The 144,179-nt window shown below is 39.4% G+C and overlaps 1 long non-coding RNA gene across 4 annotated transcripts; it reads right to left on the minus strand.

Moving 5' to 3' along the window:
* Positions 1-33,513: 33,513 nt before the first annotated feature.
* On the minus strand, positions 33,514-113,531 carry LOC122553980 (uncharacterized). Of its 4 annotated transcripts, none has more exons than XR_015757769.1 (7): positions 113,172-113,531; positions 82,729-82,952; positions 75,399-75,546; positions 74,431-74,514; positions 69,517-69,572; positions 58,168-58,294; positions 33,514-35,111 (listed from the first exon to the last, which is right to left on the minus strand). It is a non-coding gene; the product is annotated as an uncharacterized LOC122553980 (long non-coding RNA). The 4 variants fall into 4 exon arrangements; XR_006312891.2 differs by having other exon boundaries at positions 75,361-75,546; XR_015757771.1 differs by lacking the exon at positions 33,514-35,111 and adding an exon at positions 54,288-54,408 and having other exon boundaries at positions 75,361-75,546.
* Positions 113,532-144,179: the final 30,648 nt, after the last annotated feature.

Consider the following 144,179-nt stretch of genomic DNA (forward strand, 5'->3'; position numbering starts at 1 on the left):
CTTGAAAAGTTCCAATATGTATGTTAAGCAATCCTGTCCAATCCTGTCACTATTTTCCAAAGTGCTCTGCTGTTAGATCTGTTAATGCTGGATGTAGCATTTTGCCCACTACTGTTGTCAGGTTGACTGGTCTATAATTCCCTGTTTTCTCTCTACCACCTTTTTTAAATAGTGAGGTTACATGAGCTCCCTTAAATTCATAGAAACTGTTCCTGAGTCTATAGGAAATTGAAAGATGATCACCAATGGATCCATTATTTCTGGGGCCACTTCCGTGAGTACTCTGGGATGTAGATTTTTGGGACCAAGGGATCAATTTCCCCAACACTATTTCCTAATACTGATTTCCTTCAGTTGCTCCCTCTCACGAGAATCTGAGTTCCCGAAACTTCTGTGATGTTATTCATGTCCTCCTTTGTGAAAACAGAACCAAAGTATGGATTTAATTGGTTTACTATCTCTTTGCTATCCTTTTTAATTTCCCCTGTTGTTTGTAAGGGACCTGTATTTTTGTCTTCACTATTTCTTTTCTCTTCAAAAGCTTTTGCAATCAATTTGTTTGTTCCCTGCAAGCTTACTCTTGTACTGGTTTTACCCTATTAATCAATTCCTTTGTCCTCCTTTGCTCCCAATCGTCAGGGGTGCTGCATTTTTTGACCAATTTATATGCCTTTTCCTTGGATCAAATACTATCTCTAATTTACCTTGTAATCCATGGTCAGACCAATTTTAGCATTTTGTTTTTATTTGTGCCTGACAGAATGAACAGTAGTTGCAGTTCCTCCTTGTACTCTTCAAATACTTACCATTGACCATCCACCATCATCCATTTAAATAACATTCCCCAATTTATCATAGTCAGCTCATGTCTCCTTTGTTTCCTTTGCAGTGGTATGATGGCATTTTATCCCTCATAATATAAGAAACAAGGTGTGGATAATGTGGTGTTGAAGGATCCAACATGTGTTTATTATAACATACTAATCTATAGAAATAGTCACATCTAAGTGTCTGGGCACTTATTAAGCTAGTTGGTTGTTAATATCAATATGCTTTTAATAGTGTGTTATGCTTCAAATGATCCCCAGTAAGATGGGGAACGCTTAAAGACATACTGAGTAAGTTAGGTGGCAGGACTGGAGGATGGTGAGGAGAAAGTGGGGACTGCAGATGCTGGAGATCAGAGTCGAAGAGTGTGGTGCTGGAAAAGCATAGCCGGTCAGGCAGCATCCAAGGAGCAGGAGAATCGATGTTTTGGGCATAAGCCCTTCATTAGGAATGGAGGATGTTGAGGTCATGTCAAGTGTGGAATAGATGGATGATCCAACCATCACCTGTGAGTTCAGAGGGCTATTGGAGGGCGAGGAGTTTTAGGAGAAATAGGGAGAGGCAGGAATGCCAGGGAAAGTCAGACAGTCAGGGAGTTGTAGAGTTAGGGTGAGAGCTGGAAGGTCAGGGGGAATAGTTGGAGTGTCAAGAATGTGGGAGGATTGAAGTTGTCAGTGGATGGATGGATGACATAGGGTCAAGGGATTTCTGAGTGTCTGGATGATTGGGAATAAGAAGGGCTTAAAGGATCATGGGTATCAGAGGGCTAGAAGGAATAAAATGGGGCATCAAAAAATCAAAGTGTTGGGTAAATTGGAGGGTAAGGGCAGGCAATGAATAAGAAATGGAATGTTGACCCTTATTTCAATGGAGTTGGAGTATAAGACTAGGGAAGGAAACAGGGGAGGTGGTGGCCTTGTGATATTATCACTAGACTGTTAATGCAGAGATCCAGGTAATGTTTTCAGGACCTGGGTTCAAATCCCACCTGGCAGATAGTGGAATTTGAATTCAGTTTTTAAAAATCTGGAATTAAAGAGTAAGGAATCCTATTGTTGGTTGTCGGAAAAAAGACATCTGGTTCACCATCGACTTTTTGGGAAAGAAACTGCCATCCTTAACTGGTCAGGGGCTACACATGACTCCAGACCCGCAGCAATGTTGTTGACTCTTAACCGTCCACTGCAATGGGCAACAACTGATGGCCTAGCCAGTGATGCCTTCATCCAGTGAATGAATGAATTTTTAAAAAAAGGTGAAACCACATCTGGGGAACGGTGAGCAGTTTTGGTCCCCTTATTTAAGGAAAGATATCATTTCACTGGAGGCAGTTCAGAAAAGGTTCACTGGGATAATCCACGATATGTGAGATTGCTTAAAGGGCAAAAGCTAAAGAGGTTGGCTCTACTCATTGGAGTTTAGAAGCATGAGAGGTGATATCATTAAAATGGAAAAGATTCTTAACGGGTTTGACAAGGTAAATGCTGAGAGGATGTTTTCCCTCATGAAAGAGTCTAGGACCAGAGGGCATAGTCTCATAATAAAGGAGTGCCAATTTAAGAGTGAAATAAGGAGTAGGATTTTTGATCAATAGGGGAAATCAAAGGTAATGGAGAAATGTCAGGAAAGTGGACATGAGGAATGTCTGATCAACCATGATCCTCTTGAATGATGGAGCAAGCTTGGGGGGCCAAATGGCCTACTCCTGTTCCTGTTCCTTATGGAGGATTGGGGTTCTCTGGATCAGGGAGAATTTGAGGATCAAGGATCAGAGAGTAAGGGACTTCAGAGACTGAAGTCGCAGGAAGTTGGGGAGTAAGAGTTGAAGGATGAGGAATGTTATTGGAGGGACAGTGAGGCTCAGGGGATAAAAGGTGCCAGGAGGTCAGGACAAGTCAGAGGGTCTAGGGCAATTGGATAGGAAGGAAGATCAGAGAGTTGGGGCTATCAGAGGGCTATAGGGGTTTAGTGGGGTATTGGAGACTGAAGGGTTGGGAACGATTGAGGGTAAAATGGAGGTTAGAGGGTCAGTGATTCATTGGCTTAATGGGAGTTTACAGGGTCAGTAGGAGCTGGAGGGTGTTGGAGTGTTAATGGGCACCATAAGGTCAGATGTAGAGTTGGAGGATTACAGAGTTGAAAGGTTTGGGGAGGAGGGGGGAGAAGTGGTGTAAAGTTGTTAGAGCCAACATCATCATACCTGTGGGTGGCATGGTGGTTAAGTGGTTAGCATTGCTGCCTCACAGTGCCAGTGGGTTCAATTCCACCCTCAGGCAACTATCTGTGTTAAAGTTTACATTCTCTGTGTCTTTGTGGGCTGCCTCCAAGTGCTCCATTTTCCTCCCAGCGTCCAGAGATGTGCGGGTTAGGTGGATTGGCTATGCTAAATTGCCCATAGTGTCTAGAGATGTGTAGATTAGCATTGGGGAAAGCAGGGATAGGGTGGATCTGCTCCCAGGAGGACCGGTTCCACCACAGAACACACCAGATGGCCTCCTTCTTTAGAGACCGCAATTTCCCTTCCCACGTGGTTAAAGATGCCCTCCAATGCATCTCGTCTATATCCCACACCTCAGCCCTCAGACCCCACCCCTCCAACCGTAACAAGGACAGAACGCCCCTGGTGCTCACCTTCTACCCTACCAACCTTCGCATAAACCAAATCATCCGCCGACATTTCCGCCACCTCCAAACAGACCCCACCACCAGGGATATATTTCCCTCCCCACCCCTTTCCGCCTTCCGCAAAGACCGTTCCCTCCGTGACTACCTGGTCAGGTCCACGCCCCCCCCTACAACCCACCCTCCCATCCTGGCACTTTCCCCTGCCACCGAAAGAACTGTAAAACCTGCGCCCACACCTCCTCCCTCACCTCTATCCAAGGCCCTAAAGGAGCCTTCCACATCCATCAAAGTTTTACTTGCACATCCACCAATATCATTTATTGTATCCGTTGCTCCCGATGCGGTCTCCTCTACATTGGGGAGACTGGGCGCCTCCTAGCAGAGCGCTTTAGGGAACATCTCCGAGACACCCGCACCAATCAACCACACCGCCCCATGGCCCAACATTTCAACTCCCCCTCCCACTCTGCTGAGGACATGGAGGTCCTGGGCCTCCTTCACCGCCGCTCCCTCATCACCAGACACCTGGAAGAAGAACGCCTCATCTTCCTCCTCGGAACACTTCAACGCCAGGGCATCAAGATGAACTTCAACAGCTTCCTCGTTTCCCCTTCCCCCACCTCACCCTAGTTCTAAACTTCCAGCTCAGCACTGTCCCCATGACTTGTCCTACCTGCCTATCTCCTTTTTCACCTATCCACTGCACCCTCTCCTCCCTGACCTATCACCTTCACCCCCTCCCCCACTCACCTATTGTACTCTATGCTACTTTCTCCCCACCTCCCACCCTCCTCTAGCTTATCTCTCCACACTCCAGGTTCACTGCCTTTATCCCTGATGAAGGGCTTTTGCCTGAAACGTCGATTTCGAAGCTCCTTGGATGCTGCCTGAATTGCTGTGCTCTTCCAGCACCACTAATCCAGATCCTGGGTCTGGATGCGATGCGGTTCCAGATGTAGAGCCAGCATTTCAGCCGAGAAAGGACAGAAAATCTCCATATGACTCAATCAGCTCATACAGTAAGTGCCTGAAGTGTACTGACCAGGAATGTCCCAGTCGATCTTTTGTAGCATAACTGGACCCATTTTGGATGATGTTACTCTTATTGTTTAGCAGAGGGAAGTATTTATCAGACTTCCTGCTGGAAGAACTCATGTATGGGTATCATCTGGAACAGATTTGTCTTGATTCTGATCCTCTGGGATTAGTAGTCAGTCAATACTCATTGTCAAGATTCACATTTGAATAGTGTTCCATTGCGCAAGGCACCAGAGGATAGCAATTCAGGCTGGCTCAGTTGGTAGCACTCTTACCACTAGGTCCGAGTGCCAAGTTCACATGCCAGAGCTTGAATGCATTAAACCAAGCCTGAAAGTTGAACATAGTACTAAGAGGTCCTAGCCAATATTTAGCCCTCAATTAAAAAAAAAAATCGCAAAAACACATTACCTGGTCATTGCCATATTGCTAAATACATTGATTCTAACATAAGTATCCTGTGATGCTGACACCAACAAGGCAGCGACACATGGAGGACTGAGAAAAGAAAATACAAGGTGAAGGGCTGTGGAAGAAGTTCTATTGAAAAAAAAATCAAAAATAAACATGTAAAGTAAGATAAAATAACAAACATGCACTTTACATAGCTGAGCTGATAACGTAAGTGGCTGTAATTCTTGACTCAGTGAAAAACAGCAAGAGAGTAACAGGAAGGCTGTTTTCTGAAAGAATATAAAAGATGCACTTGGGAACAGAATGACAGGATTGTTACAGTGCAGAAGGAAGCTACTTGGTCTGCGATGAATGCAATGGCTTTCTGACCACTTTGACTTCATGCCAATCTCCTGCCTTTTCTCTGAAACCCTGTACATTATTTCAATACAGTTAATCTTTAATTGCCCTCGCAATTACCTTTCCTCACCATACTTCCCAGCAGTGCATTCCTGACCCTCACCATTTGCTGCGTGAAAAAGTTTACACTGCTCACCTTACAGACACTTTAAATATGTGCCACTTGATTTTCAGTCCTTTTATGAAAGGAAACAGGTTCTCACACTCTACCCTGTAATGATGCAATATTATTTTTGAAAATTGGACCAAATCTCTTCTCAGTCTTCTCCTTTTCAAAGCCAACAGTCTGAACTTTGCCAAGTTATCCTCATACCTGATGTTTCTCACCCCGGAACCATTCTTGGAAAACCTTTCCACCTTCTTTCTAGTGAGTTCACATCCTTCCGAAAATGTGGGGCCCAAAACTGAATATAATATTCCAGCTGAGGTCCACCTAGTGTCTTATGTAAGTTCAGCATAATCTTTCCTCTTTTGTCTATGCTCCTATTAATAAAGGAGAAAGTGAGGTCTGCAGATGCTGGAGATCAGAGCTGAAAATGTGTTGCTGGAAAAACGCAGCAGGTCAGGCAGCATCCAGGGAACAGGAGAATCGACGTTTCGGGCATAAGCCCTTATTCAGGAATGAGGAAAGTTTGTCCAGCAGGCTAAGATAAAAGGTAGGGAGGAGGGACTTGCGGGAGGGACGTCGGAAATGCGATAGGTGGAAAGAAGTCAAGGTGAGGGTGATAGGTCAGACTTGGGTGGGGGCGGAGAGGTCAGGAAGAAGATTGCAGGTTAGGAAGGCGGTGCTGAGTTCGATGGATTTGACTGAGACAAGGTGGGGGGAGGGGAAATGAGGAAACTGGTGAAATCCGAGTTCATCCCTTGTGGTTGGAGGGTTCCTAGGCAGATGATGAGGCGCTCTTCCTCCAACCGTCGTGTTGTTGTGGTCTGGCGATGGAGGAGTCCAAAGACCTGCATATCCTTGGTGGAGTGGGAGGGGGAGTTGAAGTGTTGAGCCACAGGGTGGTTGGGTTGGTTGGTCCGGGTGTCCCAGAGGTGTTCTCTGAAACGCTCCGCAAGTAGGCGGCCTGTCTCCCCAATATAGAGGAGGCCACATCGTGTGCAGAGGATGCAATAGATGATGTGTGTGGAGGTGCAGGTGAATCTGTGGCGGATATGGAAGTTTCCTTTGGGGCCTTGGAGGGAGGTGAGTGGGGAGGTGTGGGCGCAAGTCTTGCACCTCCTGCGGTTGCAGGGGAAGGTGCCGGGAGTGGAGGTTGGGTTGGTGGGGGGTGTGGATCTGACGAGGGAGTCACGGAGGGAGTGGTCCTCCCACCCGTCCCCCTGTAAAAACGCAATCCCATTCTCCCAATTCCATCGTCTCCGCCGCATCTGCTCCCAGGAGGACCAGTTCCAAAAATGTACAACCCAGATGGCCTCCTTCTTCAAGGACCGCAATTTCCCCCCCGACGTGGTCGACGATGCCCTCCACCACATCTCTTCCACTTCCCGCTCCTCTGCCCTTGAGCCCCACCCCTCCAACCGCCACCATGACAGAACCCCACTGGTCCTCACCTACCACCCCACCAATCTCCATGTACAGCGCATCATCCGCCATCATTTCCGCCACCTCCAAACGGACCCCACCACCAAGGATATATTTCCCTCCCCTCCCCTATCAGCATTCCGTAAACATTTTCAGCTCCTATTAATGAAACCTAGAATATTGTTATCATTAACAGCTCCCTCTACCTCAACAGCCATCTTTAATGACTTATGCACATTAAACATGCAAGTCTTAGTACTTCTTCACATGATTTTGTAACTTTGTACTCCTGCACATGTTTTCAGACAGTACTCTTTATTTTATACTGTCTGTCCATATTCTTTGTACCAAAACATTATCACCTCAAATTTCTCTGTATTAAACTTCATCTGCCACGTATCTGCCCACCATTTACAACCCTCCCAAATTTTGTGTAATTTGTAAACATTCAATTTGTCCCCTGCACACTAAGATCTAGATCAACTGTACCTATGACATCCCAATACCAAACCTTGCGGAACTTTACCACAACCTTCGTCCAGCCCAAAAAAAACCCTGTTAAGCATCATTCACTGTTTCCAGTATGGGTGGTGTTAACTACACTGTGTATGTAACTTATGTGAAACAAACCAGAACCAGGGGCCTTTGGATTAAAACATTGACTAGCAACAATATTTGGATTTTTAAATTGCAATTTGTCATAGACCTGAGAATCAAAGAATCATGGAATCCCTGTGAAAACAAGCCTTTTGGCCCATTGGATCCACACTGACTCTCTGAAGAGGATCTCATCCAGACCCAACCCCTCCTACTCTATCTCTGTAACCCTGCATATCCCATGGCTGATCCCCCTAGCCTGCACATCCATGTACACTATGCATAATTTAGCATAGCAAATCCACCTAACTTGCACATCTTTGGACTGTGGGAGGAGGCGGTTGAACTCCAGAAATCCTGCAAGCAAAGACAGGCCTCTCTGTCTCATCCTCTGTAAGTGACAAAAAGAAACACTCAGATTCGAAAGAAGAATTTCTAACTCAAGCAAAGACCTCGTTTCAACTGATTAGCTAACAAATTGAGGGTATTCTGTTGCTTGGCATTCAATAACAACATGATAATATTAACAAATAATTATTCTGCCAGGAATAAAATAAAAAGCGATCTATTCAGATGATGCAAAGACAACTAATTGCCTTTTTTCATGCCAATCAAGATTGCTAGCTGGAGTAATGGTAGTTTTGAAACATTGCCAAGCATTCATACTAATGATAACTATTATTAGTAATAATAATAGCCCTTGGAAGAATATCAACAAATACATGATTTGATGAACAGATGGAATTTTGTTTTCTAAACTTGTTAAGATGGCATGTCAACCATAATAGACCAGAGGGAGGCTTTTGTTCACACTCTCACTGACTGCTTCAGCCTGCTTTTTCTCATTTATAAAGCACTTTTAAAAAGTTTCAAATTGCAACATTTAAACAGATCTTATCCATCTTTCAATAGCATTTATGTCTACTCCATCCATTCATGCCTCTCACACTGTGAGTTAAAGCCCTTGTACCAGCCAAAATGGGGTTTATTTGAACTCAGCACCAAGCTCAAAAGTTATGTGCTGAATATATGCTCTGCTCATTGCTGTTTAAACACTGCCCCTTCTTCTCCACCAGTAAAAACCTGGATCTGATAGTAATAAAGTTGGGGCTTCCACATCTGAGTTCTGCTCAAGTCTGTAGAGGTCTCTGGGGTCAGTCTGACTCCTCAAAGGTCAGGTTACCTAAGTCTATGGTTATCTTACCTTCCTTACAAAACTTCCAGAAATCAGAAAACCCAATTTAATTGTACAATACATTTCTCTTTCGAAAAACCACCTGCATTATTCCCTGCCATTGATTCAGAAAGAGTCAACGTCGACCTTAAGTCTTCAGTGACAAAATAGATCTTTGCATAGTGCAAAGGAGGAGATTGTAATTTTAAATCATTAATTGAAGGATGTTGAAGATGGCATTAAAGATACAAATAATGATATTTTATGGCTATGTTCACATTTTAAGGGGATATATATCTTCAATTCAGTTGAAAAATGTAACTGTAAAAACTGAAAAAAAAAGGCAATTTTAGGTTTGTATTTTTTACTCCTAAAGGTGATGGCTGCTGTCCTGAGATTGGTTGATATGTCTAACAAATTACTGAGTGTTTGTTGAGGGCTGTGCAAACCTATTCTTTTTTGAATGGATCGCCCTTAATAGATCATCCTCCCTTGCAAAATGCACAACCACCATATCATTTGTCAAATAAAAAGCCTTCCTTTCTTGTCGAAAATTGCCCCATTTTTGAGCAAATTTCTGGTTAGTCCATGCTGGAGTCTGTCCAAATGACTTCCTACTCTCGCCACAGTAGGAAAGTAGCCCTATCTAAAGTCTAGAAACAAAATATCCTGTGAAAGTGGCATTTTCTCCTTCCTCATCTTGCAGCCTTTGACACTTTGCACCAGACCAGCCTTCTCCAATGACTATCATAGGATTCCTACAGTGCAGAAACAGGTAATTTGTCCCAATAAATCCACACCGACCCTCCAAAGAATATCCCACCCAGACCCATTCCCCTACACTAATCTACACATCCCTGAACATTATGGGCAATTTAGCATAGCCAATTCACCTAACCTGCAAATCTTTGGATTGTGGGAGGAAATCCACATAGACATGTGGAGAAAGTACAAACTCCACACAGTCACCCAAGGTTGGAATTGAACCTAGGCCCCTGGTGTTGTGAGGCAGTAGTGCTACCCATTAAGCCACATGCTGACTAAGTAAATAGGATGGAAGTTGTTGAGGGAGAAGTCAAGGGAGCAGCAAGGGATCTAATGGACGAGTTAAGATCAGAGAGAACATCAGGTAGAGAAACTAGAAAGATGGAGAAACTGATTGACTTTGTCGAAGTTAAGTAGCATCAAGACCAACACATTTCCATCTGAATGGAATTGGCATTACTTTAGTTGTTTAATAGATCTTTCATTAGATTTGCTTCAATGAACAATATAGCTCTTGTTCACTACATTTCCCACCCTCGAAACATGTTTCCTCAAATTGAAAGCCAGACAGGGACAAAGGTGGAATAAAATCTCGAAATAATAATTAAACTCAGTTTATATGCTCACTATGCTTGCACAGTTATTTTGAATGACAGACAGTGTAGGCATTTATAACAGAATAACTCTGAAATTCTCCCTTTGTGTCGTGTTACATTCAGATATTTCCAGAGTGGACACTGGTCAGCAGTTTCAATTTTGCTTTTTTTAAAATGTCAAAAAGCTGGAAATTACAGCCATTCTTTCGAACATGAAATAGAACATTTTATATGGTGAGAGATATTTTTTACCTGAGGTTTATTGTATTCTGAGGGATTTTGGACATAGTCTTTTTACGGTATAGGACTCCATTTTGATTCCTCAGCATTTTAACTACAGTGTGCTCCACTTCTGAATTGTAAGGCATCTTTTTTCCTTGCTGCCTGACAGCTTGTTATGTGGTACTCAGTGCCCTGTTTGCATGCATTGCACAAGAACCCTTGCCATGATCTATCTTAACTTTAAAGATCAATGACTTTTCTAGCATCTAATCTGCATGTGTAAACCAGTTGTTGTTTACCTTTGCTTGTCTTAATGGCAATAATTGTAAATAATGGAATCAGTCAATAATAATTCAGCACACACACATAATACAAAAATTTTCCAGGCACTGATATCAGACACTTTGATTTCAATGTTAGCAATAAGGAATGAACAATCTATAACAAACATTGAGTGATTGAGTCATATGGCGCCAATCAGACATCCCAATCTGACCTAGTCCCATTTGCCAGCATTTGGCCCATATCCTTCTAAAGCCTTCTCATTCATATACCCATTCAGGTGTCTTTAAAATGTTGTAATTGTAACTGCGCCCACCATTCCCTCTGGCAGATCATTCCATACATGCATCACCCTCTGCATGAAAAACATTGCCCCTTACGTTCTTTTTAAATCTTTCCCCTCTGTCCTATGCCCTCTGAACAGAAAGTAATGGATTCTTTCATTGGGATAATTAGCATTTGAGATTAAGACATAGAAAATATATCGAGGACATTTAATATCAAAACATGAAAGTCTTTGATAACAATATATGGATAAAATTCATAAACAAAAAAATGGGCTCAGATTCATGAATAAACGAAAAGCAGTAAATATTTCAGATTCAAGGTTTATAGAATATTCACTGTTATGGAGGACACAACACTCAACTAATGATGTTATATATATGGAACTACATTCGGTGCTAAGTTGTTTAAAGACCAAACAAATATTGATTTTTTTTTCCCAATGTATTTGTTTTTCTCTCACTTTGTGATGATAGGAAGATGGAAATCATACAAAGTTGGGTTGGAATGATGCAAACCTCTTTATCTTTTTTACTTCATTCCACAGAGCATAGCTGCTGTAGATACTGGTGTGACTCACACAGGGATGCTGAATCCCTTGGGGTTTGAGTGACAGTTCTCTTCTTGTAAAGATGAAAAGCTTATTACTGAAAGCAAACTGTACACCACATAGACATTAGTTACAAAACTTGCAAAAATGAGTTTAAAAAATTGTTGTTGGCTCACACCACTTCTCAGGAAAGCAAAAATTATGATTAATACTTTGCGTAATTTATGTATACAGATGACATAAAGTCATCCTTTTCAACAGATTTTCTTGCAATAAACTTCAATTCGTATTTCCCATGGTCAGGTTTAAGGCTTGCAGATGGTCTTACTCCTCTCTGTCATACAAAAAGCACTTGAATTATTAATGACTTGTATTTTAGTGCGTGTATCTGATTGCATGTTTTATTTTTGACTGCATTTGAAAGCACACCTTGAAATTATTGGTCACTGAAATGTACTTCTACCACAGATCATTTGTATGGTTCTTGACTACAGTTCATTTTCCTTCAAGCTACATACCAATTATATTGGTAAACCTTGAGCAAATTATCTGCTGCGCCTTTATGGTATGCTTCATGTCATGACAAACCTTGGATAGCAAGACAACTACAATTTTACACGTTTTCCATTGAGAGTTGCATCCAATTATGCCACATGCTTTCCATTTATTATCGATCACAGCAGCGACAAAACTTGAACACCACGAATAAGTAGAGGAGGTAAAAGAGGTGATCAAAGGCATGGTTAAATAGGCAGATTTTAAGAAGTTACTTGAAAATTGGGAGAGGAGAAGGAACTAGAAGCATTTTCAGAGTTAAAAGGTTGTGACAATTGAAACCTATGACATCAATGGTGGAACATAAAGGAGAAGGCAAAGCTAGAGTGAGAGAAACAAAAAGATCGTAGTAAGACATAACAATGATGCTCACACAAAAGGTACATCTTGGAGTAACTTACAGTTTTGAATGAAGATTTTGAAATCAGTGCGTTGTGAATAAGGACTCAACGTAAAAACTGAAAGAACTGCGGATGCTGTAAATCAGAAACAAAAACAGAAGTTACTGGAAAAGCTCAACAAGTCTGGCAGCATCTGTGAAGAGAAATCAGAGTTAACGTTTCAGGTGGGGTGACATCAGAACCCTTCCTCAGGACTTAACGTACGTTGTTAAGTATCAGAAAGACATGCAAATTGGATAAAGATAATGATAATTGAGGGTCAAGCTTAAACATTCTAGAATTCAAAACTGGAAATAGAAAACCTTGGATTAGATTTTGATTGTGTTTGGGTTAGATGGAACAATAACAGGTGCAGGTAAAATAAGCATTTTATCCAACCCTGTATATGTCCAACAAGTTAATTGTGTTAAAATTCCATCTGAGATTTAAAGTTTGCATCTGGATTAAGCAAAGCACTGAAATCATTAATCCTTTTCAGCAAATGTAAATGAGTCAATTGAAATACAGGTCGATGATCCTTTATCCGAAATTCCAAAATCTGAAAAGCTCCGAAATCTGAAGTTTTATTCCTGAAGTTTTTTCCTCATTAACAAGGTTCTTTGGCATGCAAACAATTAACACAATTCCACACCCACTTGACCCACTTCACTCGGAAGTGAGATAGCGGCGTGGCCCAACACCGACAGGTGTCAATTCTGTCTTAGTGCTCGTAGTAATCACAGTGGGTCTGCTGTTCGGTAATTTTTTTTGTATTTTACTATGAAAATATCATTTTTTCCTTTATCCGAAAAATTCCAAAATCCGAAAGACAGCTGGTCCCGAGGGTTACGGATAAAGGATTGTCTATCTATATCTATAAGCGGTTCCAACAAATCAGAGAATCACAGGGAAGAGGCCCTTTGGCCCATCAGGTCTGTACCACCAAATACATTCTACTATCTGTACTCTTCCCATTTTCCCACACTAGACCCATAGCCATGTCCATTGAGACTTCAAGTGCGATGAATTCAGATTCATCTTCAGGACCACTTTGTCAAGTATTCATTTCTAAAGTTTACTGAGCATATCAGTGTTAAATTACTTCGCAAGTAAATTTAATGAATTAACAAGTTGATTGTAGATAGCAGTGAATGGCATTCCAAACATGTAGGGTTTTTATTTCTGTATGGTACAGAACTTTTCTTTGTTAGAGGTGCACTCATCCAGGCAGGTGGAGACAATTCCATCACACTCCTGACTGGTCTTGTGGATGTTGGACAGGATTTGGGGAAATCAGAAGATAAAGTACTTGTTGCAGAATTCCCAACTCTGACTTGCTCTTGTAGCCACAAAATGTGTGTGGCTGGTCCAATTTGGTTTATGATTAATGATTAACCTAGCATGTTGATAGTTGGAATTTCAGTGTCAGTAATGTCATTGCAAGTCAAGGGGAGGTGGTTGGATTCTCTCTCGTTAAAGATGGTCATTGCCTCGTATTTGTGTCATTAAATGTTATGTGTCACTTATCAACAAGGCTGCTTGTTTTTCAGGACTTCATGCATATAAATATGAACATCTTCAGTTTCTGAACAGTTGCAATTTGTGCTGAGCATTGTAAAGATTAGTAAACATTTAGAATTCTGCACCTTGTGACAGAGGAACGTTCATTGATGAATTGGGTGACGATGGGTGAGCCGAGAGTACAATATTGTGGAACTTCAGCAAAAATATTCTGGCACTTAGACAGTTGATCCCTGACAACTACATCCATTTGAAACATATTTAACCATTTTTGTCCAAGTAAAGGATTCAAACCAGCCTCCTCTGAGGCCTAAGGACTGAATCAACCTGACTGAAGACTGGCATCTAAGATTCAGTGGACCAAGGAAGCAACTAGGATAGGTAACATAATTGAAATTTATCCCATTTAGCAAGGTGGTAGTGCCACATAACATAATGGAAGCTATTCTTAATGTGAAGCTGGAACTTAATCTCCACAAGCACCATGCTGTGGTCATTCCTGCTAAAATTAGACTGGTGAATTTGTGACTGGAAGTTTAAGGAGGACAATGTCAAATAGATGTTTTCCTCACCACTCCCAGCAGGCCCATCGCACAATCAAATCCACCAGTAGTGGTGCTATGTAGTCACATTTGACAACAGATATTGAAATTCCCCACCCAGAGTACATACTGCTCCTCTGCCACCCTCAGCACTTTTTCCAGTTAGTATTCAAAGTGAAGGAGTACAGATACATCACTGGGGATGGGCAAGAGCAGGGTGCCACTTGGTAATCAGTAGGAGGTTTCTTTACCTACGTTTGACTTAGTGCCATGAAATTTATTGCAGTGCAGAGTCAGAGTCAATGTTGAGGCTATGAGGACAACTATCTCTCTGCAATGCTGTCTTCATTGGTGGGTCAGTCCTGTTGATGGGAAGGACATACCCAGGGATGGAGGGGGTGCCTGGGACATCTGAACTAATCGATGGGAATTCTCTCCTAATTTTAGCATAAACTAAAAGATGTGAGTGAGGAGGACTTTGCAGGTTCCATATATCTTTGCCATCTTCAGTGTGGCGTTGATGCCAGATGATGCATCCAGTTCTATTTCTTTCAGACTTTCCTAATGTGGTTGGACATAACCAAGCAGGCTTCTTGGGCATTTAAGTGGGCATTTATGATTAAACCACATTGCTCTGGCTGGAGAGTCATACGTAGGCCAGACTAGGAAAGACAGTAGGGTTCCTTCCCTAAAGTGCATTAGTGAACTAGACAGGATTTATTACAACTGAGAGTTTCATAGTCACTGTTATAAGATTAACTTTTTGTTCCAGATTTGCGAATTAAACTTAAAATTCATGAGCTCATATGATAGGGTTTGAACCTGTATTCCCTAGATTAGGAAGGGCTTATGCCCGAAACGTTGATTCTCCTGCTCCTCGGATGCTGCCTGACCTTCTGTGTCTTTCCAGAGCCACACTCTCAACTGTGATCTCTAGTATCTGCAGTCCTACTTTCTCCTCTGAATTACTAGACCAGTGATATTAGCACCATGATGCCACCTCTGATCATTTGTAACATGTGACCTGGAGAAAAGGCAGATCATGTGGCAAAATTTTCCAAATCAGATAGGTATCTTAGAGAGTGATTAGTTGGAAAGCATTCAGGTGGATTGTTAGACCTTTCCCAGCCCTGCATACTCCTGAGACGCAAGTATCTATAGGAATAGTGGGAGTGATTCCATGATGCAGCATCTTTAGTATGAAGCACAGATGTTACTTCACAAAAAACACACAGGGGCTTGCATCAGGATGTTTGTAAAACCTTGCGTCAGGAAAAAAAAACACAGGTGTACTGCTGCACATTTTCATCCATTGTGACTAATAGGTGGAAAGTCACAAGATACATGACTACAATTTTCCAAGATGTGCTCACTGTAAGCATTTCTTCATATCAGGAAAAGCATATCATAAAATCACCTCTATTATATACTGTTTCAGGATGTCAGTCTGAGCATCATCTTATGGAAGGACCTTGCGATCATGTGCCAAGTAATTCAGTTATATGAGTCCCACAAGCATCAATATTCACACTGTGGATTTTAACCATTCCAAACATCTAATACATCATTTTGAGGTTTGATGTTGAGCATTCTCCCTTGCTTCTGCATAACTATTTTCCCTCTATGTCCTAAAAGACAATTAAATTGATGCCTTTAGATGCATGTGAGAATGGATTTGCAACTTTATTATAAATCAGTCAGGACTTTTCAAAATTATGATCTTGAAGCCAGAATGCAGGTTTGCAAATATAATATAAATAACTTAAATATACAAAATTTTACAGGATGATTTATATCTAATTTATATGTATATGGCTTATATATACAGAAACAAATAAAAAATAATTAATGCTGACTTAAATAAATAGAATATTCCACCAAAATTTGAATTTCAGCATTTTCAAAGAAAATCTAATTCAAGCATTTTATTCTTTTTGGAAGAAAACACCCTGTCATTGTCTAGTGACACATTACTGCAACCTATCAGCCTCTGAACTATTCCTTCCACGTCACTCATTTTGATTGAATTTTCTTTTTGATGAGTATGCAAGACGCTTGTTTTGAACTCAGGGCAACAGTGAAAATAAAACTTCAAAGCTTTGGTGCTTAAAAATATCACTATGTAATAATCAATTGATATTTCTGCAGTGTCTTTCATTATAAGTATCCAAACATTTTGATATTGCCATCAATTTAAAGAAGAAAGCCTTCTTAGAGTAAACAATACAGTTTGTGAACCTGACTAAGGCATAAGGTGCTAAAGAAAGACAAATTTGTTTCTGAACAGTCAACATGAACTGCAAATCATTTTAGTAGAATATATCTCAAAAATACTGAATTTAAAGCAAAATATTGAAGAGCTGGCTTCAATGCATCTCTACCAAGAGTTTGGTTTAATGGCAATTTATGTGTCATTTACATGATTAAAATACTCATAGGTTTCCAAATCCTCTTTAATGGATTTTGCTACTTATACAATGGATTGAATTAAAACAACAGTTCTTCTACTTGATTTCCAATAATTTCCAGCAGGTAGAGGACAGCAATTCAGAAGGCAGCTCAAGTGCGAGCAATGGACGGCCAATAAACACTGGCCAGTCAGCAATGTCCACATTCCACAAATGAATAACAAACAATTTATTAAGAGACAAAAGAAATATTAGTGCCTGTATTAATGAAAAAAAAATGAATGTGGGCCGAAGTAGGAGATTAAATGTGAACATTATTTGATCAGCATGGAAAAAAACAGGGATTGAAAAATCAAACCAGTGAGTAGTTCATGACAAGATAGCGGACAGTGTGTGACCTAATTACACTAAATGTTTTCCACAGGTATCCTACAAACCTTTGAAATGTCAGGATACATAAAGTAATGATGTTCAACTATGATGTAATTGTAGAAGTGATTTAAGAAAAGTTATGTTTTACAAATTTACTAAACTACTGAATGTTCCCATTTGTTATAGAAACTGCCTTCATATCCCTTCACCTCTCTTTTCCTCACAGTTCACAATAAATTGCATCAGGACCATCATTTAAGAGTTGGAAAATGCAACATTTCAACCCTTAACCAGTGCACACTCTAGTTCTACAGGAGCAATATTCATTTCCCACTGGCAAAGCAAACAGGGAAGATGGATAAAGTGAGTAAAAATTCTGCCTGGATACCAACATATTTGCACTTATCCCAGGAGCAAGCACCAGTCACTGTACAATAAATCCTACTTGTGCTCCTGTGTCTTAGAAACATGGGGTCTTGTGACTTTAAAATTTTAAAATTACTTCATTATGAACATTGTATTACATAACCACATCATTACTATCGACAGTCAGAACAGCTTTAATTTGCAGTTGGTAATTTGTCACTAGAAGCTTACCATGATTAATCTTCTTATTGCACCAACAGTTTTTAACGTGGTGTGAATTACCTGCTGGGCTTGTTGTTACCACCCATTCAGAGATGAAAATGACTTACAACTATGGTTGAAATTAAATAATAGAACAAGAAACCCCCAAAATTCTCTAAAATGTTCACATATGTAAAAAAAAACACACTGAATGAACTGCTTGACATTGTCAGAATAGTAATTCACACTCCTGTACAACCTGCAACAGATCTTTCAGCTGCATCTAAATGAAGCTCATCTCAGCTGTTACCAATTATATGGTTTTTGCTTTAGAACCAGTCATCACAGAGCAGCTGAAAATTCTTTTGTGAGAAAAAGACCACTTAGTTATCTATTTATGTGAGATACACAACAAATGTTACTTTACTTATAAGCATGGTATGTAGAACTACTAAAAGGTTTGATTTTATTAAAGCATTACCGGAAGCTTTTCAGTAATTATGGCACTGTTTTGTGTATGCATGTTAGCCTATTTTATATTTGCCACATTATTGGTTCTTATTTTTCTAGTGCCGTTGATTTTAAATTTTGCGCCTGTATCATGAATGATTAAGTGTCTTGTCCGGCTCAACTGTTTACAGGATCTTTGACTATTAGCAACATTCAAAAGTAATCAAATGTTGCCTTCATTGATACAGTCACATGGCTTGAGGCAATGTTCAACAACTTTTCCAAAACAGTTCCCAATCTTAATTATAAGTGTATACCATATTTAAAAGAAACCATTAAAATTTGGGTTAGAAATGTACAGTACAACAGATAGTTTAAAATACCTTTCAATACCTTAAGATGGAATCTATTGTTAGAAGACATATTTTCAGCTGTCCATTGATTCAAAGATGATGTCTATTCACTTGGTGATATAATCTGGAGTTTATAGTTACTCACTAATACCTATGCATTTACTGCATTGGAAAACAGAGCAAAAGCTTTGGACAAAGCAACTAATAAATCCCATGCTGGAGATTTGGCTGGACAATCAACATTACTAACCATATCAAACATTGGGAAGAAATTGCATCCATTGCCCAGAGAGAAAAATCACAAGGACACTTATCAGCTATTGAGACCTTCACATCTCTAATTAGTGTTTTTACTTACCTTCCCCCTCTGTGAGTGACTATGATAAAACCATGCCAATGAAAACAGCCTATGTCCTTCTGTTTAAAACCTAAGCACATTTTGCCATTCAATTATCATTTATTTTGTACCAAGACAGCTGCAAAATTGCAGCCAAACCTCCTGAATAAAGATATAGCTCCTGGTTTGCCAGGAGAACTCCAATTTTCAGAGAACCTCTACAGTGTGGAAGCAGGCCATTCAGCCCATCAAGTCCACACTGCCCCTCTAAAGAGCATCCCACCTCCATCCCTGTAACCCTGCATTTTCCCATGGCTAATCCACATAACCTGTACAACCCAGGACACCATGGGCAATTTATCATGGCCAATCCAAATAATCTGCACATCTTTAGACTGTGGAGCACCCAGAGGAAACCCACACAGACATGGGGAGAACGTGCAAACTTGACACAGACATTTGCCTAGAGATGGAATTTAACTCAGGTCCTTGGCGCTGTGAGGCAGCAGTACTAACCACTGAGCTACCATGTTTTTATGTAAATAAAGTCAACAGCAAAGGAAATAAGGCTAGCCTTTGGTTTTGGTGAGTAATGTCATTCTCACATTGTTCTGTTTCTAAGTTTAAGAAATGCAGGCAGCCAACCATGTTGCTAAATTATTCTTTCCTCAGCAAATGAGGATCATAAAGAAAAGTATCCACAATAGGGAACATTTTTCATTTATAGATGTTTTATTAGCCTGTTCAAACATGTTATGACACACCTCAGGAGCAGATGGAACTTGAACTCAGGCCTTCTGTCCCTAAGGTAGGGACACTACCACCACACCATAAGAGCCCTTCATTTTACACTTACAGATACTTTTAATGTGTCAGGCATGCCTGCCTCCACTATGGTCTCAGGCAGAGACAGTTCTTTCCAGAACTTAATGCAGATAGTAACTGATTGCAATAAAACTCTGCTATCCTCTATCTCCAATGGCAGCTGCTCCACCATTATAAATTGCATATTTTGGAGCTGTTGGCTTCTTGGTAGCGCGATTGCTCTGTATCATTTTGAGGTCTCATTAGTGGCCTGGTCATAGAACCTTCCTATGTTCCAGAGCAGAAGTGTCTGCTGGAAGCTGAATGCCCATAGTCCTATCCTGAGGGTCAGTGGTAGCAGTCATGCTTATCCGAATAGAACAAGTAGTTAAATCTCTTCCAAAACTTTATCCAAATAATATGAACTATACTCCATAAGACCTTGAGCAATAGAAACAGGAATAGGCCATGTAGCACCTTGAGCCTGCTCTGCCATTCAATAGGATCATTACTGATCAGACATTGTTCATTTTCCTGCCTTTTTCCTGTAAATCTATTGAACAAAAATCTATCTCAGCCTTCCATATACACAAGGACTCTTCCCCTCACAGCTGTCTTTGGCAAGGAGTTCCAGAGTTTCTTTTAAGAGAATAAATGCCTCCTTACTTCAGTCTTAAGTTGGTACCCCTTTATTCTGAGAGTATGCCCTCTTGCCCTAGACTCTCCCATGAGGGGAAACATCCTCTCAGCATTTACCCTGTCAAGCCCCTTAAGAGTCTTATATGCTTAAAAGAGATCACTTCTCATTCTAAATTCCAGTGAGTAGGGTGTCACCTGTTGAACCTTTCTCATAAGACAGAAGCTACGAATACTACAGTGAGTAACTAACCTCCTGACCACCATCTACAAGGTGCATGTCAGAAGTGTGATGGAATATTTCCCACTTGCCAAGATAGACACAGATTCAACAACACTCAAGAAGCTTGACATGATCAAAGCAGCCTGCTTGATTGGCATCACCATAATCATCCACTCACTTCACTACCAATGCACAGTAATGTGCACTGTCTACAAGATGTGCAGAAGAAATTCACCAGTGATCCTTAGACAGCACCTTCCAAATGCAGAACCACTTCCATCTAGAAGGACAAGGACAGTAGATACATGGAACACCAACACTTGCATGTTCCCCTCCAAACCATTCACCATTCTGACTTGAAAATAGATTGCCGTTCCTGCACTGTTGCAAGGTCAAAATCCTTGAATTCCCTCCCTGCAGCACATGGACTGCAGTAGTTCAAAAAGGCAGCTCACCGCTACCTTCTCAAGGACAGCTGGGGATGGGCAATAAATGCTGGCAAGTCAGCAACACCCGCATCTCACAAGCAAATAAAAATAGCCTCCATATCGGGGATCATCCTACTGGAACTTCTCTGATATTCTCGACTATTCCATCATCCTTCCTGATTATCTGCTGTACCAGTATGCTAGCTTTCTGTGTTTCATGCACAAGATTCAGTATGTGGATGTGCCTACTAGAGAAGATGCAAAACTTGACCTATTCTTGGGAAATAAGGCAGGGCAGGTGACTGAGGTGTCAGTGGGGGTGCACTTTAGGGCCAGTGACCATAATTCTATTCATTTTAAAATAGTGATGGAAAAGGATAGACCAGATCTAAAAGTTGAAGTTCTAAATGGGAGAAAGGCCAATTTTGACGGTATTAGGCAAGAACTCTTGAAAGCTGATTGGAGGCAGATGTTCGCCGGTAAAGGGACGGCTGGAAAATGGGAAGCCTTCAGAAATGAGATAACAAGAATCCAGAGACAGTATATTCCTGTCAGGGTGAAAGGGAAGGCTGGTAGGTATAGGGAATGCTGAATGACTAAAGAAATTGAGGGTTTGGTTAAGAAAAAGAAAGAAGCATATGTCAGGTATAGACAGGATAGATTGAATGAATCCTTAGAAGAGTATTAGGAAGGAAGGAGTATACTTAAGGGGGAAATCAGGAGGGCAAAACGGGGACATGAGATAGCTTTGGCAAATAGAATTAAGGAGAATCCAAAGGGTTTTTACAAATATATTAACGACAAAAGGGTAACTAGGGAGAGAATAGGGCCCCTCAAAGATCAGCAAGGTGGCCTTTGTGTGGAGCCGCAGAAAATGGGGGAGATACTAAATGAATATTTTGCATCAGTATTTACTGTGGAAAAGGATATGGAAGATATAGACTGTAGGGAAATAGATGGTGACATCTTCCAAAATGTCCAGATTACAGAGGAAGAAGTGCTGGATGTCTTGAAATGGTTAAAAGTGGATAAATCCCCAGGACCTGATCAGGTGTACCCGAGAACTCTGTGGGAAGCTAGAGAAGTGATTGCTGGGCCTCTTGCTGAGATATTTGTATCATCGATAGTCACAGGTGAGGTGCCGGAAGACTGGAGGTTGGCAAACGTGGTGCCACTGTTTAAGAAGGGCGGTAAAGACAAGCCAGTGAACTATAGACTGGTGAGCCTGACCTCGGTGGTGGGCAAGTTGTTGGAGGGAATCCTGAGGGCCAGAATGTACATGTATTTGGAAAGGCAAGGACTGATTCGGGATAGTCAACATGGCTTTGTGCGTGGAAAATCATGTCTCACAAACTTAATTGAGTTTTTTGAAGAAGTAACAAAGAAGATTGATGAGGGCAGAGCAGTAGATGTGATCTACATGGACTTCAGTAAGGCGTTCGACAAGGTTCCCCATGGGAGACTGATTAGCAAGGTTAGAATACAGGGAGAACTATCCATTTGGATACAGAACTGGCTCAATGGTAGAAGGCAGAGGGTGTTGGTGGAGGGTTGTTTTTCAGACTGGAGGCCTGTGACCAGTGGAGTGCCACAAGGATCGGTGCTGGGCCTTCTACATTTTGTCATTTACATAAATGATTTGGATGCGAGTATAAGAGGTACAATCAGTAAGTTTGCAGATGACACCAAAATTGGAGGTGTAGTGGACAGCGAAGAGGGTTACTTCAGATTACAACAAGATCTGGACCAGATGGGCCAATGGGCTGAGAAGTGGCAGATGGAGTTTAATTCAGATAAATGCGAGGTGCTGCATTTTGGGAAAGCAAATCTTAGTAGGATTTATACACTTAATGGTAAAGTCCTAGGGAGTGTTGCTGAACAAAGAGACCTTGGAGTGCAGGTTTATAGCTCCTTGAAAGTGGAATCGCAGGTAAATAGGATAGTGAAGAAGGCGTTTGGTATATGCTTTCCTTTATTGGTCAGAGTATTGAGTACAGGAGTTGGGAGGTCATGTTGCGGCTGTACAGGACATTGGTTAGGCCACTGTTGGAATATTGCATGCAATTCTGGCCTCCTTCCTATTGGAAAGATGTTGTGAAACTTGAAACGGTTCAGAAAAGATTTACAAGGATGTTGCCAGGGTTGGAGGATCTGAGCTACAGGGAGAGGCTGAACAGGCTATGGCTGTTTTCCCTGGAGCGTCAGAGGCTGAGGGGTGACCGTATAGAGGTTTACAAAATTATGAGGGGCATGGATAGGATAAATAGACTTTTCCCTGGGGTTGGGGAGTCCAGAACTAGAGGGCATAGGTAAAAGGTAGAGGGCATGGGGAAAGATATAAAAGAGACCTAAGGGGCAACTTTTTCATGCAGAGGGTAGAATGTGTTTGGAATGAGCTGCCAGAGGAAGTGGTGGAGGCTGGTACAATTGCAACATTTAAGAAGCATTTGGATGTGTATATGAATAGGAAGGGTTTGGAGGGATATTGGCCGGGTGCTGGCAGGTGGGACTAGATTGGGTTGGGATATCCGGTCGGCATGGACGGTTGGACCGAAAGGTCTGTTTCCATGCTGTACATCTCTATGACTCTATAAGTATCCTGAAGTCCCTTTGTGTTGCTGTTTTCTACAGATCTTTTTCAAATAAAAAAAAATCCGTTCTTTTGCCCTCTCTTTCAAAATGACAAACTTTACATTTTCCTCATTATACTTAATTTTCCAATGTTTTCCCCACTTACTTAAACTATCAATATTTCTTTGTAAATTGTTTGTATTCCTGTCACAGCCTGCTTTTCTACTCCTGCTAAGGTCAGCTGTTGCACTCAAGTCCTTCTACCACCATTAGGGGGAGCAGTTCCCTCCACTATTCCAGGGAATTCTTTAGGTCTAAACCAATGAATTGCGGGGTGGATTCCCTTTGGCCTCCAGCTCCCTGGAGATCTCCTCTCAATTGAATGTCTTCCAATCTGAAGACAGACCACTGACAACAGCTGCAGTAATAGGTGCCACGATCTGTTTAAATCCACCCAACGCATGGAACAGTCCCCTCTCTCTCTCTCTTCCTGTACCCATGATCATTAGGTGACTGCCAAACCCATCTCAACTAAGGGACATCTCATCCCATTCTGTGAAATTCAGGGTCAATGACTGCTTTCACACATGTGTGAGTTCAGGTCCCAGAATCAGTCCCAACTTCTATTTCCCACCCCCAGAGGCAAACTCTTGCTGTTGTTGCATCCTCTGTAAAAATTTATTTCCCAAATGACTTTGTAGCATCTAAAATGTGACTTCAATACATTCAATCCTTTAATCCAAGTCATTAATTTCGCTGGTAAATAGTTCCCATTTCACCAATGGCACCCCAGTAATTGTATTTTGTCAACCTGGAAATGAATATTTATCCCGACTGTTTTCTGTTAGACAATCCTTTCTCCATGTTAGCATATTACTGCACAGGATATCATTGAGGTAACTTTTTATGTCATACTTATTTGGTGATCCCCCTACATCCATTTTGCTGAGTTCAAGCTCAAAGCTGTCTAATAAGTTCGCAAATACAATTCCCCTTTCATTAAACCATGCGGACTCCAAATTCCTACTATTTGTTCCTTTATAATTAATTCCAACAATTTTCTAATGATAAATGTTAAACTAAATGATATGCATTTTTCTGGTATTTGTCACTCTCCATTCTTCAAGAGGGGCAATACCTTTGTGGTTTTTTCAATCTGTCAGAGCCTTTTTTAGAACTGTCAGATTTTTGGAATATAACAACCAATGCACCATGATCTCTTTAGGCTTTTATGATCTGAGGATACAGAGACATGTCAGCCTTTAGTCCCATTGGTTTTCCGAAAACCTTTTCTCCAGTTTCTCCCTCCCATTTGCTGCTCTATTTTCTGCTATTTATGGGATGCTTTCAGTACCTTCTGGCATGAAAACAGATACAAAATGCTTGTAGCAAATCTATATCATTCCCTTTGTTTCCCTTTGATAATTCATCAGTCTTATTCTGTAAAGAGACCATATTTATTTTATTGACTCTTTCATATATATTGTAGAATCTTTACTATCTTTTATTTTGTCAATTTAATCTCAGATGATTTTTTTCTGTTTTCTTTCAATCAGACTTTTCTAGTTCCCAACCTTCTAGTCTACCACTAATTTTCACAATATTGTTTTTTTAAAACTTCAAATTATCTTTAACATCCATGAGTAGCTGCAGAGGGAATGCCTTTTAGAGCCTTTCTTGCTCAATAGAATTATACCTTTGAAAGTTATGAAATATCTCCTTAAACATTTCCCGCTGTTTCTCTATCTTTTGATCTGTTTTCACAGTCTACTTTAGCCAACTCTGCCTTCACAAGTCTGGGCTCAGCATTCTAATCATCACAACATAGTTAGTTTGTGAGGAGAGCTCACATTTCTCTGAGGTCTCTTAGATACAGGATCTTACGAATTGCATAAGGCAGGATGAACATGCTTTAACCCATATGATGATAGATTTGCAATAGATTGTTACTGTGGTTTCCAAGATTGACAACTTTTAAATATTTTACATTGCTATCTTCCTTACCTCAGCCCCAGCACAACAATTGAATGGAATCCGTTGTTTTGGACAGTGGTTGGGTAGCAGCCATGTAAGTGAGTGATACTTGCTTGAAGGGTGGGTCAGCTTTACATAAAGGTCACCAGGCAGATGTTCATTATCTGCAAACCAGGAGCACCATGCTTCCACATGAAATGATGTGAACAAATTTCAGGGGTTGATCTGCTCAGCACCTCCTTGTGGTGCCCAGGGTGTTTGCGTCAATGGGAAGTACTGCACCTAGTAAAGTCTTGCCCCTACCTACGTACATAGTAGTGTTGTCATCTGGTGTTGTTCTTGTTCATATAGTCATAAAGATTGGAGCATCAACTTGAGAGATGGAAGACAAGATGTGTAAACCCTCCTTGTTCAGGACTGAGTTTCCTTCTATCACATTGGAGATGCATTAAAGTGACTGTTCCCCTGTTCTCAGTAACTTTCCACCTGCCCTTTATTAGCCATGACCAGCAATCTGTGAGCCTCAAGGTTCCAATGGAGCACTTTGGTGCCCAGCTCCTTTTGCCAGAAGTGGACAGCCATCATCCCTTGACGCTCCAATTGTTGACCATGAGTCTCAGAATCTTGGTCATACTGTACATACCCTAGATGGTCAAATATCCTTCCTCAAACAAAACCCACCACCACTACCCCCAACACACCAGGCTCATGGAGCTGTCATGTTCCTAACTCCCTCCCTGCTTCAGACAAACAGGAGCTGGCCTTTTGTGCCTAATTTATTCCAACTCCCGACCTTGCTGGGATTTTGTTGACATGAGATCCCTGAGTCAGGGAACAATGCTACTGTCTTCAGAGATTGATTATATGGAGAAGATAAAACATACCTGAACATAAGTCCCATCCTGGTAAGGAACACCCGGACCTCCTCTGACCCAAAAAGACAAATGAAATGCTGTTGATAATTGTCAAGAGGAATAGAACATAAAGGCAGGGATGTTTTGCTACAGGTGTACAGGTACTGGGGAGACCACATGTTAAATACTGTGCACAGTTTTAGTTCCCTTATTTAAATATGTTAGAAGCAGTGCTGAGAGGTTCACTTGACAGATTCACAGGACAGGGCAGATATCTGAAAAGGAAAGATGAGACAGGCCAGAGCCAGTATCCATTGGAGTTTAGAAGAATAGGAAAATATTATTGAGTCATAAAAAATCCTGAGAATACTTGAAAAGGTGGATGCTGAAAGGATATTTCCAATTGTAGGACAGCCTAGAGATAGGGGACTCAGTTGAAAAGTAAGGATTATGCTGTTTAAGTTGGAGATGAGGGTTACATGCAAAGGTGTTCCTAGTGCCAGCTGTTGGGAAGCTAGACCTACTTTTAAAGTTCAGATAACTTAATTACAAACTTTCATCTTACCAATGGCAAATGATTTTGGGCCTTTTGAGTAACTGACTTTCCCCCATCTGCCTTGTTCCTTAGTCCTGGAAGCAATACAAGATTATTCCAGTAATCACACAGAAAACATACAGTCAATATGCCCTTAGCCTCAGAGATTTCTCACTTCCATCCTAGAATCCTATATGTTAATGTTAATTAGCCAGTAAGAACTGTGTATAAGATAGCCCTTGCCTGATATCTGCTTGGTGTCTCCCAATGTAGATGCAGTTGAAATCTGTTTATCGCCACTTCAAGAGTAGTCAACTTGACATTGTATCTTCTCAGTATGCCACACAACTTGTTGGTCTTCCAGTACTTACAAGATGAGGATGCCTCCATTACTAACTTTATCTGATTAAAAATCACACAACACCAGATTATAGTCCAACAGGTTTATAAAACTGTTGGACTATAACTTGGTGTTATGTGATTTTTAACTTTGTACATCTCTGTCCAACACTGGTGTCTCCAAATCATAACTTTATCTGACTATTTTTGCAACCAGGTAAGAAGTGGGTGTCAACCTCTCTCTTATTAATCACTCTCAAGCGGTCAAAACAAACATTTCTATGTTGGCACACATTTATTACACTCCAGTAAAAACAGGATTATCAAGATCAAAATTAAGAAATCAAATTGTAAGGTTTTCCTGAATGAAATAAAAGAAACTTTATTACCAAGTACCCTGTAAAGATAATAAACAATACAATATCAAACACACATACAAACACAAAAGTAAAAACATTTATGAAAGGACAATGCATCTGTAATGGACAGGAACGAGAGGCTATGCAGTTTTAAAGCAAAGTCTTTAGAATCTTAGAGGAGTTAGATTTTAAATCTGAACAATTGTTCAGCAGTGAAGAAGATTGTAGATCTTGAGTACTTGGTGAATGGTTGTCCCAAATTGTCTTTTTATTGGGCACTGAATTCAAGGTTGAGGAGGACAGGGACAAAGAAGTGCAGTCTCTTTGCTGTTGGCAGTTCATATTTTTTATCCTCTTTGCCTTTTGATGCTCAATGCAGCTATTGATGCAAGTACATTTGTGTATTCATGAGTCATTCTATTGTTCTTCCTAGTTGAAAGTTGCAAGTTTGGTGCTCATGTGTGCACTTTATTATTCCAGTATGAATTAACCAAGGGATGTGGATTTTCTTGACCCTAATTCAATTGTCTGCTTTCAGTCTTAAGATAGCATGGTAATATTGATGTATCCAATTTCATTTGTTCCATATCAGTTCCATAGAATCACCTCAAATAATGGTCAGATGATTTCAGCAGGCATTTTACGTCATTATTTGTCATTTTCAAAAATCATTTATAGTCCATGAGATTGCATATTAAAATCAGATAATACAAGGTACTGATCTGCAGTGCCATTATTAAAATACATGAATGGAATGACACAATTTTAAGTTAAAGTTCATTAAAATATAGTGACATGCACAATCATGCAATATCTTTCAATACCAAAAAATTAGTCAAATCTCCTTTGAATTTCAACACCTCTAAATAGTATCCTTTACCTTTGTATTGTATCTACAAAAATTCTAATTATGAAAAATCTCAAACAATTTAATAATTAAAAGGAATTACTTTATTACTGTGTTCTGTTGCTCTGATATACTTCTTCCGTGTCACCAAGGAGAAAGCAGGTTTCCACAGTAAGGCATGTGTTTAAACACTGAGTTATGCTGATGGGGTAATGCCATACAAAATGTTGCTTATGTGGGATTATTCAGGCTATAGGATTATGTAATATGTAAGCGGATCCAAAGTTTGTCATCTCCTCTAGCTAGGAGGATGAGACAGAAAAACCAACATGGGCAAAGTACGCAGTCTCATCTATACAGAAATTGAACATATCAATTTTCCCTCAAATTGACTCTGATTAGAACAAACTACACTATCTCAATTTTGGCCATTTTTATCCCGTCATTTGAGATGATCATGTTCCAAATCAGAAGGCAAAAATCACACATTAAATTGAAAAAAAATACAAGCAAAGAAAGCCGCAATTAACAAAAATGAAATCTAGTCAACAGTTCATTTATATACAAGGTAATAGTAACTTTAGATTATTCCTGTCTTTGTCAGCATAATTTACTATGTCTTCATGTGCGTATTACTTACAGTTTTAATTAGAATTACATGTTTCTCAAAGATGCAATCTGTAAAGTATTTATCAGTGCTTTCCCCCTGAATATTTGTTGCGGCTGTTTAATAGTCTTTGAAAAATACTATTTTCCATTGGCAATTCTCTGCTTAAAAGCTCCTGCTTTCACCAGTCCCAATAAATCTTACAATGCAGTGTCACTCTTCGATCTTTCAGAAGGTTGTAATAGTCAGGTTTTTGCATTTAATCTTTTTTGGCACCATTTTAAAAGGTTACAGATGGCTTGGCTAAACCAAACTATTATTTAGTGTTTGATGTAATGTCAGTCTCATTTTGTTTTCAGTATTGTTTGCACTTCGCCTTTGTAAAAGGTTCTTGATTGAGCTATACAAGAGAAGATCTTTCTATCGTTCTGTGTGATCAATGAAGATGTGTTTACCAGGCCTGGGACACAATGTACACTTTACAATAATGGCTTTTAGTCTGTTTGTTGACAGAAAGCTTTTTCTATGTAACTTGTCAATCTTGCAACTGTTACTTGATTGCAATATGAAGCACTGTTAGTATAGCTCAGAAACAAATAATTGAATCTATCAAACTAAAACTAATGTTTGAGTACAATAAATATATAAAGTTAGCTCAAATATTAAATTATAGGAAATTGGAAAAAAGAATGAATTGCACCCTTGGCATTTAATTTCAAGTGTTATGCTGAATAAAACTCTAATAGTGATGACACTATAAAATTATTTTATATTTTACTGGTGCTGCATCCTTTCATAAATTTACAGTACTGATGTATTTTCTAGCTATACTATCATGTATGTATCAAGTGTAGCTCTTTTCCTGCTGAAAACATTGTTTATTTTCACAAAGGAACAATTTTGTTTTAGCTAACATACAGAATTCTCATCATAAAAGCACTGTAATAGATTCAGTATTATCAAGACAGATATGATTATTTCAGAAATGAAGGAAAGGGGCTTTTAGGTTGATGGGAAAAACCATTTATCTCTGTTTATACTTCAAATCTCAATATAAAATCTTCTGAGAATATTCACTGAGAATGGATACTTTTGCATAGCAAGAGAGAAAGAAAACCTGGCATACTGCAATTGGTTAGTGCAGCTTAATATTATTACCTTTACCTCTGAGAAGGCTCTGGTCCAAAACATCCAAGGACTAGGGTCTCCAATTGTCCTGCTTTGGGTAGGAATCTTCTGAAATTAGCAGTTTAGCTGCAGACCACTGTTGCTTGCATTTTGCGAGATGTGGTGTTCACACACATGCTTTGTGCACATGCATTATCCAGTTGTCTTGGCTTGCAGTCTTAGTCCTGCTGTTGTCTTCATTAGTTGGAAACATCACTTGAGTACAGTTGTGAGGATGCCACCATTGGAACAATGCAAGTCTACTGAAACCTTCACAGATTCTGAAATAGCAATAGGATAGGGCGACAGAGAGAGAGAGGGAAACGGACAGACAGATAGACGGACAGAAATGGGGATGGGGTGAGCACAGAATGAGTACACAACAATGCTAGATGCTTCATTGATGGGACTGACCTATTCCACAGCCTGCGCTAAAAATTGGAAACAAGGATGGAATGCCAGCTCCATTCATAGGTCATTATTTCTTCTACAGTCCTGTCTCATTAGGGCCAGGAAAGTCTGGCTCCATATATTTTCATGAATATTAAAATATTTAAAAGTTCTTTTTAATTGACTGTTTGGATATATTTTGACACATCTCTGTGGAAGGTGGGTCTTAAACCCCAGAGGTGGGACCACCACAACTTGTACCCTTTACGCAAACACTATACAGCTTAATATTACCTTATCTAGCAATAAGAAGTGCAATCAGATTGAATTTTTTCCTGTATGTTACTCAACTTCAAGTTCTAATTTTTCCAGCTTTCAACTTATCCAGATAACAAATTTGATAGAATTACTGTGCTGAGGCCCTTGGCAATTGAAAGCGTAAATGCTAATGTGTGAGTGATTAAATTCAGTGTTCTGCAAGAACCAGAATTAGAGGTGAGTTTAAAACTGGAGAAGCTTCCATCGATAGGGAAGGACAGAGTTATGGAGGAATTTGAAGTCAGAGCTGAGAATTTTGAAAACAAGGTGTTGCTCAATTGGAAGTCAATGGAATTCAGTGAATATGAAATGATATGTGAAGGGTCTTGGGATGAGTAAAGGTTTGAACAGCACAGTCTGCAATGAGTTTAGGTAAATGGAGTATGGATGATGGGAGGATAGGAAGGCACGGATGAGGATTTCAGCAGTGGATACAGTAAGGCAGGCACAGAACGAGGTGATGCTACTGAGGTGGGATTTTGTGATTTTGATGATGGTATGAATGATGTGGTCAGAAGCTGTTTTGGAGCTAAATCTGAGACAAAGGTTGTGAACAGTTTGGTTTGGCATCAGATAATTGACAGTAAATAGAGTTTTGGACATCAAAGTTAATGAAAGGTGTTACATGAATATAATTTTTTTTGTGAACTAGCTACCTTTTTTTTACATCAGAATTATACTTTTAAAGTTACCTTAATTTGATGTCAAATACTTTAGAATGTTCAGAGGTCACATGCTGCATGTATAAAAGTTCCTTCATACTTTCAATTTCACCAACATTTCACAACCTGCTTGGAGAAGGAATTGTTCACGCTACATGCTCTTCAAAAGCAAACTATAGAGAATTCATTTTATTACACTCATCCGCTGTGTATGAAGAAAAAAGCTCATCTTATTGACTTCAATTTGCATTTATATAACACTCTATGTGCCAAAAAGCACAATTCCACAAGGCAAAGATTTGGATATGTGGCATGAAAAGCAAGGGCCCGAAATAAAGAGAGCTGGGGAGATTGAAAGTATGGTCGACAAACTAGTTTTTAGGGAAGAAGTGAGCCAACCCAATTTTGGGGTAGAATTCTAAAGCTTACTCCAAAATGATTTCACTCTTATTAATGAAGTGAGGCAAGCTAGCAGGAATCCATAAACCCGAATCAGGAAGACAGTATAAATATGGCCAGCGAATATCACAAAATGTAAATGGGGAATCAGAAATCATGGACAAGGAATTGGGATATTTGAGGTATTGGATAATTGGTGGGAGAGTAGCATGAATTTTTGGATTAGCAAATGTTTGTGTATGCATTGAAGTTAAATCAATACTTAATGCAAAATACAACCAATATTTTGCAACATATTACAAGTTGCACCAAAATGTACTTATGGATACAAAATTCAAAAGAACAATAAATTGTGATCACCCAAACATGCTGGAAATTAAATATTCATTCCATGAATATAAAACCCCAATTAAGAACATAGTTTTTACATGTGGGTATGTTTTTGTTAAGATGGGTTTTGTGGTGGTATTAAACTACAGCTTTTCACATCTGTCAATCCAAGGTGCCAACAGCTGTTTTGTGCCAGTTTTATTATGACAAGTTTGCCTTTGTATCTTGCTAGGAATTTATGGAAACATATACACCTGTCATTCTACCTGCATTTCTGCAAAATATACCTTTCATTAAATCACAACTAAATTTCTTGAAACAAGCTGGAACTGATTGAATGTTTCATTGCCTTACAGTAAAAGAATGGCATTCAGATAAGTTTTCCATTGCATTTTTGTCAATGATGCCTTTAAAATAAGTCCTTAAGCAATTAGTCTACTTGCTGTTCAATAAAAAGTATAAAAGTTTCAAATACATTTTCATCCATAGGCTTTCAAGTACAATGCTACTTTTGTTTCAAAAGAAAGATTTGCATTTGTTTTGGAGTTTCCATAATGTCATTTGCATCAAATTCAATGAAGCATTCAGGAATAAAGTTAACGATAGAACATACAAAATATGACATTCAATTTATGCATAGCAAGTTCCCACAAAGAGCAATGTGTTGATGAGCAGAAAATGTTTTGGTGGCATTTGTTGAGAAATACATGCATTTTGGACAAGGCACTGTAGGGAACCTGTTGGTTTTACTTGACTCATGGTAATGGTCCTTTACCAATCACTTGAGACAGCAGTCAGACCGGTGATTTTTCTTTTATATATATATTTATTGAAACATTTTTACTCTTTTACAAAAGAAACAAAAAGTTATAAAAGTACAAAAAATACAGAAAAGTAGAAATAATACATTATTATATTACGATAATGTTAACAATAAACTACCTACTACTCTTCGAGATACAATTGTTTCATATTTACTTAACTTAACCCAAATTAAAATAAACTCAAATTAAATGAAATAGTATTAAATTAAATTACAATCCAATAAAATGAAAATACCTTACATTACATTACTCCACTCGCCGGACCTCCACTGAAGCTCCCATTCAAGGGAGCAAGAGTATTATATCCATATTTACTCGGCATCCTCCCCCCCACCCCCACGGTCCCAAGACCGTCATATATGGTCCTTGTGGCTATATAAAGGCCCTAATCAGTACTGCCAATAGGTCCATGTCTATGTAATTTAGAAATGGCTGCCATGTCTTATAAAATTGCTCTGTTCCATGGTGCACCATACTTATCAGATAATGTTAGGGAGGTGCTCCATCACAAGTCTGCACCACCCCACAAGATCTGGAAGTTTTTCTAATATCCAATTCATTAGAATGTTCTTCCTCGTACAGTGTGTAAGAATGTTAAATAACCTCTTCCCCTCCTTACTGAGAGAGGGCAGATTCAGTAATTCCAAAAGAAGGGATACCTGATCCTCGTTAACTTTAATTCCCAGGATCTTCTCCAGCTCATTCACTATGGCACCCCAATCACCATGAATCTTGTAGCAGATCCGTGATTTAACATCTAATGAAAGATCATTGCCCTGAAATGTTAACTCTGTCTCTTTCCATAGTTGGTGTCATGACTACTTTGTCTTTTACAAGGCTAGTTGATCTTGGAGTTTCCTGCTCCCTGGATGCTGTCTGACCTGCTATGCTTTTCCAGCACCACTCTAATCTTGACTCTAATCTCCAGCATCTGCAGTACTCACTTTTGCGTACTTGTCATAGAAAATTAATTTGTATTGATTTCAGTTTATGTAATGAGTGGATGAACCACAACATTGCCTTTAAACTTGGGTGGCATGTTAAAAAATTATCTCCTAGACTCTGATATCTTCATGCTATATTTTATTCTGAAATGGGTATAGTTATGTGTATAGTTAGGATTCATTCACAGAAAAGGCAAAGGTAAGGAAAACAAATGCAGAGCTCCCTGGATGCTATAAGAAATAGAAAATAAGATGAAACTGAACAAAGTCTGCGTATAACAGATGTCAGGTGGATAATATAATTTAGAACTGGGTTTAATATAGAAGAGAAACAAAGAGAGATTATGAGAGGAGACTGGTAATAACGTATGTGGGAATCCAAAAGCCAACATGGATTTGTTGATTGTAAATTACATTCACCTAACTTGTTTGAATTTTTTAAACAAGTAACAGTGAAGGTTGATGAGAGCAACGCAGTAATAAATGAGGACTTCCAAAAGACATTGATAAAATGCCACATAACTTGTGTCACGTGTGCTTGTCAGCAAAATTGTAATCCATTGAACGAAAGGGGGAGTGGAAGCATAGATATGAAGTTTTTTTGAGGCTGACAAATTTTATAAACATTCTTTCCATCCTGGGATAGTGATACTGTCCCTAACTCTCTCAGTTTTGTGAGTTGTCGAGCAGGATAACACAGGGAGCAATATTCTTCAAGTAAGCTTTGAATCAATTTTCATGTTTATATGCTTTGAAGAAAATGTCCTATTGTCTTACATGGCAAATTAATTTGGAATCAATTTTTCATAAAATGGCAACATTTGTCTCATTCATTGTTTTGCAACCTTTATGTGTTCAGCAATGGCATCTATTAAAACAAATGACCACAAAACAGCTTCATAGCAATTTTGGATTAAATGCTTATGGAAATACCTCTCAATCTAATTAGCCTTTAGCAAGATTGGTATAAGTGAGAGGCATCACGTGACTGTGATGCAAGGGCTTTTGCCTGAAATGTTGATTTCCTTGCTCCTCAGATGCTGCTTGACCTGCTGTGTTTCTCCAGCACCACACTCTCGACTCTGACCTCCAGCATCTACAGTCCTTACTTTCTGCAAAATTTAGTGACAGGTTTTAGTAATACAATTTTCTGAAGGGTTAACTATAAAATATGAAGTCAAGTTAAAATCTATCTATCATGGTTGATATGCTTCTATATGCTATATAGGAAAACATGTAATATTGGTGATCATAGCACCACATAATGTTTATACTATTAATGTATTGAGTTGTAAAGGGTTCCTCAATTTCTGTAGAAGAATGAAAGGATTATCCAGTTTAATGTCAAAAGGGTGGCCAAGAGGTGTGAAGGAGGGGAAAACAGCACCTAAAACTGAGAGAGAGTGCACACAGGGCCACAACAGCTCTATGAAGAGAACTGACCTGTGTGAGAGGTACAATAGTGGATGGAGTTAAAAACTGGTGGTAGAGCACCCTTTAAACCTGTTTCTACCTGTGAGAACCAAACGTGATATCACAAGACAACAGGTAGGCAATTGGTGGTACTACTTCGGTGTCTGATTCAATAGATACCATAGTTTAAATCAGGAGATGTTATTACAGCAGGAGAGAACAGTAAAGAAATTCACTTATAAAATACATAACATTTGCATGATTAAGTTAATTAAATAAAATTGATAGCTGGGCAGGCAATGTGTTGCAGCTGCACTATGTGGAACTTGAAGGACACTGACTTAATTCATGTTGGCCAATTTGCCGCAGGTTTTGGCTGCTGAAGGAACTTGTGTTCTGAGTTGATGAGCTAGAGTCTGAGCTGAAGGCAGTATGAAACATCAGGGAGTGGGAGAGATTCCTGAACACTCTTTCAGGAAGCAGTCACATCCCTGAGATTAATTACATCAAATTTGGTCCATTGTTAGGTATAGGAGATGTGTGACTGTGAGTGAGGTTACGTGTGAGGATCCAGACTCTACCTTTAGCTTCAACCAATCTTGTCCAATAGATCCAAGTTTCTTTCTCCCTGTGTTGACATGTGCACAGACTGCACAGACACCGTGGTACAGAGTGCCATTCGACTGGGGTGAATAAGAGAAATGCAGTAGTACCAGCAGTGACATGATTAGGAAAATAGCTACTCTCCCCGTAGCAAAGACAGAGTATTCCAAAGGCTGTGTTACCCATCTGCCAAGGTGTCTCATGATATCTATGATAGTCTGGAAGGGAACTCGGAATGTGAGGGAAGGATCCAGCTGTTGTGATCCACACCGGTACCAATGATATAAATAGAACGAGGAAAGAGATTCTGCTGAGGAATCAGGAGCAACAGGGGCTAAATTAAAAAGCAGGACCACAAAAGTAACAATTTCCTGTTTATTACCTGAGCCATGTGCAAATTAATGTAGGGCAAATAGATAGGGCAATAGGTGGCTCAAAGATTGGTGTGGGAGAAAAGACCAGTGATCAGCTGAATTGAATATAAAGTTTTAATTAATGGGGGGTTGGGGTGGAGGTTGGTGGTGCAAGGGATCATTAAAACAAAAGGTTGCAGAGTAATGGAGATGAATCAAAGAGTGACAGGAAGGGGCAGACAATGTACACAATGTAAGTGCAGCAGAAATTAAAACTAGAGTAAGCAATTATAGCAAAATCTCAGACAGCTTCAGACTCTTTATCTGAATGCAAACAGCATTTGGAATAAGACAAATGAGTTGATGACGCAAATAGAAATAAACAAATATGCTTTGATAGGTATCTTGAAGATGTAGGTACAGGGCGACTAAGACTTGGAATTAAATATTCAAGGGTTTTTGATGTACCAGAAGCATAGGCAAAATGGAAAGGAGGTGGGATAGCTATGCTAATCAAGGAAGATATCAGAGTGGTGGTAAAGAATGACATCAGTTGTAGTAGGTTGTGATGTGGAATTAGTTCAGCTGGAAGTAAGCAATGGCAGAGAAAGAGGTCCCAACTAGGAGTTATCTCTAGGATCATGAAGATTCACTTCACTACAGGACAAAGTATAAAATGGGAAATAATAGAAGCAGGTTAAAAGGGCCCTGCAACTGTGATGAGTGATTTTAATCTACATACTGACTGGAAAAATCAGATGGGTAAGGAAAATATAGAATACAAATTCATAGAGTGCATCAGGGATCGTTTCTTAGAGCAGTACATTGCACTACATACCCAGGAACAGGCCATTTTAGATCTAGTAATGTCGAATTAGTTAGGATGAAAAAGAGATCTCATATTTAAGGATTCTCTTGGAGGTGTAGCAATCACAGCATGATAGACTTTCCAAGTCAGTTTGAAGGAGTACAACTCAAGTCTCAACCCGTGTCCTCAACTTAAATAAGGGCAATTATAGAGGTATAAGTTAAGGGTTATCTAAATCAGCTAGGAAACTAGACTGAAGGGAAGATTAGTGGTTGAGCAGGGGCAGTCATTCAAGCAGATAAATCAAAATGTTCAATAAAAGTTTAACCTGGTCAAAAAGGACTCAATGAAAAGGATAAACTAACTGTGGTTAACAAAGGCTGTCAAGGAGAGTATCCAATCAAAATCTAAAGTATGCAAATTCCAAAATACTAGTGGTCGATCAAAGGATTGGGAATTTTTATTGGATTCAAATTCTAATATCTGCTATAGTGGGAATTAACCCAAAAAATTACCTGGGTCTCTGGATTAATAGCTGACAATGTGGTGCTGGAAAAGCACAGCAGGTCAGGCAGCATCTGAGGAGCAGGAGAATCGACATTTCGGGCAAAAGCCTTTCATCAAGCTTTTGCCCGAAACGTTGATTCTCCTGCTCCTTGGATGCTGCCTGACCTGCTGTGCTTTTCCAGCACCACACTCTTGACTCTAATCTCCAGCATCTGCAGTCCTCACTTTCTCTGGATTAATAGTCTAGTGATAATACCTCTAGATCTGTTCCACCACTGCACCTCCAAGATTGGAACCAGCAGCAAGTTTTGATGTTTATATCTATTCCACCATCCAAATGCTTTAAATATATCAAAACAAAGTGATCCCAGCAATGATCTAAGGGAACAGAACTGACATCACTCTTCAATCTGAAATACAACCATTTATCGTGATTCAACATTTCCTATCCTCAAGCAGTTCTTTTCTCCCAATACCAGCTGACACTGATTCTCCCATTCCATGAGCCTCAACTTTGTTAGCCAGCCTTTCATATGTTACTTTGTCAAATGCTTCCTCAAAATCCTTTTGGACAATATCCACTGCATTTCCTCCTCAACCTCCTCTGTAAATTCAATTTGACTAGTCAAACACAATCTGGCCTTTAAAAGCCATGTTAATTCATCCTAATTAACTCAAACCTCTGCCATCACCTGTCAATTTTCCCCTTATTTTAGTCTCTAAAACCTCACCCATCACTGATGTCAAACTGAATAGAATAGAATAGAATTGAATAGAATAGAAATATTTGTCCAAGTATACCAAATTAAATAGGACAGCCGTAGCAATCCCTCCAGGTTCAGCACACGCCAGCATGAGAAACATTTTGGTTTACATGTGAAACATTTTTTGATGGAATGAGCTGTAACCTCCTACCGTGCACATATTTCCAATAGGTAAATGAGACTTTGTGATTTTTGAATCTGCAGCTGCTTGTAAATATTTCTTAACACATTGTAAAACAGATAAAAGCACGGGCTAATTAGGTATAGATTTGTGGAAAATCCCCTTCCGATTCCATTTAGAAGATCTAAACTAGACCATGTGATATCATTGATTTATATTCCAAGGTACCCAGCTCTTGTCAATGGTGATCTTCACCCCATTCAGAAACAGGACCTGCTTCCTCATGAACAGAAAGAACTTATATTTAGACAGCACTTTTAACACAATGACATGTTCCAAGTTACTTGAAAGCAAAGTTTTCAAAATAATTGCGATCAAGGCTCCTAAGAACATAAAAGATCAGAGGGTCAAAGCTTGGGCAGTTAGGTAGGTTTCTAAGCTGTGTCTTAAAACAGGAAAACAAATGAGGTATGGAGTAACTTCCAGAGTTTAGGGCCCAGGAAAGTGAAGGCACAGCTTCCAGCAGAGGTGGGTCAACATTTAAAGCAAGAAGCAGCAATCAGTTCGACAGGATCATTATTCACAGGAATTGGAGAAGTAGCCTAACATCCAGCCAATGTACGTTCTTATTTAACTACAAACCGTCCCCCAAACAACAAAAGGACAGTCATCCCGCGATAAATGCACACACCTCATCTAACCAGGATAAACGGTTGGAACAAAGAAAGCTTAGAGACTAAAAACTTTTAACCTTATATTACGAAACTAAGTATCAACCCATTTATAATAATTAGTTGTTAGCCTGATATTTAAAAGAAGTACAAATAGAATTACCATAACTAATAGGGTCTAGCAGGATTGAGCAAAGCTTCTTGAATGTTTATACAATGCCATCTATATTTATTTTCCAGCATATTGTAAGAGTATCCTACTTTCTTCCTAATGATATTTACCCTTTGAAAAATAATGCAAGAACATTAATGGTCTTCTAATGATATTCTCTTCAGTCTTGTGTTTCCTGTGCTCAATACTAAACAGCTTTAAATTATGGCAACATAGGGTCTAATTTTGCATAATGTTTATGAGACTCAAACATACTGAAGATTTCAATAAAAGCACTGTTTGAAAGTTTTTGTAAATGATTTGAAATCTGTAAACTGCTCTTTATTACTTATAGAATATATCACTGCAAATGGTGTAACTTAATCCACAAAAATTTATTTTCAATGAGAAAAACATAAAAATAGGTAAGAAGCATCAGACAACAATGCAACATAAGCAATAAAAATCAGATTTGCACAGGCATATACAGTCGGAGTTTGTATTGGTACGGTTTTATGTCCAGATTTAACGCTTCAGTTGTTCTATTTGGTGTTATCCTTGCCAATTTTGGGGTCCCTTAAGAGGCAGGGTGGAGCATAAAGGAAGCCTGTCAGAAAGGCAAAGGCAATATACCAACCACTACAGCGGACAGCTGAAACTGACAACCGGAAGCGGCAGGGACAGACCACTATAAACACCGGAGGAAACATCAAAGAAGTGCTTCGCAGGAGGCTCCCAAGCACTGATGATGTCGCCTAGCTAGGGGACGAAACGTTTGCAACAAAAACTTCCAGCTCGGCGAACAGAACCACAACAACGAGTACCCGAGCTACAAATCTTCGCACAAACTTTGAGCAAAGTGATAATCGTGGAAAGTTTTAATCTATATACAGACTGCAAAAGTCAAATGGGCAAAGGTAGCTTAGATCAGATCTTCTAAGAATATTTTCAGGACACTTTCTTTGAACAGCACGTTCTGCAGCTAATCAGTAACCAGAGCTGGTATAATGCAATGAGATAGGATTGATTAATGGTATCATAATAAGGAAGATATAGATAGATTCTTGTACCAGGGAGTTGAAAGATTATTGGGGTATGCAGGAAAGTAATATTGAGATCAAAACCAGATCAGCGATTACCTGACTGAGCAGACTCAAAGAGTGAGTGGCCTGTTCTTGTTCATAAGCAATCCTAGGGAGCAGCGATCACAACATGATTAATTTTACACTTAATTTGAGGGAGAAAGCAGAGTGAGTCTGTGACTTCTAAAAACAATCTAAGGGTAATTACAAGGGCATGAAAGTGGAGCTGGAACATTATGTTTAAGGATAGGTCGACAGAAATTCTGCAGAATTTCAGGAGTTATTCCAGAATACATAAGTACATATATTCAAAAAAGTAAGAAACATTCCAGCAAACAATCCCACAACCCATTGTTGACTAGAAATCTTAAACTTAAAAGAAAAAGCATCCAATTGTGCAAAGACAGGTCGCAGGTCAAAAGATTGGATGGAATTTTTAAAAATAAAGAAAAACCAAAAAAATTAATAAGATAGGAACAATTAGCACACAACAGAAAGCTAGTCAGATACCTCAAAACAAACAGTAAGAGATTCTAGAAATATGTTTTTCAAAAATAGTTAAGGAAGTGAGTATTGAATCTACGAAAATGAGTGTGAAGAATTAATAAGGGAAAATTTAAGGAAATTGCAGATGAATTCAACAGATATTTTACATCGGTTTTCATGATAGTTGATGGAAGTAACTTTGCAGGAACAGCAATAAATCAGGAAATAGAAGGGAAGGGGAGGTAGCGGTGAAAGGTTAGCATGTGTAGGTGGGAATGCAGATTTGAGATTACAATCAAAGCGACCGTAATCTTAGTGCATAGTGGAGCAGGCTCGAGCGCCTCTTCCTCATCCTGAGATTGACCTGAGAAATGATAATAGCATTGCTGCTGTCAGATCCATGGGCCCACATCTCTTGCACTGCCCCCTCATGTCCTTCTTCTCATTGACTGACCCACTTCCTCATAGATGATACCCACATTAGGTGGGCACTGCCAGTCTGAAGAGCCACTCTATCAGATGTTTCCTTCAAATGTTACACTGCAATCCCTTTTATTACACCCATGTGCCAACAGCCAAATGGCACTATGGAGGATTGACTCCCAAGGTTTGACATTTGCACTCACCAACCCCCTCACTTCATGATGCATATCTCTCTGACTCTGCCGTGCAAGACTTCCTGTGAAGGTTTCACCTTATAGTGACCAATGTAGCAGCCTCTTTGTTGTCACATTCATCCATCTCTGATGCCCCATTGACCTTCAGTCCCAAACACTAGCCACAAAATTCAAACACGTTTGTAAATACCACTCATTTCCAACTTTAATTAATTTAGCTAATTCTCAATTTTTCCAAAGCAGTGTGCCATCGATATTTCACTTGCCATCCTCACCTGTAAAATTTGGACTCAATCAATGACATGACATCACCGTTACCCCATGCGATTTTTCGTATCACCATCTCATCCCCTCCAGGTTATCCCTAAAGTAAACAGAAAATCTTGTCTTGGTCACCCACCTGAAGCTTTCCTCATCTGAAGGCACTGCAAATTCTGGTCATAAAGATCCCTTAGATTGGTACCTATGGAGCTTAGAATGGTACCTAGGCTTCAGCAGAATTATACCTGACTTTCAGTTATGAGGAGAGATTGTACAAATTAGGCCTGTTTTCCATAGAATTTAGAAGGTTAAGGAGTTCAAGATATTAACAGGAAAAAAGAGGGGGTGGATAAAGATAAACTGTTTCCACTGGTTGGAGATTCTAGAACTAAGGGATATAGAAACATAGACAATCAGTGCAGGAGTAGACCATTCGGCCCTTTGAGCCTGCACCACTATTCAATAAGATCATTGGCTGATCAAGCAATTTCAGCATCCCACTACCACTTTTTCCCCAGAATTAGGGTTGGACCATTCAAGAGAGATGTTAGGAAGCACTTCTACACACAAAGGGTAGTAAATGATTGGAACACCCTTCCACAAACAGTAGTTGATGATAGAATAGTTGTTTGTTTTAAATCTGAGATAGTTTTTTTTTATAAAGCCAAGGTATTAAGGGATAATGGGAGAAAGGCAGGTATATGAAGTTAGGCCACAGGTCAGACATGATCTCATTAAATGGTGGAATAGGCTTAAAAGGCTGAATGGCCTACTCCCATTCCTGTGTTTAACATGTAGTGACTTTGAGATAGAATACAGACATACTCTTTTATCAAGACATGTAGGATACATTGCAGTTTGTTTCAAAGGACACACCAGGTAGCCATTAACTTTGCACCAATACCAGTTTTTACACAGGGGTGAATCTTTTAAATTCACTATGATTGAAATATCAAAGGTTCATGATATAAAGCTCTTTAGAGGAACATTCACACTGGGTTTACACCAACATGATGCACCATACAAATAATTAAAAAACACACCTTTGTCTCCATAGCTTTGTGACTCATCTATCTTGCTGACTAATCTCAAAGTATTACAAAATCTATTGCAATAGAATCATGTTTTTCGTGATGTAGAAAATGTAGTTAAATACATTTTACTATAATAATTGTTTTATGCCAGAGAATAATTTAGTTCGGTTCTATTTCTTTATTCTTTATGTTATGTAAAATTAAAATAAAAAGAACACAAGTATGAATAAAAAAGTTTATAAATGAATTACATTTTTTGAAAAGTAAACAGATTTGGAGGAAACTGTTTACCAATATCATCCCGGACACATCATTATTGTCTGTATTTGAACAATAATAAATATAGACAATTACTTGGATGGGAGTGAGAAGGTGGTGATGTCACTGATGTGACAGAGCATGCCACAGTTTTCTTACACTTGCAAAATGAAAATTCACCAGCAACCCATATTGTATATGCACATGTGTAGGTTTTAGGCTTTAGAACTCTGGATTTAACCCATTTGCTGTAAGTGTTTGGACCACTTGTCAACACTAACTATCCAGTTTCAGTTATAAAGGAGAAGGTGAAACATGGGCAACGTACTGCCGGAGTGCTAGTCAGGTAAATGCAGCCTGTTTGAGTCACCTTGAAGTGAAAAGGATGAGAAACAGAAATAAAATGTCTTAGGGACAACAGAAAATAAGGAAAAAATGCATTGGAATCATAAATGATTAAAAGAACTAAATAAGGAATCATGATCTATGAGAAACAAGCACACAGCAAAATTATCTTCTATATTTCAGAATCTGCTACAGAATCTCACACCACTTCAAATTCCTGTTGCCCCTTGTCTTTTCAACTCAATCTTGTCAGGAAATTAGACACTAACCCAAATACACTGCCTCCTCATTAGAGCACAGATTTTAGATTTTGCACATTTTAACAAGTTTGGAGACAGTAAGGACTGCAAATGCTGGAACCAAGAGTCAATAGATGTGAAGCTGGAAAAGCACAGCAGGTCAGACAGCATCCAAGGAGCAGGAAAGTCAACGGTTTGGGCTGAAACTCTTCATCATGACTAGGGAGGGGAGGGGGGCCCAGAAGTATATAGAGGGAGGAGCATGGGCTGGGGGAAGAGTGGGTGGGATGATGTTGGATGGATGCTGGTCAAGAGTTATTGTATCAGTGGCAGGGGTGTAGCAGATAGGTGAGTAGGAAGCTGGGCAGGTAAGGTCAGGTCAGGGAGGCGAGGAGGAGGGGTGGGGCTGGTCATGGGATAAGGCTGGGGAGGAAAGATTTTGAAGCCGGTGAAGTTGATGTTGAGGCCATTGGGCTGTAAGCTTCCCAGATGAAGTATAAGGTGTTGTTCCTTCAGTTTCCATTTAGCCTCACTGTGGCAATGGAGGACGCCAAGGATGGACATGTCACCGGGGGAGTGGGAGAGGGCATTAAAGTGTATGGCAACTGGAAGATCGGGTCTGTTAATGCATGCAGAGCATAGATGCTCTGCGAACCGGTCCCCTGCAATAGAGGAGACCACACCAGGAGGAACGAATGCAATAGCTGAGGTTGGATGAAGTGCAGGTGAATCTCTGTCAGATGTAGAAGGATTGTTTAAGGCCTTGGGCAGAGGTGAGAGGGGAAGTGTGGGGGCAGGTGTTGAACTTCTTGCAGTTACGGGGAAAGATACCAGGTGTGGTGGGGAGGTTGTGTTGAGTATAGAGTGGACGAGGGAGTTGCGGAGTGAACGGTGGACAGGGGAAGGAAATATGTTTTTGGTTGTGGGATCTGATTGTTGGTGGCAGAAGTGTCGGAGGATAATACTTTGGATTTGAAGGTTGTTGGGGTGGTATGTGAAGACTAAACGAACTCTATCCTTATTGTTGTTAGGGGGTGGTTTGAGGGTAGAAGTGCAAGAGATGAGGGAGATGCAGTTGAGGGCATCCTTAATTACTGAGGAGGGAAAACTGCTATCCCAAAGTAGGAGGATATTTGGAATGTCCTGGACTGGAATGTCTCATCCTGGGAACAGATGCAGCGGAAGTGGAGGAATTGGGAGTATGAGATAACATTTTTGCAGGAAGGTGGGTGAGGGGAGGTGCAGTTGAGGTAATTGTGGGAGTCATGGGTTTGAAATGGATATCAGTGGTGAGTCGATTTCCAGAGATGGAGATGGAAAGGTTCAGGAAGCAGAGGGAGGCATCAGAAATGGTCTAGGTGAATTTGAGGGCAGGGTGGAAGGTGTTGGCAAAGTTGATGAACTGCTCGAGCTCAACTGGGAGCATGAGGCAGTACTGATGCAGTCATTAATATAACGGATGAAGAGATGAGGGATGGTGCTGATGTAGTTGTGGAAGAGGTTAACAATGCGTATTCTATTGTGACTGTCAACTAACATAGCAGCAATGTTGAGTATATGGTTCACTAGCTTTACATTACAAATAAAATCTGAGTGTCTTATAACAAAGATGAACTGTACCATGAAAAATACTATTGGATTCATAAAGTATTTCAAAGGAAATTGTGGAGCATTTTGTTTCTTAGCTGATAGTGGAGTTTTGGATTCCGTGGTCAGAATATTGTAGAGGAAACTCAAGTATCTCTTGGTAGCCAACTAGCTTGATAGTTTGTATCCTTTAGAGAAGGCCCACTGAACCATCACATCCCACTTTAATCTATCTATCACATTCCCAGCTACCTTCCCCCACCATCACCACCACCCCCAGCCCCACGCCCCCTCCCATTTATCTCTCAGCCCCCTTGGGCCCCCCACCTTCCAGATGAAGAGCTTATGCTAGAAATATCGTTTCTTCTGCTCCGTGGATGCTGCCTGATCAGCTGTGCTTTTCCAGCACACCTTTTGCCACCAAACCAAAACCCAATCAAACAGTTGAGAGGTCCCTATTGGGTCTTTCCACGGACCAGAATCCTGGGGGTTGGGGCAGTGAAGTCCTGCCTGCCTAGTGCTGCCAGCCAATCAGAGACTGGCAACTCTTTGCTCAGCAGCGCCAGCTAGGAGTTGGTGGCTACTGCCAGAATGACACCCACTGGAGGTCCAGGATCACAAAGTGACCTGGGCCAAATATAAGTAATGGTGAGAGGGGCTTTGCTGGGTGAGGTTGTGGCAAAGCGGTTGGAGGAAGGTTAAGTGCATCAGCAGCTAAAGACATCAGCCAACTACCCTCTTCCCAATGCGAGATTCCTCAGCCAGGCCTAGTGGTTGGAATGTGGTTGGCCAGGTGGATCTCACTGAGTATGAGTTTCCTGAGTGGGGCTGTTAATCTGGGCCAATCAGGGAGTCTTGGCTGATGGACATAATCAGAAATCTCAGAGATCCACCTGACTCTAGGGACTGGTTCTGAGCTAGCTGGTCAGAGTCCATGTACTATGCCCATGTACATTTATTGGTGGACTTGGTGTCGGCATACTGACCTTTACAGAGTCCCTTCACTGGGAGTTGAAGAATAGCCCACACAGGTTATTTGTTCTATTCACTGGATGGTGGCCAGCCCTCCCACATTTGGGTTAATACCAGAAGCCTTTCAGTCATTAATTGTCTACTGAACAGCCTCACTAGGTGCCATTATTGCAAGTATGACCATGGGCCTTCCCAGACCAAATATAATTAGCATGGAGGTGGAAAGCAGGCCAGATTCCCATTCAGAATCGTCCTGCCTGATTAAATATCCATTTTTCTGACAAACAGTGTTTTAAACATTTATGCCTGTGAGATTAGCATATTATTCTTTTAACTGATCCAGACTATACTAATCCAACCCCATTGGCTTAAAAGAAAATCAAGCAAATTAAATGTGAAAATAATGTGTTCTAATAGAGAATGTGATCTGTATTTGGTGGATTTTAAAACATTTTTAAAACAAGTGGACGATTTACATTGAAAAGGCAGTGAAATTAATGGTGGGCTAAACTTTATCGCTATGGAAGTGTGTATTCTTTTCCAAACATCTTGAAAATATTATTAGAAATGATTTAATGATATCCTCTGACATAAAGGTTAATAGACGTCCCTTTAGAACAGGACACCACTAAAGCACTAAGCACCTCCCCAAAGGACGATCCCTGGATTAGAAGGGTTAGAAGTGAGAATCCACCCAGATTGAGAAGTTGATACTTGTAAGTATTTTTTTTAATCATTGCAATACATTCTTAGAAAACAAAAACTTGGAAACAGCATATTAAAAAATTTCAAATGACTTATTGTGTTACAGCCAAATGCAATTGTTTGGCAAAGTCATGCCACCGGATATATTTCAAAACCATAGGACTGCTCATTCAAGAGCCAGTTATTTACTGAATAAACCAGTTATGGCAGCACATGACAATACAGAATAAAGAGATAGATTTTCAGGAAGTTCTGTAATGTCAAAAATGGTTTATATCTTCCAATCAATAGTAAGTCATACAGAGCTAATTCAAAATAATGTCTTAGTAACAACAGCTTAAATGGCTGGAGACCCCATTGAAAACTAATTTGCTAAGTTAAATCAGGAAGCTTTGCAGTCAGCAGACTCCACTATCTACAAATGATGGGAGAAGTGTAGTAACTGGACAAAGGCTGTGCATACAGAGGTTTAACAAATCCCTTCTTTATGAAAACAGCTCAAAGAGTTCATGAGGTAATCAGCTTTAGTACATTCAACTGAGTCCACTTGCTCCTTTACAGGACAGATCTACAGATGGACAATCTGAATCGTCAGAAGCCTGACCTCCATCTCTTAATTCAGAGTCTTTAGCATAAGCACGGTTTGTATTCCTGGCTCTGTCTGACACTTCGGATCAGGTCATGCAGAATACATCAGAAGGTTTAGAGGAGAGAAGGTAATAACAAAGTTCTCCAGTCAAAAGCTGCTGATGGTTTATCGGAACACGTGCCTACGTGTGATATAGTCCAATATGTAGATCCAAAGAGGAGGTCCCCTCAGTCGAAGGTGTTAGGTTTAACCTCAAAATTTTGTCAAGAGTGTGACAGCATGTAAATTTTAACATACAGCAGGGGTCAATGAACTCTGATTGAACAGTCAGGAGCACACAAGGATCATTTCAACAGCTTTTTGGTGAATATGGAAAGAGCATCTCATTTTACCTGCTCTGCTAAGTTTCTAAATCAGAACATAGCAGGCTGTCAGTTACTTTAGATGATCTTCCTAGAACTACAGTGAATGAAAAGTCACCTAAAATCAAAAACAGAAAATGCTGAAAACTCTCAACAGGTCAGGAAAATACAGAGTCATTTGGCAGGATTTTCATAGAGGCTTTGGGACCACGATGTCAGGACTAAAAAGGGACCGCCAAGCGAGGAACACTGCAGGGAGTGAGACCAGTGGGGCTGCTCTTATTAAAATTCAAATTCAAATGTAGCTGAGGCCAGCGTTTATTGCCCATCACTAATTGCCCTTGAGAAGGTATTGGTGAGCTGCCATCTTGAACTACTGTAATCCAGCATGTAAAGGTCACTGGGTGGGTTCCCAATGTTGCTAGTTCAATCACAGGTCTGTCAATTTTACAACCTGGCTTAACTCCACGAAAAAGGTGGACATTGCTGAAGCATGTCAGAGATTGGAAGGGCACCTCAAAATGGTGGCATAAAAATAATGCAATATTACAGGGGACATGATGGCCAACTCCTTCAATCCAAGGAAGCAATATCACTGATCTGAATGTAATATATTGATCTCAGCTGATGCTATTGCTGGACAACTTAGATCCCAGGCTTAAAACCCAGCTTAATAAATCATTTGTTTTATTCGCTTTAACAAATTGGTCCCTCACTGAAATGTAAGTGCACAACATTGCAGATTTTGATAATAAACAATAAGTTTATTGTGCAAAAGAAGTGAAGACAAAACAGAAGAAACCAAAATATTTACAAATAATGTATGCTCAAAGATTTCAAAGCATGCAGTAAAAATATAATTGAATTAATGCCACAATATTCATTTATTTCCTGTAGACTAATTTAACTGTGACTTCAACTACAATCTGGAGAATCTGTTAGCCTCAATTTGGAGCCTTCATACACCTGAGCTGAAACTTTCTTAGCTTCAAATAATCCCTTCAGGGTTTTATACTTCAACCCTTCTGGAACTATTACTAAATTCTTTATTTCTGAGGTAGTTATTTTTCTTCAACAAATCAAAACTATCTTCTCTTATTCTCAGCTGCAATTGCTTTACACATTCACCTTCAGTTAACAATTCTGCAGTACTACCTCAAACGAAAACTAAAACGGAAACTCAAAACCACAAGTGCTTCACCCACCTCTTTCCCCCCAACTCTACCTCCCAAAATGATAACATAAAGTCCATTGTCTTCCATCAGAAATCCTTATGTACTACAAGGTATACTTTGTTCCATGACAAGCTCTCTCAATGTAATCAAAAATCCACTAAACCTTGGAGGCTATCTCTCTTAAAATGATTTAAAAGAAATCATCATGCCTATGAAAATATTTACAAGTCTTTCATTAAATTCATTCAGACATATTGAAAACCACAGATGCCATGAGTTCAAAATTCAAAAAATCCAAATTTAAAAATAAAATACATACACTGCATGCCTCCTTGAGGGAGTTCGTTCCAATTGCCCTCCCCAGACTTCCCAGGGAGCAACCTCAATGGAGTTGGCAGTTTCCTCAAATGATGGAAGACACTCTGCCACTGTCAAATACTGGTGCTGTAACATCACACCAAATTGGTGTCTTAACTGTTTAAATGGTCGGCCCACTTAGTAAAGATGGCTTCTGATCAGTTTTCAGTTCACACAATTTGCTTAGAGGAGTTAATAAAAGAGGGGTGGGTGAGAGCAATAGGCTGTTGATCTTCAGGTAGATCCCCATTCTCTCACATTGAGTTCAAAAATACCATAGTCTTATTCTACTCACAACTGGGTCATGTAATATCTTACTGAAAGTTCTCCAGATTCTATGACTCCATTCGGAAATCCCACTTCTTGTAAGTATAGTGTTGTTACAATGTCCCCAATGTCTTTTTCTTAATAAAGTGAGTTATGTGTAAAAGTTCAAGACATATTTAATATGGGTCCACATAATGTATCAACAATAATATTTGGAGTATATCACTTCATAACAAAACAGTTAAAGGTTTCAACATAGTTTCTCGCGTAAAGAAGGATAATGTAAGCACAAAAAAAATCTAGATAATGAGTGCCTGACACAAGTCTTTAATTTTTAAAATAGCCATCAATGATATTAGGGGGCAAAATTAAGCTAACCCATCTATAAGGAAACAGACTGAATTGAGTAACATGTTTTTTTTAATCCATTCACAGAATGAGGGCATCTCTGGCTAGGCTAGCATTTATTACCAATCTTTAATTGGCACAAGGGCAGTTAAGAGTCAAACATATTGTTGTGGCTCTGAAGTTACATGTAGGCCAGACCAGGTAAGGATAGCCATTTCCTTCCATAAAGGACATTAGTGAACCAGATGGGTTCCTAACAATAAAGAACAAAGAAATTTACAGCCCAGGAACAGGCTCTTCGGCCCTCCAACCCTGACCCGCTCCAAATCCATTGTCTAAACTATCGCCCAATTCCTAAGGTTCTATATCCCTCTGCTCCCCACCTACTCATGCATCTGTCCAGACACACCTTAAATGAATCTACCGTGCATGCCTCTACCATCTCTGTCGGCAACGCGCTCCAGGCATCTACCACCCTCAGTGTAAAGTACATTCTGTGTGTATCTCCCTTAAACTTGTCACCTCTCACCTTGAAAGTGTGAGCTCTTGTTATTGAATTCCCTCACCCTGGGAAAAAAGCTGATCTCTATCCACCCTGTCTATACCCTTCATGATGTTGTAGACCTCAATCAGGTCCCCCCTCAATTTAATGAAAACAATTCTAAACTACTCAACTTCTCTTCATAGCTAGCACCTTCCATACCAGGCAACATCCTCGTAAACCTTCTCTGCACCCTCTCCAAAGCATCCACATCCTTTTGGTAATTTTGCAACTAGAACTGTACACAGTATTCTAAATGTGGACACCAAAGTCTTGTACAGTTTTAACATGATCTGCCAGCTCTTATACTCAATACTCCGTCCGATAAAGGCAAGCATACCATATGCCTTCTTGACCACTCTATCCACCTGTGCAGCCACCTTCAAGGTACAATAGACCTGAACTCCCACATCTCTCTGCCTCATCAACTTTTCCAAAGGCTCTTCCATTTATGGTATAGATCGCTCCAGAATTAGACTTCCCAAAATGCATCACCACACATTTGCCTGAATTGAACTCCATCTGCGACTTCTCCACCCAACTCTCTAGTCTATCTATATTCTCCTGTATTCTTCGACAGTCCCATATGCTTTCTGCTACTCCACCAATGTTCGTGTCATCTGGAAACTTACTGATCAGACCAACAATGCCCTCTTCCAGATCATTTATGTATATCTAAAACAACAGTGGCCCCTGTGGAACACGACTGGTCACCTTTCTCCATTTCAAGAAACTCCCTTCAACTACTACTCTCTGTCTCCTGTTGCTCAACCAGTTCTTTATCCACCTAGCTAGAACACCCTGCACACCATGTGACTTCACTTTCTCCATTAGTTTACCATGGGGAACCTTATCAAATGCCTTACTGAAGTCCATGTATATGACATCAACACCCATCCTTCATCTATCAACTTGGTCACTTCCTCAAAGAACTCTATTAAATTGGTAAGGCATGATCTCCTCCTGCAAAAATCCATGTTGCCTATCACTAATATGCCAATTCTTTTCCAAATATGAATAGATTTTATCCCTCAGTACCTCTCCAACAACTTTCCCACTACTGACATCAGGCTCACTGGTCTGTAGTTACCTGGAATATCCCTACTATCCTTCCTGTACAGGGGGACAACATTAGCAACCCTCCAGTCCTCCGGCACATCACCTGTATTTAAGGATGTTACAAAGATATCTGTCAGGGTCCCAGCTATTTCCTCTCTTGCCTCTCTCAGCAACCTGGAATAGATCCCATCTGGTCCTGGGCATTTGTCCACCTTAATATCCTTTAGCATACCCAACATATCTTCTCTCCTTATGTCAATGCGATCCAGAGTAAACAAGCTTCTATCTCTAATCACAACATTCATCATGTCCCTCTCCTCCGTGAACATTGAGAAGCTCATCCATTTTCTCAGGTTCGACACACAACCTTCTTTCCTTATCTTTTAGTGGACCAACCCTCTCTCTAGTTACCCTCTTGCTTCTTATATATTCTTTTCCTCCAACAATTGGCAATGGCTTCACAGGCATCATTAAACTCTTAATTCCAGTTTTTTTTAATTGAATCCAAATTCTATCATTTGTCATGGCAGGATTTGAACTCAGCTTCCCAGAGCATTATCGGGATTAATAGTGCAATGATAATGCGATTAGGCCATCATCTCTCAATGGCATTTTACACAATGTTCAGTTTTGTCCATTGAATGTCCATTGAAACCCAATGCTCTGGCTTTTTGACATAGTGAGTTTGGTTAAAATTGTCTTTAAAGATTTTAAAGGATAATATCAATTTTAAATGTGATGTTAATATGGTCATGTGTCAAAAAGGCTTTGATTCAGTTTAATTTGACCTGTTGGCTAAATTATTCAGAAACATTATGCTCCAGATACTTGTTAATTCAAGGCTATTGAAGTTTAAAGTCTAAGGAGCAGATAAATCTAGGCAGAGTTGTCTTTGAAAGTAGCAACTCCTGGGAAATCACTGAATTAAGAGTACTTATTATTTTAGTTTATGACACATACAAGTAACCTTCACACCATGCAAGTGCCAGGCAATGAGCATCTCCAACAAAAGAGAATCCTGCTATCACCACTTGATATTCAGTACTATGACCATCTCAGTATCTTTCACAACCAACATACTGAAGATACCATTAACCAGAAATTGAACTGGACCAGCCATATAAATGCTGTGGCTAAAGGAGCAAGTCAGAGACTGAGAATTCTGTAGTCAATAACTCAGTTCCAGTCTATCTAAAGCCTGTCCAAACTATCTACAAGGCACGAGTCAAGTGTGCAATGGGATACAATCAACTTGTCTAGCCGAGTACAGCTCCAATAATACTCAATAAGCTTAACACCATCCAGCCAAAGTAATCTGTTTGATTGGTGTCCCATCTAACACCTTCTACATTCACTCCTTTCAAACCTGATACAGTGGCAGCAGTGTGTACCACCTACAAGATGCACTGTGACAACTTGACAAGGCTCCTTCAACTGCACCTTCCAAATGTGCAGACTCTACATCTTAAAGGACAACAGCAACAGGTACAGAGGCAGATCACGGATGCAATTTCTTCCTCAAGCCACACATGATTCTGGCTTTCACTGCCACTGGGTCAGAATCCTGGAGCTTCCTCCCTAACAGCATTGTGAGTGTACCTGTACCAGACAGCAGTAGTTCAAGAAGCAACTCATTACCACTTCCTCAAAGACAATTAGGGTTGGGCAATAAATGGTGGCCTAGCCAGTGACATCCATATCCTTCGACTATTTAAAAATTACAAGTCAATTGTTAAGAACATGGATGTCCATAGTAGCATATGTTAAACTTCACAACCTTTATCTCCCATTTGCTTTTGAAGATTTTCTTAACTATATTCTGAGATGGATATGTGAGAATTGTTCACTGCTCAGAAGATTGTAGTAAAGAAAAAACCTGTACTTATCTTCACAACTTCTTTGTGAGAAACATTTAGGTTTGTGTGGGGTAAGTACTATTATATCGTTATAAATTACAGATATTATATTTGCATACAAGACTATAAATCATAGAACCACAAACGTCCCATTAGGACAACGAATGCATTTCTTTTCGATTGCTATCAACTCCACTTTCCAGCGTTCTCATCACATCCCTCAGTAAGAATGTAAGAATTAGAAACAGAACAAAGAACATGAATCATATCAATGTATTTAAAGTATGGATTTACATTGATTTTTCCATTGATACATTTGTTTGGCATCAGCAAAGTGTTTAAGATAATATTTGTACAATTTCACTGATGTACGCCACTGAGACAAAATGTAATTTATTGGCTAGACAGCTACAAACATGTCTGTACTGAGTATTTCGATGGGTCAATAACAGCCAAGCTCATTTTATTGTACATATCAGTTAATGTACACATCCACACTAGGTGATGAACAATGACTTTCTTTTGTATGTGGGAACTGCCTATTAGCTTGAATGCCTACTTTCAGTATTCTGGAATCCTATTACCTTAATTACCTTACCCTTCAAAAGGGTAAGGACTAGGCACAAAAAAAAGATCCTGGCTGCTCAATGCTGCAGTAGATTTTAATGTCAGCAACTCCAAAGTTAACTCATTACCCACACTTCTGATCTGCAGCGTTGGTTATTCCAAGCAGAGAAAAATATAATTAATTGCATTGACTTCATATGCGGCAGCCAAAGGTGCGAAATCTTCTGTGTATCCATGTAACAACTGCATATTGTGTATCAAAATAGTGGAGGTTTACTGTTCATGAAAGAACTGTCTTCAGTCCAACTAAACTGCAAACATATTTAGATAAAAATGATAAAAACATGATCTGTCACAGGTCATAGAAGCAGCTAAATATAAATGTAGAAATTCTAATTAAGGATAAGTGGGTGATATATTTTTAAAATTACATTCTATAGAACTTGAAATTAGTGAATTGCATTGCAAAAATTAAAAGTGTTTTTCTTGCAGTAAATAACAGCCAAATTGTCATTATTGTGTTAGATGCAAATTGGTTTGGATTTGTACATTTTCCAATTTCTTCATCACTTCCAAGGAATGAAAAAAGCAATACCGGATTGGCAACATAATCTGCCTTGAATTTCACTTACGGGAAGGAGCCAGATAATTCACAGCACTTATTAGTTATGCACTCTTGCTCACTCATGAATGGTAAATTGTACTGTCAGCCACACTTCCCTGCATTTTTCCTTCAGTCCCCAGCCCTTCCCCCACCCCCATCTCACATCTCCCTCAAAATCTCTCACCTTAGTGAAGTCCTTCACTTGGGTGTGGGAATTCCTCTCAGGCCTGTGACACCAATTTGCCATAAACCAATTAAAGAGGCTTTTGCTATAGAGTGTACTGAAAGTACATCATATCATGATGCGTAGATTTTGATCAGTTGAGGCACAAAGTGACAATATTTATCACAATTTTGATTTGTGGATCAAACATCTTATAAGTACATACTCAGTATGCTGCATTTATTTAAATTCTCTTCTGCCACCTTTTCGCTAATCTCAGTCTTCTCCCAAGCTTTATCTCTGAGAGAGAATGGAAAGGGGTAATGAGCCAGGCTGAGCTGTGGCATTTTCATAGGCACCTTCATTGTTGCTTGTTATTGATCTGACAGAGCATGTGCTTCAGTGGTGCAAAGCTGATGCTGCTACTCTATCGTGTTGGATGAACTACTTGTTCATAGTTAGCTCCCTAAGCCTAAATGAGGAGTGGCAGAACTCCCCAGTGGTGGGTGGGTGACAGGCAAGGCTTGCTTCAAATAATAAAACTGTGCAGATCCAACTGTTCAGGGTCACTTTTGGTGTGCTCTTTCAACACAGTTTAAGCTTCCTTACATCAACATGTTTTTCCATTACGCTTTAACAAATCTCAAAGGTTTGCTGCTGACTTGCAACAAAACATTATTATTACCTCAAGGTACGCCTTGAATATTTTTCTGCTCATTCTCACAAAATAATAAATGGAGGTGGGTGGGGGATAAAAGTGATAGCGCATGAAAGAAAGTGGAGAAATTAAATAGAAGATTTGCTCTTCAACTGGATTACTTAAAACTCACAGAGACAATAAGTGAGATTCATTAGGCTATTTGTTACTGGCATCTGCCATGATCCAAAATGAAACACTAAATGTTTCATGGTCTCAAGAAAGGGCAGTATTTGTCTTGGTACTAGAAATCTCTCAACAGGAGATGGTGTGACTTGTAACTGCTATGAGAGGAAATGATGGATGTAGGGGGAGGGTGGCACCAGCTGAACTGTGATGGTTTAATATCATCATCCTCCTGACAGCTGTAATAGGCTTCCCATCTCAGAAATAATTCATAAAGCTGCTACATTATATTCCGTCTCTGACATTCCCCATCCATCCAAGAAACCCAGCAGGCTCAGAACTAATAAGAAAATATATGGTTCAGAAACTCTAAAAAATTAAAGAGGTAGTTTATGAACAATTTGTTTCATAGGGATGTTTATTATATTTATTGAATATTGTATCTCTGATGTGTTTTTTCCCACTGCATATGAAAGAGGAAAAATGCTGACTTTCAACATGTCTTTTTTTTATATTTACAAAATCATATTTTACAGCTTATAATGGATACAATAAATGTCCATGTTATAATCTTGACTTTCATGCATTTAGTTTTGTTCAATATCCACTGCCAAGTAGGCAGAGATAGAAGGCTTCAGAGAAGGTTTAAACTCACAGTATTTGTGTGTTTTCTCGTTTTATGTGGTGTGCTCAGGCCACCCCCGAGGGAAAAGTCAAATAAACTTGTTCTTGTGTCAAGCAAGACTAGAGGTTGTTTTATTACTCAATGTGGACAAAAATATTGAACCCAGAGGTCAAAATTTTAAGCCAGGGAAATGCCTGCCAGGCACATAGCCCACTTACAAGAATTAAATTTAATCAGTATATGTTATTCGCAAACTGAAAAAAAACAAGTGAGCACAAAATTCAACACCCAAATGGTCTTTTGGGACTCAGCTATGGAAAACTTTTTTAAAAAGAAAAATAACTTAGTTGATGTAAGTAATAAAATAATCTATTATGTTGGTATAGATTATTTGTTCTGTTCACTTGCAATGTGAGCTTGTTTGAGAAGTAAGTGGTGAGTGTCACATCACATCTTGTGGTCTGGTTTAATACAGTTACATTTAAATTAATATCATTTTTTAAATATCTGAGCTCATTTTATTCCATCTGAACTTGTTTATTGCCCCTACAGTATCTGATCACTTGACCACCTCACTCCTCTAATAGCTGGAGCAGAACATGTGATAGGTCACAAATCACAAATTGTACAGTGAATAATAAATATCTGGGAGTGAATAACAGAGCTGGGACCAAATAGGAGTTCCAGATGATGGCATGAAGTATGGAGGAAGCAATTTAGACATTTAAAAATACTCTTTGAATGCCAAGATTATTTTGCTGAATTATGAAGGACAGGAATAGAAGCAGAAGTTGTTAGCCTAAGACATTAGCAGTCAGAATACACGATCTTAGCTATCTTGGGACAATGTAGTAAAGTTCACACTTCCTTAAGAAATGAACCTATAACTTCAACAAATAATTTGTCTTGTTACCTAAACTGTTAGGTTGCTGTATCCACTGTTTGCATTATTTTCTTTCTGATTATCTCTTCAGGTTATACTTTCATCTCTCTGAAGTGGGTGAAATTCCACCCTGCATTGCTTCTATCAATTAAAGATAGAATAAATTGGTGTGAAATTCCTCTGTTTGCTGTTTCAATTAAATTGTTACTTAGTTTTGTTAAAATAGTGAACAAAGAAATTTCATATGAATGTATTGATAATGCAACTGCAATACTGAACAGGAGAATTTTATAGCCTGAATATCTTTCATTGGTATTTTTATCTATCATTCTTTGTTCACTCTTTAAGGCCTGAATAGTGCTGGTTTTAGTAATACTCATTAGCATACTTCAAAATTGTTTATGAATCATAGGATCCCTACAGTGTGAAAACAGATCCTTCAGCCCAACAAGTCCACACTGACTCTCCAAAGAGTAACCCACCAAGACCCATTGCCCTACATTTACCCCTGACTAATGCACCTAACCTGCACATCACTGAACACAATTGGCAACTTAGCATGGCCAAGTCACCTAACCTGCACATCGTTGGACTGTGAGGGTAAACCCACGTAGACACAGGGAGAATATGTAAACTTGACACAGACAATTGGCTGATGTTGGAATTGAACCCAGGTCCCTGGTGCTGTGAGGCAGCAGTACTAACGACTGAGCCAGCATGCTGCCCTTATGTTTCAATTATAGTTGAATGGATGAATACTGCAATATTATAGCCACAAAATAAAGTGGAGTTCATATGTGTGGGGTTTCAGCTACTAGGAGTCATTAATGCTTCACATGAACTACAGAAGAGCCCCAAGTCTAGGAGCAAGTATTACATTACTGGATTCAATATTATGGAAAAGTGATTCTATGTTTACATCTTTTGTTTTCTATTGAAACGAACACAAAGTATAGCTATGAAGGTACTCACAAACATTACTTTTGTTCTCTTCATCTGTATGTACACCAGAGGCTAGCTACATTTCTCAATCATTCCAGGACATAGAAGAACAACATTTTTTTCTTTCTAAAGATGTGTCAAGTAGAATAGTTGCTCCCTGTAAACAGAAAGTAGATCCATTACACCAATGAAGTGTCACTGTAATGTAGGTGTCACTGATGTATAGTTGTCACCCTTGGTTTCTTGGAAGTGGTGGTTAACTCCACTCACATATTTGTAGAATCAACCATGATATAATATCACATGGATCTATCACAGCTTCTATTGTAGGCTCTAGTAATTTCTGTCAAGAGGGTAATTAGGGATGGACAACAAATTCTTGTCTTGCCAATAACATTCAAATATCTGAGGAACAAATAAACAAAAAAGCTGTGTGCTGAAATGGAAGCTCAAGTTGAAGTCACATGAGCTTCGACTGTTGCCATCTTGGCTGTGAGTATCAGTGTTCAAAGGAGCCTTAATGATCCATCAAGCAACCTATCCTCAAATGGATTACAATGATTGGTAAAATGCTACCCAGGGGCTTGACAGCATTTCCATTGAGTATCAGCTTGCTATCCTATTGATAGTATTGATATTCTCAGTGCTATCCATTCTGAGGGCTACCAGCTAGATAGCCCAGACTGCTGCTGCCCATGTGAAGATCTTACTTTGGTCAAATTTACATTGATCAAAACATAATTGATCAATTTTGAGCATGGTTTTCAACCATACATCCATGCTGTCTTTGTGTAGATCCAGTTAAAAATAGGCATCCTTGTTCAGGTTCAGCAACCTGCTTAGAATTTCTTTAGTGACCATTTTGACATCAGGCTTGTAGTGGGCATTAAAGCTGTACCCCTGTACTTTTAACCAAGTGTTGTTGTAGTGTAGGCATTGCATTTGTGCCAAGACATCTTCTTTTTTCTGGTGTTAACTGCTTAGCAGGGTGTTGGATATGCCTTCTTGTGTTCTGAACACCAAAGTAAGTGTTTTATGCTCTAATTTGGAATAATTGGTTTGGGACTGAGATAAGGTTTTGCATGCAAAAACCATTAGTGTGCCACCTATAAGATGCATTCTGTGAAAAGTCAACTTCCAGGATTTTCTTCTTTCTTGGGCTGCATTAATGTAATATATTTATCTGCTGACAGCACATATTTCAAAGACTCAAACATACCTATGGTGTGTCTTCCCTTAGGAGCTCTCTCAGAGATGGAAAATCAGAAAATATACTGCCAAGAAGTTAAGGAATGCATCTCTGTAGATCTTCTTTGTCTTGTTGACGTTGTATTTTGTCTAGGTTGGGAATATAGAGAGCCCAACACACTGATCTGATATACACTCACCTAGTGTTTGTAGTGAGCTACTGCCCTTACAGAGTAAAAGTTCTGACTATGCTCTTCTTTAGTTACTCCAATATTGTAATGATCATTAGCAGAGCACGTACCTCCAGATACACTTTCTGTAATTTTGTCCATATGCTCCTGGACTGAAAAGACTAATCTAAACTGAAAGAAAATTTGCATGGCAATATCTGGAAGCAGTATCTTCCAAATGGTGTGTAGTTACTTCTTTAGCAATATTGTATTTGGCATCCAGATTGGATAAGAAATTTATTCCTGCAAACTTGGAATTCAATTCATTAGTATTGAAATCTTAAATGGGGATCTACTTAGAGAGGTTTAGAAATCTCAGATCAAGATGTATTGTCATTATGCCATCCCTCTTCAGTATGTATGTAATAGAACAACACCAATCTGTGGTGATGCGCATGACAAATAGAACCATTGCATTCCATGCCATCCTACTCACACTTAAGCTTTTTGTTGGACGTGTAAGCTGCACCTTCTGGGAGCATCAATTGGTGCAATTGCATCATCCCTGTGATGCAATACAGCATTACTCTTGAAACACAGTACGGTGCTGAACCTATTCAGGTACAATTGGTGTACATTCTGGATTGACTCCATGTGAGTATCCTTGGTCTCTTCTGCCACCATGGGTACCTTGGTAAACTCCTGAGTAGTTATACTATTGAGATAAATGTGGAATTTTTGGGTACTGTGACTGCCCTGAGGCTTGCAAAGTGACATCCGTAGTGTTCGTGTAAATTTCTGACACGAGGCGCCCAGAGACCCTGTGAGTACAAGAGGAAGGAGTAGGAAAACTAACACTGAACAAATCATGTTTTATCCAAGCAATTTTGTCAATCAACTGGTGTCCTTTTGATTATTCTCAAAAATTGCTCATGAGCAGTCCTCTCCTCACACATGATTTTCTTGGAGGCCTGCAGCATTGACCTGCATGCCTGATGGGAAGGAAAATGACTGAAGCGGCATAGCAAGGAAATGGAGTGAGAGAAGAGCGTAAAAAAACTCTCAGTAAATGCCTGAATGATGAGAAATTAATGGAAACCTTGAAGCAGGGAGATTCATTATAGAAGGGTTCCACAATATATTCCATTGCAATGCTAAATGTTTAATACTTGTTATCCAACTTAGACAGCTGCCCATAACAAATATGGATGTTGGGAACTGTACATGGAATACAATGACTGGGATATAGTGAAATATCATAATAATTGCAGATCTTTCTGTAAACAGGCTTAATACAAGTGATTTCATTGTTACTTAAAACTGTTGACACATATTCCCATTTAGCTAATTCAAAACAAAGCTTGCTCCCTGTATCTTGCGAATGTAGCCCTGAGATAGAGAACAGCAGATTGAGTATGTCTGTCATTAGTCTACCATTTAACATTCACTCACCTAGTAGACAGCAGGATACACAACTCTACAACAGCTGGAAAACACAAATAGCAATATAACTGGGATCAGGCAAAATTCAAGGCCAAGCAGTCAACTACAAAGTGTCAAAAAGAAGAATGTTTTGTTTTGCCAATATCCTGTGTTTTTCCCTCCATCTTCTATACAGACTCACAGTAAATAAAGAGAACGTCATGAAAATTAAGGAAAGGATGCTAAGCAGATAGATGGAACAATTATGCAGCTGGTGGAAATGTTCAAGGAGGGGGATAATGCACGATGATTGCAAATCATCAGATAAGCTTCAGGATGAATACAAAATTTGTAGCCAAACAAAGATTAGATGCTCGCACAGTGGAGTTTTCTGTAAACAAATAAAAATGCAGGTGGTTTGTGTTTAGGTGCTGAAAACAGGTCTTGATGATGGATGAACTTCAGTTTGAGCAACAGTGTAGCTCTAGAAATGAGAGCTGCAAAGTTTGGTTCCACAGTGCTACTGAAGTCCACAGTCCTGACAATAGTGACTGATTCACTGACAGCACCAGCCACATGGTGCAGCATGCATGGGACCTCTCGGGAGGGGGGGGGGTGGGTGTGCACCAGAAAAATGTAGAACAGGCACAGTGTCACCCAGTCTCTCGCTTTGATTTGGTGCCCCACCTACCATTTTGAATGTAATCAGTTCCACAAGAGAAACCTCAACCTAACTATTTGCGAACCACTCCCTTCCCCGCCACACCCAAACCCACGATATCACACTACTTAACATAATTACTGTTGACTTTGGCTGCTGCAGAGTTTGAAGGCAGTATACTGTGCTGATGGAGGAATTCTGAAAAGTAGTTGGAGTCAGAAGGGGAGTGCTGCTACACTTTTCCAAGGACCTTGAAATCCTGTTGAGAGACGGCTTACTGTCACTCGTGGAGTTATCATTGACGTGGAGGAACAGAGCAACTTGGAGATAGAGCAGAGGTAGCAGAGACAGGAGGCATTGTACTGAGAAAGAAGGTGGAGGACTCCTACTATAAGGGCATTCTCATGTGGAACAAATAGGAAACATTTCTTCTCACTCAACCATAGCCCAAAACAAAATTGGGATCTACTAATAACCAAAGGGATGTTCTCTGATCTATTCCACCTCTTCCAACTGGAACAGCAACTGCTAAGCAAGGCAAAGATGACACTGCCAGTGACCATCATTCATTATCACTCTCAATTTCTTTGCCATCTGATTTTTCCAGGTTTGTATCAATAACATTGCCACTTCTACAGTTCATTCATGCACCAGGAAGTTCAGGAGGCCCTGGATGCCAATAGAAGGTTTTCATTTCTCAGAGTATTTCATGATGCACTATGAGGTCATTGGCCCCATGTGTCAACACTAGTCAACAAACATCTGATCCTACTCATCCTTTTTTCCAGCACTTGTCCCATTGTGGTGGAGGCTTTGGCAATGTAAATGAATGTCTAAATATTAGTTAATTGTTACCAGAGTTTCTAACTCTAACCCTTTCAGACTGTGAGTTCCAGACTCCCACTAGACTTTGAATGAAAAAGAAATTCTCACCTCTCCTCTTAGCCCTCTACATCTTACATTAAATAGATGCCCCTTAGACTCCTCTACTGGTGGAAAAAATGGCTCTGCATCCACCCCATGTCCCTCATAATCTTATAAACCTATCAGGTCCCTTCTCAGCCTTCACTGCTCCAAGGAAAATAACACCAACCTTCCAATCTTTCTTCAAACCTCAGATTCTCCAGACCAGACAATGTCCTGGTAAAACTCCATTGCAATCACATCCTTTCCATAATATGATGAGCAGATGTGGACTCAGTATTCCACTTGTGGCCTAACCAGTGTTTTATACATTTCCACCATAACTTCCTGGTTCTTGTATTCTATGCTTGTCTAAGAAAGACAAATATCTATATGCCTTCTTAACCATCTTATCTACCTTCCCCAACTATTTTCAGTGATCTATGGATATGCACACCAAGATCACTCTGATCTTCAGTACTCTCCAGTGTCCTACCATTCAGAGAACATTTCTTATCCCTCCCCAACAGCAATACCTTACAATTTTCACATTGAATTCCATTTGCCACTGCTCTACCCAGTGGAACAGTCTATCAACATGATTCTGCAGTTTACCAATTTTTAGGTCATCCATGAACATGGTCATTCCCCCTATATTAAATCCATATATTTAATGTCCATCATAAACAGCAAGTTTTCCAGCACCCAAACCCTTTGGAACCACACTGGAAACAGACTTCAAGTCATAGAAACATTCCTCTGCCATTTGGATCCTATGTGCCAGTTTGCCTTGGATCCCATGGACTCTTGCTTTCCAATCCAAACTGTCAAATGGGACATTACCAGAAGCCTTGCTAAAGTCCATGTAGACCAAATCAAATGCATAATTAACTTCATCAATACTCCTCAAAAGTTACCTTCTCAAAAAATTTGATCAACTTCATAAAACATGACATTCCCTTATCACATCCAAGCTGACTATTCTTGATTGATCCATGTTTCTCTAAGTGTTGATATGTTCTCTCCTTTGGAATTCTTTCTAACAACTTAACCATAAATGAAGTTAGACTTTTTGGCTTGTTTATCTTGCTGTATCCCTTCTTTCCATTTTTTTAAATAATAAGATAAAGTTAGCCATCTGCCAGCCCCCTGGCCACTGCCTATGGCCATAGAGCATTGAAAACTGCTGCCAGATCCTCTGATATCTGCTTCCTTGCCTCCCTCAACAGCCTGGGTACATCTCATCTGGACCTGTGAACTGTTAAACTTTTTAGTACCTCCTCTCTCTATGCAAATTTATTCCAGTATTTGACAGTCCTCCACCCTGATGTCTATACCTGCATTATCCCTTTCCTGCAACTTTCCCTATAATCGCAGAAGGTGTAACACCTGCCCATTTACTTCATGCCTCCTCAATATCTAAGGGCCTAAACACACCTTCTAGGTGAAGCAGCGCTTTATCTGCATTTCACTCAATCTAGCTCTCAGTGTGATCTCTTCTACAAAGCGTAGGCTGGGTGACCATTTCGCAGAACATCCATGATCTGTCTGCAAAAAAGACCTTGAGTTTCAAGTTGCCTATCAATTCAACACACCACTCTGTTCCCTGGCCAACATCTCTGTCTCAGGCTTGGTGCAGTGCTCCAGCGAAGCTCAGTGTAAACTGGTAGAACTGTGCCTCATTTTCTACTTGGAAGCTCTACAGCCTCCTGGACTCAATATTGAGTTCAACAATTTTAGGGCTTGAGGCACTATCTTCCATGTCCTTACCCTAACCCCACACACCAGGCCTTGTTATCACATGGCCTGCTATTATATACAACCCATTGTTAGCCACTTATAGTCCCAATCAGCAGCCACTCATTCTCCCAGGCTGATTGTTATCCACTTCTTTGTCTGTCCAACTGTCCTTCTCTCTCTTTGGGCTCTATCACCACCTATCACTTCCTTCTTACCTTCTTCTCCCGAACCTATATTCAGCATAAAAAACAACTTTTTCTGAGCTACCATCAGTTCTGAGGAAGGGTCACTGAACCCAACATGTTAGCTCTGATTTCTCTCCACAGATGCTGCCAGACCCGCTGAGCTTTTCCAGAAATTTCTGTTCTGGTTACATCCTTTTCCATTTTGAAGACCAACACAAAGTTTTAATCAAGATCTGTGCCATTGTCTTCCTGGTCGACACACAGGTTACCTCAATGGTCCATAATAGGCCCTACAATTAATTATCCTCCCACCCCTTTGAATTTTCCTTTATTCAACCTGCCAATGCTTTCTCACATATTTTCTTAGTTTTCCTAATTTTTTTTAGTTCCTCTGCATACTTTTCTACACTCCTGATGTCTCTGCCATATTTAACCCTCAGCATCTACCATAAAGTTCTCCTTATTGGTAAATCCATATACACCGTGACATCTAGAATTCTCCAATCTTGGTCCCATCTTTTGTCTTCGTGGGAAGGTGATAGGGTTGGGGTTAGGGTTAGGGTTAAGGTTAGGCCTAGTGGTATTATCACTTGCTTGTTAATGCAGATACCCACCTAATGTCCTGGGACCCGAGTTCCAATTACACCATGGCAAATGGTGGAATTTGAATTTAATGAAAAATATCTGGAATTAAGCATCTTCTAATAACCATGAAACCGTTGTTGATTGTCAGAAAAACCAATCTGGCTCACTAATGCCCTTCAGGGAAGGAAATCTGCCATCCTTACATGATCTGGCCTACATGTGACTCCAGATCCACATCAATGTGGTTGACTCTCAACAGCCCTCTGAAATGGCCTAGCAAGCCATTCAGTTATATCAAGCTATGAAATCTCAACAAAGAAATGAAAGCGGATGGACACCCTGGTATCAATCACTGGAGAAAGCACAATGGCAGAAACAGCTGTATAGACCCCACATCCATAAATATTCATTCCCTCCATCACCAATGCTCAGTAGCAGCAGTGTGTTTCATCCACAAGATGCACTACAGAAATTCACCAAAAGATCCTTGTATGGCACCTTCCAAACCCACAACTCCTCCATTTTGAAGAACAAGGGCAGCAAATACATGGAAACACCACCAACTGCAAGTTCCCCTCCAAGCTACTCACCATCCCTATGAAAACATGCATCAGGCAGAAACAAACTGTCATCTTATAATCTCTTAATGACCTCAGTCACTGCTTGCCAAATAATTTGGTGCACGACCTCTACCAAGAGAATGAGGAACTATTTGTCCTCTGTCAACTTTCTGTTGCTGCCTCATGCATGTGTGAGCAGTTACTGCAAGCAACAAGGAAGAGTGTCAGTGAGTGTATAAATGTGTTTGAGCAATGTGCCTGATCTACCTGGACAGCAGGAAGTATGTTGGACCTGAGCTTACAGCAGTGCAAAATTTGTCAGGCTGAGATGCAGCATCTGAATGCCATGCATAGGGCTCTGTGGACCATCAGCAGTGACACAATTCTAATCAATCATGTTTGCGACTCCCTGCTCAACTTGTACCCCACTTTACTATCACCATCCAGCTAGGGGATCAATCTAGTTCAATGAACAGCAGAAGAGGGCATGCCAGGAGCAGCACCAGGCATAAATAAAAATGAGGTGCCATTCAAAGGAAGCTTCAGCACAGGACTGCTTGCGTGCTAAACCATGAATTGACACAGCTCTTAATCCAATAATCAATGGATTAGACCTAAGCTCACAGTCCTGTTACATTAAGTCATGAAAGGTGTGTTCAATTAAACAATTAACTTGAGTAAATGGCTCAATGAATATCCCCATTCTCAATGATGAGAAAACCCAGCACATCAGTGCAAAAAAAAGGCTGAAGCATTGTAACAACCTTCAGCGAGAAGTCTGAATGAATGATACTTCTCGGCCACCCCCGAGGTCCCTAGCATTACAAACACCAGTCCTCAGCCAATTCCGTTAATTACTCGTGATATTAAGAAAATCTTTTAAGGCAGTGGATACTGCAAAGGTGCTGGGACCTGGTAAAATCCCAATAATATTACTGAAAACATACTCTCCAGAGCCATCCATACCCAATGCCAAGCTGTTCCACTACTGTACAGCTACAAAACTGGCATTTATCTCACAATGGAAAATTGTTCAACAATGTGCCATCCACAAAAAAGCAGCAGAAATCCAATCTAACTAATTACTGTTCTGTCAGTGTACTCCTGATCATCAGCAAGTGATGGATGTTATCAATGATAGTGCTATCAAGCAATACTTATATAGCAATAACCTCACTGATATTCAGCTTGGGTTCTCCAGATCTTCAATTGCTTTATCAATGACCTCCTCTCAATTATTATATAAAAGTAGGGATGTTCTCTTATCGTTATGCAATATTCAGAATAATTCATGACTCCACAGATACTGAAGCAGTCTGTGTTCAAATGCAGTAAGAGCTAAAAAATATTCAGGGTTGAGCTGATTAGTGGCAAGTAACCCATTTGTATCAGACAAGTCTCAGGCATTGATCACCACTAATAATAGAGAAACATACCATTCCTAATGAGATTCAAAATCATTATGATCAGTGAATCCTCCATCGCCAATGCCCTGGAAGTTCCCAGTGATCATAAATGAAACTGGACAAGCCATGTAAATACAATGGCAATAAGTGCAGGCCAAAGGCTGGGAATTCTGCAGTACATTTTGTCTTGAAGGCCTATCATCCACCAACCATCTACAAGGCACAAGTCAGAAGTGTGATGTAACACTCCCCATTTGCCTGGAGTAGTGCAGCTCCCACAACACTCAAATGTTTGACACCAGATAGGATAAAGGAGTCCCCTTGACTGGCACCCAATCTACATCCTTAAATATTCACACACTCCATGTTAGCACACAGTAGCAACTACAGGGTGCAGTACAACAATCCACCATGATTCCTGCATTGTGCCTTCCAAACCCGTGACCTCGAGCACTTAGAAAAACAAGACCAGCAGCTTCATGGGAACACCAACAACTGCAAGTTCCTTTCCAAGCCACACATCCTGCATGGAACTACATCACTGTTCCTTGATTTTCACTGGATCAAAAGACTTGAAACTCCTCAACCCTATCAGCACCGTAGATATAGACATAGTGCAATAGTTCAACAGGATGACTCACTGCCACTTTCTAAAGGACAATCAGGGATGGGAAGCAAATGCTTGCCTAGCCAGTGACATCTGCATCCCATAAGAATCAAAAATATCCTGATCCTGTATGAGGTCATTGAAATTTTCTTTGGAATTGCAGTCAGATTCTCAGGGTCCAATGCTTTGAATTGGCTTGTGAGGCTATCTGCAGCCATTCTCTTCATTGCATAGGTCTTTTGAACATACTGTGGAAACATCATATCGCTCTAACTTTACATCTCCTTCAACTGAAGCCCCCAGTGCCATATCAGGGAAACGTAGCATCATATCTCCAGAATGCTACTCCAGAAATATTCTCCCTCTCAAAATCTTTGGAGACAATTCCACCAGTGGCTGAAGGCTGAGTGCAACTCAATTATAAGTGGAGACTGCCTTTAAGAAGTGCAAGCTAGCTATGTGTTCTGCAAGCCACATGTTAACCTGGTGTGGATGTTCATTAAGCCATATTCATCAGAATTCTGAAGATTTAGTGTTCCCTTCACTCATTTAATATTACATTTGTGAATCGTTTGGGACATCTTATTATCAGCGTGATTGTCCCAAATGCCAAAATGGCTTCCGTGCATGCACGAGCATGGCCCATGGTGTCAACTGGCCATGACAGCTGCAGGAAATGACTGTGTTTATCGTTGATGTGTCTACATTCCTGTGTAGTGACATCAGCTGGTGCGTCCCACTTGTGCTGTCCAGCTGCTGCCACTGTGTCATCACCAGACCCTCTCCAGCCTGAGGATTGGGGCTGCTGCTCGCCTGTTCTTCCTCACCGCCCTCTAACCCCTGTCACTTTTCCTCAGTATGACTCAGAGTGGTTCAGGCCTCCAAGTCCTGAATTCCATTATTTGGAATTCTGGCTGCACTATTTGCTTTTGTCCCTTCTGCCATGTTGTAGAATGATAGAGCACAGTGAGCTCTGTATGGCACTTAGAGGTCACATTTGCACCTAAACACAGCTTTTTATTGTAATAAGAATGGTATAGTGTATAGATTAAGGTTGTTGTTTCTAGAGTCAGATACTTCAACTAGATTGGGCAATTAAATATAATACATTTTCACATTTGTACAAATAAGCAAACCTTTATTGTATTGGATGAGTCAAAACCCTCAAGTGTGGCCTTATACAAGGTAAACAAAACTTTTATGTATTGGAAAATACAGCGGATACTGGCAATCTGAAATGAAAGGTGAAAATACTGGAAATACTCAGCAGGTCAAGCAGCTTATGCAGGGAAAAAAGAAGTTGATGATTCAGATCAATGACCTTCTGATCAAACATCTACTTAACCCTCTATTCTCTGCTCACAGAAAAACATGCCAATATATTCCCCCATTTCCATTCTCTTTCTTCCCTAAGAGTGGATGCTTATAGGTCAAAAGACCCTTGTCCTCAACCCCAGATTTTCTGTACCTTTTGCCCTGACTTCCTATCTGTTTCACTCAAACAGGCTTTGTTTGTTTGTAGATTTCTATTTTAGAAAATCAAATTAGACCAAGAAAGCAACTGTCCATCCTTTCATCTATTTATCACTTCTCTTTCTCTGTCCTTCTGTCTCACAGGTTTTGTAAATTAGAATCCTTCATTCAAAAGTGTAATTAGATTGACTTTTTCTGTCAAACCGAACACAACTGAGATAATTAGTTGCCTTCAAAATCGAAGCAACATTAAATGAAGAAAGTAACTCACATTCTCTCGTTTCTCTTGTTTCTCTGTGATCCTGTCACTGTCTCACTCACTCACTCTAATTTCCATCTTCGATTAATAAACTAAAAGTTTTCAGACCACAAAAGAAAGACATAGTAGAGAGACACATGCATTCAAAGCAAACGCAGATACCTCCCCCCCCCCCCCCCGCCTCTTTATCTTCTAAACAATAGCTTAATGTAAATCTTACTTTAGTAAAGTTTCTGAAATTTGTCTTCTTGGTGCTACAGCAGCTTTTGAAGACCACTACTGGACAAAAGAAAGTAAGAAGTAAGGAAAAATATCCTACCAATGCAGTTAACAATAGGATTAGTGCATCCTTGGAAATTAGGCACTCTACATATGAGCAAGTTGAAGGATTCCCATTCACAGAATTAAAGAAGATGTATAATCAGAATGCTCCGATTTTTGCTCTGTTTCACATAAGAATAAGCACACACACTTAGAACCACGCTCTTAAAAAAACTCATGACAAATGTTATTCCGGTAAAACTTTTCAAAGCCATTTGTTCCCAAATTATTTAAAGGAAAGTCTCAGGGCAGGCAAATATTTCCAGGAAGTTTGGAAGAGACTCAATACTTCAGGTAAAATAATGCATTACGCTTTTTAATAATATGCAAAAGCAATTCAATGAATACATTTGAACCAGATTATTGGCAAGCATGTAATTTAAAGGCAAAATGATTAAAATCCTTATTTTGGACGTTAGTTATTTCAGCTAACTGAGAAAAACGTAGAAGGTGGAAGAAATTCAGGAAGCATTTTGTGGAAACTTGGTTGTCAGATTGGATAATCTCAGGGGCCTGTACTCGAACTTTAAGATGGAAACTAACTGTAGTGTCACATCACCTGAGACCTATCTATCAGATTGCCACCTACAGGAACTGTAAGTACTGCAACTACTTAAAATTAGCTTTCAGTGAAAGACATGTCGCATGTACTGAATTTAATATAAACATAAAAAGAAAGACTTATATTTATGTAACTCCTTTCATAACCTTAGGATGTCCCAAAGTGCTTTACAACCAATGAAGTATTTATGGAACATATTCCCTGTTGTAATGTAATCATTGTTATATAATACAAAGAAACCATTTTTTTCCCAGAAGAATAGAAGCTAAGACAGGCTGGCAATGGCAGCAGTATTGTAAGGTTATTCATAAGGTAAGTATTTGGATTACAGCTTCAATGGCATTCTGCCTCAGTTCCCATCAGTGACACAGATTCACTAATTCTTACCCAGGCTGCTAGACGGAGCACTTTATTATGACAAAGCATTCCCATTTCCTAGAGAGAGAAGAGTGAGGAGAGGGGGTTGGTAATAATGATGGTGGTCGGGAAGGGGGTGGGGGTGGGAATGGCGTTGAGGGAGAGGAAACCTGCAGGGATTAACCTGACATTGTGAAAATCAATCTCTTGTTAGATTCTCACTGATGTCAACTGCCGAGAGCATTGTGCTGCAGAATGCCCTGACCTTGTTGGAGTTGGATAGTATGATAATGGGAGGGTACAAATTGGCCAGTAAAGGGGTAAAACTGTGAGAAATAATACAAAAAAAAGAAAAAAATCTTAATTACAACTTTTAAGAACGGAAAAAAAATTATACCACCCTGATAACTAGTGGAGGAAATGTAGATGTATAATTAATCGCTATATTAAGAACCTTTAATTAGAGCTATGTTGACGACTTACCAGTGAACTCAAGTATCAGAGCGTGACTGCAAGTTACAAATGACAGGTGAAAAAGGCAGAGAGTTAATCTTCTAGATGAGCTGTCACATCTTTTTTTTTCAGATCTTAAAATTAGGATTGCTCACAGAGAGGAGGGAGCAGCCATTAAGTGACAACGATGTGAGTGTACTTGGTAACTATCTGGAGGGTGTAAAGAATGCTACTCACCAGGGAATATAACTGTGATTTGAATACAAGGTCTGATATCAGTGACAGTACAGTAAACTTCTCATCAAATTTTGTATGCAGTTATGTAACACCAAATAAACCTTACTACAGACATCTGTTTTGTGTGCATTTGTATTCAAATTATTAATAATTCAGTTTGCTAACCCTTTCAAGCTATACCCTCCAAAACTACTCTTACATGTATAGATCATGACAGCAAAACATACCTTGGAAAATAGCAGCAATTAATAATATTCACAGCCATTAATGATCTGTGATATATGTGTGTGTGTTGAGTGAGTTTTCTTAGGTCCAGGGGCTCTCTCCACCCAGAGTTAGAAAAGAATATGTTACAACAGACTGACAGACAACCTAAATAGCTGTAAGACAGGTTAGCCAAAGTGTTCAATTGTGGAAAATCTAGTGGGCTGACCACAATTAATCTCTGCTCCCAAAGTTCCTGTTCCCCATGGTGTTGCTGACCCCTAAACATGACCAAAAGGTCCTTTCATCACATTTCCGTTAGTATGATCTCTTTTGGTGCTAGTGCAGAAAGATGTCATACACATGTGAATAGCCTGCAATCCACTAAGAGTGGTGTTGGATGACGGGGATTGGTATTGGATTTGCAGAGAAAATCTGAGTTATAATATTGTGGAGAGATAAAATGTCACATCAGATTCCAAGCCTTTCCAGTCCATTCTCCTTACTGAGCATAATTCCTTGGCAAACTTTATTTATGTACATCCATATATTACATAGCTTTTCTTCATGTTCTGGCATTGTTGACAGGCACACTCTTAAAAAAAGGCACCTGTCTGATAAATATTATTTTCTTAGCTATTATAATGTAATCATGTGTCCTTCTAAAAGAATATTAGTTGGAGGGCTCCTGTGGACAGTAATAGGTTATTTACCAGATGGATAGCTCATCGTATAGAAGAACTGAAAAGGCTTATGACACTTTTTAGATGAAATAGACCTTTGTAAGCTGTGACTTAGTGTTCCAAATTGTACTGAAAAATGTGTCAAATTTGTGAAGTAAATGATAAAGGTTGGAGTTAACTTGTCAAGGGCACTGTTAATTGCAACAAGTGTAAACAATCCTGAGAATGAACTGAGAAGAATGAGTCAAAAGGGAAAATTGACAGATTGAGAGAAAAATATTCATGGTTTTCTTTGTTCAAATTGTGAGGTGTGCCTTAAGATCTAACAGTTATCCATGAAAAACATGAACTCAGCTCACTTTATTTAGCAGTCTCATAGTCTATGACAATGTTTCTTGATGACAGATGGCACAGAATTTAATATTAAGGTGCATCCCTGGCACTATCTGTACCAGTTTCAAGAAATGGTTTCAGTGTATTTAGTTACTGACTCCCTCAGGTCCATATAAGCTACACCTTATATTTTGTGCACTTATATCTGATATGAGGATTTGAAGTCGCAAAGCACTCTGCATTGAGGGTAAGATTCAATAGTAGTGCCACACAAACAGAGATTTCAATAGTTATTTGGTGGGAGAGAAATGAAACAAATAACTGGAAAGAGTGTTGATTCTTGGTAATATCTTTTATTGCTATTTTAATCAGCCTGTTTAGTTATGCTATGTTACACCACTAGGACAGATGGAACTTGATCCTGACCCTTCTGGAATAGAGTTATGGATATTATTATAGTGCCACAAGATGCTTTGTTCTTTTTTATGTATTGTGAAGTTATCACAGTAACACTAGGAGTGCCTTTGGGTCCTCACAACATCAAAAAAGATAATCTGACACCAGCTATCTAAATGCAGTGTCCTCACAGCATTGCATTTTGTTTAAGTACATAGACCCCATTGCTAAAAAAAGGTAACAAAATCAAAGAAAGACTTTCAGAAGACTTTTAGATTGCTTTTAAGGATTTCATTGTCATTCAAATATACAAAATGAAAGGGATGTTAAGTAAATGCTTTGGGTTTACAGAGACAAGGTTACTGCGTGGTAAAAAGTCCAAATCACCACATAGTCCAATTAATGGTCGCATTTAATCTGTAAAATATAATAACAGTGCCACCCCAAGCTGTGTCTTTTATTACACTCCATGGATGTGCTGTTCTCTTTTATATCCTGTGCATCCAGAGAGAATATTTTGATACATCAGGGAAATAGTGGACCTTCCCAAAAAGCCATAAACTGCATGTAGCTTAAGATGGATAATCGAACAACATATATCCGTAGCTAATGACCCCACCCTGATGCATTAAAGTCTGACCAAGGATAATAGTGTTCTGTGTAAATTAACACACTCAGTGGTAAACTTGCTTCCATTTCAGTAGGAGACTTGGTGCAAATTAGCATTTGTTCTTAATAAGCTGGATGCTCTGCATTGTGGAGTTCCACAGAGTTCATAATGCGGTTTCCTTGCAGGTGAAAATTTATTCTCCCGAGGATACTTCCACAATACATCCTCCAACAGAGAATCGTCCTCATCTTAATCAGTCCCCAGCTCCAAAACTTTTGCAGTTTTTTTTCAACTTTCCCGCTGAGTGTGATGCTGTGAGTTGTTGGAAATGATTACTCATTTGTATGCTCCCCATACAACGTATCCATTAGACTTTGAGATGTCCAGCAGAGAAAAGAAGAGCACTGATTTTATAATTACAATTGTTGGACAAATATCCAGGTCAAATGTCCCCTGCCTCTCTTGATGCTGACATGCGCCCAATTCATTTTCCAACAGCTTTCAGCTTCCCCCACCAACAAAAATACATGGCTATAAATTTATTTTAAATTAAGATTATGCAAAATAGTGTCTCAAGAATGCTTTTAATAGCAGAATAATTTTATGACTTATGAGCATCTTGACAATTTGAATTTTTATAGGCATGCGTTATGTTTTTTAAAATGCAAAAATTATGCATCTAAAATAATCTATTAGGTGCAGTGGGCTATATTGTTGTTGCCTTAATCACTTTCACAGACAGTTATAGCTGCTTTATATCATATTTACAACAAAGGAGCTCTAATTACCTTCAGCAAATGTCACAAAATATTGAGCTTTGCTTCTGATATATACTCCTGATCATGCTAATCTAGAATGACGACTAAACGTGTGTCTCAGGTCCCACAAATCTGTGGCCATAATAAGTTATTCATCTATTTTTTTAACTCTTTCTGTAAGCATATACGGAACGGAACAGTAAATTCTCCTGAAGCTTACCTGAAACTTGAAGCTAAATGTTTGCAGGATGCATGTGAGATAGCATAAAACGGTCTGTTTCGTTCAATAGAACAGGATAGCAAACTGCAAAGAAATATCAAATGGAAAGGATAATTAAGCCACAGAAATTAACAGAGATGAGTGAATTGCAATCAGTTAAAAACATTACACCGTTACACAAACTGGGGGTTCAGATTTCCTTGCAAGTGATTAATATTTGCTAATGCAGTTCATAAGATTCTCTGAATTCCTAATGTGCAAATCTTGCAATTTGCTCTCAGCCACTCATCATTGTGTGTACACAACACCCCAGCATGAGTATGTAAGTAAAGATATACTCAGCCCCTTTAGTACGGAATAGTTTGAAACCCTGAATAAACTAAACAGTTCTTTAGACAGTATGGAAATACTGTGCAGTCCACCGCAGTTACATTTCTTGATATGATTCAAGGATATTGTCCAGTTTTTCTGGTATCAAGGCAAGGCATGCCAATCTTGGGGAATGGAACTCCTTCCATATTTAACCAATATTTACAAACAGTGTTATCTTATAGTGTAATTTCCATCAAAATGTTTTCATTTAAATATAAGATTTCAGTACTAATAGTAATGGTTTGAAACATTCTGTAAATGGAGACAATTATGTAAAAGAAACAAAGAAGAACTAACTGTAAACATAACTTATTTTAATTTCACATACCTCTGGAGAAAACTATTATAGCGAGAAAATAACAATTTTATCAACAAATAACCCTTTTTCAGAATAAAGCTCAAGCTTCACACCTGTTTTAGCTTTGCTACCATTTGAATAAGGAGTACACATTTAAAATGGTTCTGTCAGCTGTATAATAAGTGTTCAAAGTCTACTCACTGCACTGAGAGCTCAGTCACATTTTAAAATTAAGGGCTTAGGTATTTATGTATCCTGACCTCTGTCTGTGCTCCATTAGGGGCTCCTATTTATTCACCATTGTTTTTCTTTCAATCATCATTCTTTTCTTCCTGCTGTGTTTAAGAAGCCATGAGGGATGTAGCTCCATTCCTGTTGGCAAATCCTGTGTTATGATTTGACATACCGATTTGGTCTTATAACAGCAACACTTGCCTGCAAAGTGCCTGGAAAACAAGAATCAAACAGGTCAGCCAGCTTGGTCTATTACTTATAAAGCTCCAGAGCTGTCATCAGTGGGATGCTGATTTTAATGACAATCATCTTCATGCTGAAGTCAATTGATCAGATAGAACGTTAAATGCATTTTCCTTTACTACAAATTGTTTGAAGCAGCTGCTGCATGTACAAGGCATAGTTCATGCTAGAACATCCAAACCACCATGCATCATGCTTTAAGAGCAGAACACATTGATAAACAGCACAAACTAATTAGAAACATGTGAACATTTTCTGAATCAATATTCATATTAAAGGTCAGATTGCTACAAAATATTTCTGAATGCTGAAATGTGGTATTCCAATGTGAGATGATCAGTTGTTGTATGAGGTAATGCTTCTGAAGGTGTTAATGCTCTTGCTGCACTGGCTCCATCCATTCTTCTGATGTCACACACATCCTTGGCTGGAAACAAGAAGCTCTCCTTCAAAACTGGAGTAAGCTTCCTAAGCTGTCAGCAATTATGTCCAGTCAAATGTAGTTTTACTTATTATGATCATACAATAAATTTTCTTATTACCCAAGAACAGCATCTTTTCTATGGGTACTCTATTCTAGGACATCCTCTAACACTACTCACTAGATCAGTCCAAAGCAATCCTGACTCAATACCACATATTGGTCGAAGTGGAAAATACCATAAGATATTGGGAGGGCTCTTCTGGGAAAATACCACATGGCTGCAGTGCTGTGGATCTAACCCCTAACACGAGGAAGATAAGGCTCAGAAGAAAAGAAAAAAAACAAATTCAAGCAAGTATGTTAACTATTTTAAAAGCTACTTTAAGAAGACATAGACAGTGAGTCAGCAGCTCAAAGGTGCTGACAGTGTGTGTGAGAGAGAGATTTCAGAAGCCATTGAAGCTGCAGTAAATAATCCAAATTTCATAATCCAAAGGCAAACTTCATTCAGAATCTGAAGAGTGCTGCAGCAAGAATATAGGCTAGAAGTACAGAGAAAAGCCAGCTACACATAGAAACCAAAGAGGTTTGAGCAAAGCAGGTTCTGTAAAGAGCAAATGAAGGCTCCAGAGTTCCCTAAGAGAAAAGGGAAGAAATAATGAAAAGCAGCACAAAGATCAGAGAAAGAAGACAAAAGAGTATAACCTAACGACCTGTCACAATGAGCATCACCACTGTTGTCATTAGGCTTCACAAGGTGTAGGGACAGAAGGGGAAGGGACAGAAAATAAATATAGACCGGGGCTACAGAACCAGGAAGGCGTCAGAATTTATTTAAGCTGGGAATGATACAATTTAAAGAAATCTGTAAAAGAGCCCGACAGTAGAAGAAACATCAGGAAAAATGATGGAGTAAAGATGACTGGGATCCAGTAATTAAAACACAATTTTAATGAGAAAATTCATAAAGTCAATTACCAGTAAGACTTCCTTGAAAAAATTGTTTAGAAGAAAGTGTTTGGTATTTCCGATCATGAAAGGTGGTAAAACGTCTATTTTACCCTGGAAGAAACAGGATGTGTCCATCTTGGCTGAGGAAGGCAGGAAAATCCGAGATGAATTTGGTAGCGACCATTTTGATCATTAGATGTTCTTATTACCGTGCTAACACTAACCCATGCTGTCTAGAATGCTGGGTGGCATGGTGGCTCAGTGGACCAGGATTCAATTCTACCTGCAGGTGATGTAGAGTTTGCACATTCTCCCTATGTCTGCGTGTGTTTCCTTCAGGGGCTGCATTTCCTCCCACAGTACAAAGTTGTGCAGGTTTGGTGGAATGGCCATGCTAAATTGCTCATAGTGTCCAGGGATGCAGAGGCCAGCCATGGGAAATGCAGGGTTACAGGAATAGGGTAGGGGAGTGGGTTGAGATGGGATGCTGTTCAGAGGGTCAGTGTGGTCAATGGGCTGAACAGCCCACTTCCACACTGTAGGGATTCTATGACTAAACACACGTCAAAAGGACCCTCACACCTGCTGCCAGAATAAATTATTTAATCGTTTAAAACTCTTTTCATAAGTGTGTCATAGAGCGCTGTAGTTAATCCTCCTGAATTTTAACTAAAACCTGATGAGGAAGTGAAATGCATACTGGACTGATGCTAGGTAGCATAAAACAGTCTACCTTGTTCAACAGAACAGGGACTCGGACTTCAAAAAGTATTGAACTGAAAGAATAATTAAACCAAAGAAAATAAAAGTGATGATCACTGGGTAGCTGAAAGCAAAGACAAAGGAGAATTGGTGGCAACGATCTACCTCAAACAACCCGACCCAGTACCATGTACTGGTGGAGCTGGCACAGTACCATGTACTCATAGAGCTGGCACAAGGTACCAGCAGTCATCATCTGCTTCAGCCATGGAGTGTATGGGTAGTTGACTTTATAAATCGTCTCACTAAAATTGTGATTTAATTACTGAATCCCAGTCCTCTTTAATCCAAAGTTTTTCCTGACTTTTCTTCTATTGCCAGGCTCATTTACTAGATTTCTTTGAATTGTATCATTCCCAGCCTAAATAAATTCTGAAGCCTTCCTGGTTCTGTAGCCCCGGTTTATATTTATTTTCTGTCGCTTAACCTTCTGTCCCTACACCTTGTGAAGCCTAATGACAACAGTGGTGATGCTTATTATGATTTCCAGCATTTTTTGTTTTCAGTATCATCTACTTCAGACTCTGATTATATGGAAATCATTCCATTGTCAACTGATGAACATTGCACAAGAGTGCCACAGGTTGACTCATGCACTGTTTTACCTTATTCTGTATGCAAAGGTGAGCACATCATCTAGGTTGCATTTCAGTGCAGGACTAAGGTAATCCTTCCTGATCTGAGATCCAACCTGTCAGATGTGTGGTAAAACTGAGTGTCTGTCTTCCTTATAGATATAATATTTCATGTTGCAGTATTTCAAGAAGAGCAGAGGGTACTGTTGATATCCTAGCTAACATTTATACCTTAATCAACACCAGTAAATTTTGCTGAGGTATAAATGTGGCACCAAGCTGTGTGATAAATTATCTGATACATATAATGACATTAAAACCGCGGCTGAATTTCAAGACTGAAGTGCTTTGGGGTGAACTGAGAATCTGAAAGGTGATACAATACTGCAAGTTTATTCTTTTGCATTATATTACAAGAAATTACATTTAACATGTTGCTCCATCAATCCATATCAAGCTATTTGCTTCAAATCAAACTTATCATTTAATTTTTTTTATCTATTGAACAACTAGTCTTACAGCAGATAATATTAGTATTTCTAAATATGCACATGTTCACATAAAGTTTGCAGATAACTTCCTTGGTTCTCTCAATAAAGATGGATGGATGAGAACAACTGCCAAAAACTGAAGTTGAAACATTGCTATATTATTAAATGTAAGATTTTGATCAGAAAAATAGTGTTCAGATGTAATACTAAATTTCATTGATAATCACACAACTAATGTGATGTTATAAGTTGCTAATGTCAGACCCCTTTCTTCAGTATTACTTGAGTGAATCATTAATATACACAATGTTAGACTTAGGAAGTGGCTGATTTACTGAGGGTTTACTACATATTGCATTGATAGTGGAATGTCTGTGAGGCTTACAAGACATTGGTGCACTTAATTCTTTTATATAGACCAATGGATGACAGAAGATTGTGAAGGATTGTGGAATCAACAGGCTAAATTTAACAGATCCCAAAAGCAGACTTGGAGATTGTAACGTGTGATTAACCCTTGTACATTCAGTTTGGTACAGGCAGTTATTAACTGCACGGTGCCTGACAATTAACATGATTCCAGCTATGCAAACTGGTTCCACAATTTGGTTGGAGCAGGTATCATTCTACAACTGAATATGAGGAAGAAGGGTCTTCAGTTTTTTTGGGCATTGGTTGGGGGACTTGGTGGAGATGATATAAAGGAGGAAAGATTTCCTGTATCAACAGGGGCCAGGAGATCTTTAAACACTCACACAAGCAGTGAGAGTAAATCACACCAGAAGTCAATACAAGCAGTGTGGAAAAATGGAGTCAATATGCATCAAGGGAGAAACTGTCTGCTGATTGGAGTCATACCTAACCCAAAGGAAGATGATTGTGGTTGTTGGAGCTCAGTCATCTCAGTTTCAGGACATCTCTGCATGAGTTACTTCAGGTAGTGTCCTAGGCCCAACCATCTTTAACTGTTTCATCAATTACCTTCCCGCCATCATACATTCAGAAGTGGGTATATTCAACAATGATTGTGGAATGTTCAGCACCATTCATGACTCCTCAGATACTGAAGAAACCCATGTTCAAATGCAATAAGACCTGGGTAGTATCCAGATTTGGGTTAAAACGTGGCAGATAACAATTGTGCCACACAAATGCTAGAGCATCTCTTACAAAAACAATCTGATCATCATATTTTGATATTCAGTGGAATAAGAGATAGATTTGGTTTGCAAGTTTGGTTTGGAACCTTTATATAATAGTGGCATTGTGGCTGAGCCTGTCCCACACAGTAAGGAAAGAGAAGGTGTGGTACAGGTTAATGATTGTGAAATTGGAGTCATAGTTACAGGTATCAAATGCTGAAGTTACAGACAGCTCAGGCAGAATGAGACTGTCTTGGTTACTTCCCTCGTTCCTTTTTGTCGGACTCTTCATGCTCCTGTTCCTCAGTGGCATGCTGTACAGCTGGCAGACCATGATTATTTTCGATACCTGCTCTGCAGGAGTGGACCAGTAATGTTTTCAGAACACATTCTATTTCCTGTGACTGAATGGCTTTTATTATATTCATGCTGCTCAATTATGACTGCGTTATGGACCAGAATCATTAGTCATGGTGCCAATGAATAGCCCTCATCATTCAGTAGACACCCATCAAATTGCTGTCAATACCGTAGTAGACTTGCACAGAAGAAAGGCATCATGACTGCTTGCATTATGCTGTGATGTGGAGGTGCCGGTGTTGGATTGGGATGGACAAAGTTAAAAATCATGCAACACCAGGTTATAGTCCAGCAGGACTATAACCTGGTGTTGCGTGATTTTTAACATTATGCTGGACATGGTGCAGCAATGATTTTCTGCTCATTGTCACATAACAGATATATGCCAAGCCAGAGGAAGTCACTTTTGATTACCATGTATGGAAGAACTGACATGCACTCTGCACAGTGGGGAAGCTTAAAGTTTTTGTAAATGTATCGGCTCACTCTCCATTGCTGCTCTCTGACAAGACAGAATGAAACCTAATTAATTACCAAAAAATGGACTGAGTCATTGATCTCCCTTATGCAACTACAGAAAGGAAACTGTCACCTGTTGGGAAAATACCTCTGGTTCCCATTAAGAAGGAGAAGGAAACATTGTTGTTCATGAACATTGTCAGCTTCACAGTGATTGGCAATGAAGTTGAGATTAGATTAGATTAGATTAGATTATTTACAGTGTGGAAACAGGCCCTTCGGCCCAACAAGTCAACACCGATCCGCCGAAGCATAACCCACCCAGACCCATTCCCCTACACCTAATACTACGGGCAATTTAGCATGGCCAATTCACCTAACCTGCACATTTTTGGATTGTGGGAGGAAACCGGAGCACCCGGAGGAATACCACACAGACACGTTCTTCCCTGCTCTGAAGTTGCAGTTACAAAAAGTAATCACTTTCACTGAAGACATCATTATGGAAACACAGACACCTTGCACACACTATTCCTCACTGAGTTTCAGGTAGCAGAATTGCTCCATTCACAAAACTGGGTGGCTATGACTTTGTATCGAGACTCCATCCCTTCCTTTTCCCCCTCCTTTCTCTTCCTGCATTTTGTCCTGTTGTATGTGTCTTTTGCTCAGTCTCTCAGTCATGTTTTATTTCAAGTGGAAAGTCTATGATGACAGCCATCACTGGGAGCAACTAGTTTATCCATAAGCCTGAAGTCAGCAAAACATTCTTCAGCATCTTCCACATCACTCCTTTTCGACCTTTGCAACTTTAAACTATAGGAAGCACCAATCATTTATAAAATCCTAGCACCAGCCAGAAGAAATAAATTAGCAACTAACCCATAATCAGTTACAGATTCCAGTTAAGTCGTACTGAGGATGGTGAGTGTTGGTTCCTGCTTCCGACTGTGGAACACATGCTCATCCAGGCTGATTGTAAGACGTAGCTAGTATCAAATTAGTCTTGCACGCCGATTAATATCCTCTGCACACTTCCAGTGGGCATTCACTGAGTGTCTGCCAATGCCCTTGCCCATATGGTGTCCATATAACTTAACACAGATGTATGATCTGAGGGGCACTCTGGATGTCATTTAGACCTCAATTGGCATGCTTAGCATAAAAGCAACAGGTATTATACAGTGTGTACTTATGGAGATAACAACAAAATCAGTGAATTGGTTAGCATATCTCTCATGTTTGACCAAATGCCCTTCTGATATCTAAACAGAGTTAAACTACAAGTGCATTTGTCTCACAATCTCGTGGCCAAGTCATTTACTTTTGTGCAGAATTTAAGTCATGTCAGAAATGGAAATGGAAATTTCCGATGTGACTTTCCATGCTGGGTTCACAGAAGTAATGCATTGCATTAGAAAGTAATGGCAAGACAAAGGCTATTACAATCTGCCCATTGTTTCCAAGTCAGTGACTTTGGAAATCAATGTTTTATACTCAGGAACATTCGAAATCAGGAGTACACAACTAATCAAAACTGGGTAGTAAGACTGAGGCCACACTCCTGCAAAATTAGCTTTTTTGTTGAGATTTTGACAATGTATTGGGACAATATTGGCACTATAACCTATCAAGCTGATTTTTTTTTCACCTTCACATTTATTCTTCACAGATCAGTTTCCACAGAGATTTAATGATCTAAAAAGGGTTTTGAGTCTCCTGTCCTCTCACATTTTTATTATGTAAGTGCTAAATATCACATATTTGCTCACCCTCATGAGACATTATTTTGACGGAATTATAAAATATTGAAGTATAAACGTCCAGAGTGTGGGAAGTGCTTTAAAAGTTCCCAGGAAGTGATGTCCCATCAATGTGTTCACACTGATGAGAAACCATTCATGTGCTCTCACTGTGGGAGTGGATTCAGAACATCATCTGACCTTACTGTACATCGGAGTATTCATATTGGAGAGAGGCCATTCACCTGCTCCCTGTGTGGGAAGGGATTCACGCAGTCATCCAGCCTGATGTCACACAAGCGAATTCACACTGGGGAGCGACCGTTCACCTTCACCTTCTCTGAGTGTGGAAAGAAGTTCACTCGGTCATCTTGTCTTCTGAAACACCAGCGTGCTCACAAGCCACTCCAATGATGGGTTTTGCAGGTAATCGCATCCAGTCCAAAAATATGTTCATTGGAGTTTGTTTCTGTGAAGATTCACAAAATTCATCCCAATTAATAATCTTGGCAAAGCCAAGTAAATCAGCTTTGAATTAAATTTATTGTGTTGAGTCTTTATAATTGCTCACAATATTATCACAGGTTGGTTCCTTGTGAAGAGCTCTGTTTCCCCTGTCTTCTCCATCCTCACCTCCAACAACAAGTGTGAAGAGCTTGTGGAGCTACTCTGTCACTAAGATTGAGAAAATACAATCAGCTGCCTCTGCTGCATGCCTCCCTTCCAATGGACCACCTTTGACCCTATGCAAACTCATGGAGGAAGAAGCATCTCACTTTCTGGCATTTGACTGGAGGTCTCTGAGCCCATCTGTTTGACCTCCTCTCAGTTTGTGTCAAATTGTTACTTTGAACCAATCCAAAAGCTGTTGCTAAGACATTTCTTTAGTTTCTACCCAAAGACAGTGTGGGCGGCACGGTGGCACAGTGGTTAGCACTGCTGCCTCACAGCGCCAGAGACCCGGGTTCAATTCCCGCCTCAGGCGACTGACTGTGTGGAGTTTGCACGTTCTCCCCGTGTCTGCGTGGGTTTCCTCTGGGTGCTCCGGTTTCCTCCCACCATCCAAAGATGTGCAGGGTCAGGTGAATTGGCCATACTAAATTGCCTGTAGTGTTAGGTAAGGGGTAAATGTAGGGGTAGGGGTGGGTTTCGCTTCGGCGGGTCGGTGTGGACTTGTTGGGCCGAAGGGCCTGTTTCCACACTGTAATCTAATATAATCTAATAATCTAACAGCTGGTGCTAGCATGCCTTGAAAGAACATGTCAAACTCCAGCTTTTAAAACAATTAGTTGCCATTATGTAACCTCAGTAAGGGTCCAATTCTGCTTTCTCTTCAAGTTGTAGTGGTTCGTCCTCTACAAGTAATGAGAGATCCTTTAAATACCCAGACTTTGGGAAGTGCTATCAAAGTTCTGGATACCTAATCAGCGTGTTCTCACTGAGAGACAATTAATTTGCTGTTGCTTTTGCTATAGGACTGGGTTCAAGCAATCATCTGACCTCACTGTACATCAGCACACTCATTCTGAGGAGAGGCAGTTTCCTTCTGTGTTTGGGAAGAGATTCAATCAGATAGTCCAAATATGTGCAGGTAGGTGAATTGGCTATGCTGTAGTGTTCAGGGATGTGTAGGTTAGGTGCATTATAGGTTAAATATAGGGTAGGGAGAATGTTCTGGGTGGGTTACTGTTTGGAGGGTCGGTGTTGACCTGTTGGGCTGAATGGCCTGTTTCCACACTGTAGGGATTCTATGATTCTTTGCAAATACTTACAATTCGAAACAGAGAAAGGTCAGTGACCTTGGTTAGAAATGCCTGTCAGCATCAGCTGGTCACAGAATCTTAAGCTTCATATCTCCAAAATACATGGCTTTAGATTTGCTGGGGAATGTGGCATTCCGTACACTTAAAAGAACATTTCTCATTCCAATACATCTTAGAGAATGCTGATGTAATGTCTGTGTAAGGAGCTCGTGAACTTTCTTTTAAACTAAGATTAAGACTACCCATCCAACTATCTTTGCCACTTTCCTACACTATTCTAGTCCTGAACATGTAACTTCCTATACTTTGTCTCTTAACATCGCATCCCTTATGCCCCTCAGAGCTCAACTATGTGACCATAGAACTGCACAGAAGACTATCAGTACTAAAGTGCTGAAGAACTTACTTGTCTCTCTGGTTCCCATGTTATTTTATATTATTGATAGTTCTTTCTTCTCAGGTACCAACCCCCTTTTTACAATTCTATAATTTCACTAATTTCTGAAGACCACCAAACATTGCAAGAACAGAATGAGTCAAATTGTTGCTCAATCTCCAACTTCCTTTGTTATGGACCAGGCCAGACACCGCACGTCCACCTTCAAAATATTTTAAGAAGGTAGTCCAGAGCCTAACTTTCTCTTATTTTAAAGGCAAAAGAATTGGAGGTGTAGTGGACAGTGAAGAAGGTTACTACGGACTACAACGGGATTTTGATCAGATAAGCCAATGGGCTGAGAAGTGACAGATGGAGTTTAATTCAGATAAATGCGAGGTGGTACATTTTGGGGAAGCAAATCTTAGCAGGACTTATACACTTAATGGTAAGATCCTAGGGAGTGTTGCTGAACAAAGACACCTTGGAGTGCAGGTTCATAGCTCCTTGAAAGTGGAGTCACAGGTAGATAGGATAGTGAAGAAGGCATTTGGTGTGCTTTCCTTTATTGGTCAGAGTATTGAGTACAGGAGTTGCTGCGTGCTGCGCAGGGAGGTCGTGCTGCGGCTGTATAGGACATTGGTTAGGCCACTTTTGGAATATTGCGTGCAATTCTGGTCTCCTTCTTTCTGAAGGATATTGTGAAACTTGAAACGGTTCTGAAATGATTTACAAGGATGTTGCCAGGGTTGGAGGGTTTGAGCTATAGGGAGAGGCTGAATAGATGAGGGCTGTTTCCCTGGAGTATTGGAGGCTGAGGGGTGACCTTATAGAGGTTTATAAAATCATGAGGGGCATGGATAGGATAAATGGACAAGGTCATTTCCCTGAGGTGGGGGAGTCCAGAACTAGAGGGCATAGGTTTAGGGTGAGAGGGGAAACCTAACAGATAACTTTTTCATGCAGAGGGCGGTGAATGTGTGGAATGAGCTGCGAGAGGAAATAGTGGAGGCTAGTACAATTGCAACATTTAAAAGACATCTGGTTAGGTATGTGAATAGGAAGGGTTTAAAGGGCAGTAATCTGGGTGCTGGCAGGTGGGACTAGATTGGATTGGGATATCTGGTGGGCATGGACAAGTTGGAGTGATGGGTCTGTTTCTGTGCTGTACATCACTATGACTCCTTGGGTGCTCCAGGTGTGATGCGCTGGTCAAACCACTTGGCTTTAAGCAAAACAGAGTTTATTTAAACATTACATTTGAAACATGAACAAAAGAAAATGGAATTTAGAATAACTTAACGATTGGGAAACTCAAGTGACTTGATACAGCAACTTAACTGAGGAGCTGTTCCAATTCCTGCAGCATTCCATAAACACACCTCTTAGTAAAAAGGTAAATTCAAACACAGATTCTTACAGGCAAGTGGGAACAGCATCCAAAGAGATATCCAAGAGAAAAGTCAATTAGGGATCATCTGCTGAAGCCTGGAACATTTCTCTAGACTGCAGCAGCTTCTCTGCTACAGCTAAACCAGCTGTGTCTCACTGTTACAACTAAATCAAACGAGAAAAAACCTGAACTGGGAGAACTAGTCACTCCCTTGTCATTGTTCGACATTTCATCACCTTTGTCTTTACGACCGCTCTTGAAAAACACCCAAGGACAAAATAACCTTTTTAAATTGACATCCCAATAGGGATCATCTGCTGAAGCCTGGAACATTTCTCTAGACTGCAGCAGCTTCTCTGCTACAGCTAAACCAGCTGTGTCTCACTGTTACAACTAAATCAAACGAGAAAAAACCTGAACTGGGAGAACTAGTCACTCCCTTGTCATTGTTCGACATTTCATCACCTTTGTCTTTACGACCGCTCTTGAAAAACACCCAAGGACAAAATAACCTTTTTAAATTGTCACCACTTTCCTCTTCAAAGTTCTTTAATTTGTTGCTGACTCTCAAATCTGTGCCCATCTTTCCCAACATTCCTGGTCATAGGTGTGTAAGAATTGGGACCAAATAACATCACTGATCTTTTATATAATCAAAATCACACAAAAAATATAATGCTTAATTTCACAACTTACTTCTGTTCTCAAAAGGTAAAAATAAATGCATTAAAATTATTGAAACTACAGCTGCTAAATAGGTGGTCATATAATCTGTGGCTTGGAAATTGTAGGAATGTATCATAATAGAATTTGGCACAGGCGATCAACTGGTCTATCACAGTTAAGAGGCCATTTAAGCTTCCTGATGAAAATGTTGTGATTGATGAAAACATTAAACTAATTGGCCAATACTGTTTGCTGTCATATATGCAATCAGAAGATGGACATGCAACATAATAGGGGGAGACTGAAAGTGCCCCGTAAAGATGAGAGCATCCTGATGTACCATTAATTGTACACTGTAGTCTCAAACATGCGCATCTGCCTAACACCAATCTGGCTGCATTTTGCCATTACATTTGTTTGAAGAAGATAAAGTATCAAACTTATGGCAGATATTGATTAAAAGCAAGGAAGTACAGTGAAGAACTCGCAGACCATTAGATGTCTGTTCTTTGCAACTTGGCTGATGCAAATGTGTTCAACTAATAGCTCAGCAGAACTTCACAAAGCTAAGTGATCTTTAGTCAGGTGATTTAGGATTCCTTCTTCTTCCAAATAAAAACCATTTTATAACAGCAAAATAAAAGTGAAAGAAAAGAAAATTGTGTCACCAACTTTCTTCTATAGAAATGAATAAATTTACATGAAATTTGGGACATTTGTTACATTTTCAGAAATCTTGGAGAGAAATTGATTTTTGTGGCATCTGTTTTCTAGCTAAAGTTGTTGCCTCAAACTGGCAACACATTATGCCAAACATTTACTAGACTTATCGGGTGATGTCTGAGAGTCAGTTTCGGAAAACTTTGTAGGGGATTAAAAAGCTTAAGAGAGATAAAAAGAACAAATTCTGAGGCAAGATATCCAGCATCTGGTGGGTGACTTAAATTACATTTAAACCCTAATTGTGCTCGCAATTAAAACACACTATCTGTAGTTGAAATTTGTTAGTGCACAATCACAACAGTTGTTAAAGAGGTCTGCACAAATTTGACCCTTGGGCCTCAAATTTATATTTGTGATCTCCACATCAAAGTCACAAGAACAAGTTTGGGGAGATACCTCACTCGTGTTGTCCAAAAGATTAATAGGGAGGGAAAAATTAGGGTATGAGAGAAAGTTAGCTAGAAATATAATATAAGATAGCATAGGCTTCTATTGATATTTGAAAAAGAGAAGAGTCAACATTAAGAGTTTTGGTCCTGTAATAAGTGAGATTGGAGAATTAATAATGGAAATTTTGGATTTGACAAATGAATTGAACATATTAACATATAATTGAATTATATTAACCTTCACTGTGGAGGATGTTCGTAATATCCCATAAATAGCTGTGAATAGAAAATAGAAGAAGTGAGGAACACAAGAAAATTACTGTCCCTAGAAATGTATTACTGAGCAGATTATTTGAAGCTTTGCACTGACAAGTTCTTCATCCTTCATTCTTAAAAGAAATGGCTAGTGAAAAAGTTAATGCCTTGGCTTTAATTTTCTCAATTTCCCTATTTTCAGGAAAGGTCCATAGATTGAAATGGCTATTGTAACCTTTCATTCTAAAAGTGTGGGAGACAAAAATCAGGAAACTGCAGGATAAAATCAGTCATAATAGGGACTTTAGAAGCTACTATTAAAGCAGTTGAAATAAATAAAAAGCCAACTTCTGCTTTCAATTTTCTATACAATAAAGACTCCTCTCACATAGTTCCAATATATGTAATACATCCTGCACAAATATGGCATCACATGTCATCTCATAGTCTTTTCAACTTTGTGTTGTAAGATCTCTTAGTCCCCAACTAATTGTTTCAACCTTTTAGTTGCATTCAATAGCAGCTGTATTGTATCTGAAGTCCTTAGACACAATAACTATTGACAAGGTGCATATCCATGAACCCTTTCTCGTTCAGGTTATTTCAGTCCTGATGGTGCAGACTAACTACAGACTCTCTTCTCCAACACCTTTAAATGTTTGCTAAGCTCTGGCACCACTTCAACAGCAGCAATGAGTATTGTGCAATCCACAATCTCTCACTCTTCCTTTCTTCTGTAAGCTATTCTTTTCAAAAGCTCACTCTGCACTCCACTCTCAGAGACCTATTTCAACACCAGTATATGTTTAAAGACAGCCAAATAGGAAACTATTCCAATGTGGGGGGGGGGGGGGGGGGGGGAGTTGGCTGTTTTCTCTTTGTCCAAATTCAAAGTCTTCCAAACTACCAAACAGGAAAACAGGCTGATCCTTCTCCCTGTTTGCTATTTACCTTTTACTTCTTAGCTGTCTATCCCCATGGCATCCCAAGTCACAATGCATTTCTTGGAGCCTAATGATGTCATAAGCAGGAAACCAAATCGACTCTTTCAAAATACCCAACACATTTTGTTCTGGAAAAGACATTGCACAAGACAAAATGTAAGCTTTTCCCAACATATGGTTATCACATCGTGTTAAATAGCCACCATGCATGCCCAAAATTGCCCAACATAATGGGGTGGATATATTTTCCGACCCTTGAACAATGAGCTGTTTCCCACTAAAATTAGACCTTTTTTGTTTTACTCTTGGTGCAATAGTGGCCATTTTTGCCCCTTACATAGCTTAACTGAAACTGCCTCACAATTGGGTAGCCTGCAATTTATGTGATATGCTCTTTCAAAATAATTGAGCTTTGAGAGAAAAACAAGAATCAGAGCTCTTTCTTACTGGATGTCACAATAAAACTTGCCAAATTAAAATAGGAAAAAAGTAAGTCTCTAATGGAACATTGTCCCATTATTCAGACAGCCCACACATCAAGCCAAGCTCCCAGCAGCATTTAAACTCTGCCAAACTCTGTGGGTGAGCTTAACTAGTTGTACTCCAGGTCATTAAACAAAGAAGAATAAAAAAAACCTCAAAAGAATAAGAATTAATAGAAATAATTGATATAAGTAGAAATGGAATAAACTGTGTTTTTTCCCTTAGCACATCATTGAAATATCTTAAAGCAGTTCAAAAAAAAATTACGTTTTGACGTTCATTGTTATGTGCCAATATAGATATGAAGACCACCATAGGGAACAGCATGGAATATAACAAAGTAGCACAATATTTGTGTCCCCTGATAACTAAGAGTAATACGGTAATACAAATTCTGGCTGTGAATAACATGGGAGGGAATGCATTGAAAGATTAAGGTTGTTAATTTATTTTTAATTGAACTTTTTGCATTCTGTTACCTTATTAATCATTGTCATTTTATAATTTTGGGAAGTATAAAACACAATTCTTAATTCTTTGTTTTTGCAATGTAGATTCAGATAATTTAAAATACTATTCACAGTATTATTGATAAATAATGGGAACACTAGAGAGCAGGAAAGCTGCATTGTAGCCCCAGGCACAACCACATTCATATGTGCATTTGTGTTCTCAATGAGTTAAGAAAGCAATAACACAAGCTGGCTTTGCAACCCCATCTCTCATCTAGTGATAGAATTGCTGCCCATAGATACTGAAAAACTAACACGAAAACATTGTACAAATCACTTATTGAACTCAAGACCTTGAATCGGATGAGCCAATCAAAACGTCATCACGTAAAGGAAAAAAGTATCCATGTCCAATATTTGAAAGGGGTGATGGAAGTAGAATTAACAGTGTCATATGCATTGTAATAATATCTAAAAGGTTAAGTGAATCAAGAACATAGAAATATGTTGGTCTTTTGCTTGATTTTATGAACATGTTGCTAATGCTCAGTAAGCACCTAAATGGAAGTGTAAATATTTGGTACAGTGTTAAAGAAAGATGTTACATCTGCAGTCCTAAATCACTATGGACCGAAAATTGTGCACAACAAAATCAGGGTATGCAATGAATACCATGAAAATTTAATGTATGAAATGAGTGACAACAACTTGCTACTTTTATATATTGCAAACTGCAAATTTTTCTAACAATTGATAAAATTAAAGATCGAGAAGTATCATCTTAAAACTGACTGTGCCCCAGAACAGACTGCCTTTGAACAATCCACATCATTTTCAATTTTAAATTACCATTGAAAGGGTAGAGTGCATCCTCGAAAATTAGTCTGCTCTCTAATTAACGCACTCCAACATGACAATGAGTACAGTTTCAGCTTGGCTAGGCAGGCCAGTCAAGCAGGAGGAAATGACTGAAGGACTCGGAGAGACTATCCCCCCGCCTTTTTCTTCTGTTCACAGAAGCTTAAGTCCAATTAGGCCAGTTAATCTTCCTAAGACCACTGGAGAGTAAGGGTATTAGAAATTTTGACAGCAACTGAGGGGACAAATACAAAAGGCAAGTTTATTTTCAGTAGGAGCAGGCAGTCTGAAGATTGCTTTACCTCTACAGTAAGCATATGCAGGTCATTTATGGTGGTGATTCTGTCATCCACATTATCAATGCTTTATAATTGTTCTTTCAGTGACTTTTATGTGTTTCTCCATTCTTGCATGATCTAATCTCACCAGATTAATTGAAAACTAAACATCAGGGAATTTTGTAAATCCACTTACTCTGCCCTTTTCCCTCCAAATAGAGTTTGCAGGGTAAAACTTTTGACTGCTTTGCAAAAACTGAAAAGATACCAAGTATGGATTCTGTCCATTATTCTACAAGGCCTATCAAAGGTAAAGACTAATTCAGAATTTCTGTTATCTCTTTGGAATGAAACACTGGGCTGAATCTTACCAGACATCTTTGAGTTTTGATGAGCTTCATGAATGGTTTCTCTCTGTGAGCCCCAGTTATTATTTCAGCACTCTCACCCAAACTTAGCTCATTATCTTTGCACCATACCCCTTCTGTTGGATACTTCCCTTCCCCACTAGTGAAAAAACTGATCACTGCTGGGCTCTCCCAGGACTCCTGGAGCCAGTGCCATCTTTAAGTCCGTGAGTGATCTTCATAGTTAATTTTATTTGAAGCGGACATGTTGAACAGATGGTAAATGGCACCCTACATTGCCTGATAGGGACCCGCTGGATGAATAAGGCTGGGGGTGGGGAATACATGTGATTGCTGCTCATGGAGCATGCCGTCAGGTGTTAGTGCACCACTCACTGGTGAGGATCATGGCTCATTGTTTAACCTGATTGGAAAATGGGACCTTTTGCTCTTCGTGGTGGAAATCTTTTTCACTGGGCATTCTCACACAATTCTCCTAACTTTCTCAAAAGCCCACATCATTCAAGGGTGCGTCTTTAAGGGATGAAATAAATGTAGAAAAGTGAAGCTTGATTGGCCAAATGGCCATTCATTTCATGTTTTCATATTCAGAAGAACAGAGGGATCTTGAGGTGATTGTTCACAGATCCCTGAAGGTGGTAGGACAGGTTAACAGGATAGTTAAGAAGGCAGATGGGATGTTTGTATTTATCATTCATTACATAGATTATAAGAGTAAGGAGATTATGTTAGACCTGTCCAGAACTTTATTTAGGCCACAACTAGAGTACTGTATGTAGTCCTGGTCATTGCACTATAGGAAGGATTTGAATGCATTAGGAGGGGTGCAGAGGAGATTCACCAGGATGTTGCCTTGGTTGGAGAATTTCAGCTGGATAATCTCAGGTTGATTTTTTTGTTTGGTGCAGAGAAAGTTGGGGGGGGGGGGGGGCATGGACAGGAATAGAAAACAGCTGTTCCCCTTAGTTGCATAATTTTAAAGAGAAAGGCAGTAGTTTCAAAGGGAATTTGAGGGAAAACATTTTCATTTAGAAGGTGGTAGCAGTCTGGAATACACTACCTGGGAGAGTAGTTGAGGTTAGAAGCCTCATAACCTTTAAAAGGTGAGCACTTTAAGTCTCTTAATGTTGCTATGGGCTTAGTTTGGGAAAGTCAGACTAGTGTTGCTAGTAGTGTATTTTTGATGGTACAGACTTGATGGGCTGAAGGGCCTATTATGTACTATATGCTACTATAATTGTATAGTGATCTACATCAACATTCTACGCTGTTTAAAGGCAATGGATAGAATATTATAGGGTAACATGGGCTATAGCGAGATGCCTGGCAAATTGGGTGACAAGTGCTGTGAGACCCATATCAACATTGGAAGCAACTCGTACCATCTTTTATGTTTCTCAACAAGCGGTGTGGTGAGATTCCCACCAGGCAGTGGTAAGATGCCAATTGATGAGGATTAAAACTTGTTAAATATCATGTTATTGGCACAATTTACCTCATTAATCACCTTCTATCTTATTTAAATTTCCAAATAAGCTAGATGTCAGGAAATGCAAGAAGGAAATCAAAGCAAGCAGGTTCAGCTTGTCACTTGTTCCAAATGGTCTCCCTTTTGGAAACTGGGCACCAATATCTCTTGGCACACTTAATGGGCACTGGGCCACAAACACTCTACATCCATGGACATTGGCATCTGACTTATGTCAATCTCCAATCCACAATACTTCTATACTTCACTGTCAAATCTCAGGCCGCACCAACAGCTATCAGCTTATAGCTACAGCAAGGACAATGTGCATTCAGGGACAACTCATGGACTGGACCAGGATGTATCTCTGGGTCCTTCACTTGCTCTCATTGTTCACACTCATTTTGAGCCTACCTGGATGCTCACAGCACCCTTGTCATGTATGGCCGTGCCTTTTTGCTCATTGTCCCCTCAGTCAGCGATGCCAAGTTCATATTACTGCATACTGCTTCGTGCAGAAACCAAGTCAGCTTATCAGCAGGTGTCTATCAAATCAAGGGAATATCATTTACACAGAGCTCACCTTACTGCATGGGGACTCTAAGTTGAGAAAACGCGCAGAACAGTCAGAGTCAGGATTCTTTCCTTATAAGGGGCGAGGAGCCAAATTGTATCACCTTATTTGAGTCTTTTTGCCATATTGTAATCTGTTTTCCTCCTGCAATGAGTGATTGGCACTTATTAGGGAGATGAAAGTGGATAATATAGCTAATACTGTTGGTGCACGTGGGAAGTACGTAGACAGATTGAGTAGATACTGCGAATTGCACATGGGGTTTGTGATATCAGGGGTTGGGATGGGTGACAGTGAGTCGGGAAAGTGTTGCAGTCAATAGTGAGTGTGAGCATAAGCAGTGATGAGAGATGGGTTCAGCAGCAGGAAATAGAGAGTGTAAGGTATCAGAGAGAGCAAGGTGGCACTTACATTGGCAAAGTGAAGTAGGCAGGATGTTGCCTAGGATGGAAGGTTTTGGTTATGGGAAAAGACTGGATAGCTGGTTTTGTTTTCCCTGGAGCAGAGTAGGCTGAGGGTTAGGGTAAACAAAATCATGAAGCACAGACAGGGTAGATCATGAGAATCTTTTCCCCATGGCGGATGTATCTAAGACCAAAGGCATTAGTTTAAGGAAAGTAATAATTAGTTTGGAGGGATTCTGAGGAAAAATGTTTTACGTCAGAGAATGGTAGAAATATGGAATGCACTTCCTGAGCAGGTGGAGGAGTCAAGTACTCTCACAATGTATAAGAAGTATCTGGATGAGCCCTTAAAATACTAGGGCAGAGTTGGCTATGCACCAAATGCAGGTAAATGGAATAGGTATAGCTTGCCTCTGATGAAGAGTCATCTAAACTCCAAAGATTAGTTTGCTTTCTCTCCACAGCTGCTGCCTGATCCACTGTGATATTCAGCATTTTTTATTTTCAGTTCAGATTCCAGCATCTGCAATAATTTCCTCCTAGCTTGCTGATGGTTAGTAAGCAGAGACACAGTGAGTCAAAGGGACTGTTCCTAAGCTGTATTACTCTATGACATTGTCCTTCTCCCTACAGTGCTGTGTATTCCTCCTGATGGCTGAGACTGCACGAACCTAGGTGGCAACCCTGGACCAGGCTGACATGACCTGGTGTGGTTACATCCACTGCTGGTCTTGAGAGAGGATGTCCCACCTTGTTCAGCAGGACCTTCAGAACCTCCTCACAATGCAGGACATCATGCCTCCCTGTTAGCCATGTCAAGAACAAATGTCAGAAACCACACGGCGCAGCTTGGGAGTGACAGTACTTGTCCAGTAGGCTTTTAAAAATGGCGCAGCACAAGAGATGTTGGTGATATCATCTGGGTGGCAAATTGTTTTGGTAATGGCGTGTGGTGAGATGGGGAGGAAATCGAACAAGAAAGACATTATGTGGGCATGATAGATGATTGATGAGGCGAGGTTGGTAATATGGAATAGAATTGAATCCCCACAGTGTGGAAACAAGCCATTTGGCCCAACTAGTCCACACCAACCCTCCAAAGAGTTTCCCACTCAACCAATCCATCTACTCTATCCCTGAATTTCCCAGGCTAATGCATCTAATCTACACATTCTTGAACACTATGGGTAATTTAGCATAGCCAATCTGCCTGACTTCAGATCTTTGGACAGTGGGAGAAAACCTGAGCACCCAACAGAAATCCAAACAGACACAGGGAAAACATGCAAACTTCTCACAGACAAAGTTAAAAATCACACAACACAAGGTTAAAGTCCACCAGGTTAAAGTCCAACAGGTTTAATTGGAAGCACACTAGCTTTTGGAGCATCGCTCCTTCATCAGGTGGTAGTGGAGGGCTCAATCTTAACACAGAATTTATAGCAAAAATTTACAGTGTGATATAACTGAAATTATACATTGAAAAATTGATTGTTTGTTAAGCCTTTCATCTGTTAGAATACTGTGATAGTTTCAATTCTTTCATGTGTAAATCACAAAATCTTTTTTTTAAAAAGTTGCATTCTTGGGTTAGCTGTTAACATTGGTGATAGCTAGACAATATGTTGAAGGTGTTGACCCCCTGTGTTCTCTGTCTATGCCATGATGTTTAGATTGATTCTAATCTAAAAAGAGAGATAATGGAGTTTTACATGAATCCATGCAGTTTTTGAGCAAAGTAGAATGTAACCCTGCAAGTACAAATTCACCCTATAAAATATATGTGTGCATGTGGGTCGTTGTCTGTGTATGTGTGTCTGTCTGGGTTGGGAGTTGTGAGTGTGAGAAAGTGTATGCGTGTGTGTAGTGAGTGCAGAGTGTCTTAAGTCTGTGAGGGGGTACACGTGTGAGTGTGGGAGTGTGTGTGTCTGTAAGGGTGTATGTGGTGCCTGTGTGCGCGTCTGTGTATATGTGTGTCCGTGCGTATGTGTATAGGAGTGCCTGTGTGTGTGTGAGAGTGTGTGTGTGTAGGAGCATCTGTGAGTATGTATAGTGCAATGGTGGTCACCTGTATTGTGTCATGAACCCAAGGTCCTGGTTGAGGCCCTCCCTATGGGTACCGAACTTAGCTATCAGCCTCTGCTCGGCCACTTTTCTCTGTTGCCTGTCCCAAGGTCCACCTTGGAGGATGGTCACCCAAAGGTTCGGAATCTCCAAATCATTCCCACAGACAGTCACCCAAGAGTGGAATCAAACCCGGATCCCTGGTGCTGTGAGGCAGCAATGCTAACCACTGAGCCACCGTGCCACCCCAGGGTAGGATAAGAGAATTCACGAGGCTTCACAGCAACAAACTCTGCAAAAACTCAACACAACTCAGACTTATCCAAAAGAGGGGGAGATTCCGCCCAGTGAAACAAAACATCACAAGATTTACCTGTCTTCTGGACAATATTTCCTGCCCAATGTACTCTTTGCTCCTGTCTACAGCAACATGATGGGTTCCAGTGATGGCATGTGTTGTGTAGCAGTTTTCACTTTTAGCTACAAGTTAAGAACATTTAGATGTCATTGGGCAAGATGACTGTTATAAATAGTCCTGCTGCTGAATAATGACACTCTTGCTCACCTCAGTTGTCCCATGAGTTGAAGGGAATAAATCCATAATATTTATTACACATTTTCAATGACCTGCATAACCATTGGGCATACTTTGGCAATTTTCTATCAATAGTTATTGAGCGCATTTGTAATATATGAAGAACTGCCAAGTCAAAAGTCATCTTATCAAAATTATCTCAACTTGGAGATTCATATTATTTCCTTTAGGACATTTACTTTTGCCTGTATCTTATTCTAGGAGAAAGTGAGGACTGCAGATGCTGGAGATCAGAGCTGAAAGACATGTTGCTGGAAAAGCGCAGCAGGTCAGGCAGCATCCAAGGAGCAGGAGAATCGACGTTTCGGCAGAAGCCCTTCTTCAGCCCTTATCCTGCACTTTTCCAGCAACACATTTTTTTTTAGCTCTGTATCTTATTCTGTTTGTTTGTAAACAATACACCTCAAAAACTAATGGATGGATTTCAATGTGAATTAGTGCCCAGACAGGGCAAAGTCTGAGGACAAACATTCATTTTTGGTAAAGATACAGTTCCAAACCCTGAATTATTTTAAGGGAGCTGTTAAAATTGGGAGACAGAATTGATCTTTTTGGATTTCATGAGTTGTGTGATTTAGAATGTTGAAGATGGTTTAGAATCTTGTGGATTGTTGCAGTCGCTGAAGAATTTATTACAACTTGCAAAGTATGAGCAGAGTTTGCATAGTCAGGTTTTTGAATGTGGATTGGCCCTAAGCTTGATGAGTGAGATGAGAGCTTTAATAATATTTTTTAAAATATTTTTTCAGAGTATCAACTAGGCAGGGAAGATTCTCGGGAAAGAATGATGTAATTGTAATAATTTAGAGTTAACAAAGAGTAGTGAAGGTAAAACTCTATTGTTTACCCTCTTTACTTTTCTTATCTGTGTAGTCTTTTTGTATGTTATTTGCATATAAGTTGTGAGTTGGAGAATAGAAAAGCTGAAGCTGCTGCTTATACTCAGCAAGCCTAGCAGCATAGGCGAAGAGATATGCAAAGTTAATATTTCAAGTTGGGATATGATTCTTCTTCAGAATTCTCTCAGTTCTGAATCATATTCAACTTGAGTAATGCTAGACATTCTGAATATTTCTAGCACTGCAGATTTTCATATTTACCTTTTGCTAAATAAGATATATGAGTTGTTCAATTTTGGTTTTCTATTTATATTGATACATTCAGGATAACTATGATTCACACAGTTAAACATCAACAGTCCCAACAGGTCCTAATCTCCACCAATTGTAATATAGAACTTATTGAAACTCTTTTATCCATTATTCCACTCCCAATCAGTTACATGATTCCGACTTCACTAAGAAAGATTTGATGATCCGCTGGAAAATTGGTTGCACATTTGACATCACATTTGTTGGGTTTTGTTTCCCATGAATTCAGGCTTGGTTCAGAGAACAAACAACATATAGCAAAACTGTGGCAATAAGAGCAGAAAAAAAAATTGACTTAGACTTGTGTGGTAGCGTAAATCATGAGAAACATTCTGTTAAATGCTACAAAATGCATTTAGTGCAGACATTCTTTTTCTTATTAGTTGCAAAACTACTTGTTTTGACTCATTTGAAAGAATCAGATATTATTGCAATATTTTTTAAAAATTCATTAGTGTATGCTAATTATTGCCTTGGGTAAAGAGAGAGGATCAGTTATTGCTAAGCACATTGAAGAATTGGAGGCAATCACAGAAATTACTGAAGTATTACAGCAGATGTGATTTTGGAATGCAGTCATCTGATGTTTTCCAGAAGTAATCATCGATTTTTTTTTAACTTGGCAGTCCAGGCTTGACAGTGTGTTATTTTCATCCTTTATCCAAGTCTGATAGTAAAAGAAAATCAATGAAGGTATTTGCAAATGGATCTTTCTTTTAACCAAAAAAGTCTGAATCTATTTGCTTGAATATGACATGTTCTGGTAAAACAGTGATTTTCTCTTTTCTTTCTCCTGAGCCAAGCAAAACCAAAGTACAAGGTAATTAATTTACTGCACACATTGCTCAGCACATTGCCTGCTGTTTGGTGACTGATCTATACATTATATGAAAAGCATCAAGACTTTTCTCACCAAATCCTAAATCTGCAAAGTAATTATTTTCACTCACGACATAAGAATATTCTGATTTCTTGAAATGTATTCAGAAAAATGTGTACACAACTGTTACACCTTAAGAAATTCAGGAAAAAATGTCAGCAAGAAATGCCCAAAAATAATTGTCTGAAAACCATTAATTCATTTCATTGTTAACATATGATTTGCCATCAGTAAAGGTTTTGTGCATCAAATTCTAAATCTTATACAGAATCGATTAAACATTTTGATGTGGTATGAACCTGACTAAAATAACAAATAAAACTAATTCTAACCTAACTTTACAAAAGCTGAACTTAATTGCAGCCCAACATTACTGCCATAGCAACAGTCCCTGCATGAACACAATAAGCTGATGAAAGGGGTAATGTGGTTGCAAACAGTGTATGGCATAGAGAAAATGCCTCATAAACAAAAGTGTTTAGTTTCAAATAGATAGATTTTTCTGAAACATATCCTTGAGTCTGAATGCATTTTGGAGATGACAATTAGTGATTTTTTTCTGTTATCCTTACATTTAAACATATGGCTATGCAATTAGCTGCAGTAAAGATCTGGATCCAAAATCACAAATGTTAATGTCTTAAAAGACTGATCATTTAGCACATTGTGCCATAGGCAGTTTAAATTGCACAAAAAATCATTGTACCAGATTAAGACAGCCAAGTTGGCAAGCACTGAAAAGTATTTTTTTTTATTATGCTTTTGGTGTCTTGAGAAACAGTTCTGTTAATTCAGAAAGCTGCTGGCAATTTGGGAGAAAATGGGAAAGAGCAAGCTTTGAGAATGCTACTGCAGAGTTAGATATTGGCATCAAATTGGAAAGTGCAAATGGTAATGTGTAAATATGACAGGAAGAAATTGTGGGACAGCCTGTGATACTCAGCTACATTTAATATACCAGGCATGGCTACAGTATTAAATATATTTAATGAACCACAAAAATGTTTCAACACTGCATGAGGTGAAATTCCTGATTAGGATTATGAATAAATACATTTGTGGAAAAAACCTTGAATCTGGTCAAAGGTGTTTACTAAGACAAAAATCTAGCACTGCCACTGATAGATCAGATGAAGAATAAGACATCGAATACACATTTGAAATATTCTCTCAAAGAAAACTGCAGTATAATTAATCTGTATAGCAATCATGGATTGGGTATTAATAGTCCTGAGTGTATTTGAAGGTGAAAACCCTGGGAGGCTTGCACCCTCTACATACATAAGTAAATTGTGCTTTAAATATTCATTAAACATGGTTATTTTGTATTTGTTCTTTTCAATGGACTTCAGAATCAGCTAATTAATGATCTAGTTAGGATCTTAAATCCTCTTATACTGATGAAATAATAAAAAAATCCAAATTGCCTTTGTTTTAATTATTCAACGATTTATCATAATAGATATTTAAATAAAGAATGCCCCAATCCACACAAATCAATTCTGTACCAATCTCTGTTATTTAAATCTACAGGATTTACCCATAAGAAAAATGATGGTGTGTGTCTATATATATATATATATATATATATATATATATATAAATATATATTAAATGCTTAATTTGCACCAATGCTTATTGTATACACTATACTCATTGTACCGGTCACTAGCTCTAGGCTAGGACTTTATATGCTAGAGCAATGAACGAAGAAAATCCCTTAACCTACACAGTTGTATGCCTGCATGAACACTGATTAAAACTAGACACCTAGGTTACCAGTTTGCAGAACTAGCTGATGGAAAGTTTTTTTCTCTACAGGATTAGTGGAAGAAAGAAACTTCATTTTAGTTTCAACACAACTTACTGGATGGATTGTCATTGTGCTTCAGTCTTTTAAAAGTGCATTGAAAGACTGTACAGAAAATGATTGAGTTATCTCACCTTTTATTCGTGAAAGTGAAATAGTAAAGTATTGATTCTTTTAATATGCATATAAATCTTGAAAATATGAAAGTTTGTTGAAAACATAAATATTTTATGTTGCTACTTGTATAAGAAATGCACAGCGAGATCATTTAATCCTAGCAGTAGGGTTCTTCTCATTAGTATAATAGCCAAAACTAATTATTTAAACTCATATAGTGGTTTAATTTCCTCGTAATCCACCTAGAGTGTGTTAAATTAGAGCTAATTGTAACTCCCAGGCTACTTTAACGTATTTTCAGTTCCACATAACTTAACACAAACAAAGCACACAATCTGATCAGTCCCACTAGAAGGTTGCTTAATCATTCTTTAACCAGCACAATTGGCATATAAGAGTTACAAATAGTGCAATGAGTAAATACAGCTGTGGAGTGAGCAATGCAATCTCTGTGTAGCTCCATGCAGAATATGAAATACAATGGAGAGAATAAGATGCAGTAATATTTAATCTGCAGACATTGTGGCAGCATGAGGGAAGAGGACATTGAACAAATTAAGCAAGGGGCCCATCAGACATGGAAATCAATTGGCACCAGCCACTGTTGTGCTGTACGTTTATTATAAGGAAGATCTCCGTTTCAAAGAAAAAGGGTTAAAAATAACAATGGCTATTAGTTCTCACAGTATTATGGACAAATCTAAGCCACAATTACCTTATTTTGGAATACAGACCCATGAAGGGCAATTACCTTACCTTGTAATACATGGACCTGATGTATAATTATCATGCATTGCTAAGTTTGAATATTATATTAACATCAATGACAATCAAAGAAAACAGTGCACATCAGTCATGGTTTAATGATTAGTTTCAATAAACAATGTTGTTTACTTGACTTAATGCATTAGTATAATACAACTGCAGAATAAAAGGCAGGTAAATACTGCAGAAAGAAAAATCTATATAATAAAAATACTTCGGATCCAGTTCAGAGATAAAATAACTCAGCCCCTATGGACAATTTTATGAATGCAAAGAAAATTGTGGATTGTACATTCAAAACTTTTTCATATACATGCCTAATGAGCTTGTTGCCAGTAACTCGCAATTATAAACTTGATCTAATCTCTTCAGTTAGGTAAACATTCTATTCTACCCAGCAATGCTATATGACCAAATGGGGATACTTTCTTCCCTGCAATACTTAATGCACATTACAGAAAAAAGTAATTATCCACAGGTGATAATGTACACTAAATGGTAGGAGGTTGTGAAATATCAAATTCTTCATGCAAAAGCAATATTGTTATTTCCGGGCACATGCTTTAAACAAGTTAGGGAGGATCAGTGGTCAAAGCTTTTGGTTGAGCAAGGGCAGCTCTCGGTTAGATGTGAGGTGATGATTTTGGTTTCATTTTTTTCGGTGGATGTGGGAAGTGCTGACTAGGCCAGTATTAATTGTCCATTCCTAACTGTCATTCAGAAGGAGGTGTTGTTGAGCTGCTTTCTTTAAATGCTGTAGGCCATCTGGGGAAGTTAAATTCAACCAGTGCCTTTGGAAAAGAGTTCCAGGATTTTGCCACAGCAACAGAGAAAGAATGACAGTGTGGTTCTTAGTTACATTGGCCTCTGGTCTGAAGAGCAACATCCCCTTTTTCCATGAATTTTCTACCTGACTTATGCCTTGTAGATGGACAGTACGTTTAGGAGATGAGTTAATCAAGGCACGGTTCAGAACCGCTGAACTGTTTGTGTAGTCACTGAATTTAAGTGACTGGTTCAGTTCAGATTTTGGTCAATGACAACCCCACAGAAGAAGTTAGTAGGAGATTCAGTGACAGTAAGGCCATTGAATGTCAAAGAATGATGATTAATTTATTTTTCTTGTTGGAGATAGATATTTCCTGGCATTTTTGTGGCTCAACTGTGACTTACCACTTATTCTCCTAAGTCTGAATGCTTTCCAGGTCTTGCTAAATGCAGGCAGACTGCTTTTCTATCTGGGTGGTCATAAATGGTACTTGACGACATAATCATCAGCAGACATCCCCATCTGAAACCTTATAATGCAGCCATGGTCATTTATGAAGCATTGACTTATAGAACATAGAAAATAAAACAGTATAGCACAGGTGCAGGCCTTTTGGTCCACCACATCTATGCCAATTATGATGCAATTCGAAACTAATCGCATCTGCCTGCACATGGTCCACATTTTTTTTATTCCCTACCTGTTCATGTGTCTGTCTAAACACCTCCTAAACATTGTTATCATATCTGTTTCCAGCACCTTCCTGGGATTTTCCACCCTCTGTGTAAACAATTTGCCTTGCACATCTGCTTTAAACTGTCCCCCTCTTACCTTAAACCCAAGACCCACAGTATTTGGCATTTCCACTCTGGAAAAAGACCACAACTATTCACCATATACATGTCTCTCATAATTTTAAATACTTTTATCAGGTCACCCCGCTAACCTCCAATGTATTAGTGAAAACAATCCAAGTTTGTCCTGGATCACCTCTGACTGATAATCTCCAAGCCAGGCAATATCCTGTAAACCTCCTTTCCACCTTCTCCAAAACCTTCATATCCTTCCTATAGTGTGGTGACCAGAAAAGCACATAATACTCTAAATGTGTTCTAACTAAAGCTTTATGCCATGACTTGTCAACTATTATACTCAGTGCCTTTACCAATGAAGAGAACCATACCTTAAACCTTCTTACTATCTTATCCACTTTCAGGGAGCTATGCACCGTCTATATATCAATGATCCTAAGGGACCTGCTTTTTATTGTATAAAACTAAGATTTAATTCTACTCCTTCAGAGAGTTGATTGTTTCCCATTTCACTCCCAACTGGATCTTCATTTTATAACTGTTTCATATATTACATTTTTCTTCATGTCACTTTACTAAAAGGTTTCTGATCGTGGTCTTGTTTATGATTGTGGTACTGTTTATCTATGTCACAGACTAAGAAATGCCATGGTTTTTAATAGTCTGCCCTGAAATTCCTCAAGAATTGAATTATACATAGCCATTTATGCCTTCCAAAAGATGCTGAAAATACAATCAGAAGAGTTGATTTTCATTAAATTGAATGTGCTAAACTCATTATTTCTATTCATGACAAAGAATACCTTGCTTTGACCAGTTCAGTGAGGACATCAACAGTATATCTGCTGGTTATTATGTTTGAGGGTTTATTTAAGTAACTTTGATCAATGCACAGGAGCACTTTTATCATTCCCTTTCATCATTGCCATCATTGAAGAGACCTGGACTGTCAGCAAACTGCCTTATGCAACAGTTGTCATATCATGACAACTTGCTTTACTGGGACAGTTTGGAAATGGTACATTGGAATTGACTTGTAGGTGCAAACTGACTTCTAACTTTCCTCTCCTTTGAAGGGTCCTTGTTACATAGATAAAAATCTTGTCTCAGTAATGAGCATTCAATAAACATAATTGCTAGTTGATGATTCACTGTCACAAGTTGTATATGTTAAAATGATTCTCGCACCTTAAAACCAAATTACATCCACTGAGCAACATTTGAACACAATCCTACATTTCTATCTGTTACTAAATTTCAAATGTTCCTTCTCCTCAGCCCCCACTACTCCAAAGTTTAATTTCTATTTTATTAGAAATAAAGCAATGAAGTCTTCAAGTGCTGAAGTGTTTGTTCCATTATTTCAATGTCCATGCTATTTGTTCATAGATATAGAAAACAAGCCAGGTAAAACTTTAATGTGTTGTGGAATGTATGCAAATTGGTGTACAGTTTGTTAAGCATACTTTAGCAAATTCAACAGCCAAAATACCATCACTTGAATCACCAGTCACTTTATTTTCAATAATTTGTAGGTGAAAATGACTTTATTTTAACTTCTGTACTTTGTACATATTTGTATTAAACAGTTTGGCTACAAGAGCAGATCAGAGGCTGGGCATGGTGTAGAAAGTTACTCACCTTCTTGTTAATTTCTGCTTAATCATGTTAAGGATTTTTAAGTCAACCTGTATGACACATCTCTGGAGCAAGTGTGATTTGAATCCAGGCCTTCTAGCTCAAAGATAAGAACACTACCATTGCGTCACAAGAATCCTTTGTTAATTTTTTTTTCATTATCAAGAATGTGTTCTTACATAAAACTGAATCTTCCATCACCATATCACCCAAAGTACTTTTCACCCATTATCCACTACCATTAAATTACCAGCATTCCCAATTAATGAAATTATGTGCAGTGCCCCACAAGGGCAATTGTTAAGTTTCTTAATGCTTTTACTTAAGAGTAAAAGGCATTGGCTATTAATTATCTGAGTACATACAAATAAGGAGTTGTATGCCTGTGGCAGAGGAGGTCTAGATTCAAGTCCCACTTGTTCCAGAGGTTTGTAATAACATCACTGTACAGGCTGATTAAAAAATATATAAAAACACACAATAAGGAATTGTACTCCTACTTCTGGACCTTGAGATCCAGTTTCAAAATCCCACCTGCTCTAGTGGTGTATCAGAACAGGTTGACTGAAAAAAAGTCATATTATTAATGACATCATGTGCAAAATGAGAGCAGTAAGATTGGGGAAGTCATTACAACTCTCTCCACCTGTCTTGATTTCAAACTTACTAACAGGCTTGCAATCTATTTACAGTGGTATAGAGGATGGTTGCCAAAAGGTGGAGATTGAAGAGATTTATTTCTTAGAGAAGGTGATAATTTGAGTTACTTTTGAAAGAATGGTTGAAACCAATTGAAAACTGTAGGGATCCGACTTCCCACCAATGTTTTGTGAAGCTGAACATTATGAGGCCATGTCTGGAGTACTATGTACAGTTAGGTTCGCCTTATTTAAGAAAGCATATAAATGCATTAGAAGCAGTTCAGAGAAGCATCACGTGACAAACGCCAAAGTTGGGAGCTGTTACCTTATGAGGAAAGGTTGGAAGGCTGGGCAAGTATCCATTGGAACAGATCAGATCTTGAGATCATGGACAGGTTGGATGCTGAAAAATGTTTCCCCTTGTCAGAGAGACTAGAAAGGGAAGTCACAGTTTAAAGAAAAAGTCTCTCATTTAAGACAGAGATGAAGTTTTTAAAATCTCTTTCAGAGCATTGTAAGTCTTTGGAAGCCTCTTCTCCAGAGAGCAGTGGAGGCATAGTTATTGTATATTTTAGGTCCAACCTGTTGAAAGTGGAGTGTATTCAGTTAATTGTAGACCCAGCAATGTATTATTCTTACCATAAGGAGAAACTAACAGAAATAGATAGATTCTTGACCAATAACAGTGGTTGATGTTCAAAAGTAAATCATTGGTTGTGAAATGCTTTAGGATATTTTGAGGAGATAGTTGTATCTTTCTTTCACTGGCAGCATTATGTGACTTACTGCTGTTACACTACCAACTTACATTGTCTCATATTGCAAACCACCTGCAGGGCTGACTAAACTTTAGAAACAGTTGCTTCAGCAATGCAAAGATGTGCTGGACAATATATTTTCTCCAGAAGACAATCCACTATAAGTAATTTCCTGAGGGCCACAAAGGCCTCACTGAAATGGCAGAAGCTAGGTTTCTGGTAGGCTCTTTCCAGGGTGACAATTCGTTTGCTTACTCTTCAGGTCAATGTGACCCTCAAAATATGTATATAGTCAACTGTCCACAAAACCAAGCATAGCTTCCTGCCCATGATTAAGGTTGAAAACAATAGATTATGTATCCCTAGAGTTTTATATCACACAGAGTCATAGAGATGTGCAGCACGGAAACAGACCCTTCGGTCTAACTCATTCATGCCGACCAGATATTCCAACCCAATCTAGTCCCACCTGCCAGCACCCGGCCCATATCCTTCCAAACCCTTTCTATTCATATACCCATCCAGATGCCTTTTAAATGTTGCAATTGTACCAGCCTCCACCACATCCTCTGGCAGCTCATTCCATACATGTACAACACTCTGCGTGAAAAAGTTGGCCCTTAATCTCTTTCATCTCTTTCCCCTCTCAACCTAAATCTATGTCCTCTAGTTCTGGACTCCCCCACCCCAGGGAAGAGACTTTGTCTATTTACCCTATCCATGCTCATGATTTTATAAACCTCTATAAGGTCACCCTTCAGCCTGTGATGCTCCAGGGAAAACAGCCCCAGCCTATTCAACCTCTTCTTATAGCTCAAATCCTCCAACATTGGAAATATCTTTGTAAATCTCCATGTGCATCCAACCCCCTTTCCCAAACAGCTTTTTAATTCTTTTTTAATAGTTTCAAAACGCTTAAATGAAAGTGTTCAAAGAAAGTGAAACAATACGACATTACTCTTTAATTCCTGGAGACTCCAAGACAATTCTGAAGGATTGACAATACTGCCTGTGTTCACATACCATAAGACAGCAGTAAACCATTGCATTGGCAAGAGCGTGCTGAAGCAGTGTGACAACCTAATAACAAATTGAGAGTAAACAATACTGCTTACTGCTTGGAAAAAGGTCAAATCTCTAGAAAAATAATGTTTGTTGTTCAGTTGCAGCCTTGCATACAGCAGATTCTAGACTTGGCTCACTTTCAAGTCCAGACCTGAAGCTGCGTGACAAGCTCATACTTAACTAACAGGTAGGAGAAGGTACAAAAATTGGCCCTTTCCCAAAGAGGGACACCATAACTAGATTGTCCGGGACATCAGCAGTGGCCCGTAGCTAAGTCTGGGAAGAGAAGGGACTGGGAGTAGACTGCTGAGTTGTGGTGGTTGGGCTGCGGTGATGAGAGTGGAGATTGCGACTTTTTTGGAGCAATGTCTCAGGCAGTAGCTAAGAGAGCTACATCTTAAGACCTTTCATTATGAGGAGCCTGCAAGTATGGGCAAAAGACTAAGTTTCAAATTTTCAAGTAATTAGTTGAAGGCAAAGAAGATGGGGGAGAAAAGTCTCTCTAAAAATAGCTATTTTTACTCTGATGTGATAAAAATATATGGCTACATAATTATCAAATGGAACAGCACTGCTTGGATATTAAGCATGATCAGAAAGCTTTGATTTACTCCCATCCTCTATTGAAGAATGCCGTACTCAGACTCCCAGGCTCCTGTGTCTCACATTGATGAACTACCTGCAATGATGCAGGTCAGAAGCACCTCAGAGAGTCATTCCTTTCCTTTGACCTCAGGGAGTCACATGACATGTTTGTACACTTCAATCACTAAATTAAAGCTTTTTAAATTGAATTTTCAGGACAATAATAAATACAAAAGTACTTTTTGAATTTCAAAACCGTTTCCTTTTAATAAATATTTTACACAAATTAATAATGTGTGAAAAACACTCCCTTTTTCTTGACACCAGGTAAGTATATGGATTATTAAAATTTATATATTGTACTTTTTACTTCTACTTGTAAACATAAATGATTGTAGTCAAATAATTTCTTTAGGGTTTATTTCTTAATTTTATTATAATAAATTATTAAATAAATAATATTAAAATCATAATTTTCATATTACTATTTTATTTAATATGCTAAAGGTCAGTTGAAAATGAAGTGAACATTTGAAAGCAGATGTCAGAAGAGAAAAAAACAGCAGCTTAAATGATGACTGAAGAGAATTGGCCATGCCTCCAGCATCTGCCTCTGTTTAGGAGGATAGTACAGGCTAACAAGTGTTTTTAATGACAGGGAAAACTCAGTTGAAATTCAAAATCATGACAATTCTGAGGATTACAGAAAAACTTCAGTTAATGGAGGCAACGTGAGTCAATCTCATGCTGGGGAGCAGGTGAACAATGAGCAATACCACTGGAGGCATGCAGTTTGAATGGGTTACTGAAGTTGTGTGCAGGTCAACAGAATGTGGACTATCTTTTGGAGGAAGCAATGAAATATTTGGCTTACCATATAACAGAACTTTCCCAGCTTGATAGAACTCATTGCTTGGTTTAAGTATTCTTTGCCAATCATATATAACATTGTGAGTGCAGTGCAGCTGAGAAGATGTCTAAAACAATATGTGATGAACTTATTTGTTTTATGTCTGGAAATGTAAAATAATACATTTTGGAAGACTTGAAGAAGCAGGATGCTTCTGTTTGTAGATTCTACACCACTGCATTAACATGTTGACAAACTTGTCTTTTAATCAATCATTTCAGAGATATTATTACACACCTCTGGAGCAGTTGAGACTTAAATGGAAGCCTCCAGGCACAGGGGCAGGAACACAACTACTGTACTACACAAGCACCTGCAAATATTTTTATTAGCCTAGTTTTTCAAACCATCTTTTCAGAGATATAATTACACACTTCTGGAGCATGTGGGACTTGAAACTAGGCCTCCTGTTTCAGGCGTAGGGATTCTACCACTACACCACAAGTGAACCCATGTTGAACCCATGTTGAACCCATGTTGGGTGGCACATTGGCTCAGTGGTCAGCACTGCTGCCTCATTGCACCAGGAACCCAGGTTCGATTCCCACCTCGGGCGACTGTCTTTATGGAGTTTGCACATTCTCCCCATGTCTGCATGGGTTTCCTCCCACAATCTATAGATGTGCAGGTCAGGTAAATTGGCCATGCTAAATTGCCCATAGTGTTAGGTGCATTAGTCAGGGGTAAATGTAGGGTAGGGGAATGGTTCTGGGTGGGCTACACTTCAAAGGGTTGGTGTGGATTTGTTGGGCCAGATGGTCTATTTCCATACTGTAGGGAATCTAATCTAAACTAACTGCTATGGTCAAATATGTATCACCTGTTTGTTGCTTTCTAATTTTCTTTAAATTTGAAAAGGATTGTAGTGTATGTACAGCCAATAGGCTGTTGGACTCTCAAGGTATTGACTGCAATCTTGATTTAAGTAAGAGTAGAGGATATGATAATGCAGCTAATATGGCAGAAAGGTATTATCGCCGTGGCAAAAACATTTAGAGAAAAGCAAGTATGTTATATATATATATTCCATGTGATGGGCTTTCACTGAATCTTGTTAGCTCTGTTGCAACTGATTGTTGCTTGGATACAGTAAATTGATTTGCTTTCATGCAACAAACATTGTTCTCTGTTACAAACCTTCTACAAACCCACTGAAAAGTACTCAAATAATTTCTGGATACTGATTCTACCTGATCAAAGTACCTCTCTGACTATTGGTGGGAAGCACAGGCAAAGGCACTTCAGCCAGAGCTAATTATTAACACTCTTATTCGTCTTCATACTGCTGACAGTGAAAAAGGTGATACAAGAGACAGGCTGGCACTCTGCAGGGGAAAGTGGGGGAATTAGAGTTTGTGTCAAGGAAGCTTCAAAAACCAGCAACGTCCTCCTGGATGCACACACCATCCTTAGTACATGTGCAAAACTTTACACATTGCTCTCTTGCTTCTAGAAGAAATCTGAGAAAGCTTTGACAAATTTAATCAAATCAACACAAAACTTTCTTGATGTAGACTACAAGTGTGAGATTTAAGAGGAAAAAATGAGAAAGAAGTCAATGATGGTGATGCACCCAATAATGATGATACACTTTCTCCAAGCAACAAGTTGCAAGTGAAATCTTGGGATGGGTGCATTTGAAAGCAACTTGAAGAAATGAGCAATCATATGCAAAAATGTTGCAAACAATGTCTCATGTTTGATTTATTTAGATACTCCAGAAATACTGTTGTGTAACAGTTTAAATTTTGAGATGAAAGATTATCCTGATGATATTATTGTTAACCTCATTAAAGAAATAAAGTACAGGTGTTTTCATGTTTATACCCAGGAAAATTATTCAGATAAAGAATGCTTCTGCCATCAGGATCTGTATCAAGTTATCATTCAAGATAATATTCAGTTGGATTTCCCTGATCTAGAAGCAATATAACAGCTCCCTTTGAATCTATTGGTAACAAACATTTGTGAAGAAAGGTCATTTTTGTGACTGAAGATCATCAAGGATAAACTGCAGACAACAATGTTGCTGAAAACGCTCTCTACTCAGCAATATATGTATAGAGAATGATAAACTTTCAGAGCTCATTATTTGAGGGCAATATCAGTTACTTCACTATCCAAAAATCACAAAAGAAAATATTTTAAATGGTTTGCAGGTTGTTTCCATTAAATTTGTGCTGATCTATGTAATTGCTCTTGTGTCACTGTATTTAAAGGTTTTCATATATGCTAACTCAGAAATCATAACGTCTTTTCATTTGAAAGTATTTCAGAATACAGATAAGCTGATTGGAAGTTACATGGCTTAGTTTAGCTTTTTTATTGTCTTTGCCTATGTATGCATGCAATTATCAAGCTTCAACATTTCTATTTTCATTGCCCTTTCTGTTAGAATAATGCTTTTCTTTTGGTAAAGCTGTTGGGCCTCTTAAGCTTGACATAGTTTAGACCTTAGCACATCAAAACCTGGCCCTACTTTGGAGTCTGGGACAAAAAAAAACAGTACTAATGCTGTCTCTACCTGATTGAGCATTTCACTATTTTACTCCCAGGTACTATTATTTGTGCATGTGTTGAAGTTGCTGCATGGTACCGTAAAACAAACATATAAATTTACACCTCCTTAAAGATACACTTAACATTTGCACTGCTGCTAAATTTGAGAACTAATTAGGTGCTCTTTTCTTGAAGTAACATGAAACTGGAGTACTTTAAAATAAATTACATGGCGAGATTTTATGGTATTCACTCTGGAAAACATTTATGTTCAGCTGATTGAAAGTTCAAAGTGAGGTAACAGTGATTATGCACTTTGACACAATGACCTATGTGTAATGGTGACAAAGGCATTTCTTTAAAAAGAGGTTTATCCACTCGGAATGCAGCAAACCTCTTTCTCTTCCAAACAATGACTTAAACTACTCAGTACGACAGACAAAAGAATCTCTATGCCTTCCACTTTAAAAAATTGTTTTGGAGTAGTACCTCATAAATGCTCTCAAAATAATACAAGTGGCACTTTGATTACAGCCCCATTTTGTTTACTTAAGTGGCTCTTTTGAAGTATTTGTGATACTATCTTAGGTTTATAAATAAAATGTTAGCACTGCAGACATTATTGTTGGCAACATTAATTTAGTACAATCATATGACATTTCTGTGACCATAAATTGTGCAATACAAATAAAAGGGTTTCTTGCCTAAATTTCTTTTGGAGAAGAAGCTAGGTTGCTGATTTGTTACTTGCTCTAAAATCAGATCCCTCAGAGTAACAACATTCTTCATTCATCCTTCTAATGTTCTTCAGACACTGAAGCAATCTGTGTCCAAATGCAATAAGGTCTGGACTATATCCAGGCTTGGGCTGACAAGTGGCAAGTAACATTCGTACCACACAAATGCTCGGCTATGACCATCTCCAATAAGAGACTATCTAACCACTGCCCCTTGCCATCCATTGGTATTACCATCTCTGAATCCCCCACTGTCAACATCCTGCGAGTTATCATCGATCAGAAGCTCAAGTGGACTCACCACATAAACACAGTGGCTACAAGAGCAGGTCAGAGGCTTGGAATACTGCAGCAAGTAACCCACTTCCTGACTCCTGAAAGCCTGTCCAAAATCTACAAAGTACAAGTCAGGAGTGTGATAGAATACTCCCCTCTTGCCTGGATGAGTACCGTCCCAATAGCACTCAAGAAACTTGACACCATCTGGGACAAAGCAGTCTGTTTGATTGGCACTGCATCCATAAGCACCCACTCAGTAGCAGCAATGTGTACTATCATTCACCAAAGATCCTCAGACAACACTTTCCAAACACATGACCACTTCCATCCAGAATGACAAGGTCAGTAGATGATTGGGAATACCACCACCTTCAAGTTCCCCTCAAAGCCACTCACTATCCAGACTTGGAAATCTATCACCATTCCTTCACTGCCTCTAGGTTAAAGTCCTGGAATTCTGCCCCTAAGAGGCAGTGTGGGTCAACCCACAGCAAGGTGTACTTCAGCAGTTCAAGGAGGCAGCTCACCACCACCTTCTCAAGGGCAGCTAGGGACAGGCAATAAATGCTAATCGAGCCAGCGACGAACATATCCCACTAAATAAATAAATAAAGACACATTGGGAATTTTGCCATGAATCGACCACTATTGTGAAAAAAAGTTATGATTTGGAGGTGCCGGAATTGGACGGGGGTGGACAAGGTCAGAAGTCACATGACACCAGGTTATAGTCCAACAGGTTTATTTGAAATCACACTTCACCTGATGAAGACACAGCATTCCGAAAGCTAATGATTTCAAATAAGCCTGTTGGATTATAACCTGGTGTCATGTGACTTCTGACCATGAAAAAAGCATTTCTCCACATAAAAGAAAAATTGTGGTAAGGTTCAATATCATTATCAGGCAGCAAAAATGATCTATTTGTTAGGGACGTTCTAATGCCTTATGATCCCTGCACTCTCCTGAGTTTTGTATACCATTGAAACTAAAGGTATGAAGCTTGATTCAAAACTTCAACAGGATCAGCATGTCTTTTCACCTCATACAACCTCTAAAGAATATTTATAATTAGATATTTGAATATGCTGTATAAGCAGAAATGACTAAGGCCATAGCTTTGTAATTTTCATAAAAGAACAAATGGAAATTTATGAAGTTATCACCCAAAATTTAGAAATCCTGTGAGTCCACGTGAAAGATATAGAATTTGACTTACTTGCTCGCTATAGGCTAATGCTTCCAACTCCAACACAGTTCTAAGGAAGGATTACTTGACCCAAAACATTAACTTGGATTCTTCTCCACAGATGCTGCCAGACCTGCTGAGCTTTTCCAGCAATTTCTGATTTTGTTTCCAACTCTAAATTAAAGCGTTGAAAGGTACAAACCAGGATCAGTAGTAGGCCATCTGGCTTCTTGTGTCTGTTCCACAATTCAATAAGGTTATAGCTAACCTGTTTGTAATTTTTAAAAGCACATCCCTATCTACCATCAATAACTCTGGATACCTTGTCTGACAAGACAAGGCATGAGCTGTCAGCTGCAGTTTTATTGAAAGCAACATCCTGGTGGTTTGGAACAAATAGCAAGATGAATCTGCCAGGTACATGCTCTGGTTTCCATGTTGAATTTTCTTGATGTCTAGCTTGTTTTTTGATTCTCGTCTGATAGGAATCTAGAGCTGAAAATGTGTTGCTGGAAAAGCGCAGCAGGTCAGGCAGCATCCAAGGAACAGGAGAATCGACATTTCGGGCATAAGCCCTTCTTCTGCCCGAAACGTCGATTCTCCTGTTCCTTGGATGCTGCCTGACCTGCTGCGCTTTTCCAGCAACACATTTTCAGCTCTGATCTCCAGCATCTGCAGCCCTCACTTTCTCTCTCTGATAGGAATCTATCCACTTTGGCAAGAATATTCAGTGACCCTTTTAAGGCAGAGTTTCAATGTTGTATAATCCTCTGAGAGAAAAAAAGTTTCCTCATCTTTATTCTAAAACAGCAAATCGTAATTTCAAAACAGTGCTCCTTATGTCTGAATTCACCCACAAGACAAAATATCAGATGGGGTTAAGTAGGGATCTGAATGATGAGGGTTGCGGTGAGATGTGTGGCAGATGACCACCTCAAAGTCAGGAGTGTCCACCACCACCTTTTATCCTTTCTACAGGCAGCAAGGCGAGCTTCTCATTAGGCAGAAGTGAGTTTCTAATTAATGGGGATTATTGCTTGTTAAAAGCCTCATTGGCAGCCAACCTCCCCTTACAAATACTCAGCTTTCTATCTTATCCACAAACAAGCTAGATGTCAAGAAAACTCAACGTGGAAACCAGAGCAGGTACCTGGCAGATGCATCGCACTGTTTGTTCCAAACCACCGAAATTTTGCTTTCAATCAGCAGCCTTCTGCATTCCTTGTCTAAAGATATTGTTATTCAGCATCTGCCAACTGCTTACAACGATCGTGGCACTTCTCCAATACACTGGCAGGGTGCTCTGGAAGTACACACTTGCATTGCAGGGAGCACCGGCACCTACCATTGGAAGGCTGCAGAATGAACAGTGTTCACACAGACAAGCACATAGCTCAAGGATTGGACTCAGGGCTGCTGCTTGCTTGTTTTCTTAGCGCTTGCTCACTTAGTGTCTATCCGCATGATAGCAGCATCCTTGCCTTACCTTACCTTGCCTATTCGTATAACCAGGCAGTTTGCCTTGCAGCTCAGCAGTCCTCAGTCAAGGGGTTGTACAGCTTGCTGTATAACAGTGTGTTGCGACAATCCCACACTTCCTCCAACCAAAAGAGAAAATGCTGGAAAATCTCAGCAGGTCTGGCAGCATCTGTAAGGAGAGAAAAGAGCTGACGTTTCGTGTCTAACTGACCCTTTGTCAAAGCTTTGTCAGCTCTTTTCTCTCCTTACAGATGCTGCCAGACCTGCTGAGATTTTCCAGCATTTTCTCTTTTGGTTTCAGATTCCAGCATCTGTAGTAATTTGCTTTTATCCACACTTCCTCCATGTGCCTTTACGTGAGCAGTAAGCAGGCAGCCATGTCTCAAGTTCTGAGGAGAGTCACCTATTGGTCACATGAGACATTCAACAGGCCAATCTCAATGTCATGGGCATCTTGGTGAGTCTTGTAGACATTTGCTGAGCATGAGGCAAGTTTTGCATGAGGCAACAGTGAGTTGACAATTAAGAGGATTATAGCTTGTTAAAATGCCTTATTCACACCACACCTCACCTCATTTATATTCAACCTCCTATCAACAAATGCATCCAAACAAGCTAGTTGCTGAGAATTCTCGACACGGAAGTCAGAGCTGGGACCTGGTAATGTTAGCTTGCCACTGGCAGTGAACAACCTTCAAGCATCATCTCAGGATAATACACACAACCTACCTCCTCAGACATTGGCATCTGACATTTGCCAACCCCTCATAATTTTCATGGCACCTCTCCAATACACTTGCAGACTGCTTACAAAGCACAGACTTGGGTTGCAGGCATAGCAGGAATTAATATTGAAAGGCTGCTGCTAGGTTATATTGCACACAGGGACAGACACTAGTTGATGGATGTGACCAGGATGCACATCAGGCTGCTTGCTTGCTCTCCTATTGTTTGGTCTCTTAATATTTACTGCATGACCACTGCATCCATGCCTTGCCATGATATGTCTATTAATTCATTGGCATTTCAGCCAGAGCCAAATACTACCAATACTACATTTTGGCATGTTTGTTTGTGTAGTCACAAAGACAGGCTCCTGTCATATTTGTCATTACGGACTTGTGCAGGACATGAGCGTATGTCATTTTTAGGAATGGCACACATAGGTGTCAAGCTAACACCTACAACCTATGCCAGCTGCCTGTTCAGCACCTTTATCCAACTAAACGGCCATTTTGGAAAATGAGTGGGGGCTAGTCCTCAGTCCAGTCAAGGTCTGGCTGGGAGTCCCAGTGCCAGCCATCATGGATACAGTCTAATGGTCAGTCATCGGCTTGGGGATCTGTCCAACTGTAGTCCACTGAATGACAATGCCGTACTTCCCCAGTGCTTGTCTGGATGTACATCAGCCTTTTAAAGATGCCAGTCTTTTAGATGATATCTGTTAAGTGGCAACTTGTTCTGTGGCTGGTAAGATAGAGCTCCAATCAGACCTAATGGATGCCAGAGAGCTGGGTAGGTAGTTGCTGACGCAAGTGTGGTACATTACAATTAGAAATCTCATTGGGTCTTGCTACGTGCTAGTTACATCAGATCCATAAACAAGGTAAGATTCACCTCCAAGTATTTTTTTCACTTAGCAATGTAATGCTGATGTCACTTTGTTTGAGTTAATATTTGTGGTGCTTGTTGTTGCAAAAATTAAGATGGGGCCATCTGATGAACTGTGTTGGGATTCATTGATTACTTTCATCTTCCTGGCCTGAGATGGATCACAATGCATATTTTTAAGTCATTTTAAAGGACCGAGATTGATTGTACTTTTTTTGGGCACTGTTCACTGAAGTAGAGAACATATCTTAAAACAATTTGTATTTATATAGTGTTTTTCACAACCACCAAAAATTTCAAAGCTCTTTACAATCAATAAAGTATGTCATGAAGCATAGTAAAAAATGTAAGGAGCTCTTACTGGTAGCGAACATGTCTCAAAGCCAGAAATCTGGATTCCAGGGCCACTCCAGTTTAATTAGCAACTTGTCATTCCTTCCAACCAATACCACTGCAGATGGTAAAGGCAGGAAATTCTTGATAAGCCATCTATATAAGGAAATGGCAAACCACTGATGTATCTTGTTAACCAGAATCCTGGACTGCAGGGTTGTCAAAGTTCTTATCAAGCATGATACTGGAGACAGAAAGTCATGCTAGTAAAGTAGCAAGGAATAGTTCACAAAGGGCATTAGATTGTGCTTCCTGGATAGAGGCCATGGAGCAATTTTTAAAATACATAAGTTACAACCCAATTGCTATCAAGAAACAGTTTGAGCTGAGAGGAAATAGTGGCTAAGGAAACTTCTGATTGTCCCTACTGACCAAAATGAAATGCAGCTTCCAAGGTCTACATTAATGTTTTGGTCCGCTTTGTGGGAAAGCTGAGGCCAGTTACTAGAAATTGAAACTGAAACGGGCCTAATCTGTGAGTCAGGTCACAATGAAAATGCTTACTGAGGATTTACAAAAGTATGTAAACAACTAACTGAGTTAGAAGAGAGATTTTGCCTAAATCTTCTATGGATTACTTCATTTAGAGAGGTTGTTTTCAATAGTAAAATCTTAGCAGTGATAGAGAAATTTCACATAGGAATTTAATTTTTTTAAACTATTTGATTGGTTAAACTTTCTTTTGTTACAGTTTCAGATGTGCTTAGTCTATTTAGTTTGTACACTTGCGTCAGTGGAGATTTGTTATGCCCAGATTCTGGGTGAGCCACCAATTTGCTGCACCTAAAGCTCAGATGGGATTCCCCAGTTGGCTGTGGTTCCGTGTGGTATACTGCACATTGTTAAACGCAGGATGAAGAGGATTGAGCTGGCCCACTTCTTTATTCACCCACATCCTCAGTTGATCACAACAAGATAAATGCAAAACAGATCCTTCCCCTTGTGGGTAAATCTTCTTTCATTCCCAAATGAACTTGTGTTTTAAAAAGACTCAATTTAACCAGGCTTTCTTCAGTTAACAAAGGGTGAGTTTAAGCAATGTGAGAAGAATTAGTAACACAACACACAATGTACACAGATTAGAAACAAGGGTTGAGTCTCTGAGTTGTTCACAAAGAGCAGATAGTTGAATTTTGCAGTCATTGCAATGAAAGTTACCAATAACATTGACTTTGGTGGTTAAACAATTAATTTCAAGGTTTCTACTGTTACAGTTAGGTTAAGGTTCTGTTGTTCTGATTCCTTTAGCCTGTGACTGTATTCAAGCTTGTGGAGTGAGATAGTCCTTTTGTTGTTCTGTTTCTTTTGACAGGATTGCTAGCTTGCTGACTTCTAACACTCAGAGTGATAGAATATATTTACCTGCATTGCAGGAGAGACTAGGGGATAACTCTTTAAATGTTTACTAATGCTGAAACCCAAGCTTATACATACGTGTATCTTAGACCACAAGAACCTTAGTCCTAATAGCACACCTAACACTACGGGCAATTTAGCATGGCCAATTCTCCCCGTGTCTGCGTGGGTTTCCTCTGGGTGCTCCGGTTTCCTCCCATGGTCCAAAACAAAACTGTGCAGATTAGGTGAATTGGCCATGCTAAATTGCCCGTAGTGTTAGGTGAAGGGGCAAATGTAGGGGAATGGGTATGGGTGGGTTGCTCTTCGGAGGATCGGTGTGGACTTGTTGGGCACACTGTAAGTAATCTAAATCATATATCCAGGTTTTAAAAAGGGAATATAGGAGAAGGGTGCCAGGAGTAACATAGACATGTGTGTACCACCGTCATAACTTTACTGGATATGCAGTTGGAAAGCATGTTTACAAAAGTACAGAAGCTGAGGAAAAAACTATGGCCAACTCAAAGCAAGAAAACCAGGGAGTGGGGTGGATGTCATGGGTTTGGAAAGTGCTGACCAATGAGGTTTAGAACTCTTGTTCACTGGCCTGACTTCAAAGTTATAGAGTATTAAATTGAATTTTGTAAACATCAATTGATCCTGCTGATGTGGTCAGCAAACCCTCCACACCCTTAACAATGGCAGGAGCTCCAGTCCATCTTGCCTACCCATTCTAGTGAAAATGTAGTCAAAAGGTTCTGGCTTGTTGAAAGATAATGTGTTAAGCTGACATGTTCAAGTAATGATTTGGAGGTGCCGGCTTTGGACTGGGGTATACAAAGTTAAAAATCACGCAATACCACGTTATAGTCCAACAGGTTTACTTGGAAGCACTAGCTTTCGGAGCGCTGCTCCTTCATCAGGAACCACCTGATGAAGGAGCAGCACTCCAAAAGCTAGAGCTTCCAAATAAACTTATTGGACCGTAACCTAGTAGTGCGTAATTTTTAACTATGTTCAAGCAAGTAATGAATGGATTGGCACTTTTAAAGATGGCATTGGGATGATTAATTTGATGCTGCATTGTGTCAGCACTGTAATTTTCTACATTTAAAGTAAGTCTCATGTATTTAATGCATTGGAAATACACAGGAGAATATGAATTGTTAAAAATCCATAGACTTAAAGGAGTTGATCTTTAACAAGTATGCACTTAATTGGGTTTACTGTGTGTAGCATTTCCTGAATACTGATTTTATCACTGGTAATGAACTAGACCTAATTATATCTGTTGAGGTAGACCTTAAGCCTTCTCACCCTGAGAATATGATGAGTTCACATACAAAGACTGCAGACTGAAAAATGATGCAATCATAATCCCTCACATTTTGCTGAAGAAGGCTTTCCTGGACATCCAAGATTAATGTTGATCAAATTAAGAGCATTAAATTAAACAGATCCATCATGTTTGCTAAAAATGAGAAAAACAACATACAATTATAAATGGGGAATTTCACCTTAAAAATTAATGCTGACAAGCTTCCATGGAACAGCTCCAAAGTCAAAATCTTGTAACTGTCAAACAGAAATTATACCCGTTATTTTCAAGGTTCTGACTCCAGAAATAATGCACATCTGACACATCAGGAAAGAATAAAAATTAATTTTGATTTTTTGAACCCCCCCCTCCCAGAACCTTCCTGTAATTATAACCAGCTTTGTAAATGATAGTGCTTTGCACTCTGCCAAGCATAAAACAAGTAGATGAAGATGGAATTTATTCTCACTTCATTTCACTTCTCTGTAATTGAGGGTCTCGCTCACGATATTAAGTTTAGGGAATGACAAATCCATATTGAATCCACAGAAACTAAGTCAACATTTTTGTCAGTAGCAAACTGTATGCCTAAGTGAAATAGGTAATGTTTCCTGGCATGAAAAATTGCAATATTCATCCACATTGTCCAATAAGAGATAAAGGGGACATGATGCAGATGGACTTCAGGTTGGGAGGCACCCTTCAATATGAAGGGCTGATGAAGTGCTTATGCCTGAAACGTCAATTCTCCTGCTCTTCGGATGCTGCCTGACCTGCTGTGCTTTTCCAGCACCACATTCTCGACTCCGATCTCCAGCATCTGCAGTCGTCACTTTCTCCACCCTTCAATACGTACCGGTCAGGGCCACCAGAATGTGATGTGAAGTGTACAGTTGGGTGTGAGTTGCGGGGGAGGATGAACGGAAAAAATGCGAGCATGTTGGGAAGTCAGCTTCAACATGACAAATCCATTGTCCGCGGCTGCTACTTGCAAATCCATTGGAAAAGCAGAAGGAGAAAACATGGACTTGAAAATGATACAAACTGATCTGAATTGTATTATATAGCTGAAAATAGAACTTCAGTATGACAGTACTTTCACTACCAGGTTTGATTGTTCCTTTACTGGTTTTCCCTCTGGGCGTGATTTTGCAAATGATCATTGGCTCCACTTGGCTGAGCTTTCTGGAGCTTATTGCAGTGAAAAGTGAGAGCACTGCAATGGTTAACAGGGGATATAGCAATAAGTACTCACTTATTGCTCAAAGATACTTTACTACTTTTTTGGATTTGATCACAACATCTAGGCTCAGAGGTTTCATCTACACTTCAGGTGTTAGGAGTTCCAATCTTTATTCTGGAGATATCAGATCAACATTGATGCTGGTTCCACTGTGCTACTTTAAATCTCAGGTGGGGAGGAACAGTGACATAGTTAACGTCAGTGGCCTAGCAAATCAGAGGTCCATATTAATGGTCTGGGAACATGGGTGCAAATTCAACCATTGCAGTCATGAAATTTAAATGTAATGAACATGAGAATCTGGCATTAAATTAAGACCTGTAACAGTGACCACTGTTAATTGGGGTAAAAATCCATCTGGTTCATCAATGTCCTTTAGGGAAGGAAATCTGCCATCTTTTACATGGTCAGGCCCATATGTGCCAGCAATGATCCAAAATGGCCTCTGAAATAGTCTCGCCAGTCATACGGTTGTATCAACTTTTCTGCTGCAGAAAGTCAAACTGGTTGGCACTTCCAAGACACCAGAAATGGCAATGATATACACACACCCCTGTTGGTCCTGCCATTAACATTTGGGGCCTGTGCCAAAAGTTGAAGGGTTGTTCCACAGACAAATGAACCCACAACCCGACATTGTCTCTATGATCTGGTTTTGTGCATTTGACATTTTAAAATGATGGAGTGAACAGAGAGTGAACTAGTCCCAAGCCCCTGAGAAGAAAACATTGGTCCAGGGTATCTGGACAAGAAGGTCTTAGAATGTTTAGGGAGGTATTAAGAGAGAGCAAATAAGTTTTTAAGACAAGGTGGTTAGGAAGGAAGGTGTGATACTATCTTCAGAGGAGGGGTGTCCCAGTTACCAAAGAATACACGCTGAAGACTGGATCCATATTTCCTCCTGAAAGCTCTATTAAATACAGAAATCCTATTCACGCCCAACTCCCCATGTTAACTTTAGTTATGTTTTAAATCAACTTGTTTGGACATGTTATGACACACCTCTGTGGCGGCTGGCTGCTGGTATGGAATTCCCACTCATCTCTGTGTGAAGGGAGTGAGCTTAGGATGTCCTTCCTGAGCTGAATGTAATATCCAGCACTATTCACAATCATCTTGGGTATGTATCTCCTTTCCCATTGGCAAAGGCAGCAGCACAGTCTGGAAGGATTCCTCCAAATGGTTGTGGTTGCTGGAGGTAATTCATCTCATTTGCAGGCCATCATTCCCAGAGTTCCCTGGGGTAGTGACCTATGCTCAGTTCTCCTCAACTGCTTTATCAATGAATCTTTACCTATCATATGGTCTGAAATTGAGAGGTTCACTGAATATTGTACAATGTTCAACACCATTCACAACTCATCAGGTACTGGAGAAATCTGTTTCCAGATGCAATATTAGCTGACCAGCATTTAGGCTTGTGTTGTTAAGTGTCAAGTAACATTCACCCAGACCATCCCAAACAATGACCATCTCCTGCAGGAAAGAATTTAATGATCGCTCCTCGATGTTTGATGACATTACTGTCACTGAATCCCCCACTAACAATATCCTGGAATTTACTGTGGACCAGAAACTGAACAAGGCCAGCCATATAAATACTGTGACTACAAGAGTAGGTCAGAGGCTGAGTGTTCTGCAGTTTGTAACTCACGTCTTGATTCCCCAAAGCCTATTCACTACCTGCAAGCCACAAGTTAAGGTTTTAGTGGAATTCTGTCCTCTTGTATGGATAGGTCCAGCACAACAGCATTCAACAAGCTTAACTCCATCCAGAATGAGGTACCCCATCGACTGGCAACCACATCTACAACTTTAAACATTCATTCCTTTCACCACTTCTGTTGTTATCTTGTGATGACCTAGAGGATATTTGGATACATTGGTTGACATCAGGCTAGAGTCTGAAGACTTTTTAAAGGTTTGGAAAGTGTTTCTTTTTGGTGGGATTTATGGTGTCTGTCATAACCCATGTCAACTTTTCTCAGTGTCAAGTGAACGCGCTTCAGCTCATTAATTATACAATTGCCCTCGATGGCACCCAGCTCATGGAATCAAGTGCTGGCAGAATTCTGGGACATTGACAATACTGGTGCCGGACATAAACTCCAGCAACACAGTACTTTAGGGATGGTAAGCCAGGAACTGCTATTCACACTGTGGTCTCGAACTGTATTCCCAAGGATATGATCCAGAAAGGCAGGTGAGTGCTTCACTTTGGTGACAGTGAGGTCTGCAGATGCTGGAGATCAGAGTTGAGAGTGTGTTGCTGGAAAGGCAGATCAGGCAGCATCTGAGGAGCGGGGAAATCGACGTTTCGGGCCAGACCCCTTCATCAGGAAAGTGCTTCACTTTGCCAATAGCGAGTGTGAGGTGCTCACAGATGGGGTAATTGAATGGATGTCAGTGTTTTTTTTCCTGCATTCTGGAAAAGAGATCCTTGTCACTCTACTCAGGATAACCTTTATCGACATCCAGAATAACAGTGTTTGAGGAGGATCAAGGAGGCAACCACATTCTGCCTACCTAAACATATCCGGCTGCAAACTGAACCTCGTGTCTACTTTTTTTAACCCAGTTAAAGTCACCACTGCCCTCAACCCTTTTGCCTCTGGATCCTTCCAGAGCTTTGCTAGAGATGTCTGCCATATTTCATAGTTGCCAGGCTACAAGTGGATAAGTCAGGTGATTGATAACCACTTTGCTTGGATTGGCACTTATTGTCCACCTGTCATGACATTTCACAGAAAGGATGAGCCCTAATGTTTGTGGCTGTGCTGGCTTCACAATAGTGCAAGATGTCATCAACTAAACATGTAGCAATGCAGATCCTCATAAATCACTGAGTTGTGTTTATCAATTGCAAGGGTGACCCTTCCACCAAGGTGCAGCTTTTGACCAATCAAAGACAGACTTTGTTTTTGTGTTCAAAATTCCTCAGCAGCTGCTATATCCTGAGAATGTCCACCCTCCTTGATTTCTTTACATCTTGAATCAGACTCACTGGTTTAAAAAATTTGAAGGAATTAGGAGATGAGGAGGAGGAAGCAGAAAGTGATGTAGGCATTGCATCATTGACAGTATATTGGTACATGGGATATCCTCATTCTTACTAGTCATAGAGTCAGATAGAGGCAGCGATTTGTACAGCACAGAAACAGACCCTTTGATCTAACCTGTCAATGCTGACCAGATACCCTAAATCCAGCTCATCCCATTTACCAGCACTTGGCCCATATTCCTCTAAACACTTCCTATTCACGTATCCTTTCCAGAGGCCTTTTAAATGTTAAAAATCATAGACACCAGGTTATAGTCCAACAAGCTTATTTGGAAGTACAAGCTTTCGGAGTGCTGCTCCTTCATCAGGTAGCGCTCTCACAACTTATACTGGCAAATAAACCTGTTGGACTAAAACCTGGTGTTTTGTGATTTTTAACTTTGCCCACCCAGTCCAACACCAGCACCTCCACATCATGCTGCAATTGTAACAGGCTCCACCAGTTCATCTGGCAGCTCATTCCATACATGCACCACCCTCTGTGTGATAACGTTGCTCCTTAGGTCCCTTTTATACCTTATACCTATGCCATCTAGTTTTGGACTCCCCTACACTGGGGTAAAAGGACGTTGGCTATTAACGCTATCCATGCGCTGGTGTACTAGATTCATGGATGTTCCACCAATAACTGCTTGTAATTGAACCTACCTCAAGCCCCCAACATCTATAAATATTTGCCAAAGGTTCTGCCACCTGCATCTGCATAAGGCAGATTTTCCTTCCAGTACACGGGGCCTGTACATCTCAGTGATGATTCTTCAACTTGATAACCGAGGGCAAATTTTATTGCTTGTGCTATTCACACAGGTAGCAGATCCCCTGTCATCTGGTGTCACACTGAATCAGATATCCAATGACTGTAGGTTGCAGCTAAGAAGTCACAAATAATTAGCAGACAGCTTTAAGCACAATGAATGGTGGTTACCTTTACCAGAAAATTTGGTCCAATATTAAAAATACAACAAAATTTATGTTTGGGTAATTATTCTTGAAGATTTTCTTAAAAAGCAAAGTCAAAAGAAAAACAAACTAATGACCAGAGTTCTGGAAATGAAAAATAAACAATATCTTGGAGAATTACAGTCCGTATAACAGTCTGATTTACATTTAAAGTGCTACGTGTGAAAAAATTATGCTATAATGTGTGAAGTGCCAATACTGCACATTTGACTACTGCTTTCTCTTTGCAACAAAAAATACTAATTATATCACTTTTGGTGACTTGTTAATGTCAGTTAGTAAAGTGTGAAATTTTTAATGAAGTGGTAACGCTTTAATTTAAAGATTAAAAATAGCACTGGATGGGGAGCCGACACAACTTGATTGCAACTTGTACAACGACTGGTTTCAACTATCCAGCATCATAGCGTGACATGAGATGATACAGTGATTGCACCATGTATTAATATTTTGAGTTCTGCACAGTACAAGTGAAAATACATTATATGGAGAATAAAGGACAGTAAGGGGTGAACTGCATGTAGATTTCATTTTGTTTTTCATTTTTCTAGTTGTGCCTATCTCTGTGACACTGTCACTTATCTACATAACATGCTAAAACAATAGATCTCAAATATCTCAGTGATTCATCTGGCAACATGGTATATGGCATGCGTTGGGTAAAATCTACATTCTTTCTGCCTCGTCTGCATCCATCAGAATTTCTCACTCGAGCCTACTGGTAATAATGTACTACACTGATCTGAAATAAACACAAATATTGTCATTGTGTCATACAGATCTACAGCACAGTAAAAGGCCATTTGAGGAATCAAGTTTACATTGATCAAAAACAACCACCTAACCATTTTAATTTTCCAGCACTTGGCCCATAGACTTGCATGCTTTGACAATACAAGTGTACATCTGAATACTTAGAGTCATTGAGATGTACAGCACAAAATCAGACCCTTTGGTCCAACTCATCCACGCCCACCAGATATCCCAACTCAATCTAGTCCCACCTGCCAGCACCATATCCCTCCAAACCCTCCCTATTCATATACCCATCCAGATGCCTTTTAAATGTTGTGATTGTACCAGCCTCCACCACTTCCTCAGACAGCTCATTCCATACACATACCACCCTCTGCATGAAAAAATTGCCCTGAGGTCTCTTCTTTATCTTTCCCCTCTCACTCTAAACCTATACCCTCTAGTTCTGGATACGCCCATCCCAGTGACAAGACTTTGTCTATTTATCCTATTCATGCCCCTCATGATTTAAAAACCTCTATAAGGTCACCCCTCAGCCTCTGACACTCTAGGAAAAACAGCCCCAGCCTGTTCAACATCTCCCTATAGCTCAAATCCTCCAACCCTGGCAACATCCTTATAAACCTTTTCTGAACCCTTTCAAATTTCACAGCATCCTTCAATAGGAAAGAGAACAGAATGGCATACAATGTTATAAACATGGCCTAACTAATCTCCTGTACAGCCGCAACATGACCTCCCAACTCCTGTACTCAATACTCTGACCAATAAAGGAAAGCATACCAAACATCTTCTTCACTATCCTATCTACCTGTGACTCCACTTTCAAGGAACTATGAACCTGCACTCCTAGGTCTCTTTGTGCAGTAACACTCCCTAGGACCTTACCATTAAGTGGATAAGTCCTGCTAAGATTTGTTTTCCCAAAATTCAGCACCTCGCATTTATCTGAATTAAATTCCATCTGCCACTTCTCAGTCCACTGGTCCATCTGATCAAGATCCCATTGTAATCTGAGGTAACCTTCTTCTCTGTCCACTACACCTCCAATTTTGGTGTCATCTGCAAACTTACTAACTATACCTCTAATGCTCATATCCAAATCATCTATATAAATGACGGAAAGTAGTGGACCAAGCACCGATCCTTGTGGCACTCCACTGGTCACAGGCCTCCAGTCTGAAAAATAACCTTCCACAACCACCTTCTGTCTTTTACCTTTGAGTCAGTTCTGTATCCAAATGGCTAGTTCTCCCTGTATTCCATGGGATCTAACCTTGTTAACCAGTCTCCCATGGGGAACCTTGTCGAACACCTTACTGAAGTCCATATAGATCACGTCCACTGCTCTGTCCTCATCAATCCTCTTTGTTACTTCTTCAAAAACCTCAATCAAGTTTGTGAGACATGATTTTCCATGCACAAAGCCATGTTGACTATCCCTAATCAGTCCTTGCTTTTCCAAATACATGTACATCCTGTCCCTCAGGATTCTCTCCAACAACTTGCCCACCACCGAGGTCAGGCTCACCGGTCTATAGTTCCCTGGCTTGTCCTTACCACTTTTCTAAAATAGTGGCACCACGTTAGCCAACCTCCAGTCTTTCGGCACCTCACCTATGACTATTGATGATACAAATATCTCAGCAAGGGGCCCAGCAATCATTTCCCTGGCTTCCCACAGAGTTCTAGGGTGCACCTGATCAAGTCTGAGGAATTTATTCACATTTATGCATTTCAAAACATCCAGCACCTCCTCCTCTGTAATATGGACACGTTTCAAGATCTATTTCCCTACATTCTATATCTTCCACAGTAAACACTGATGCAAAGTACTTGTTTAGTATCTCCCCCATTTCCTGTGGCACTACACAAAGGTTGCCTTGCTGGTGTTTGAGAGGCCCTATTCGCTCCCTATTTACCCTTTTGTCTTTAATATGTTAGTAAAAATCCTTTGGATTCTCCTTAATTCTATTTGCCAAAGTTATCTCATATCCCCATTTTGCCCTCCTGATTTCCCTCTTAAGTGTACTCCTACTGCCTTTATATTCTTCTAAGGATTCACATATGCTTCCTTCGTTTTCTTAACCAAACTCTCAATTTCTTTAGTCTTCCAGCATATCCTACATCTACCAGCCTTTCCTTTTGTCCAGACAGGAATATACTGTCTCTGGACTCTCAAGGCTTCGGATTTTCCAGCCGTCACTTTACCTGCAAACATCTGCCCCAATCAGCTTTTGAAAGTTCTTCCCTCATCCGATCAAAATTAGCCTTCCTCCAATTTAGAACTTCACCTGTTCATTCTGGTCTATCCTTTTCCATCACTTTTGGATGTAGGTTTGCTTCTGAGCTGCAAGGTTCATTTCCAGATGTTTCGTTACCTTACTAGGTAACATCATCAGTGGGCCTCAGGCGAAGCAATGCTGAAAATTCCTGCTTTCTATTTATATGTTTGGGTTTCTTTGGGTTGGTGATGTCATTTCCTGTACTGATGTTATTTCCTGTGGTGAAGTCACTTCCTGTTCCTTTTCTCAGGGGGTGGTAGATGGGGTCTAACTTGATGTGTTTGATGATAGAGTTCTGGTTGGAATACCATGCTTCTAAGAATTCTCGTGTGTGTCTTTGTTTGTCTTGTCCTAGGATGGATGTGTTGTCCCAGTAGAAGTGGTGTCCTTCTTCATCCGTGTATGAAGATACATGTGAGAGAGGGTCATGTCTTTTTGTGGCTAGTTGGTGTTCATGTATCCTGGTGGCTAGTTTTCTGCCTGTTTGTCCAATGTAGTGTTTGTTACAGTCCTTGCAAGGTATTTTGTAAATGACATTAGTTTTGCTCATTGTCTGTATAGGGTCTTTCAAGTTCATTAGCTGCTGTTTTAGTGTGTTGGTGGGTTTGTGGGCTACCATGATGCCAAGGGGTCTGAGTAGTCTGGCAGTCATTTCCGAGATGTCTCTGATGTAGGGGAGAGTGGCTAAGGTTTCTGGATGTGTTTTGTCTGCTTGTTTGGGTTTGTTGCTGAGAAATCAGCGGACTGCGTTCATTGGGTACCCATTCTTTTTGAATACACAGTATAAGTGAAGTTCCTCTGCTCTGCATAGTTCCTGTGTGCTGCAGTGTGTGTTGGCTTGTTGAAATAATGTTCTAATGCAGCTTCATTTGTGGGTGTTGTGATGATTGCTTCTGTAGTTCAATATTTGGTCGGTATGTGTTGTTTATCTGTACACGCTGGTTTGAAGTTCCCCATTGGTTGTTCGCTCTACTGTGACATCTAGAAATGGCAGTTTGTTGTTGTTTTCCTCCTCTTCAGTGAATTTTATGCCAGTGAAGGTATTATTAATGGACTTGAAGGGTTCCCCTAACTTATTTTGTTTAGTGATGACAAAGGTGTCATCCATGTAGCAGACCCAGAGTTTGATTGGATGGACAAACAGGCAGAAGACTAGTCACCAGGTGACATGAACACCAACTAGCCACAAAAAGACATGACCCTCTCTCACATGTATCTTCACATACAGATGAGGAAGGACACTACTTCGACTGGGACAACACATCCATCCTAGGACAAGACAAACAAAGATACTCACGAGAATTCCTAGAAGCATCGTATTCCAACCGGAACTCTATCAACAAACACATCGAGTGAGACCCCATCTACCACCCCCTGAAAAAAGGAACAGGAAGTGACTTCACCACAGGAAATAACATCACCACAGGAAATGACATCACCAGCCCAAAGAAACCCAAACATATAATTAAAAAGCAGGAATTTTCAGCATTGCTTCGCCTGAGGCTCATTGAAGATAGTAAGGTAACAAAACATCTGGAAATGAACCTTGCAGCTCAGAAGCAAACCTACATCCAAAACTCAGCCTGAGATACAAATCTTCTCAAAACTCACTTTTACATCACTATTTAAAAATTAATAGAATTATGGTCGATGTCCCCAAAGTGCTCCCTCACTGACACCTCAGTCACCTGCCCTGCCTTATTTCCCAAGAGCAGGTAATGTTTTGCACGTATTCTAGGAGGTACATCACATACTGAATCAGAAAGTTTTCTTATATATTCTTAACAAATTCCTCTCCATCTAAACCTTTAACACTACAGTAGTCCCAGTCTATGTTTGGAAAGTTAAAATCCCCTACTATAACCACCCTATTATTCTTATAGATAACTGAAATCTCCTTATAAATTTGTTTTTCAATTTCCTGCTGACTATTAGGAGGTCTATAATACAATCCCAAAAAGGTGATTATCCCGTTCTTATTTCTCAGTCCAACTCAAATAACACCCTTGGATGTATTTCCAGGAATATCCTCCCTTGGTACACCTGTAATGCCATCATTTATCAAAACACCACTCCCCCTCCTCTCTTGCCTCTTTATCTGTCCTTCCTGTAGCATTTGTATCCTGGGACATTAAGCTGCCAGTCCTGTCCATCCCTGAGCCACATTTCTGTAATTGCTATGATATCCCAGTCCCATGTTTCTATCCATGCCCTGAATTCATCTGCCTTCCCTGTTAGGCCTCTTGCATTGAAATAAATGCAGTTTAATTTATCAGTTCTATCTTGTTCTCTGCTTTGTCCCTGCCTACACTGACTGTTTGACTCACTTCTATTCTCAACTGTACCAGTCTCTGATTGATCTCTTTCCTCACTAGCTCCCTGAGTTCCACTCCCTGACCTTACTAGCTTACGTTCTCCCAAGCAGCTCTAGCAAATCTCCTTGCCAGTATATTAGTCCCCTTCCAATTTAGGTGCAATCCATCCTTCTTGTACAGGTCACTTCTACCCCAGAAGAGATTCCAATGATCCAAAAATGTGAATCCTTCTCCCATACACCAGCTGCTCAGCCATGCACTCATCTGCTCTATCCTTCTATTCATACCCTCCAGAAGTAGCAGCACGAGAAGTAATTCAGATATTACTACCTTTGAGGATATCTTTTTTAAATTCATGCCTCGCTCTCTATATTCTACCTTCAGAATCTCATCCTTTTCCCTCCCTATGTTGTTGGTTCCAATGTGTACAATGACCTCCTGCTGAGCCCTCTCACTCTTGAGAACATTCTGCACCCTCTCTGAGACATCCTTGATCCTGGCACCAGGGAAACAACACACCATTCTCATTTTTTGCTGCTGTCCACAGAATCATCTGTCTGTACCTCAGACTAGAGAGTCCCTAACACAATCAATTTCTTTGAACCCGACGTACCCCTCATTACATTAGAGCCAGTCTCGATACCCGAAATTTGACTGTTCATGCTACATTCCCCTGAAAATCCATCATCCCCTACATTTTCCAAAACAGCATATTTGTCTGAAATGGGGATAGCCAGAGAAGACTCCTGCACTATCTGCCTACCTCTCTTACCTTTCCTGGAGTTAACCCATTTAAGTGACTGTATCTGTGACTTTTCTCCCTTCCAATAAATGCCATCCATCACATCCCCTTGCTCTTGTAAATTCCTCATTGCCTCTAACTGTCTCTCCAACCAAGCCATTTGATCTGATAGGATTCACAACCAACGGCATTTATTGCAGATATAATCCTCTGTAACACGTAAACGCTCCTTAAACTCCCACATCCGACAAGAAGAGCATGTCACTCTACTAAGGGCCACTTCTGCTTCTTTCAATCTACAGACCCAGAAAACAGTGCTGTCATATTCCTCTGCAAAACATTGCTCCAAGTTAAATTAATACTTATGGCTTATATTTTTATGTTTAATCAAGAGACATATCTCAATAAAACATATAATCAAGAAAGAACCCACTCTACTCACTACTGCAGACTTACTGTTAGGCCATGCTTAAAATATTCACTTGATTGTTTCTGTGCTATGACCTCTCCCAAACTGGTTCCTCCAAGATCAGTTGTAAATTTCACGGTTTGTTAATTTTCCCAGACACACACCGATATCCAGCGATATATGAACTCAAACAGCAAAGGCAGTAACTGTGCAGGTTCACTGCTGTGTCAGTTAGCAGTGTGAGTTTCTTTATTTCTCTCTCTCTCTCTCTCCTGCAAAGACCACGAGCTGCCTTTGTCTGTTCCGCTCCCTTTTAAAAGTGCTGTTGTTTTGACTTTCTTTTGTCCAAAATTCCAAAAGAATGCAACAGCATATAAAACAGTAATTGCTGCTCCTGGAATTCGAGGAAACCACCTTCAACACCTAAAATACCTCAAAAAAGGAGCAGCCTGTTACAGCCAGAAATCTTTCCTGTCCTTACCTTGTTAAATGTCATGAGGATTTCTGCCTCTACCACCCTTACAGGCAGAGAGTTCCAGGCTCTCACCACCCTCCAGGTGAAAAGAAAATCCTCACGTCCCCTCTAAACGTCCTGTGCTTATCTTAAATCTGTGCCTCCTAGTCATTGATCCCTTCACCAAGCAGAAAAGTTCCTTCATGTCCACCCTATCTATGCCCTCATAATTTTATACAACCCCAGTTTATCCAACCTCTCTTCACGACTAAAATGCTCCAGCCTGGAAACATCCTGGTAAATCTTCACTGTGCCTTCTCCAGTGCAATCATACCCCTCCTATAATGTGAATTCCACAACTGAACACAATATTATTGTGGTGTCCCAATCAACGTTTTATACAGTTTCAGCATAACCTCTCTGCTCTTAAACTCTTTGCCTCAGCTAATAAAGGCAAGTCTCCCATATGCCTTCCAACCACTTTAACTCCATGTCCTGCTAATTTAAGGTCCCTCTGATCCTCAGTGCTTCCCAAGGTTCTATTACTCAAATGCTTAGTTTGACCTGCTTTAGTGCATCACCTCATTCTTATCCAGATTGAATTCCATTTTCCACTGTTCAGCCCATCTGGTCAGCCCATCTATATCATCCTGTAATCTAGGACTATCCTCCTCACTGTTTAGCACCTCACCCATTTTTGAATCATCCAAGATGTTACTGATCAGCCCTCCTATATTCAATTCTAAATCTTCATATATACTACACAGAGCAAAGGCCCCAACACTAATCCCTGAGGAAAATCACCAGTCAGACATTGTGGCAAAATATGGACTTTGTGTTTTGAATTCCATCATCCTATTTTCATACCTTAGATTCTTATGTACTGAAGTAGTTTTAAAAAGGAGAAAAAGACTATCCTAAAATGGCCATGACTGTCAGCTGACCACACATTGTTAACCAAATCTCATGAAACCAGCATTAACAAACGAAATCATCTGAATTGAAATTAACATTTTTGTCAAAAGACACTGACACGAATCCATCCAGTCAGGTATGATGAAACCATCATCTTGTATCTTTGTGCAATAGGTTTCACATATTGGAGTTGAAAGTAATCACTTATGATTATCAGGCAAGGTCATACAAGTATGCAAACCAATTTGCATTTCAGGAACTTATGTTTGGCAGATCGAGGGAAATAGATCTGTGACTGTAGAACTGGAGAAATCTCTCTCTCTGTCTTTCTCTCTCTCTGTATGTATTGAAGAACAAAGCACCCGAAGGCAAACAAATTGGACGGAAACATCCCAGACATCAAAATCTTAAAGAAAACTGTAGTATTCACTACTGGTAAGGATACAAGACATCAGTTAAATGATTGTCTAGAGTGTGGTGCTGGAAAAGCACAGCAGGTCAGGCAGCATCCGAGGAGCAGGAGAATCCTGCTTATGCTCAAAACATTGATTCTCCTGCTCCTCGGATGCTGCCTGACCTGCTGTGCTTTTTCAGCACTGCACTCTCAACTCTGAACTCCAGTATCTGCAGTCCTCACTTTCATCAGTTAAATGATTGTAGTCAAACGTTAAATCTTTTACATCTCAGGAAGACCATGATGTTTTTAAATTGTAGATTCCGTTTATCTCCCTCTTGTGTGGAAAGTTATCCATTTTTAACTTTGTACCTGTGTATATGCATGTTTGATGTTGCAACTTTAATCTTTGTCTCAGGGTTAACAGACAATAAAATTGCTCCTTCAATTTTTACTTACTGATACTTTAGGTATTGTGCAATAACATTTTATTTGGACTGGGGTATAGTCTTGTTATGAAAAAGGACAGAAATATTTATTGTGAACAACCTAGGAGTTTGAAAAAAGGGAAGCTGATTCATTTCTTCTCACTTGGTCCTAAAAAGGTTGGGAACTGATGTTCTGAGATACTTCTCACAGACTTTGGAGAAATTGGAGTGGGGCAAGTAAATAGTTCCTTCAAAAGCTATTTTTTAAAATGCAAAGAAAAGTTGTCTTGGTTAGGTAATATTATATTGCTAAGAGGGTCATATTTGACATCAGTGCTCTCATAGAACAGGATGAAGTAATTTAGAAAAACATAGTGTCCCAAAAAGCATTAAAATGTATAGTTAGGTACTTAGAAATAGAGTTTTGCCCAAGGCCAGAGAAACAGAAATTGCAAAATAGTTGGTGAAACATGTAGAAGCAGAAGTTGAGAAATACGAAATAAATAAATCAAAATTGAAGTAGTGTATATTAGAAATAGAATTCCAAGAAAAGGAAAAGAGAGAGGAAGAATCATAATGAAGAGAGCCACCTACAAAATCCTTTGAGGTAATTCTTCTCAAAGATTTCAAAGACTCTATCAGTTCCAATTTAAACTCATATCAAGGAACAGAGAGTAGCAGTGACCAGAAAGGCAGCTGCGCAGACTGATGACTCAATAAACGCATTGACCCAAAAATGTAGGTTGACGAGGATCTAGAAACATTTATGTACCAGAGAGAGCTAAGAGAGACAAGCTGGAGAGGAAAGAGAAGCCAGGTAGAAAAAGATCTGATCCCGATTATTAAAAAGGATCCAAAAGTCAGGCAGGGGGCAACTCACCCCAAGTGCTTCCAGTGCAAGAGTCTAGGTCATGTAAATTACAATTGTTGGTTCATATGCCTCCCATGAACGCAGGTTTCAAGATCAGTCTCTGTAGCATGAAAGGTAGTCAATTTTAAAATCAAGTTTTAAACCTCAACCAGTCCAATTGGATTAATGTATAATTCAAAGAGAGTGAGGTACAAGATGCAAGTCCAGAAAGCCTATAGAATTCAACATCACATGTTTATCACTTCCCTAACCAACATCCTATGTCCCAGATGTCCACCTTTATATGTGCTCAAGATATTTACTAATGCCCGACACCTATCCTTCATTTTAACAATATAATTAGCATCCCATTAACACAATAACCTGTTGGCTCTCTTAAAATTACAGTTATAAACAACTCTTCCCCAGAATTGGAATGGCAAAGAGTTTGGTCCAATGGTTAATAGAGGTCATGTTCTCTTATCTCACTGAATACCTTATCAGCACTAGTATTTCAAACTCAAGGATGAGGTGATCACAGAGCAATCTGACTTCTTAAACAGCCCTTTTCTTGATCTCCTGGTACTATCGGCATTCCAAAATTATTTCTCTGGAGACACTTATTAGCATGTTATTTGGAAAAAGGCAAGTAATATGAGTAAGACTACACAAAAGAAACTCAGTCTTTCTCACTTTTTTAATGCCTCTAATCAAGGATAATAAACCTTATTTTGTTGTGGCAGGGCATCAAATTAATCCTGCCATTACAACAATAATTTGTATTAAATGGCACCTTTAATGAAGTGAAACATAAAAAGGTTCTTTACTGGAGCATGATAAAACAAAGTCTAACAATGAGGAACATAAGTTTGGTGAAAGAGGCAGGCCTTACGGAGTGGCATAAAGGAGGAAGTTGAGGTTTAAAGGCAGAGAGGTTTAGGGAAACAATTCATAATATAGGCAAAAGTATTAATTGTACGCACATTTCCTGAAGAAAAATACTATCAAATGCAATGTTTAAAATATTGAACTAGGAGTCAATATAGGCCGATGAGCATATAAGTGACAGGTGAACAGGACTTGCTATGAGTCAAAGTATGAGCAGCAAAGTTTTGAATGAACTGAAGGTTATGGTGGTTAGAATGTGGGAGATCAGCTAGGACTGTATTGGGATACCCATCTCTATGTACAGAGATGATATACCAGCAATTTCAGGTGATGAAATGTACATGGAAATTGGTAGTTTTAGTGATGGTGGGAAAAATAAATTACAAGACTTTTCCTTTCATGTTTAGCATTTTAAATGTTTTGCAGAGGAAGTTATTGAAAATGTGAGATGGTAATAACTCATTGAATGAAGCATCTGTGGTTTGTGTACCTTATTGACTAATCAGACTGAAGAACTGTGAAATTAATGGTGAAATGGACAGACTGAAAAGGGTGTGTAAATTTGAGTGGATCAATTCGATGCCAAATCAGGTACAGAAAGACAAATAAGAGATGGAATTTTTATGGAAAAAAGAATTAAATATTTATTACATTTTACATTTGACATCTTTTGAATCACCAACAATTAATACAAGTGATGTTCCAGCTTGTAATAATTCATTTTCAATGCCAGTGAGGCTTATTGGCAGTAATTAACATTTATCACAAATTTAAAAGGGCGTTTACAGTTGAAATAAAAAAAACATAATTTTTTATGACAAGTATACTTCATATTCACTGTGTAAGTACAGCAACATTGCACTTTTGAATGTATTTCAGTGGTGAGGCAGACAGCTGAGTAAAGGTACAGTGGCACATTTTGGTTAGCAACTTGATAATATGCAAGTTTACCTGTACATTTGCTCCTTGCCTGAAGTTGCTGTGGTTTAGGCACATAAATAATTGTACTATTCATCTTACCAATATGTTGACAGAATATTATAGCCCCTTAATAGCTTAAATCAATGCAGATGTTTTGGAAAATAGATTATACAAAAAGTGCATTAGGATTACAATATCTATAAAATGAGAGAAATATTTAATCCTCTCTGATCACAATCTACATTGGAATATACTTACTTGAAAAAAATGCATTAAGAGGGACATTCTAATACTGCAGAAAGCTATTAAATGTTTTGTCACTGATTTATATTTTTAAGAATTAATGAACTTAGTAAAGAACATACATTACATGACTAGCTTCATAAAAAACGTTATAGCCTACTTTTAAGTAAAGTGCTGCTCAATTAGATCGACCCTCATAGCCCTGGGCTTTCATGGCTGGACTGCTACAGGCAGCAAATCTACCTGTACACTTCGAGCCTGTCACTGATGCTCAGAATTGTCTACTGCACTGGTAGATAGCACAGCATGCCACAAAAAAAATCTGGCAAACTTGCTAAGGAGTGTATCGCACCCCACGTGACTAATCTGAGCTTCTTAACAGCATCTTCAGCATTTCAATGCCCCAGTCAGTTACACGGCTAAAGGAATGAAACACATCCTACTTGTTTTCATTAGCATTTATCGAATTGAGAACAGGTGTTATCATTCTGTTTTGATCATAACTAGTGTTATCTGAAATCCATGAAGAGAGATTCATTTTAGTGTTGTGAACCAGCATTTCCTTGTTCTTTGTGTGTATTGTATTGTAGCTTTCCCCACCAGCAAGCCCTGTGGGGATTTTTCTTTTTCTACAAAAACAATGATAGAGATGGTAAATATAAAATGTGGCGCAATGCCAGCAAGTTTTAAAGTGAAATCTTGACAAGGTTTTCATATCAAAATTCCACTTGAAGTAATATTTGCACAAAGATCTTTTAATTCTTCTAAATGAAAGACTGGTAGCTGCATGATTGAGTGTGTTTCTCTCAATTCAAGGCATATAATGTTCAACATTCATAATATAGGTAAAAGAATTAATTGTACACACATTTCCTGAAGAAAAATACTATCAAATGCAATGTTTAAAATGTTTTTTTCAAATGAAAACATCATCTTTTATGATGATATTTTTCACACTGCAACACTCACGCAATTATTGATAAGTTATTAATGCTTATAAATATATTTTTGTATTATTAGTGCACAAATGCTTAATTCATTCATATGATATTCCTCTGTCCATTGGTTAATTTCTGCATAAAACAGCCAATCTGTTTTAAAAAGGTTAATGAACCAATTATATCAATGTAAATTAATATTACAAACAACAATATCCAGTCACAAATCCTTTCCTATGCCTCACAATATCCAAATTGAAAGCTTCTAAATAATTTATAAGACTAAATATAAAAATGCCAAATAAAAACTATATACCTCAAATACTCTGTAGGGTCAGCAACATCTGAGCTTCAGAATAAAAGGCAGCAACCTAATCTGATAAGTATTTCCAGCATTTAGCATTTTAATTTCAGGATTTCCAACATCCGCTAGATTTTAATTTTGAGCAAAAATACCATTGATTTATTCTCCGTAACACTGTAAGAACTGCACAGCAAAAACAATTTTGTTCCAAGACTAAGTTGAATATGTAAACTGAGTCAATTAGCAGATTATTGGGAAAACGTTATGAAATATAAATGATAATCACTAATCTCTGAATAGTCATATATCCTATATAACTTGCAAATTTCCTGTTGGTTAGGTTTAGTTTATTTTCGGAGACAGTCATTGTTTAAATGTGATTAAAATCAGATATCCTCTATATAATTGCACAACAAATTTATCAACAACTTGCATTCATATAGCACCTTTAACATAATAAAATGTCCAAGGTGCTTCATGGGCGTATTACCAAAAATGATATTAACACCAAGCCAAGTAAGGAGCCATTATGGCAACTGATAAATGCTTCATTGAAGAGGTAAATTTTAGGAGCGTCATAATAGAATAAAATGAAGAGAAATGTAGAGAGGAGAATCTGGATCTTTGCACCTGGTCAGGTGAAGACACAGCAACCAATAGTAAAGTGATTCAAAATGGGTGTTCAAAAAGCTGGAATTTTAATGCAAATATTGCAGAGTTCTGGGGCTGAATGAGATTATAAAGAATAACATTGGTTTTAAAACAAGGATGAGAATTTTAAATTGAGACACTGCTAATTGGGAATATGTCAGCAAAAGCAAAAAATAATGAAGGAATGGGATTGAAATGAAAATGAAGGTTTCAGCAGTTCATGTTAAGGTCAAATATAACACCGAGGTTGTGAACAGTCTCGCTTAGCATCAGACAGGTGCCAGAGACTAATAGGAAATCAGGTGACAAGGCAACTGAGGTTCTGGTGGGGACTGAAGACAATGGCTTCAGCCCTCCAAATGTTTAAATAAAGAACATGTTTACTCATCCATTACTGGATGTCAGACAAGCAGTCTGGAAAGCTTGAGGCATTGGGGAGATTGAGAGAACTGGTGTTCGGATAGAAATCGGCTATCATTGTTGGACATGTGGAAACTTATGTATTGTTTTTGGATGATGTTGCCAAGGGGTGCCATGTCATTGAGAAATGGGACTGGGTCAAGGATTGATCTTTGACAAATGTCAGAAGTAATTGAATGGAATTGGGAAGAGAAGCCATACATGTCAATAATCTGGTTGTGATTCATTAGGTAGGAATGGACTCAGACAATCCCTACAGTGTGGAAACAGGGCCGTCAGCCCAACAAGTCCACACGATCCTCCAAAGAGTAATCTACCCAGACCCATTTCCTACCCTATTATCCTATATTTACCCCTAACTAATCTACACATCCCTGAACACTATGGGAAATTTAGCATGGCCAATTCACCTAACCTGCACATCTTTGAATTGTGGGAGGAAACCGGAGCACCGGGAGGAAACCCACGCAGACACGGGGAGAATGTGCAAACTCCACACAGACAGTCACCTAAGGCTGGAATCAAACCCGGGTTCCTGGCACTGTGAGGCAGCAGTGCTAACCACTGAGCCATCGTGCCACCCCTAAAATGCAATCTCACCCAGCTGGAAAATAGCAGAGAGGCACTGAGGATGGATTATGCCATCAATCATGTCAAAATCCATACCAGAACTTGAAATAAAAGGAGATATAGGTCTCCTTCAAGTTTCATACATTTATTGCAATATTGGAAAAGTGTAAACTTACACTAGCACCCTAACTTCCCTTTTTGCAGACTGAAGAAAATTTTAAATAAAATTCAAATCCTTCTTTATTCACACTAGTGTAGAAAGATGTCACAGTTATCAAGGACAAAGTAGTTTGAAGGTCATCTGAGATCGTGAAATCAATCTGAAAGAAAAGAAAATGAAGAAGCTATGTATTAAGGTGTCTAATCCAGCTATTAACTGAGATCAGAGAATTTATATCAGCATCAGTTGCTGTGAACTTGAACACTGCATCTGAAATGACAATGGAGCCAAAGAGTTATGACCAACTGTTCACCTTGCTTAACTCTATAGCACAGAAGGGAAATATTCAAATTGTAGGACTACAAAAATATTTTTGCACTTTGACAGTTGAAATGATTTTGGACTCTTGAAGGGTAGTTTTAAGAGTCTGCCTAGGTGCAGCTAATAAGAAGTTTACGATGTGTATCATTAGCACCATCTATATAAGGAAATTGAAAATGATGAGGTGTGGATGAGATAGGATAGACTACGATGGGGGTGATGATACTGTGTGAGGTGAGATCTAGACCAAACAATCTTAGGTTAGCAAGATCTTCAGTGATTTACTTTGTAAACTGGATAAATCCTGTTTACAAAGCATAAAACAGAAAAGAAGCTTTTCAAAATTATTTGATAATATTTAAATCCAAAATTCTCCCCAGTTCCTGGTCATAAATATCCCTGTTTTCTGAGATAAAAATTTCATACTGTCTAATCTGTTTGATGTCAGTTTGGGAATTAGGGTTAGCTTCTTTGACCCATAAAACAATATTTCCTCCCAGCTAATTCAGCTTTGTGCTTTTCAGATGGTGCAGCATTAAAATCAGGCTGAAGAGACAATTTATTAGCTAAGACTGTAATAACTGCTCCAGAAAAGATGCTGTTACCCTGGCACTAATATCATATGCTATTCCTGTGTGAGGATTTTCTTGCCTCTAGCAAGAAATTGTGCAGACTTGGTCTCATCAGTGCTAAAGATGATCACTTTTTGTAGCTTTGGCAAAACACTGAACTGGCATAATTTTCTTGTAACGCAGTCAATGAGTTGTTTTACTGCTGATCAGAACTCTAGTCACAGCGGATTGTCTGTGTGCAGCGGTGCGGGGGAATCAATGATGGGGGAGGTGGGGTCAACTTGGAAAAAATGAGCACTTTAAATATGACATAATGACCTATCATGTATTAGAAGTTTCTACTTGGCAGTAACTACATTGATCAAATACAAGCGATGGAATAACAGCATTCCAAATAGAAGCAGAGAAACAGAGAGGAAAAGGAACATACACTAACAATATAAGTAACTATACTTGCAATTCAAAAACGCTTTTTGTTAAGATAAAAACAGAACATGTTGGAGAGACGCAGTAGAATTCATCTGTTTTAATTTCAGATGTTCAGCGTCTGTAATTTTTTTAAATGTTTAATTTTAAATTTTTCTACAATTAATGAAAAACAACATCCCCCGCTTGGTCAGACTGTCGGGTGTATACATTTTTGCTACCGCTACTGAGCTGTTAGGAGATTTGGTTCCACGTTGATTCATTGCAACGCAAACTCAGTTTAGCATCTCCTCCTAACTGTGGAAGGTGTGGTTCAATGTGTGGACAATTACTGTACTAATTTCCATCTAATGTCAATAAATCCAATTTTACTTTAAATATTGACCTCGAACCTCCTTGCACCAAGATTGCCATGACCTGTGTCAACGTTAAGCATTATTGTTTCCTCCTGATCACATGAAGCGAGGCTTGGCACCGGCAATAACATGTTCTGACCATCCGTTGCCCCCCTCGTGTTCTGCCCATCCAGCAAGCCAGCGCATAGTGCATCACCCACTCTGTGGCCAGGTAGCGGACGGAAGACGCTTGTCCTCGCAGTTATCCATCACTAACACTATCAACCTCTGACACCTTTCACTTGTCTCACAAACACCAAAACCACAGCGACCAAACTGTATCTAAAGCTTGTAGCGTCATTGTGCAGATTGAGGAAGTATGAAAATATTTTACTGGAAATAAAGGTCAAAAAGACAGAAGTCCGGGGAAGATAAAAATAAAGCTGCCCTTGCCTGTTAACAAGTCAAATAAAACGGGTACACGGCACTGGGCGAAAATGGACAGTGCAGCCAATTAGCATATTGTCAACATGGTGGATTTATTTCTAGGGAAATTTAAATTGTAGGTTAAAGCATTGTTTATAAAGGGAAAGAGACAGATCATGGATATTACATTTAAAAAAGATATAATCTCGCAGCCTAATATCTTATGTATTCTTTGTCGTCCAGTTTAAAATTGCTTAAATCCGTTTTTTTTAAAAAAATATATAAATATGATTAATGTACATTAGATTGAATTCACCTGCAGAGAAAAATAAACTGAGAAAATGAAAGAAATTCCTCCGACTTAACTTTGTGAATTTAAAAATGGAGTTCCAAAACGGTGGAGAAAGGATGAGGGTGTTTTGCCTCAAAATACATTAGTTGGAAGAGAGGTATGGGGGGAAAAAAAAGAAGCATTCAGAACTGTCAGAAGTAGAAGGTCTAACCCAACAATCAGTGAGGGTAATGAATGTTAGCATTTCTCTCCTAGCATACTGAGTGCGACATCGCATTGTAGGGAAAACTGACACATCGCTCTTCCTGTCAGCCGCTGTGTCCCTCCTGCTGGCTGAGCGACAGAGCTGCTCCGCTGTGGAAAGCTTTGAAGGAATCTGCAGCTCCCAGTGACAAGTTAGTGGCTTGAGAATACAGCAAAGGGAGCCGAGGAGCTAGAAAAGCCGAACTTCACCGTCGAATGTGAAACAAAGCATGCAGCGGATTGTATTCATACCTGTTCTCCTACCCGGGCCACGCTACCAAACCAAAAACAGGGAATAACTAACATCGTCTTAAAATTAAAGGGTAACTGTACTGTAAACAGGTCAAAAGAGAAAAAGTAAACATCCTTAACAATAGCAAATAGAATTTATAATCTACAGGAGTTTTTTTTTAGATATGTCCATTCATGTAGAAGTAAATTCACAACCGAAGCGAAAACAAAAATAAAATCCACAGTCATTTGTAGGAATTTTTGGTCACAGTTGCTTGGTTTAGGCAACTGATAATAGAGCAGTTCACGAAAGGTGGAGAATAGCTCATATTGTATTGTCAGTAATTTTGTTTTTGAAAACATTAACACAAATAGTCTTGCCTGAAATTCTTTTTTTTTAAACAGCATTTATTTTGACCTTAGCAGAATTAGTAACATGAAGGGTTGTTTTGAAATATCATTATCTAAAGGGATTTGGTTCTCCTATTGGAATTTATTCTCTGGATTTAGTAATCTCCAGCTCGATTACATTACACAAACAGCTACCAAATAAATCAGATAGATTATATTGCAGACAATGGAATGAAGAGGGCATTCACAAATATTTCTATACTGACTCACCCTTCCCCATGAAAAATGTCCATCTTCCAGTAGACTGATCATCACTTTATTAAGATAGCAGTAGATTTGAACTGGGGAAGGGTATATTGTCCTGGTAAATCTCTTTTCAAACACTGCTATTCCACTAGATTTCCTAACCTGAACACGAACAGTGCTAAATATGTATGAAGTAAACCTCCACATCAGGTTTCTCAAATCACTAGCCATTTATTGCTGGATCATTAGGATTAGCCTTGCACATTGACAATATTTTAAAAATCGGGTTTATTTCCTGCACAGCAAGAAAAAGGTTAAGCTTGCATTGACACTGCTAACTAGGACACTATAGGAGGTTGATAGGATTTACTTCATCCCAAAGGAGATTGCCTATGGTGTTTCTAAGCCAATACAACAGGGTCTTCACATTGGCTTTAAACTTAACATCTTACCATCGTATAAGTGTATGTAATCACACTTGAACTTTGAACCTCAGCTTGATAAAAGCAGCCTAAGAATACTATACAATAAGAATGGACCACTGAAAGCACCAAAAGACCAGATTTCTGTGAATAGATGATCAAAACATCAATGTCATAGGAATGCCATCACCCCTAACTTCTTTTCTATGACACACTGCATCCTAGCTTCAAAATGTGTTATCTCTCCTTTCTTATCGATGGAACTGTGTCCCGAAATCCCCTAACTAGTGAAGCGGCATTCTCTCCACAAGGATTGCAACAGTTCCAGGAGAAGGCCCACCATTAACTTTTCAGAGTAAGACAAAATGAACAATATCTTACCAGAATTTTCCATAAACCTAGAACAAATAAAAAAAATCCAGATATGCACCACTTAGAGACAATTCAGTAAATATGTTCCAAAGTCAAGGTGAGGTTGTGCACAGCAAGTTCTCACCAACAGGAATAAATTAAACAAACAAATAATCTGCTTCACAAGTGTTGATTGAGGTATCAATGTTGGGCAAGTGATTATGAGAGCTGGCTGTAGTTCTGAACCAGAAAGCACAAAAAAGATAGAGGGATAGAGGTACAAGTTTATTTGGAAAAAAAATGAGTGCAAAGCTGAGCATATTTTCTCATGATCCCTCCCCAAACACATCGCGTTATCTGGCATTTCAGTCTTTGCAGCAAGAATAACAAAGGATTTTACCCTTTTACCATCCATTATTTCTGGAGCAATTCACCACTCACCATATACCCTGCAATCCCTGGCACTTGGAGCATTTTTAAAAGGCTGATGGGTGCACCCAGACAAACCCTGTCAGTCTGGAGCTGTCCTGCATACATCCAGACATTGGGCCCAGACATGGCAGAAAGAGGGCATCGGCACTCCCACTTTGTGGGCAATGTCCTGGAGCTCCTCCTGGACAGGGTCATGTATAGGTGGGCCTTTCTTTTCCCAAAGGGCCTTCCACGGAGGCCATGACAACAGACTTTGCCAGCCTGGAGCAAGCTTCAAGCTAATTCAGCCATTATGGAGGAATACCCAGCACCATAGGAAGAAGGCCAATGTCCTTCCCCACTTC

The sequence above is a fragment of the Chiloscyllium plagiosum genome, unplaced genomic scaffold (genome assembly GCF_037043375.1).
Source record: "Chiloscyllium plagiosum isolate Xiang-an unplaced genomic scaffold, Cpla_swu_hap1 HiC_scaffold_8, whole genome shotgun sequence".
NCBI classification, from domain to species: Eukaryota; Metazoa; Chordata; class Chondrichthyes; order Orectolobiformes; family Hemiscylliidae; genus Chiloscyllium; species Chiloscyllium plagiosum.